Consider the following 144179-nt stretch of genomic DNA (forward strand, 5'->3'; position numbering starts at 1 on the left):
CTGTTGATTGAAGAAGAGTTCAGAAAGGTCAGACTGCTGCCGGAAGGAGGGCAGAAGCCAAGAAGAATGCAGGCGGCTTCTAGAAGGGAAAGGACAGGGAACTGGTTCTCATCGGAACCTCCAGAAGGGATAGAGCCTCATGGATACCTGGGTTTTAGACCAATAATGCCCATTTTGGGTTTCTGTACCCAGAACTATCTATATATATATATAAAAGCCTAAGCGACTGTTACAACTGAACGACCGGAACAACCGGTCACTATGATGCTCACTGACCACCAGGGGCAGACGCTCAATGCAGGAGCTGCCCCCTGGTGGTCAGTGCGCTCCCACAGTGGGAGCGCTGCTCAGCCAGAAGCCGGGCTCATGGCTGGTGAGCGCAGCTGTGGCGGTGGCAGCACTACGGGGCAGCGGCGGCAGTGGTGGTGGTGGCGGCAGTGGTGGTGGTGGCGGCAGTGGTGATGGTGGTGGCGGCAGGTGCAGTGGGGCCGGGATGAGTGGCAGTGGAGCTGCCCCCACCCCCAGCTGGGGCTCCACCCTGGCCACCTGCCACTTTGGCACTGCTACATCCCTTGGGGATCGGGCCAAAACCCGGCAGTCCGATATCCCCCCCAGGGGTCCTGGATTGCAAAAGAGTGCAGGCCAGGCTGAGGGACCCCACCCGTGCACGAATCCCTGCACCAGGCCTCTAGTAAGATAATAATTTATGTGGGTTTTTTGCTTGTTTGTTTCTTTATTTTAGAAGAAGGGCTATGGAGAGAGAGTTAGAAACATCAATGATGACAGAGAATCATTGATCAGCTGCCTTCTGATGCCCCACACTGGGAATCGAGCCCGCAACCTGGGCATGTGCCCTGACCGGGAATCAAACCATTACCTCCTGCTTCATAGGTCGATGCTCAACCACTGAACCATGCCATCCGGGCAATTTATGTTGTTTTAAGCCCCTAAATTTGTAGTAATTTGTAACAGCAGCAATAGTAAGCTAATAAACCATATTTAGTCTACACCAATCCCCTTTCCCATCCCACCACTCACTATTTTTACTGCAGTCAATTTACATTTAGCGTTCATGCTTGCTGGTGACTTCTTCATGGCTGCTTCTGGCATCGCACTACAGCCTTAAGGTTTCCATTGCATTGGTCATAAGGGATATCTTCATGTGGCTGAGTGAAGGTCTTTGTGGGGTACAATCTACACATCTTCTTGTGAAATTGTATTTATCACGCCTTACTCGCCACAGGCGTGACTATCTGGGCATGAATTCTGTTTCCTCAGCGCACCATCAAGATACTACCACATAGTCTTTTTGCCTGTAATGTGGCTTTGGGGAGACAATTAGTCAGTGTAGCTTTCACTTTTGTCCTATAAATTGCTTCCTTCCATCTTTTTTAGTTAATTAGCTACTAATTCAACTCATTCTTTTTATAGTTAATTGGCTACTAAGGAAGCTAATGAACTACAGACAATTCTCTAACATAAAAGAAATTTAAAAAAACAAAACAGGTTATTCTTGGGTGTAATCACTCCTACTTATATTAAAAATTCTGTTGACAGCCAGTGTCTCAGCACAGTCATTATTTTTTTTTATTTTTTGACATCTTTCTCTAATTTTTTCTTGTTAGCTATAGTGCATATTTCTATGTTATCATTTCCAGTGTCTTTTAAACTTATTTATTATAGTTCATCTAGTATGGCAAATATTTTATTTTCCATTTGCTTATATAAATACATTTGAAGAATTAAAATACATAGTGTATTTTAAGCATTATATTAATTTGAATATGTTTATATTTTTATGATCAGGCTGGCTAATGGCTAATAAGTTTTATTGATTTTTTAAAAAATCTTTTATTTTCATTGATTCACTCTATTGTTTTTGTTGTCTATTTCACTTATCTTCACATTGATCGCCATTATTTTGTTTCCTCTATTTACTTTGCAGTTAATTTGATCTTCTTTTTTGATTTTTGCAAAGAAGACCCTGAGGGCTTGGACTTGTGACTTTTCATCTGTTTCATTACAGGTGTTCAGTGCTATGAATTTCCCACTAGTTACTGCTTAGGGTTCGTACTTTCTTTTCCATGTGAACATATGGAACGCTGTGAACATGGTCTTGGTGACCTGGGCTGCCTAGTCTGTGTCAGTTCTGAGTCAGATTCACTGGATTGATTTTTCTTCTCATTCTGGGTTGTATTTTCTTGTTTCTTTGCATAACTAGCAATTCCTTCCCCCCGCCCCCCGCCCCGCCCGGTGTCAGCCTTGGGAATTCCAGCTTCTTTGGGGTAGGGTAGTTATATCTCCCTATAGATAGTTTTGAAATTGGTTCTGGGATTCAGGTGGAAACCATCTGATTGGGGGTGGCGGTCGCGGTTGGGTGGAATTGGAACAGTAATCAGTCTCGGGTTCTTTTTCTCCGAGACTTAGACAAGACACTCTGTCCACTAGACAACGCCCCATGGCTGGTCTGTGGAGGTAAGTGCTTCTCAGCCCTCTGTGAGCACTAGGCATGGCGCCTCTGAAGTTTGGGGTTGACCTTTCTCCAGCCTCGAGGAGCTTTCTCACAGGCACTTGCTGATCAGGACTATCTTCGGAATCACAGCTGTGCGCCACATTCTTCTGTCCGGGGCCCTGACCTGTGAAGTCCGCCTGCTTCCATCTTAGCTGGAAGGAGAAGGTCCACTTTCACTGAATCCTAAATTGCTGAACATGAATGCAAATCACACTGAGTTTCCTGCCCGTATGTAAAATTATCTGTCTGTACTTTATCTGTGTTGTACAAATCGAGTAATGTATGTTGCTTTATTCCTTTCTTGTTTTAAAGTTATAAGCTAATCTTGGCTCTTTAAAATGACTGAGAAAAGTATACAAAGGAAGTCAATTATTCAATAATTGCAATTTTTATGTGTGAACTCCTCTGTGCACATAGTCACCCACTGTAATTTATTAACTAGAGTGAGCATGAATAGCAGGAGAGAAAAGAAACACACACACAATTCAACAAACAGTTATTCTACAGTGCAATAATGTTAATTCACAAGGCTTTATTAACCCGGCCTTCTGATGGTTAAATGAGCTTGTCCTTGGCATAAAAAAATCACTGTCCTTGCACAATACACAAATACAGGGTCAGAGCCCGCAGGACTTCCTACGTCCTCCCTCTTTCTAAATTCCTGTAGGGTCAATTCTTGGGACTGTAAGATTTTGGTTTTCTAAATGACGGTTACGCATTTAAACTCCAGTAGGAAAATTAATTTGAAGTCTTTGTCAGTTAACATTTCACAGTGACTCTAAGGCCTGAAAGCTGTGGAACCAGTTATCAAAGGGTCAAGCCCAAGCCACTAAAGGGAGTGTAGGACACGGTGAATTTAATTTCTACCACAGTGACATCAAATCAGGCTAGTCTATCTCTTAATTAACTGACGTACTATGGAACTATTTCAACTTTGGTCACACAAGCGTTATTCACCTTGGTACCTGAAGGTTCAAGGCTATTTCCGGCCTTAATACCACTGTACAAAGGACACTTATCATCCAACTCTACTAAAGAACAAAATGATCTGTTAGTTCTTTGCCACCTGCCTTTGAGAGGTTCCAGCTACCGGAGAGATAAGGGGTTCAGACAGTTCCTGCCTCACATGCAGAGTCTCACCCACCGGCATCAACTTGCTACTCCCACCCAAATATCTCGTCGGTGAACAATAACAGTGAAAGCCCTTATCTACTTTAATACATGCTGTCCTTCTAACAGAGTCAGAAATTAAAGTCAATTTCAATTAAATGAGAAAAAAATGGTTTTGTAATTGCAGATACAATGTAATTTGAAGTATAAGTGTAGAACAGAAAGCACTGCCTAGGTTAGCTTTGCAACTTTCCAGCAGAGTGTATACTTTCTGAACCCATTTTTATCACTTGACAAAAATAAGAATTCTAGTCCTAGCCAGTTTGGCTCAATGGATAGAGCATTTGGCCTGTGGACTGAAGGGTCCTGGGTTCAATTCCAGTCAAGGGCACATACCTGGGTTGTAGGCTTGATCCTAGTCTCTGATCACGGTGTGTGCAGAAGGCAACCAATGGATGTGTTTCTCTCACATCGATATTGCTGTCTTTTCCTCTCTCTTCTACTCTTTCTAAAAACCAATGGAAAAATATCCTTGGGTAAGGATTAAAAAAAAGAAAAGAAATGGAGTTTAGTTTCCCCCTGAGAGCAGAGCCTAAAACTAGGTGCTGCAGGAGGAAGTTTGTTGATTTCAGAGAGGAAGGGAGAGGGAGAGAGATAGGAACATCACTGATGAGAGAGAATCATTGATCAGCTGCCTCCTGCATGCCCCATAGTCGGGATGGAACCCCCAACCCGGGCATGTGCCCTGACTGGGAATCAAACTGGGATCTCCTGGTTCATAGGTCAATGCTCAACCACTGAGCCACGCATGATTTAAAGTGTTTTGTTTTATTTTAATGTTTATTGAATCTATTGGGATAATATTGGTTAGTAGAATTATATAGGTTTCAGGTGTACAATTCTATAACACATCATCTGTATATTGTATTGTGTGTTCACCACCCCAAGTCAAATCTCCTTCTGTCACCATTTATCCCCCTCTACTCTCCTCCACCTCCCTCCACCCTCTTTCCCTCCAGTAAACATCATACTGTTGTCTGTGTCATTGACGCTTTTTCCCCCTTAATCCCTCACCTTTACATCCTGCCCTCAGCCCCGCTCCCTTCTAGAAGCTGTCAGTCTGTTCTCTGTGTCTCAGAGTCTGTATCTACTCTGTTGATTTATGTTGTTCATTAGAGTCCACATTGTCTTTCTCTGACTTGTTTATCCAATCATTCCTGTTTCTCAGGGATGCCTATAATTCTAAGGTTTAATCTTCATTATCATTTCTCCACATTCCTCAGACAATATGCCATCATGTTCATTCTTTTCTCTCTTTGGTCAGCATTCTGGAAATGTTATTTAGGTTTTTACCCCATAACGCTGATTCAATATTTATCAATGTCACTTGGGCACTTAACCTCTCCTACAAGTGATTTCATTTCTACTGATGAGACTCAGGACATGCTATTCCCTAATATGACAGCCTGGTATATTGAATATTTTAAGCTGAAGGAGTCTGAGGAAATGGCAGAAGTAGGAAAGTCACTCTGACCTCCTTCCCCTCACCCTCCTTCCCTAAAACCTTCCATGTGAGAAGCGCCCTACCTCTACCAGGAGGAAGGAAGCACCCTTATCTCTCAAGACAAAGGTTCACCAAAAAGCATTCTAACAGGCAGGCCTTGCTAATTCCACCTCCTCCCCCACCCCCAGTTTGCTATTTTTACCTTACACTCCTTAACTTAACATAGCCCCCACAACTGTCCATTCTCCATGAAACCCAGCAAAAAAATACACAAGTCTAATGGTTTCTTTGGGTCCTCATTTCCTTATGAAGGTTCCATTGTCACTTACAGCAAGTAAGTTTATATGCTTTTCGCCTGTTAATCTGTCTTTGTCAATTTAATTTTCAGACACAGTCAGGGAACCTAATAAGGTTGAAGAACACACTTCCCTCCTTTACACTGTTACATGGTGTGTGTGTGGTTTTTTTTTTTTGCAATTCTTTATCTCAGTCTTTCCTTAAAAAAAAAGTTAAAACACACACACACACACACACAACTTAGCTTCTTGTCTTTGCTCCTCATTCTCCTTTGCTGTTCTATAATGTATCCTGTTTATGCCACATACACACTCATGTTTTTATATTCAATTGCCAGGGGTACCGGACCTCTCGATATGTCCAGTGGAGTCCTGGTTTCACCTGTCCTCCTGGGCCCCTTTTCATTTTCAAAGAGTCCCACTTGACATGAAAAATGATATGGTCATCCTAGGAATAGCAAACAGATCTTATAAAGCTTTCTTGTCATCTTTTAACTAATTAATGTGAAGAGTTTTCTGTTCTTTTGAATATTAAAGTTTGTTTCTTTTCTCATTGTTTCTTTCTTTCTTGTTCTTCCATAAGATCTATTTGTCCTAATCAGCCGTGGGCAAACTACGGCCCGTGGGCCGGATCCGGCCCATTCGGCTGTTCTATCCAGCCCGCGGAGCCGAAAGAGCGGAGGGTTCTCTTGCTCTCCCCTCCGCTCCTTTACTTTGAATTTATATTAGTTCACACAAACACTCCATCCATGCTTTTGTTCCGGCCCTCTGGTCCAGTTTAAGAACCCATTGTGGCCCTCGAGTCAAAAAGTTTGCCCACCCCTGGTCCTAATGCTTACTCATTCGTTAATGACAAAAGATCTATAGAGAGTACTTTTGCAGGGTGTATGTTTTGACCTTGTCTCTGTTCACAGAATTAATTATCTGTCTGTTATTTTAACTACTAGTATTTCTGTGCCTGTCTTCTCTACTCAATGTTACAGTGACGGTCCTGCATTCCAAAAGTACAAGTGCATCCTCGAACGTCTCTTGTCAAATATGCTTCTACCTTTATACAAGTATGAACATAGATTCTTTCTGGAAAATACCAAGAATAGAATGATTTCTGTCCCGATGGAAGGAATTTCATCAACTCATCTTACTATCAGATGGTAAGCTATATTTTATAGACAATTACCTATGATACACACTCACACACTCATACACACACCACACACACACATGCTCCCATATTTAAAATTAGACTCTCTTTCTTGCTGGTTATTTCTATGCATTATGAATGTCAATTCTCTTCAATCAGATCTCTATAAATTGTAAGGAGTTAATAAAATCATAAAAATAGTGAAATAATGATTGGAAAAGGAAGGGAAGATGCCTCCAGTAATTTTCTAGTGCCGGTTAGCCTAAAATACCTTTTATAAAATGATCTGCTCCAATGTAATAAAATGCGCAATGGTTTTTAAATCCCTCCAACACGTCCCCTTTCCAATAACAAAGACAGCATTCAAAGATAACAAAGACAAAGGCTGAGCACAATAAAATGTACACAAAGTAGACGTATGGACTAATAATCTTACTCAATAAAGGGACATTTCATCTATGTCATATTCTTCAGGTTTTTATTTTTTATTTTCCCATCAAATCATTGCTGGTATCTAGTCCATGGCTCTTCAGTATTTTCAAGTCGATTGCTGACACCTATCAATGGGCCTTTAAGCATTCATGTCTCTTTCCTCTTGCTGATAGATCAGAAAATGGAATGACAAAAGAGCCCCCACAAAACATTCAATTTACTTTTATTGTCAAAAATACTTTGCAGTGATGGTAATGAGATAACTCCTGTTTAATTGCCTGTTCACTATTTTCAAAGCACTGTAACAAATAGAGAAGTTGTCAAGTGGTTAGGTAGTTTTAAGAGGAAGAAGGAAGGACGGGAAGAAGGTAGGGAGAAAGGAAAGAAGTAGAAAAAGGAAGGAAGAAATAAAGAAGTAGAAAAAGGAAGGAATAAATAAAGAAATAAAAGGGGAGGAAGGGCTGTGAAAGAACTGCACACAAATTCAGCTTTCCGAGTCCAGAATGTTAGCCACTACATGACAGGGCCCAAGGGCAGCCTTCCTGTCTCTGCGAAGACCGTCCACAGCACAAAGCAGCACTAACAGTAACGACCTACGAAACAGGAAGAGTGACAACTACAGGAAGTGCCAATAAACAATCTCAAGCAGTACCCTCCCACAAAGACAAATAAAAGATGCTGCTTTATCCTATTTATTCCCCTCCTTGGTCTCCAAGGCCTTTCTTAAACAGTTTTTTCTAGATACAATGATAATAGTAGCATTGGTTATTATTCTATACTTTCTTCAGGAAAATAATGAAGAAGTGTCACAGGAGCATCAACAATGAGTGAATGCAAATGCAAATGGCCATGCAGAGGCAGCCACGCAATGGAAGGCCCCACTGTTTCTCCGTATTAAAGCGGTGGAGACAAAGGAAACTCAATTGCAATCACATCTCCAGTGTCTGGTCTAGGTTTTAACATGATTAGGAAATTTCACGCCTTGTGTCCTAAAGAGAAGGCAATCAGGAAAATAATTTTGCATGCTGTATAATAATGAATGTCACCATATTAATACACGTAAAGGCACAGACCGCAATTACTTTTTGTTTCTCCAACTCCTCATGCATTTAATATTTCTCCCTTAATAAAATAGATTGAGTGCTTTTTTTTTTGAAGAACACAAAGTGACATAATGGTTTCTGAAAATCCTCTTTTAGTATAAAAGCATCTTAATTTATAAATTTAAAAGATAAAACTTGCATGATCATTTGAGAAGAATCTATCTGAAGCTGGTAAAATGATATGCAAATGAAGAAATATATTAGAACCATCATGGTGGAACCCATGATGAAGAATAGTAAGCAATATAATGATATATAAGGATCTCAAATGGAAAGGTCCTTAAATTAATGCAGAAAATAGATAAATGCTTTGGAATGAAGATGGAAGGATATAAAATCAAACCCTGATAGATTTCATCAACTAATAAATGAGAACAAGCACAATAACTTACTTCAACAATGACAAATTACAGAATATATTCCTTCAACAAAAATAAAAACGAATGTCGATACTATCTGTATATGCTAATGCATTTGTGTTTTTCTGAGCCACTTAAGGCAGATATAGAAGTGATTATATATTGTGGCATAATGGACATAAAAATGATAGGTTTTGTGAGGTAGAACTGACTTGGAAAAAAATAAAAATGAAAAAGTATTATTATTTGAATGTCAAATGATTGAATCTATTTACAAGATAACAAGAACATATAACTATTTTGTGTCTCCTACAAGACAAGTGAAAACAACTATAGAAATGGCTAAACAAGACAAAAGAAAGATATAGTGTGAAAGATGACCTTGCATGTTCTCAAGTGGGTATCTGAGAGGATCTTTCAGATTGGTTAGCTTATTCAAGCTAGAGATAACAAATTGATGTGGTAGCTTAGGAAGCCAATTGTGGGTTAGCGTAAGGATATGTAGAAATATAGGGAAGACTGGGAAAGTATTCTAGCCTGGCCTTCCAGTGAAGTGGATGGTTTCTTCAGAAACACAACAAGCAATCTTGCTGTCCTATCTTCACAACAGCAGCAGAAGACGCATTTTGCTTTTTATTCAAACTATCTTCCATGATGACAACTCAGATATCTTCTTCTTTATCAGTTTCTCCCGTTGCCCTCACTATAAACTTCATGTACAGTTTTTCTACAAAATTCACAAGAGAACACCTATAATTGGTTGATAAGTCACCATCCGGTAAATAGTGATCTATCCCTTAATCCTTGAACATCATTGGCCAAAGCCATAGAGGACCTTCTTTTGGGGGGTCATTGATCCCAAACTAAACAAGAATAGCCAGATGGGTTCAATTTATGGCTTATTAATAAAGACGGCTTGGAAAAGATTTTCTTAACAGGAGGTCATGTCAAACAGCATTAGGCAATTCTGTTTCTGGAGGAAGGCAAATAATTGGGCTGAGCCAATAATAGGTATAATAGGCAAGTAACGTATTATGAGTCTCAATTTCCTTATCTGTTAAATGCATATTTGCCCAAATATTTTCTGACTCTTCCATGATCTATGCACTGTAATTGAAATAAATAAAAATAAGTTGGGGGCGGGGGGAGGTGTTGAGAGGGTGGTACTAGGAGATGGAGTACATTCCCAGGGCAGAATGCAGTGGAGTGAGGGTTTCCTCTGAGGGGAAAGCCCAGTGCCTCCAGCTTGGAAGCAGCCTGGCTGGTGGGAGGCCACACGTGGTTGATGGGGAAAAAAAATCACAATTCCAATGCTAGAGACTTACCTTATATAAAAAATAAGTAACTTTCCTTATTCACTGCTGCAGTATTTGTAATAGTTTTTCTTCCTTAGAAATGTTGTAAAAATATGTATTTATTTTTATTTTATAAATGTTTTTTGTTCTAATTGATTTTAGAGAGAGAGGAAAGGAGAGGGATAGAAAGATAGAAACATTGATGAGAGAGAGAGTAACACTGATCAGCTACCTCCTGCACACCCCTACTGTGGATCAAACCCACAACCTGGGCATGTGCCCGGACCGGGAATTGAATTGATGACCTCTTGGTTCATGGGTTGACACTCAACTACTGAGCCACATGGGTATATTTAAGTTATTTTAAAATAACTGTTTAAGTAATGAAATAATCTCCATTGTAATTATATAATTTTACATATCAACATAGAATGTACTTCTAAATCCTAAATAGCACTTCACATAACAGCCTGTATAAATTGATATTAATTTTGCCTATACAAAGTCTGTTCTGCATATGAGTATGTGTGCCATATATGCATGTGTTTAATTGTTGTTCACCAAAATGTTTATTGATGTTAGCTCTGGAGAGCAGGATTGCAGCAGAAGTGTATGAAGAAAAAATTTTATTTAACTTTATAACAGTTTCCACTGTGAATTCTTTTGTTTAGCACTCATCATTAGGTAATGTATACTCCCAATCTGCACAAATATAAACAATATAAAATAGTACAGAAAACTAATAAGCTGTTTGGCTTTGCCATTTAAAAATCTATTTTAAGTTGTTCTAATTTCTCTCTCATTCAGTAAAATATAAATGCAAAACACTTTTCACAGATCCAGAAAGGAATCAACCTACTACAAGTTAGAATTGCCACTTTATACTAGACTAGAGGCCTGGTGCACGAAATTCATACACGAGGGGGGGGGGTGTCCCTCAGCCCAGCCTGCACCCTTTCCAATCTGGGACATCCCTCCCACAATCCAGGACTGCTGGCTCCCAACCAGCCTGATCACCCCCTAACCACTCCCCTGCCAGCCTGATCGCCCCCAACTGCCCTCACCTGCAGGCCTGGTCCCCCTCAACTGCCCTCCCCTGCTGGCCTGGTCGCCCCCAACTGTCCTCCCCTGCTGTCCCGGTCACCCTTAACTGCACTCCCTTGCCAGCCTGGTTGCTCCCAACTGCCCTCCCCTGCCAGCCTGGTCACCCCCAACTGCCCTCCCCTGAAGACCTGGTCACCCCTAACTGACCTCCCCTGCAGGCCTGGTCCCCCCCAACTGCCCTCCCCTGCTGACCATCTTGTGTCCACATGGGGTGGCCATCTTTGACCACATGGGGGCAGCCATCTTGTGTGTTGGAGTGACGGTCAATTTGCATATTACCTCTTTATTATATAGGATTATCATTTATTTTTTCCTGGTTTAATAATGATGCTTTTATTTTGAGAGGAAAAAACGGTCCCAGACATCAGGCTGTTCACAAAAATAACCCACAGTATCAACTTTATAAAACAAATGCTAAGCCTATTACACTAATTATTTCCTAGAGGAAGTACTGGCATGCCCACACTCATTCACAAACACGCATCATCACACAGCACCCTTCCTGCGGTGTAACTGCACCTAGTCCCGTGTTCACTTCCTTTAACGCTCCTAGGAGTTACGTTAAGTCTGACCCTGTCTTGTTTGCATTTTTGCTTTTAGCAGAATCCAGATTTGAGCTTTAGCAGTTGGATTCTAGAACCCAATGCTCTTAACGTGAAAGTGCCCCCAATATACCACTTTCTGACTTACCAATAAAAAGGATGTGTGACTTTTATCAACTCTCTCCAAAACCATCTTGTTATGCAGGGAGTACAGGTCCCTTCATTCATAGATGGGCCCCACTGCTGCTCCCCTCCCTGCAAAGGCCCTCTCCTTGCTAGTAGCTGAGCATCACGGAGAGCACTTTGAGTGAGAGGGACGGTAGGATTTCTTTTGAATGGAGAAATCCTCTCTACATCAGTGTGCGATTCCACATGGCGATCCTTCTCCCTTCCCGTCTTTATAAAGTCAAGGCGAGGCAGAAATGGTCCAAGGGAAAACTTCAGGATGTGTTTCATTCTCAGACTGGATGATCAGCCATCAGAGTATCACATGCACCGAAGCTGGGATCCCTAGAGCATCTGGTTCAAGCTCACGGAGCCTTCTATTCCGGGTAATATCACAATGCGGACGACCTGCCTACGCTCAACCAGACTTACTCTGTGAAGCGACACCTCGCCAGCCCACTGCAGGAGTCCCCCTCTCACCGAGGGCTGCACATCCAAGCTGCCAGGCGTTCCTCTCGCTGTCCTCTGCCCCCGGCATGTTGATTTTTCTGCTTCACTGGCAAATTAAAATGAAATTCCCCACAGGGTTCCCCAGCCTGCGTGGCATTCTGTCACTCCTGACAAGAGATTGTTCCTGCTGCAGAGCCCTGGCTAATCTGTGTAAGCTCCCAGGAGCATACCAAACGGTGTGAAATGGGGCCCAAACAAGTGTCACCTTGTTTTAATACTGGGTTCGCTTCAAAACCATTGGCAAGCCAGGGGCTTGAAATAATTCTGTATTTTCAAATGTTACAGATGTGGGAGAGGAACTGTGATGGCATTCCAGTTTCCCAGCTACTTGTAGTGATTCCGCGTAATTTAACAAAAAATATTTAAGGCCCTACATAGGCCATCTAGCATGTCACCATTTTCTCTTACCGAAAGGTTATTAGATTTTTTTAGCAAAGCATCACAGAAGTACACGTTTCGATTTCATACACTTAGACCATGTGTGAACACCTCATACTTACATTAATGCACAATTATTTTTTGAAATCATTTATTTGGCATCCAATTAAAATATTAGAAAGTGTTGTTTATTATTAAGTAAGATGAACATATAAGTAAAAAAAAAACAACAATATCATTTATGGGGTCCTTCCTGTATGTCAAATAACATCTAAGTGCTTTATAATTATTATCTGAGCCCAGCCAGCATGGCTCAGTGGTTGAGCATGGACCTATGAACACGGAGGTCACAGTTTCATTCCCGGTCATGGCACGTGCCTGGGTTGCAGGCTTGATCCCCAGTGTGGGGTGTGCAGGAGGCAGCCCATCAATGATTCTCATCATTTATGTTTCTCTCTTTCTCTCTCTCTCTCTCTCTCTCCCCCCCCCCCCGCTTCCTCTCTGAAATCAATAAAAATCTTTTTTTAAACTGTTATCTGAGGCTTCCCTAACTTAAGTCTCAAGACATTTCTAAGTGTGTTGTAGAAACCCTTAAATGTGAGGCACAGAGGGATCCGTGACTTGCCCCAAATCACACAGCTTGAGTAGCAGAATGAGGACTTGAGCTTAAGCGTTCTGATTCTGGAGCCCGATGCGCGTACTGTGCCAGTGCACCTCCCGTACAGAGCACTGCCCCTGGGGTTCCGGGACGCGGGCCACTGCTGAAAGCCATGCCAAGGCCCAAGACCCTGTCCGTGGGAGTGAGGATGCCTGGCCTGGCGTGACGTGTGGGCTGGTACCGCAGAGCTCGGCCAGCTGCCCCAGGTGGTCCAAGTGGCTTCTGCTCTAGATCCAGGACATCATGCCCTGGAATTATTGCGGTTTATGGTAACAGTTTTATACAAAAATTACAGTAAAATGGGGTTCTGCCAACTCAGTAAAACATCTGGTAAATTATCAGGACTTCCCTTTTTCATCTGCTACAAACTGGATAATCATTCCAATAAACCAATGCATATGGATTTCTTTAATTTACTGGCCAAGTAGATCATAAAGAAAAACTGCACGGCAGCTGTAATTCTACATCGGAAAGAAGTGTCATTTTCTTGGATAAGAGGCTTGGGTTACTCTCATGGTCTGAAGCACAGAAACTTCGAAGGATCCCTTAGGTTTTTAACTACTTTACAATGATCCACCTTCAACCAGCAGCTGGCTCCCGATGTGCCTGCCAGTTTCAATGAAAACTGTCATCAGCAGCCTGCCATGCCTCATGAGCCTACTGCAGGGAAAGTCATTTTAAAGCTCATGGCTGACGTGGGTCTGTTCTGTAAATATGCTGGAGATGTATGATCATGCTAGTCCCCAACCCTGTAAGCCAGCCCCTTGCTTTTACCTTAAATCAGCTCAATTATCTTTCGTCTTCTTTCCTACAAACTGTGCTCCTCCTTCTTTCCTATTTTCTGCTTCCACTTCTAATGACTATCCTCTCTCCTGATCCCTCCTTTTGCTGGGTCCCAACTCCTCCTCGCTTTCATTGCCACGGTTACATGGTTTTGATAAATACCACAAAGTCCAATTGCACTTGCAAATCCATAAACCTTCTTCTGAATGCAAATTGCATAGTAGACATGTCAAACGGTAAGCAGTATGTGGTTCTAGTGATTATTCTGTTCTTGAAGGAGTCCTTTGGGTTTCAGGCAACTCCACTATGGGATTGTCCTCCCACATCTCTGATAATTTTCCTCAATCTTGTGCAGGAAAATTTCTCTTTCTTCTGCTAGTCTTTGAGTGTGGCTGACATCTAAGTCTCTTCTATGTCTCCAGGTTTCCTCTTTGACTCCATGGTTTCAATGCATACCCTATGTCAAAACCTATCAAAGACCTTTCTAGATTAAATGTCTCCCAGAATTCCAGACTCATATTTCCCCATGCCTACTTTCACCTCACTTGGATATCCCGCAGACAGTTAGCATACTTCAGGTTAAAATCTATCACCAAACCTCCAGGCCCTGCATCACTCATGCCCACCTTCACACGGTGGTTGCTCTGCCTGTTCTGCCTCTTTTAGTTAATGACATAACTATTCATCCAGCCACTCAGGCCAGGAATTATAAAGTCAGGTTTGATTTTACCTTCTCAATACCCTTCCTCACTAATTGTACTTCCAGTCAGTCTAAAAAATTGACTCTTCTATTTCAGAAAAAAAAAATGTATTCTTTCTATCAATAGTATTGTTTCCTAAACAGAAACAATAATTTCCAAAAAATCCTATGTTATCACTACATTCTTTTACTACAGAGAAAACTAGTACATTTGCAGGTTATAAATACTCTGTATTTAGAATATTTGATGATTCTTTCTGACCTATAAAACAAAATCCAAAGTCTAGGTTCCTTCAGGAGCCACATTCAAAAATGGTTCATAATCTGCCCCACAGATGTGGCTCAGTGGTCGAGCATTGACCTATGAACCAGGAGGTCACAGTTCAGTTCCTGGTCAGGGCACATACCAGGGTTGTGGGCTTGATCCCCAGTTGGGGGCCTGCAGGAGGCAGCCAGTCAGTGATTCTCTCTCATCATTGATGTTTCTATCTCTCTCTCCCTCTCTGAAATCAATAAAAATATATATATTTTTTAAATGGTTCATAATGTGGTATTTCCAGTCTCACCTACTCTAATTCTTTCCCATATGCTTTAGAATGAAGCTTTTTTTAGATAACTGTAGATTCACATGCACTTATAAGAAATAATACAGAGAGATCGCCTGTGCTTTTTGTCCAGTTTACTACAATGATAATATCTTGCAAGTCTATTCCACAATATCACAACCAGGATATCAACATCGAAACCGTCAAGATACAGACATTTCCATTGACACAGGGATCTCTCCTGTTGCCCTTCTAGAGCCCCACATACCTCTCTTCCAGTAAACCTGAAATACTAATTCAAAAGAAATTGGCTCAGAGCTTCTGAGAGGTGACTAATTTGAAAGAATATATGCACCCATATGTTCACTGCAGAGATATGTAGAACAGCCAAGATTTGGAAACAGCCCCAGTGTCCACCAGTGGGTAAGTGGAGAAAAAAGCCGTGGTACATTTACACCATGGAATACTACTGGGTTGTAAAGAAAAGGAAATCTTACCCTTTGCAACAGCATGGAGGGACCAGGAGAACATGATGCTGAGTGAAATAAACCAGTCATGAAAGACAAGTGCCATATGATATCACTCATATGTGGAACCTAATCAACAAAATGAACTGTTAAGTCAAGCAAAATAGAGACACACCCATAGACAGATAGTAGGCTGACAGCTATCAGCATTTGCGGGGGGTGGGGGTTGGTGGAGAGGGTAATGGGGTTGGGTGGAGACAGTGGAGGGATTGAAAAAAAAAAAACTCAGACACAGACAACAGTGTGGGGATACCAGGGGGAGCCGGGGTGGGGGGAGTTACAGGAGGGTAAAGGGGGTTAAATGGTGATGGAAGGAGACCGGACTTGGGGTGATGAACACACAACACAGTGTACAGATTATGTGTTGTAGAATTGTGCGCCTGAAACCTGTATAATTTTGTTAACCAGTGTCAGCCCACTCTTTCTCGCTCTCGCTCCCTTCCTCTCTAAAATATCAATAAAACATACCTTCAGGTACAGATTAAAATGAAAAGAGTGGGTGTGGTCATGACCTACACTCCAGTTGACTCATACTTCCACAGAAGGACAGGAACATTGGCTCAAAGCTTCTGCGAGGTTACTAAGAACGTCTCTAAATTAACCTACTGTGGCCTAAATTGGCTCATTTGCAAAAATTAAACAGCAATAACAGGGAATGAAAAGCTAATGACGCATAGTTTGGAGATACTCTAATAAACATGTGGAAGAATATGATTTTTTTAAAAGAAACCTCTAGGACTTTCATAACGCTAAATTGATCAACAGAGCCCTTTTATCCATCCGGTAACACAATTATGTCAGATTGTCAGTCAGCAGGAGCCTAAGAAAATGTTGCCCTGATAAAATTAAATAGAGCCCAACAGCCTTGATTTGTACTCAGCTTGAGAGTGTTTATACATTTTTATTAAGATTCCTTCCTTCACCTTTAGCATTCAATGTTCTGTGTCTTGTGGAGACATTATTACCAGAGGTCCTAGCCTGGATGGCAGCCACATCTCACTAGAATGTATCACATTTGGTTGTCAGTTTTCCTACCTGAAACTCATCATGCCTCCATGACCAGACACGGCTCAACCCTAAGGAGAGTGTGAGGACTCCTCACAGAAGTGTGACCAAGTGTAGCGTGAAAACAATCATTATCAGGTATGAGCCTCTCAAATTCCTTGGCTTTAGAGATAAAATTTTATTTAGCCAGAATACCTGGGGAACAGGACATTCTAATTACATTTATTTATTTTACCTAAACTATGGTAAACTCACAAACATTTTTCATCCATTATATAAAAAAAGAAAGTGCACTGAATTATTAATAAAAATCATGTTTGGTATAATGGGGGAAGAAATGGTGAGAGTAAAAGAATTTATAATTTTTGTCATTTTGGAGGCATATATATATGACATTCAAATAGATATGAACTTAGAGATAAAGAAATGATGTAAAAAGCATTCTACACAATATTAGATATAAATAAATTGATTAAAGGTCACACTAGTGCTTCTGAAATAAAAGTACCGCATACTCAGGTAACAAGAAGGTGAGGATGGCTGGCCATTGGAAGTGGTCCTAGGTGTATTTTTCAATACATTAAAACCTTTCTAAATGCAATTAGAGTTATTTCTGAATTATATGGAAGTGCAAAAGAGTAAAACTGCTTTCTTGGTGGCTGAGGGTCCCGTAAGTAAAGCCTCATGAATGATTTGCAGAAGATCAATAATTACTGAAGATCCAAGGTGGCAAAGAAAAAAAACCTTCCAAAAACAACTATCAAGGGAAACTCCTACTTTTTTCTCAAATATGTCAAGCATATCCTAGGGATTCAAATAAATCAATTCTCTATTTTCCTCTCCCTGCCCTATCAAGTTTTAACAGGAAATGTAATTCAAGTTGATAGCTTTCAAAAACCTCTAATTTCATAAATATACACTTACAATACTACCCATCACCTCTAATTTAGTAACTGTAATTTAGTAACGGTATATTTTAGGTCTTCATTTTCTTTCTCTCTTTTCACTAATATTATTGTTTTGTGGTGAGAACATTTAAGATCTGGTTTCTTAGCAACTTTGAAATATATAACACAGTACTGTTGACTATCACAATGCAGTGCACTGATTTCTAAAACTCATTCACTTTTGAATGGATATTGCACACTTTGACCCATTCCTTCCCAATTTCGCCACTTCCGCTGACTCCTGGTAACTAACCATCATTCTGATCTGTTCCTCCAAGTTCTGCTTGTTCAGATTCCGCGTATAAGTGATACCATGAACTAGTTGTCTCTCTCTGACTTTCTCACTTAACGGAATGCCCTCAAGGTCTACCCTGTTGTCACAAATGGCACACAATCCATCGTTCTAAGAGCTGGATAATATTTCATTTACATGCAGACACCACATCTTCTTTATCCGTTCATCCAATGACATCACACCGCAACTTGGGCTGTTTCCTTGTCCTGGCTGTCGTGAACAATGCTGCAGTGAATGTGACATGCAGGTGTCTCTCCCATATTCTGTTGTCATTTCCTTTGGCTATTACCCAGCAGTGGGATTGCTGGATCATATGATCATTCTATTTGTTACGTTTTTGGGTAACGTTTTTGTTTTATTTTTGGGGAGGTTTTGTTTTTTTTTCAGTGGCTACACCAATTTACATTCCCTCCAACAGTGCACAAAGTTTTCCTTTTCTCTACATTCTCCCAACACTTATCCCTTGTCTTCTTGGCGAGAGCCATTCTGACAGATCTGAGGTCATACCTTGTTATGGTTTTGATTTTCATCCCTTAATGATTAGTAATGCTGAGCATCTTTTCACATACCTAGTGTCCATTCTGATGTTGTTTTTGTAAAAATGTCTATTCAGTTCTTCTGCCCATGGGGGTTTTGTTGTTGTTATTGTTTGGGCTATTGAGTTGTATGAATTTTTTATATATTTAACCCTTATAGGAAAAATTATTTGCAAGTATTTTCTCCCATTATATAAGTTGCCTAACATTCTGTTGATTGTTTCTTTTGCTGTGTGGAGGCTTTTTAGATTTATGTAGATCTATTCTCTTTTTTTTTTTTTTTTTTGCTTTTGTCACTTGTATTTTTGTTACCCTAAACTCATCGCCAAAACCAATGAAAAGGAGCTTTTCTCCCCATGTTTTCTCCTAGGAGTTTTATGATTCCCAATCTTGTGTTTAAGCATTTAATCTATGTTTAGTTAATTTTTGTGAGCAGTATAGGATAGGAGTCCCATTTCATTTTTCCTGCGGGTGATTATCCAGTTTTCCCAGCTCCAGGTATTGAAGAGACTGTCCTTTTACCATTGAGGGTTCTTACTTCCCATGTCAAATATTAGTTGGCCACATGAGTAGGGTTTACTGCTGGGATCTCCATTCTGTTCTATCGATTTAGGTGTTTATATTTATGCCAGTTGCCATACTGTTTTCATCACTAAAGTTCATTGTATAGTTTTAGTTTCAAGCTGGGATGCCTTCACTTTAGTTTTTTTCTCAGAATTGCTTTAACTATTTGGGGTCGTTTGTAATTCCATAAAAACTTCAGAATTGTTTGTTCCTATTTCTGTGAAAAAAAAAAACATTGGAATTTTGACAGACATGATTGATATATGGATGGCTTTGAATAGTTTGGATATTTTAACAAAATTGTATCTTCCAATCCATTTTATTGTTTTTTGATGCCAATGTGAAAATAATTGTTTTCTTTATTTCTTTTTTAGATATATTTTAAATGTATCTTTATTGTTGAAAGTATTAGAGGCGTCCCCTTTTCCCCACCCATTAACTTCCTCCACCCTGCTCCTGTCCCCTCTTTTATTTTTTGTGATTTTATCTCTTACAGTAAAATTGCCTTACAACCAGTTAGTTATTTGACAAAAATGTTAACAGCAAAGATGTTTACAACAAAGATGCTTACGGCAAAACTACCTAGAATCCCTCGTTCCTAACTTTTTAAAGTCATCTTTTAAATTCTAAAGCTTGAAAAACATTAGCAGAGCCTTTGCACTTGTGTATAGTATATCCTATAGCATCAGGTTATAAAAATCTATTTGACTGGGCCATACGTATGAAGTGCACTTGCAGAAATGATAGTTATTGGCATAATCTGTTTCTATGGTGCATATTGACTTTCTGCTAACAGCCATAAACCAGTAAAATAAAGGCCATCTGCTACTATATTTTTAATTGTGATCCTCAGATACGACCTCTATTTTCACAATGGTAATTCCTCAATTGGTTTTACATATAAAACAATTGAAAACCATATATGAGTTCCTATTTTTTCCAATCTGACTACTTTAGGAGCTGACTTATAATCCCTATGTCTGCAGGTGACGGCCCAAAGCCACAGAGAAGCAAAGTATCACAGAAATTCAATTTATTAGAAACATTCTTGAACATTCCTCGATAATATACTAGTATATTTAGGTCAATAAAATGTGAATAATACACAACATTTTTTAGGATCTAGGGTATAGTCTATTTTTAAGGTTGAATTGCCTAGGTAATTAATTCATCAGTGGTTCATGATGATTTATCATGTGTCACATGTATGTATCAACTAAAAGAATATCACATACTATCTAATAAAGAGGGAATATGCTAATTGACCATCACTCCATCACAAAGATGGCTGCACCCACAGCTGAGGCCAAGTTCCCATAAAGAGCCTTAAGGAGCAATCAGCAGGGACCTGAGGCTACGCCCTCCCCAGCCCCTGTGGGGATTGACAGGGGACCTCAGGCCATGCCCCCCACTAAGTGGGGCTTGACAGGGGACCTGAGGCTGGGCCCCCCTGCCGGAGGGGCTTGATGGGGGACCTGAGGCTGCACCCCCCCTCCCAGTGCTGGCCCGGGGGACCTGAGGCTGCGCCCCCCCCCCCACCTGGCAGGGCTTGATGGAGGACCTCAGGCCATGCCCCCCACCCAGCGTGGCTTTACAAGGGACCTCAAGGCACACCCCCTGCTCCGGTCTGGGTTGGGGGACCTCAAGCCATGCCCCCATCCTGGCGCTGGGCTAGGGGACATGAGGCTACACCTCCTGCCTGGCAGAGCTTGACAAGGGTGGGACTGGCTGGGTCTGGATCTAGCCCAATGGAGGGGGGGTGGGCAGCCGGGTCTGGGTCTCATGCTATTTTGAGGCACATGTGGGTGGGTGGGGACTTGACTCTGGGTCCCGTGGTGCACCCCAGACTCTGACAGAAGGAAGGTTTTCATATACATTTTACTAATTTTCTTTCATCTCTGACACTTCTATTATAGAGAAAGGGCAAATAGCAATATTAAATTATTTCCTCTAATTAATCCCCTTTTAATGTGCACAAATTTTGTGCACCAGCCCACTAGTTTTAAAATAAAGTTCTTCGTCAAATTGTCTATTTCAGTTTTAAGATCCGTGTGCAGGTTGTCTTGTACTAATCTATCTGTTCATCATTCACCTTCCATACTCAGTATGAAAACTGGCTGGAAACTGACAGTTCGTGGTTGGAATTGTTCCTAAGCAGGAATAGATAGCTTTACTGAGAACTAAAGCAAAATAGCAAAATGCAGAAGTAGGGCACTACTTACTCTCTCCTGGTTAATATGGTGCCTATCTGCTGCAGATCTGGCATTTTATGTTCTACTAAAGAAAACAAACAATACCCCTTCCCTTATGAAAATCTCTCATTCCTCAGAAACTGCTACTTTGCTTAATGCAGCAGGGCCACAAAAGACAAATGTAATTGTTGTTGTCAGCCTGGAAATGCCAGCATTGACATTTTCACCATGAATGTGAACATTGTGAAATAGCAGAGACAATCATGTACCACTGGTAAGAAAGGTGACATTAGTGCCCTAGCCAGTTTGGCTCAGTGGATAGAGTGTCGACCTGTGGACTGAAGGGTGCCGGGTTCAATTACAGTCAAGGGCACATGCCCAGGTTGCAGACTCGATCCCCAGTAAGGGGTGTGCAGGAGGCAGCCAGTCAATGATTCTCTCTCATCATTGATGTTTTTTTCTCTCTCTCTCCCTCTTCCTTTCTCTCTGAAATAATCATTGATGTTTCTATCTCCCTCTCCCTTCCTCTCAATACAAAAAAAATTATAAAAAGAGAAGGGTGACATTGGTGATGCCCTTGATGACTGAAGGAATGATATGTAATCGAAAACACCTGATGGCATTGATGCTGACTCATGATGTAGAAGAGTCGGACCCTCTACGTTAACAAGTTTTGAAATAAGCTATCTAATTAATTTCACATATTTCTCCTTCCCAATGTATGCACAAGAGGTGTACCTGATTAAAATCTATATCGAAGTAAGTGCAGAAAAGCTCTTTCAGTAACTATAAAATATACATTCTGCATCATAAAACATGTTGTTGTGGTTTAATTGGCTAGATTTTTTTCCCTTAGTGGTGCATATAAAAAGAGTGTGTCTTATAATCAATAGCATCTTAGATTCAATTAAATGAGAAGTGATAATAGACAACTTTTACTGAGCTCTCCCTACATGCCAACTACAGCACTTTGCAAGTAATAATTTCATAGAATCATTACAAAAATTCTATATCGTGGAACCTAATACTATTGCCATTTTACACATTAGAAAACCAATATACCGAGGGATATATAATAATTACCTAAGGACATATGGCTAGTAATTGTAGAAATGAAGCTTTGAACCCAGTCTAACTCTCGACATAGAAAACTTAAACACTACACCATGTTGTAACACTCAAGATACACTCCTTGGAAGTAACCATCTTGTTTGGGTTAAAATAAGTAACCTTAGTTCTGAAACTAAAATAGAAAATACTGTCACTCCTTAGAAAAATCTCAGTACTATCTCTTATGCTAGAGATTTAATGGCAACCTGTAAAAGGTATATTTTTTAAAAGAGATGATAAAGGTCTGTTGTGAAACACTTCAAAGTTATTGCTGAATAAGAAATATTGACCCAACTTCTACTAGTCCTTTAACAACCACACTTTTATCTTTTATGTATGAATGTGGGGCCAAACAGAGCTACAATCTGTACAGCTAGTGAAGGAAAGAAACACATTAACCAACATCAGATTCATTTTTTATGGGAAATTCTTTTTAGTTATCACTGTCCATAAAATGCAGTGTTTATAGCAGTAAGTTAAACCTCAACAGAACTTAAAACAGCACCACTTTCAATATTTAGATATAAGCTGGCTCTGAAAAACATTTCTAAACAAACATTACTTCCGTATATACATGTGGGGCAGTACTACATGATATGGTATTCAAAGAATTATTAAAACAAATAGAAAAACTATATAGAAATAATCTGGAGAGTACACAGTATTAGAACAAAGGTCAAATTTATATCTTGTTAATCTCATTTATAAATGTGACTTTTTTTAAAATTTAGAAACATTTTATAAAATTTATGTTCAATGTATTATTATTTATAATTCATAGAAAAGATTCTTAATCATGGAACATTTCCTAACACATTTGGCAATGAATACACATCTTCTTTGTCAGAATTAATTGAAAAGTCTCTCTTTGCCAATTTGCATTTCTGTCTCATCATATAGCAAAAATGCAAGATCATTCCTAAGAACTCCAAGGATGGAGGAAATACAAACATATTACCTAGATTTCTTTAGCTTTTAAAATATTCATGTGACCAGGTTTGAGCAGACCAATTTCTCCAGGGTAGAGCCTTGCTCTCAGTGCATGTGTATTCTAGCTGCACTCCTACCTACATGTACTGACATTGGAAACATCAGCCAGGGTCAGGTGTCTGTGATACTGGTTAGTGTCCCTTACCTGAGTAACGACGCCACATCTTATGTGAGCATAGCAGATCGGTGGTGAAAAGTACATGAGCTCCCGAGCCCAATCAACCTGTAGAAGAAGGGATCAAGTTCTGTACCTCGAGTGAATGAATTTTGTTGGAAAAGAATCATCCTCTGAGTCAGAACCATCAAAACAGAATTTTTCAGTGAATAAATGGAATGGCTTTGTCAGACTTTTAGAGTATTTATACGTACAATGAAGTGTAATTCAGTTTATCTTGGAAATACAATTTATAAAGCACATACTATTTACCAGGGACTGCGTCACGTGATGTCCTAGAATAAGAAAAAGCCCTACTTCCTGCCCTCAGGACAGCCATGATGAACGGTGGCAGATGAACAACTGGAATTGCTTGGGGTAACACATGACAGACAGACAATGACATTCCCACAGTAGAACAATGAGTTCTCTCTTGATCAGAAGCAATTTTAAAGATTCAAACAATTTTTAATGAAAATGCTATTTGCTTATATTTGGGTAACTAAGCATATGAATCTGCTTCTAATGTAAGAGTCTGAAATAATTGTAGGAGCAGCTACATCCTGCACAGCCAGCTATTACAGCAAGCATCAGATTCACCATTAAATGGAAGTTTGTTTCCTAGTTCTAGAAAGTATTCTATATAATCCTATATAATAAAACAGTGGTTCTCAACCTTTCTAATGCCGCGACCCTTTAATACAGTTCCTCATGTTGTGGTGACCCCCAACCATAAAATTGTTTTCGTTGCTACTTCATAACTGTAATTTTGCTACTGTTATGAATCGTAATGTAAATATCTTAGGCTCTACAGCAGCGGTTCTCAACCTGTGGGTCATGACCCACAGGTTGAGAACCACTAGCAGGGTCACCTAAGACCATCGGAAAACACAGATATTTACATTACGATTCATTAACAGTAGCAAAATTATAGTTATGAAGTAGCAACGAAAACAATTTTATGGTTGGGGGTCACCACAACATGAGGAACTGTATTAAAGGGTCGCGGCATTAGAAACCTCCACTATGCTCACCTGCCAATCAGGAGTGAGTATGCAAATTAACCCAACAAAGATGGCGGGTTACTTTGCATACACAGGCACTGGGCGGAGAGCAGAGCGGGAGAGCTGATGGAGAGTGGAGTAGCTTGGGGAACATGGCTCCCCAAGTCGCCAGAAGGAGAGCAGAGAGGGAGAGCTGGTGGTTTGGAGGACTTGGCAGAGCGTGAGGCCCTGGGATGGAGACAGAGCAGGAAGAGAAAACCTAGAGTGTGGGGAGCACTAGGAATTCTGGGAGTAGTAGTTCTGGTGGCAGCCCCAGGCCTGGAAGTGGAAGCCCAGAGTGCAAGGAGCACCAGGAATGCTGGGAATCGTAGTTCTGGTGGCAGAGGGATCTCCTAGATACTAGAGCAAAGTGAGCCCGGAGCAAGTTACTGTTGTGGTGGGGGATGGAGGGAAAGCAAAGGTGAGAAACATAAGTAAAATCAGAGTGTCTAGGAAAAATTAAAGGGAAGATATCCTAAAACTTCCAGGAAATCTCCACCAATGAAGCAAAGAAAAAAAATGCCTCTATTATTCTGTGAGCAACAAACCAAACTGGGTTGGGGTCTCAGACAATTTGCTCATATGATTGCAAAGATAGACAGAAACTCCCAGATTGGAGAGGGCTCCCCTGAGGGCTCCCAGATTAGAGAGGGTGCAGGTCGGGCTGAGGGACCCATCCCCCGTGCACCGGGCCCCTAGTTTAATATAAAATGTCAATGTGAAAATACAGAAACATGGTAGAAGCAACATCAGTGTCTTTTTCAGAAATAAGTTTTCTCTCCAAATTCACAACTTGATTTCTAAAAAATAATTTAATTGGAAATATCACTAATTCTCTGTTATAACTTATATTTCATATATATATATATACTATATACATATATACACAAACACACACACACACACACACACACACACATATATATATATATATATATATATACACATATATATACACACACACACACACACACACACACACACACATATATATTATACACACACACTGGAAGGAGATTATGTTTTCATGTAAATTCAAGATTTTCAAACCAACCAAGAGTTGTTAAAATTTGTGTGTGTAACATGGTGAAATGGGAAAATTGAACTGGACCGCATGATGTTCCTCTGGGCAGGATGGTTTCTGAGTTCTTGTCCAGGTGGAGTCAAAGAATGGAACCACGGACAGAAGGTGATATAGTGAAAGATGGAAATTTATTGAGAAACAAGCATAGACTCCCACGTGGGAAGGGGGAGAGCGTCCCACTGAGTCCCTTTTTTTCCACGCTTTATAAAGGCTGCAGTTCTTTGTGCCCTGACATCCCTCTGATTGGTCACTATCCCCTCTGATTTGCTCACTATAGCAACTTTAGAGCTCAACTTTAGAACCTCACGTGAGGTTCCCCTCTTCTTCTCCCATATTGTTTTCCTATTCTCTTTGGGCTTTTCTCTTCCCTCTCTGAATGAGGGGCTTCCTTCCCTTTATTCTGTAAATACATACCTTCTGCAGCTCCCAGCTCCCTTATTCTATGGAAATGGACCTTCTGCAGCCCTCAGCTCCCTTATTCTATGGAAACGCACCTTCTGCAGCTCCCAGCTCCCTTATTCTATGGAAATGGACCTTCTGCAGCTCCCAGCTCCCTTATTCTATGGAAATGGACCTTCTGCAGCCCTCAGCTCCCTTATTCTATGGAAATGGACCTTCTGTAGCCCTCAGCTCCCTTATTCTATGGAAATGCACCTTCTGCAGCTCCCAGCTCCCTTATTCTATGGAAATGGACCTTCTGCAGCCCTCAGCTCCCTTATTCTATGGAAACGCACCTTCTGCAGCTCCCAGCTCCCTTATTCTATGGAAATGGACCTTCTGCAGCTCCCAGCTCCCTTATTCTATGGAAACGCACCTTCTGCAGCTCCCAGCTCCCTTATTCTATGGAAACGCACCTTCTGCAGCCCTCAGCTCCCTTATTCTATGGAAATGGACCTTCTGCAGACCTCAGCTCCCTTATTCTATGGAAACGCACCTTCTGTAGCCCTCAGCTCCCTTATTCTATGGAAATGGACCTTCTGCAGCTCCCAGCTCCCTTATTCTATGGAAATGCACCTTCTGTAGCCCTCAGCTCCCTTATTCTATGGAAATGCACCTTTGGCAGCTTGGTAGCCCTGTGCTTTTTCCATAGACCCTTAATTCCTAAAATCTCCTAAACCTGCCTATTTTATCCCTAAAAACTCCTTTCAGTAGTCTAAGGCAGTGGTCGCCAAACTGCAGCTCACGAGCCACATGCGGCTCTTTGGCCCCTTGAGTGTGGCTCTTCCACAAAATACCACGGCCTGGGCGAGTCTATTTTGAAGAAGCAGCGTTAGAAGAAGTTTAAGTTTAAAAAAATTGGCTCTCAAAAGAAATTTCAATCGTTGTACTGTTGATATTTGGCTCTGTTGACTAATGAGTTTGCCGATCACTGGTCTAAGGGCTTTCTACTCAAGTTCTAACTTTTTTTTTCTCTTTGCTTCCAGGAACATATTTGAAAACAAACATTACAGAGAATTCTCAAGTAAGTCATTTACTAACTGAGAATTTAATTATGAAGTTGCCAACCATATTTTGATTTCTCATCATCGTGTTCCAGGGTTATAAACCTATTAATCCACTTATATTTATAAATAATCCCCACCACATTATGTACATAGATTATCGGGGATGTTTCCCAATAGAATGTTGTCTTCTTCCTGCACACAATTAATTAAAAGACCTGGTTCATTTGTTATCAAACTTTTACAGTGGCTTAGACCATCTGAAATGTAAACGGAAAGTGTCTTTGAGCCCAGATGACTACTTATTCCCTGGTTTGGAAGGCTCTTTATTTCACGGATTTGAAAGGGGAGATTAAAGCCAATGGAGAAATCACCTTGGGCAGAATGTGGTTTTGCTGATAACAAAATGATGTTTCACAGCAAAGGAAGCCAGGCCCTGCATCTAATTAACAAAGCCACTGCGATAAAAACAAGTCAGAGGAGAAGACGGCTGGCCTGAAATTATGATCCTACCTGCCAAGGAATGGAGAAGGAGTGACCGCTGACCTCTGCTTATTCAACATCGGCAAACCACATTGTCCCTTTAGAGAAACTCAGCCTCTGTATCTTCTGCAGCAGCGTACACTCCCTAATCCTCACGTTTTCCCTCGCCCAGCTTCCTCACAAAGGCACCTTTGAATCACCCAAGGAGCTTTTCAAACCTATCAATGCCTGGGCTCCCGCTCTCAGAGATTCTGTTTTAATTAAAACAGGATGAGAATGGAGAATAGCTTGTTTATACTATATTTCCGCGTACATGTCTCCAGGGGTTGTACTAAGTAACCGGGGTTGCAAACTTCCAAGTCCTAGTTTGTTAATTCAGAGGAATTTGCAGTCATTTAAAAATCCATGCATTGTATTAGCCTTCCTAACAGTCACTTCGCTCATCCCATAGGTTACTCAGCATTGCTTTAATTTTTGAAAGATGCTTGTGCACGTGGTGTGAAGGTAGACAATAGACCAGGGGTGGGCAAACTTTTTGACTCGAGGGCCACAATGGGTTCTTAAACTGGACCGGAGGGCCGGAACAAAAGCATGGATGGAGTGTTTGTGTGAACTAATATAAATTCAAAGTAAAGGAGCGGAGGGGAGAGCAAGAGAACCGGATAGAACAGCCGAACGGGCCGGATCCAGCCCGCGGACCGTAGTTTGCCCACGGCTGCAATAGACCAAACACAAACATGCAGAAGGAGGATAAAACTGACAATGATGATACATGTTTATTTAAAGCGCACTTTACCAAGTCAAGTACTGGAAATTTCAAAGATCTTTTCATACCCATTGTCTCATATGCCTGTTGGTATTTTTTTTGTTGTTTTTAGTTTTAGATTCAGATGCAGAAACTTGAGTTAATCACAGTCCCAGTATCAATGGCAATTTACCTCCTAGTCCCATGCCACATCCTTCTGTTGATTCAATCTCTTAACACTCTCCCATTTCCCCCACACCGTAATTGGCAGCCATCCATTCATAAATAGTGTGTAATATTAATTACATATTAAAATACTTTAAAATGAGGCAGAGCACATTCTATAATTCTCATTTTACAGCTTGGAAAGCTGTGAGTCAAGTGGTTTTTTTATCCATATTTTTAAAAATGGAAATATTGGTTCAGAGGGTAGAGATATTGTAAGGTTTTAGAAACATATTTCCCTGCAGAGTTTGTACCAATTGACATTCTCAGGGATAAATGCATGCATCCTTTCACATACAGTTGCTAACGCTAGAAATTATCACTCGTCCTTTACTTTTCCTAATCAGATAGAGGGAAGATTATTTCATACTGCTGCTTTAATTTAGAACACTTGATAACTGGTGAGGATGAGCAGATTTTCACACTCTCAGTGGCAATTTGTGTTTCTTCTATTTGAGTTGTTTGTATAGTTTCTTTGACTATCTTGCACTTAATATTTTTTAGTTAGAGATAACTAATATTCTATGAGTCTGAATATTCAGCCAGATGAATTTGCACAACTGTATACATATGTGTAACCACTAGACAAAGCAAGGTATAGATCATTGGCATCCAGCCAGGAAGATTCATGTGTCTCTCCCACTAACGCCCCCTCCCACAGGTACCTCTTCCCATGACAGCTTTCTGATCTCTGGCACTCTAGCTTAGTTCTTCCTGTTGTTCAACTTCATATATGATGGAATCACTTTTTATCTGGAATCTTTCAGTTAATATGTTTAAAATTCAGATATATATGTTTAACATATATATACACACACACACACACACACACACACACACACACACACACACACACACTGAGTGGCCAGATTATGATGATCTCTGAATGCATAATAATCTGGACACTCAGTGTATATCCTATATAGCAAAAGGCTAATATGCAAATTGTCCCCTCAATCAGGAGTTCGAACAGCAGACAGGCCAGCCAACCGCCCATGTCCCCTCCCCATGGTCAAGCTGGCCAGACCCCACCCACGCACAAATTCATGCAACGGGCCTCTAATATATACACTGAGAGGCCAGATTATTATGCGTTCAGAGATCATAATAATCTGGCCACTCAGTGTGTCAGTGTGTGTGTGTGTGTGAGTGTGTGTGTGTGTGTGTGTGTGTGTGTGTGTATATATATAACATATATATATATGTGTTGCCCTATTGCCTAGCCAGTTGGCTCAGTGGATAGAGCATCAGCCTGTGGACTGAAGGGTCCCAGGATCAATTCTAGTCAAGGGCACATGCCCGGGTTGTGGACTCAATCCCCCGTAGTGGGTGTGCAACAGGCAGCCAATCAATGATTCTCTCTCATCATTGATGTTTCTATACCTTTCTCCCTCTCCCTTCCTTTCTGAAATCAATAAAAATATTTTAAAGTATATTCTTTTTAAATAATTATTATTATTCCAATGTATGAATATACAGCAAGTTTCTCATGCATTTTTTTATTGATGATATTTTTTTTGCCCAATATTTAGATTATCACAAATATGACTTTTATGAACATCTTGTGCAAATTCTTTCGTGGACATACATTTTAAATTCCCTTGGGTAAAATACCTGAAGTAAAAAGTAGAATTATGTGGAGTACCATAGACATATGTTGTATTTTAAAAGTGCGATAGTTTTCCAAAGTGATTGAACCATGGTAAACCTCTGCCAGCACCGTTTGAGAGTGTCAGTTGCTCCACTGCCTCACCAATATTTAATACTTCGGGTTGTGTTTGTTTTGTTTTTTTAAATATATCAGTCATTCAAGTCAGTGTGAAATGATAGCTCATTGCCATTTTAATATGTATTTCCCGGAGACCTACCTATACATGTGATGATTGAAAACATAGTCTCTTTCTAAGAAAAATTTTAATGCAATCACCATTAAAATGTCAATGACATTTTTAAAAGATATAGAACAAAAAAAAATCATATTTGTATGGAAACACAAAAGACCCTGAATCACCAAAGCAATCCTGAGAGCAAAGAGCAAAGCTGGAGGTGAGGTATCACACTACCTGATTTCACATCATACTACAGAGCAATGGGAATAAAAACAGCATGGGGTTCGCAGAAAAACACACACACAGACCAATGGAACAGAACCGAGCGCCCAGAAATAAAACCACATATATATGGGCAAATAATACTTTACAAAGGAGTCAGAAACACACAATGGAGAAAAGGAAGCCTCTTCAATAAATGGTGCTGAGAACTCTGGGAAGCCACATGCAAACTAATGAAACTGGGTTACAGTTTGTTCTCATGTACAAAAGTTAACTCAAAGTGGAGCAAAGACCTAAATATAAGATCTAAAACAATAAATTATATAGAAGAAAACATAGGTACTAAACTTAAGGACCTTGGTCATAGAGAACATTTTATGAATTTGACCCTACAGGCAAGAGAAGTGAAAGCAAAAATAAATGAATGGGATTATCTCAAACCAGAAAGCTTCTGCACAGCAAAAGAAACTTCCAACAAAACAAAAAGACAACTGGCTGATTGAAAAGCGATATTTGCAAACAACAGCTTCAACAAGGTATTAATATCCAAAATATGTAAAGAACTCATACAACCCAACACCAAACGAACAATCCAAGTAAAAAATTGGCAGAGGACCTGCCTGGATTTCAGGAGGTCCCTGGACAATAACATAAGAAGAACAAATCCTTTCATTGCCCGATTTTTCAAAAGTTGGTTGTGTCCTTAACACATTCATTCGATCAATGTGTAAAGACTACTTCATAGCCTTCAGTGTATATCTGTTTTCTTAGAAAATCATTGGCATTAACCTCTATACCTCTATCTCTTAATCATATCCAAACAGTAAAAACATATTTTATACTTCTTAAATTGAATTTTAGACTACTGATTTATTCCAGTCGAAATATAGAATATTTATCACTTATTTTCATGCTCCTACTCAATCTCACACTACTTATCATTCCACAAACCTAAGGATTTCCTGTTGAAAATCCCAAATCCTGGGCTCATAAGCCTTTTAAACATTACTCTTTGTATCTCAGAGAATTGATAAGCTCTAGGCCAGCTGTGAGCAAACTACGGCCCGCGGGCCAGATCCGGCCCGTTTGGCTGTTCTATCCGGCCCGCGGAGCCGAAAGAGTGGAGGGTTCTCTTGCTCTCCCCTCCGCTCCTTCACCAGCAGCAGTGTTAACATGGCAACGTCGGGAAACACGGCCGCAGCTCCTTCTTCTGAGTGGGCGGATTTATATCCCCATTCAGTAGAAGGAACAACCTCTCCATCTTCCAGAGGCTCCTTGGAATGCCCGCGGACGCGGCCCCCGACATCACCCTGGGAATGCGGAGACACGTTATGGTGGTGATGGAGGGAGACACGCCCCTGGAGAGCACAGGATCAGAGCATTAGCTAAAAAGGAGACCAACAACACTGTTCCCACTGAAGTTGATGTTTTAAAGACCAAAAACCTTTCAACCCAGTCTACATTGCCCTCTACATCTACGTCCCGGGCATCATTTGGAAGTTGCACTAAAGAAAATGTTTAATTTACTGTTTACACATTTTGTTCTTTTCTATTTGTTTTAGTTTTAAATTATTTTATTATATTTAAGTTTAATTTGAAAGGCTTTTGTACCTTTCCTTTGTTAGGCAATTTTATTTTGCCTTTGCCATCGTCAGTATAAGGTATGTTATTGTGCTATGATTCCTCCATTTTTTGAAGTTTCAAATTATAATAATTAGTGTTTACATTCTTCTTGTTAAACTGTTTAAAATGAATAAAACTATTGAAATAAACAAAAAAGACCGTACCCTTTTATGTAATGATGTTTACTTTGAATTTATATTAGTTCACACAAACACTCCATCCATGCTTTTGTTCCGGCCCTCCGGTCCAGTTTAAGAACCCATGGTGGCCCTCGAGTCAAAAAGTTTGCCCACCCCTGCTCTAGGCTAACACCCTCCGTATGTTCTAGTAGCAAACTCTGTGTGCGTACCGATGCCAGCATGTGCATTAGGTTCTCAGCGTTTATAGGTGAACTAGTTATGGCTTCTACCTCAAGGAGCTTAATGATAACACCTTTGTTCATGAAGCTGTTTCACACATATTAGTTATTTAATCTTCATAATGTCCTTTGATATTTTACTAATAATTACATTATGATCTACTGAGTTATAGTCTATAGTGAATTAAAGTGCTGACAAAAATTTTTTGATAATATGTAATGTAATTATATGTACAGTATGATATCTGTTTAAAGACTATGATCTATATATATAAAAGCCTAAGTGACCGGCTGACTGTCCGACTGGTAGCTATGACACACAATGACCACCAGGGGGCAGACGTTCAATGCAGGAGCTGCCAAGCTGCAGGTGACTTGGCAGCTGTGGTTCTAGGGTGACGCACCTGGAACCAGAGAGGAGGGAGCCTGATTCCAGGGTGCGTCACCTGAGAACCGCCCTCTTGCAATCCGGGACCCCTCAGGGGGTGTCGGAGAGCCAGTTTTGGCCCAATCCCTGCAGGCCAGGCCGAGGATGCATATAATCTGGAGGTAACTATCACAGTTTCACCTTGCTGGTAATCAGAATTTGATAATGTTTTCACATAGTCGTTTGCATGCATAAAAGAAGTTGTCATATAATGGTATACATTTAAAAAAATAATTAATGTCTATTTTCTCTTGAGTTTTCACCTTTTTTGAATTTTTTTATGATGTATTGAACTTATGACCAGGAATATATATATATGTAATATGTATACACACACACACATATATATATTTCTCATATTCTGAGATAGACACTTAATTCAGAAAAGCCAAATGAGGTCACGTAAACCTATTTATTAGTGATTCTGTTGCAGACAAAAGTAATTGACAGAATCCCTGAATCACAATTCAAAACACAAATTCTTCAATAAATTGATAAGCAAGAGCCAATCAAAGTTTTCCCAGGTTGCTTTCACCAGACACACAAAAAAGCATTATACTTTGTGTTTTGTTTTTTAAAATGTTTTTATTGATTTCAGAGAGAGGGAGGGAGAGAGAAAAAGGGATAGAAACATCAATGATGAGAGAGAATCATTGATCGGCTGCCTCCTACACGCCCCCTACTGAAGACCAAGCCCTCAACCCGGGCATGTGCCCTGATCGGGAATCGCACTGTGACCTCTTGGTTCATAGATAAATGCTCAACCACCAAGCCATACAAGACAGGCATTATTCTCTGTGTTTTATATACACCTTAGTACAAAGAATGTTTAAATTACATTTTTTCTCTATAAAAGAAATAAAACATAATTTAATCTTGTGTCCATAAAAATTTCCCCAAATATGCAATCTATTAATCTATCAAATATTACCTAAAACCAAACTAGGTATCTGTATTTTTTCAATTGAAAACATTTAAATAAAAATAAGTGCCTAAAAGTTAAAATTATTTTAATAGCAATTTCACGTGGTCATGTACAGATTGCCCTATTACAAACTGTCAGATGATACTATTTCCACAGATAATTACTTTGGGGTTAAGAGAAAGCAAATTTATAGACTGCAGAAAAAAACAGAATAATTATACTAAATATAATTGAAAAAGAGTTAATGTGAACTTGGTTTGCTACTAAAAATGAGAAAAAGACATTGCAAATATTTAATTGTACTACCAATGAAAGCACACAGATTTTATGTTTATGTAAGTTTTCTTTTGATACATGTATGAATATGAATGTATTTATGCATGTATATTTTTTATTTTTTTATTTCAGAGAGGAAGGGAGAGAGAGATCGAAACATCAATGATGAGAGAGAATCATTGATCGGCTGCCTCCTGCACGCCCCCTACTGGGGATCAAGCCCACAAGTCCAGCATGTGCCCTGACAGGGAATGGAACTGTGACCTCCTGGTGCATACGTCAACACTCAACCACTGAGCCACACCAGCCAGGCTATGCATGTATGTTTATGTTTGTATGTGAATCTGCCTTTCTTTTTTTTTTTAAAGAAAAACCTCTTGATTCCCTACTGTGGAAGATGTGTCTCCATGAAATGGAGGATTAGGCCATCGGTGGTGAGAGTTTGATAACAGTGGTGGAATTCTATGATCTCAAAGAGGGAGGTGTTTTTAAAGCTCAGCCAAGATAAACATCGGTCTGAGAAGCTGGGTTTCCATGGAAGAAAGAGACCACAGGCCTGCTGTTCCTAAGTGCCAAGCAAATACAGATGCAGGCTGAATCCGCCCCGTGGGTGTCTGAAAGTGCCATGGTTCCTAGTAAAACGGTGCTTGAAATTGTGAGGCCTTCCTTTCTTTCCTTTTGTCAGGATCGCTGGAGCCTGCGGGGGCATTCTTAATGCTCAAACAACAGTTTCATAAAGAAATGCGTTAGAATCAGACAAGTGGATCAACTAGTGTTAGCACTTCCACAAGAAAACATACTGCCATAAAAATACCCTTAGGCCTCTTTCTGACTTCGTGTCTTGGGCTTCTAAAATATTTTTTTTTAATATATTTTATTGATTTTTTACAGAGAGGAAGAGAGGGATAGAGAGTTAGAAACACCGATGAGAGAGAGACATCGATCAGCTGCCTCCTGCACACCTCCCACTGGGGATGTGCCCACAACCAAGGTACATGCCCTTGTCTGGAATCGAACCTGGGACCCTTCAGTCCGCAGGCCGACACTCTATCCACTGAGCCAAACCGGTTTGGGCGAGCTTCTAAAATTAATGCCTGGCTCCAAGTAGTCCTAACAGAGCCACCTCAAAAGGCTCGGCCTTCACGAAGGCCCCTTCCCATCAGGACAGGCACCCTCTGCCTCCCGCCTCTAGAAGACAATCCAGTGCCAGCATGCGCCTGCAGATGCTGACCTCCTGTCCTGTGTGCCTCGCACTGACAGACTGCAGGCTGCCTCCCATGTCAGGCATCAGCCTTTACACCTTCCGAACCCACTGTGGCTGACAATAACTCCAGGCTGACATCGAAGGGGCTTCTTCATTGGAGTGAGGACTAGCAAATGTCTAATATGCAACTGCCCCCTAGTGGAGGAAAAAGCTCTCACCATGCCCACTGTAAGGATGTGGGTAGGAGGAGGTATGGTCGGTTTACTTCCGTTCTCTCATAGGGTTGGACAGAGAACATAGTAATACATGTTACTAACTGAATCCGGCCCTTCCTTGAAAAGCAGGAATCAAATCCCACTCAGGGGGATCTGCCAAGGCTTCAACCAGCTTTCTACCTTCCAGCCTCTCTTATCCCTTTTCTCCTGGCAACTTCTGTGTTAAAATTCTGTTCAATCTGACGCATAAAGCGCCCTACAAACAAATAATGGTATCCTGTCAAAGACTCAATAGGCCCACACTGGAGGTTCTATCTGTCTTTATTAACATGCAATCAACAATGCTCTGTTGTAAAATTAGGCAGAATGACCGATTTTGTCCTGATACAACTTTTTAATATTACAGAAATAAAATATTTTCCCACAGTGTCTTGAGAATTCCATTTTCCGAAGGAAATTTTATCTAATAAAAATAACAAGCTGTAAGAAATGCTGTAAGTGCAATCTATTCATTTAATGAACTAATTGCTAATGTCATAAAAACAGTTTTCCAGATAATTAGCAATTTTTAAAAATTTTAAAAGAAAGAATGTATAAATAATTTCTGTTCTTTTTAGTCCACAGAAAAACATAACTCATGGATACCCTCATTAACTAGCAAAGAAATAAAGACCAACAATATAATATATCTTTCTCACAGTTATTAGACTTTATAGTAAAGTCCTTATAATTGACAATAAAAGTGAGAATCCATTAGCATATACTATATTTTTTCTCTCACTCTTTTGTTTTTCCTCCTTTTCTCTCTTTTTCTTTCTTTTAACAATCTTCCCTGTTTCCTTTTCTTCTACTAAATGGTTAGTAAAACACCTAGGTATTTGTTTTACAACACTCATATTTCAGACATTGAATATTTCATAACAAACTAAAATTCCAGACAGAAATAATATTGGATTCACAACAATTTGTGATCATGAATATGTTTTCATTATTTCATCTGTGTCCTTTATCCATAATGCCTGTGAAATATTTGCAATAATACTGTTGTAGTCAGCTTTAAACATATATAAAGTATAAAAACAGAGGAATAGGAAGTAAGATTTTAGATTTGGAGCAATTTCTGCTAGCGTGGGCATTATGGGTAATAGTATGGCTCGCCCTTCCTACATGAGCCATAAACAGACAGGAGCCAGACACAGACGGGCAATAAAGCATCAAGTGTACAGACAAGGCTCTTTTCAAGGGAGAAAGAATGCAAATGAGAAGACTGCTTTCACATTTTCAGAAGGTGAATAGAAATCTAAAGGAGGGCCGCGTGAAGGGATTTCTGCTTGTCTTTTCAGTCACCTCTCCAAACTGCACAGGGTTCAATGCAAAAAAAGAGTCCTAACCAAAGTGAAAGAACAGAGCCGAAAGCTTGACTCATTAATTTCACCTGCTTACAGTCAAACGCGCACAGGCAAGAATACACATTCTCCAGCAAGAGTTAGTAAATGAACTGTTGGGAGGGAGGCCAAAAAAAAGGAAAACAATTGAATGCCTAAAATTACTAAATTTGAAAAGGCCTGAAATTTCTATTTCTTCATATCTTGTTCCAAATATTTCTTAAGTTTAGCCATTTCTCCCAGTCTGTGATAAAGTCTATTTTAAAAGTCATTTTATATATCAGAAATAAGAGGATGCATTTTTAACATAACTGCTTCATCGGGTACCCAAGATAACACTGGTCTTGTTGACAAATCCCTAACATGGGGGCACCTTAACTCCAGCAGGAGGCCCAGAAAAGATTCAGAACTGTGTGTAGCAAACTTAGCCTTTAGCAGTGAGGCCCATCCACATGAACAATGGGTTTTACAACGTCTAGTTTCAGTGCAGTAGCATTGAATAACTCACTGAGGTGTCTTATAATCAATGGCCAATTTAAAAAGTGGGACCAGGGTCATTAAAGCCGAGAAAGTGATTATGAGAAAATGGGCTTACACTTGTACAACTCAAGTAGTATGGGCATACTTAGCAAAAGGAAGACATACAATCCAAAGACTGCCATATTATAGACCAGGGAACAGTAAAAGGTAGGGTTAGTGTGTAAACTATTTGGGACACAGAGCACAATTTTAAATGATGTTAATATCCATAGATAACAGCTCTAGGTCAACCAGAAATAAAAAAAAATATTGGTAAAAATCATAAAATTTAATTATAATGATTATAATTAACTGGATTGTAACAATATTTTAGAAGCATATTCCAATGAGTAAATAAATGCAGACGTCTATGTAGAGGGATTATAAATTATGTAAGATTTTTCCACATAAGCACCACTGCACTGGATTTGAAAATCAGGGTCTGTTTACCCTTATTAATGCCCTCAACATCAAATCCTTTATTATTTTAACAAAATCTATGAAGATGAGAGACAAAATGGAATACTGAATTTAGGTATCTGCATTTTCTTGTCCCTTAGATACTTTCATCTAAATGCTGGTTAGTGGTTTCTTGGTTTCTCTATTTATGATTTTTGTACCAGGCTTGCAATTTTAAAAATTGCGTTAATATGTTAAATGTAGCAAAAATCAGATTATATCTATATGTATAAAAGCCTAAGTGATCAAATGACCAGTCGACCAATTGCTATGACACGCACTGACCACCAGGGCCAGCCAACCTCCTGCGGTCCCTCCCCCCAGCAGCCAGCCAACCTCCCATGGTCTCTCCCCCCGGTGAGCTGGCCTCCCCAATTTGGCTCTGATCACCGGCCAGGCTGAGGGACCCCACCTGTGCACGAATTCGTGCACCGGGCCTCTAGTTATAACATAAAATATTTAGAAAAATTAAATATTTTTAAGATCAATTTAGATGCAGTGTGGTTAGGAGGCACAGCCTCTGAATCCTGACTTACTGGGTTTGATTTAGCTCAGTAACTTAGCAGCTATGGGACATTAAGGATAGTTATTCATGCTATCAGTTTCTTCTTTTATAAACTGCACAAGTCATTCTCTATTTCCTTCTTTGCATGTTTTTCATGAGAACTAACTGATCTATAGCACTTAAAGCAGTGGCCAGCACAAGATAAAAATTCAGTGTATGTTAGGTCTTATGTAAATTATGACTTTTTACAAAATGCTTCCAAAATAATGATAAGCATATAACTTAAAAATCTTTAAAATATACGTATTTTTGTTGATTTCAGAGAGGAAGGAAGAGGGAGAGGGAGGCAGAACCATCAATGATGAGATCATCATTGACCAGCTGCCTCCTGCATGCCCCCTAGTGGGGATCAAGCCTGTAATGTGGCATGTGCCCTGATCAGGATTCGAACCATGACCTTCTGATTCATAGGTCAACACTCAACCATTGAGCCATGCCAGCTGGGCAAGCATATAACTTTTAAATGAAATTTATTGAAACAACTGCAATAACATTTTTCTAAAACCTAAATGAGAAGATGTTGCGATTACACACTGGCATAGCCGATGATGAACTAGTACATTTCACTTTGAAATGAGAAGCTGAAATCCTGTTTACTCAATTTAGAGACCCGAGGCTCTCACGTCCTCTGGAGAGGGTCTCAGCTCTTACTACGCCTGTCAGACTCTGCTTTCTTGTTAGCAAGAAATACACTCATTCCTTCCTCTTCTGACTTTACATGAACCTGCCAACTGATCTCGGCGAATCTCATTAGAGCCCTCCATCTGAGAATAGACCATTTTTTTAGAAAAATATCATAATGCAACAGGAATGATAACCAATAGTCCACACAAATTCAATATATGTTTTAGAAACCTCTAGATTTACAGGAAAGAAAGCAAGCACCATTGTGATGAATATACTGAAATTAGAAACATGTACATACCATCAAAACATTCAAAGGGGAAGGGAACATTTCAGCCAGAATTCCAGATGCTGACAGTACATGTCAATGAGCTACAGGTCTCTACAGCATCATGTGCTCCCCTCACGGCAACAGGTATCATAAAGTGGTTAGAACCATTGGTACAAACTCATGTTCAGCTCCATTCAGCTGAGACCATGCTGGGCCCACTTTTGTGTCTGTAGGGTCACTTCTATTGCCAGAATAGGCACTTAAACATTCTGATGTAATAAATAATTGACATCAATTATTAAAATATCTGACCACTTAGCCCAGTCGGCATGGCTCAGTGGGATCATGGGTTGAGCGTCGACCTATGAACCAGGAGGTCATGGTTCGATTCCCAGTCAGGGCACATGCCTGTGTTGTGGGTTCGATCCCAAGTGGGGGGCATGCAGGAGGCAGCCCATCAATGATTCTCTCTCATCATTGATGTTTCTATCTCTCTCTCCCTCTTCTTCCTTTCTGAAATCAATTAAAATATATTAAAAATATATATATCTGTTCTCTTGTCAAAATAAAATACTAAATAAATACAGCTTTTAACTCTTCCATCTTTACATCATTCTACTCAATATAGGTTGTTTCAGAGGTCTGACACATGAAATGGCAAACAAGGTAGCAAACTTCCAGAAAGTTCAATATCACTGATTTCGTGTTCATATAAATTTTAATCGAATAGTATAAATTTTGGCTAAAATCAAATAAAAAATACATTCTTGTAATTTCACTTCATATTTGTATGTTATGAACCCAGGCACAAAATTTTGCATATTATAAAGCTAGAAGACAAAAATAGTTGATTTTACATTGTTTTGTTGTTTGATACCAGAAAACAGTAATGACAGAAATATTTGCACAAAATTCATACTGCTACGTATATGTGTTCTCGGGTCAAATTTGCACTTTGTGTGTGAATTTCAGGAGCAGTAACTTAAATCTGAACCACCAAAACAACTTTAAAATGACAGACTGGCCGAAGAAAACTAGTCAGATATTCCTATCATCCCATAATGTGGGGTGTTTCTGACTTTTCTCACGATCTTATTAAAAATTGTGTGAGTACATCATATAATTTAGAAGGGCTTTCTCCTTATGTGCTTGGCACCTCCACAGGAGTTAATATTTGTTCTGGAATCAGTGAGCACGAGAGATAAAATTAAACCTAATGCGTAGACCTCTTTTTCATCTAAGAAATCCTTCCTAAGCCTCTTTGACGGAAGACCCAGGGTATGTGTCAGGATGTGGGGAACAAAGAGGAAAATAAAAAACTCTGAAAATTCAGTCCTGCAAATTCAATCTCCCACTTTCTATGATTACATACTAACTTGCTATCCCCCATAAATATATGTGTTTTCTATAAAAAACTAAGTTAGAAAAATGCAAATTTATTTGTATGTTTCTAAGCATAAAAACAGAAATGAGAAGAATTACCAATTGAGGTATTACAAAGCAGGTAAATATTAGCATAACTTATTAAAAGAATATGCGACTCTCCTTTTCATTTGCAATAGACTTGTTCATGAACTGCTCTGCTGAGCTTGCTTCCTGCCACGATTATGTGATAGTCACATGGGACACAAGTTCAGTGAAGCATGTTTTTATTCTTGCTTATTAAATTTCCTACTTAAACAGTAGGAAAATTCCAAATTAACATTATTGTGAAGATTAAAAAGTTGGCTGCTTATCCATCCACTTTTAAAGAATACGTTGAATAAATCATTTCTGCAGGAGCATATTTCTATAGCATAATAGGAATTCTCGTTTCCATGTTTTAATTCATTTTTAATTTTATGAAAAATGAATTAAAAATGAAACTGCCTTTTGACCCAGCGATCCCACTTCTGGGACTATATCCAAAAAAACTCAGAAACACCAATTCGAAAGAACGTACGCATCTCTATGTTCATAGCAGCGCTATTTACAATAACCAAGATATGGAAGCAGCCTAAGTGCTTATTAGTAGATGAGTGGATGAAAGAAGCAGTGGTACATTGACACCATGGAGTACTATGTGTCTGGGAAAAAGAGTGAACTCTTACTTTTGTGTCAGCATGAATACACCTGGAAATGACTATGCCGAGTGAAATAAGCCAGTCAGAGAAAGACCCATACCACATGATCTCATTTAGATGTGGAATCTAATGAACAAAATAAACTGATGAACAAAATAGAAACAGAGGTATGGATACATGGAACAGACAATTGTCTGAGGGAAGGTGAGGGGGACTGGATGAAAGAAGGGGAAAGGGTTAGTCAAAGAACACACACACATCACCCACAGACACAGACAACAGTGTGGTGCTGGCCAGAGGGAAGGGGGGGTGAGGGCTGGGTGGAGCGGGCAAGGGGGGTGGGATCTATAATGGTATAAACAAACAAACAAACAAAAAAAACAATTGATTGAGTTAATGCTTGATTTCAATTCAATCTATCAGTATTCTTATTTTTACTTTAAAATAAAATAAAAACATTTCTCTGAAATATCACAAGTGCCAGTAGAGTAGATTTTTTTTAAAAAGATTGTTCATAAGAAATAAGAATAGAAAAGAGTAGCCATCTACACAGACCTTGATTAAGGAACACTAACTTTGCCCTAGCTAGTTTGGTTCAGTGGACTGAAGGGTCCCGGGTTCCGTTCCAGTCAAGGTCACATGCCTGGGTTGTGTGCTCAATCCCCAGTGGGGGGCATGCAGGAAGTGGGCAATCAATGATTCTCTCTCATCATTGATGTTTCTATCTCTCTCTCTCTCCCTCTCCCTTCCTCTCTGAAATCAATAAAAATATATATTATTAAAAAAAAAAGAAACACTAACTAGTTTCATGGGGACTATTACTTCCATGTCATTCAGGTCCCAACAACTCCTATACCAATCCCACCAATGCCCTGTCGGTCCCCCACTGCAGGTGATCAATTCCAAAAACAATGCATCTGAGCACAGAGAATAACACTTTCTCTCAGGTACACTGAGAGGGTCACACACACATCACCAAACCCAGTATGTGAACCGAGAGTCAAACACTCAATTACTGGCCAGCCACAGCCATGAAACCTCAAATACAACACAAACCAGTGGGTCATAAACTGGTAGAAAATCACCTGAAAGGTTGTTTGACATATAGCTAATCCAAGTCCCTTGTAAGAGTCTAGTAAAGTAGTTTTTTTTCCTTATAGTTGTATAAAAACAAAGTGATGGTTGGTTTATCTGAAAGACACAGACAGGTCCTTTTGTAAAATAATATATCATTAGATTAGTTCTATCTCTTCATATCATGTTTGTCCCTGGATTCGATTTGCTTCATTCGTACAAGCTGACTCTCCTTATTAGTTGCCCACCTCACTGTACAGAGAGTAGCACATTAATCAACAAAACTCCAGTGACTTCAATACGCACCATGTTGTAGTTCACTGAGTTCAATCACAGCTTGAAAAATTCCCCAATTAAGAAAATTTACCGAAGTTATTTAGTCACTGTCTTCTAACTCTCGTCTTCATTTATGAAATAAACAAAATTGATTTGTAAATGTAAGAATATAAGCTTCATATTTTACTGCACATTTTTAAATTGCTCTAAAAAAGGTTATGAGTATCCAATGGAATAATTATTTTTGGTACCATGAGATGGTCTTTTGGTGTAATTTAATAATAGAAAACTATGATTTCTTCTATTTTATAAAGAGCTATATTTCAAAGTCACCCTGGCCCCTTACATACTTATGAGAAATATTAAAATAGTTTGTTTTTATTCCATTATTTTCTGAGTTTAACTGGGCACAATCTTATGCTAGCCAGCAAAATCTAATATGTGTATTAGGAAAAAGATGGAAACAATACATGAAAATTACTTATGATGGTTGACACCCCCCTTTTTTAAAGTGTTGTCTGGAAGTCAAAAGTGAGCAGCTTTTTACTAGAATATTAAAACTTGGTACAGCAATACCTTCATTGAACTTTTGTGCAGAAAACAGTTTGTCATTAAAGACAGTATCTTCGTCTGGCCGGTGTAGCTCAGAGGTTGAATGTTGACCTATGAACCAGGCGGTCAGGGTTAGATTCCTGGTCAGGGCACATGCCCCTGTTACAGGTTCCATCCCTAGGGGAGGGGCGTGCAGGAGGCAGCTGATCAATGAGTCTCATCATTGATGTTTCTATCTCTCCCTCTCCCTTACTCTCTGAAATAAATAAAAAATAAAAAAAAGACACTATCCTCCAGGTTATAACAACTTGTTGGGTGGGGGTGCAGTTCCTCTTCCTCGGAATTATTTTCAGGAATGTGACAAATACTTCCAAATACTGCCTAATTCTTAATGCTACAATACATTTCCCAGATGCTTAGATTATGTTGCTGTAGTCAAGCTTGTGTTTTGATGATATTATGCAAATCAAAAAATTAAAGTTGACTATCTTGGAGGAACAAAATTATGGGGAAAAAAGGAATGCATTAAATCTAAAGGTATCCACATTCTATTTTTTTTTTTTCTGAATAAGAGTAGATCCTTCGTTATTTATTCAACCTAATGTGTAGAACATAAAGGAGAACAAATAGTAAATGTTAATCCCCATGCCAAAGAAATGAAGCAAGCACAGAAACCAATGTCCTCATGCTTGTAGGTAGCTACATAATTCCTTTGGCCCTTGAGTGACAATTTTGAGGATAAAACTCAGCATGGGTCTTACAAAATGGATGTGAGGGACTGAGAGTATTTTTATGGGTTTCCTGACTTGGATACAAAGCACAGTGTTGCTTACTGCTGGGTACACTGGGGAACTGCGGAGACGCCATGTGTGTCTGATGACCCTTCATTTTGGCAGCGGGGCCAGGTGAACAGCTGAACGATAGCCGGCTGACACACCCCCAATCTGTCGGGAATGCAGCTACAATGGAACACAGGGGCACGGGGTGGTGCTGAGTGTTGTTTTGCTCAAAACCTTTAGTAATTTTTAAATGACAGTTAATAAGCTGTGAATCAAAGAAGGCTGGGAATTCATGTTCTTCTTCATCTCCTATGACCTAAGCATGTCTCATGATCATTCATGTCTAAATACTCTTCATGTATTGAATTGTTTATATAGATTCATTCGGTTTCCAGTGGATCATTCTTGGGCTAGTTGAGTATATTTAGATTTTCAGATTTAAAAAAAAATGTTTAATGAGCAATTTGGCTTCCTAACATTCAGACTCATTTCAAGATGAAATGAGCAGTCTTAGATAAAGAATCATTGAAAAAGCTCAAATATCAGCTGCGTGGCTACTTGGCAAAAATATCGGTTTGATGTATGTAACTTTAAAGTTACCATTTAAATATCAGGAGGAACACTTTGTAAACCACTATGATGTACACCTGAAACTAATACAAAATAATATTTAATGTACTCTGTAAGTGGGGGGGGGGGATTTAAAAATAGGAAAAAATTAATATTTTAGGATTTTTCTCATTAACTAGATTATTTAATTTAAGGGTAATTATTCTTCCTCTTCATTCTTTCAATATATAAATTGGTAGAATTTACATTTTTTAGTAGTGGAATTAAAATCTTGATATTGCATTTTTATTTTTAAAATGATCATTGCTTCCTGAAGCTATTTCCACAATGGTGTCAAAGGCTTAACATTTTTTCTTTTAAGAAACTTGTTGAAATCATAGGAATTGGTTAACTTGATCATTAGCATGGTTATTACCATTACACCTGATCTTTATATTATTAACAAGAGAGTTTCTATTCAAATTTATAACTTTAAGTGTTTTATTGCCTCTTCCTTGATACATATATTAAACTCTACTAATATCACATGATCTCACTCATTTGTGGAATATAAAGATCATAAACTGATGAACAAAAATAGATACAGAGACAAAGAATCATTGAACAGACTATCAAACTTCAGCGGGAAGGCAGGGGAGGGTAAAAGATCAACTAAAGGACTTGTATGCATGCATATAAGCATAACCAATGGACACAGACACTAAGGGGGTGAGGGCATGTGCGGGGGGGGGGGCGGTGAGGGATGCAGGGGGGAGGGCAATGGGGGGAAAAGGAGACATATGTACTACTATTTGTAATACTTTAAACATTAAAAACAAAGAATTTTAAAAGAAAAAACCCTAGATTTGACTCATGTATTTACTTTACAAAAGAAAGAATAGTATAGTAAATTAATGTTTTGCTTTGTTCCAAAGAAGTTTTGTTATGCCATAAAATAAAGCATTTTTACAGAAACAACCTAGTGCTCAGAGCATAAGTCATGTTTGCCAAATGTAGAATCTCTGAGCTTCTGAGCTAAATTCTACTAGCAAAAATTTATTTTATGATTCCTATTCTACTCATTGAATCGTCTACATGATCCTAAGTGGTTTCTGTTGTTTTGTTTTGCTTTGTTTTACTTGGTACTAGGAATCTTCTACTGGTTCCGTTTTTCTTTTTTAAAAAATCTTCATTAATGAAATTTTACATGTCCCCTTTCTTCCCCCATTGACCCCTTCAAGCCTGCCCCAGCCCCCACCCCAGGCCTTCACCACCCTACTGTCTGTGTCCATGGGTTATACATACATGCATACCAGGGCTTTGGTTGATCTTGTCCCACCCAGGACCTGGAGAGTATTATGCTAAGCAGAATAAGCCAGTTAGAGAAGGACAAGGATCCTAAGTGTTTTATTGAGATACATTTAAGTTAATCCTATCTACTCTACTCCACAGTGGCCCAACTTCTACAAATGAATTACGCAGCCGTGGGCAAACTACGGCCCGCGGGCCGGATCTGGCTCGTTCGGCTGTTCTATCTGGCCCGCGGAGCCGAAAGAGCGGAGGGTTCTCTTGCTCTCCCCTCCGCTCCTTTACTTTGAATTTATATTAGTTCACACAAACACTCCATCCATGCTTTTGTTCCGGCCCTCCGGTCCAGTTTAAGAACCCATTGTGGCCCTCGAGTCAAAAAGTTTGCCCACCCCTGAATTAGGGAAACAATAGAAATCTAATTCCCCCCGCTTCATTTATTTTTGACCTTGCTTATGTTTTTCACCTTTATTTTATTTTTTTCATGTAGTGAGTGCTGCACCGACACTCAATATCTTAAATTCTGAGTTCTTTCCGGGATGATCAACCTCTTAACTAGTAAGGGCGGTCCCAATTTCTCTGTGGCTCAAAGCAGCTGATACATTGACTGTTGTAAATATGGGGTGAAATCCAAAGGCCTAAAAACTCCAGACACGAACATGTTCAAAACTTCCCGGGTTGAGCACTAGAACTTTGTTTTGTTTTACTCATTGACATATATATTGGTCCTCTATCCTTCTAGGATAAAACAAAACAAAATAAAAACAAAGAAAACAGCCAAGTTCTTTTGAGGTCTAATAACCCTAAGAGGACCTGATGACAGTGGTTTATGGTAAAGACTTTCTCTATAAAAACCTGTTAAATCATTAACAAAGAACATACATCAAACTTCAAAAGCAGAGAAATTTAAAAATTGCTTAGAGCAGCCCTACTCTAGAATTTCTATACCCATTGCTTACATATGAGAGTCCAGAGAGGTTAAATACACGGTCAAAGCCACAGAGCAAGTCAGCGGTCAATCAGAACTAAAACGCCTGGCTTGGTTCTTGAACTTGGAGTCTGGACAATTCCGTAGCTTCTGAGTCACTACCTGGCATTTCAGTGCCCTTTGTTTACACAGGGAAAAGCTTCTTAGCCAGTCACCTAAGGAATTCACTAAGTTATGCCAAAGTTACAAATAATTCTTTCTGCAGGAGTAAATGAGCCAAATAGGTGGTTGTTTTTTTGCGGTAGACCATACCTTAGAGTCCAGCCGTGGGCAAACTACGGCCCGCGGGCCGGATCCGGCTGTTCTATCCGGTTCTCTTGCTCTCCCCTCCGCTCCTTTACTTTGAATTTATATTAGTTCACACAAACACTCCATCCATGCTTTTGTTCCAGTCCTCCGGTCCAGTTTAAGAACCCATTGTGGCCCCCGAGTCAAAAAGTTTGCCCACCCCTGCTAGACAGAGGCCATGTGTCAGTAATTTACCTTCCAGAGGGTAATTATGCAGAACTAAGTCTTAAGGAGTATATGGATGATAGAAGAAAAAGGGACAGAATAATCTGACTTTCTTTAAATTCTCTATTCTCTTTAATCAATTGAATAGCCAGCGTTCAATCTTTGAAGTTCAAATGAGCTTTTTCAAAGATGGACCAAAAATGATACGGGGGAAAAAAAATGGAGCACATTTCCAAAAGTTAAAATTAGTATAATAAACTATAAAAGAGAATTAAGTATAACAAAAATAAAATGTAATGGTTTTTATTTAAAGTCACCTTATAATCAAACTATGAACTAATAAAATATATTACTTAAAGTTTTCCTCCTTCATTAAGAGTTTTCCGTGTCAGGAATAATATTTTGCAGCTTATGATCTTTTAATGGTATACCTTAAAAATTGAAAGTACATCAATATCTAAAGAGTGTAGTTAGTCACAAAGGTATGAGAATTAAAAATTAAATTTTTAATTAACATCAAAGGCAAATTTAGAAAGAAGATACAGTAAAACTTTGACTAACAGAAACTCCTAGCCAAGGCTTCAATTAATCAAGATTTTGCTGAACTCTAACATGAGAGCCATATTACAAGAAAATGATCTCATATTAAAATTTTCGTCAAAAAATAATTTAAACTACATTTTTGAATAACTATGTTACTAGTCAGTCTTCTACATCATATACCGCCTAAGAACAAGTGATATAGAGATCATAATTCTATAGCACTGTCAACCCTTAGTCCTAAGCAAAGGTCTAAACTATCTTGTTAGAATATCAAAAACCCAGTCAATGATTAGTGCTCAAGGTACTTACAGACGGTGATGTCTACTTCCCCGTGTTAATGCAAACCAGGCGTCCTCAAACTACGGCACGCGGGCCACATGCGGCCCGCCGAGGACATTGATCCAGCCCGCCGGGTGCCGCTGCCTGTCCTGTTTAGCAGCCGACTCATCCCAGGCCCGCAGTGCGCATAGGAATTTGTTCATAGTTTTTTTTTAAACTATAGTCTGGCCCTCCAACGGTCTGAGGGACAGTGAACTGGCCCCCTGTTTAAAAAGTTTGAGGACCCCCTGGATTAACCGAACAAATAGAAGAGAACTATCTGCATGAGTGTTCTCAGAGTATTGGGCACGATAAAGCCTGTGACTAGTAGAATGCTAAATTATCTGGACACATTTTCACCAATTACACGTTGAAATGTAAAAGAGCATTGTGAGTCTCACTGAGCTTCTCATGCAGGGACAGGTCATTCTTCCACCTCTGTTAGAACTAGTGATACAAAAGACCTCATTTCCACTTGGAGGATATAGAAGCCATGGGATAGTTGATTTATTTGCTTTATTCAAAATCAGGAAAGTGGCGATACAGAGGACCGGGTGCATGCCTTGCTCTTGTAGAAACCAAGTGCTCATGGGTGCCCCAAGGACCAGACATCGGCCAGAAGATGGGGACACGTGGCGCCTTCTCAGGAGCCACCTGCATGCCGTGGGGGAGGCAGAGACCCCAGCAGCGGCTTAGCGGGTGCATGACCAGAGAGAAATCCAAGTTGAGGGGCCTCTCATGAACCACGTTCCTGAGCTTCCACTCTGTCCAGGCGTTCTCATGGGGGTTTCCTCATGGTGTTTCTGTCAAAACAGATAAAGCCCTCTCCTCCCACCCACAGGAGCCTGGGTCTTCGCAGCACTATTTATTTATTTTTTCAGAGCTAAAGCTCTTATAAAATATCCTTTCCTCCCATTGCCCACTCTTACCATTTCTACATCTTGCAATGGGTGAAGGGGTTGAAAAGTCATGTTTTGGTTGTTTTTCATACTTTTCTCTGCAAATTCTGATATGGAGATGCGTCTTCTTCACCCTTTAGTGTACCTACAGTACCAACTCCTCCATGAAAAGAAGCGGAGGCAGAAATAGTTTCATGCGGATATCCCATTACACGGATTCATTGCGCTATTCGTGGTATTTACTTACTTGTTCAACATAATTACTAAGCACTACTTCTATGTAAATCTCTGAGAATGGGATTGTGAAGAAAATAAACGGCCCCACTTTCTGTAACTACAGCCTCCCTCAGCAGTAGCACCCACGAACAACAGCTTAGAAGGCAGAGCTGGTTGACCCATCTCTCGTCTCAGTACAGTTTTCTAAGGAGTCGCTATAAATCCATCCAAATCGTCACCAGATATACAAATTGTTTACGGTCATTTGTTAACAGGTGACTAGAAAAGAAAGCAGAAAGCAAACATCTACCATTTCATGCCTGAGAACACATAGCACCATTTAATCCATAAATATTTCTTTATTTGTACAGGTATTTCTTGAGTTAAATGAAGGGTTTTGATGACTGTGACTTTTACGTTAAAGTAATATCAAGCATCTACTAAGCGACTAATAAATTACAGGAAGAGACGAGTTATATATATATATTCCTAAGTAAATTTGGAAAAGTTAAAAAGGGAATAGATGCTCTAAATGTAAATGAATGATACATGTCTTCTCTCATTCGTTTTATTGAGCACTTATGTTGAGGCCAGCCCTGATTTAGGCTTTTGGAAATCATCCATGAACAAGAGACAGGACCCTGCCCGCATTATGGTGGGAGAGAGAGAGATAGTACACAATACACAGAATTATTAAGTAAAATATATAGTGTATAAGAAAATGGTAGAAGCAGGAAATAGAGTACCTGGCATATAGGGTGGGGAAGAAGGAGGCCATTTGCAGGATCACATTTGCATTATCCCAGGGGGGCCTGAAGCAAAGACTGGAGGAAGTGAGGAAGGTTCCAAGGAGTGGAGAAAGTAGCAGTGGAAGAGGAACAGTCCAAGCACATGATCAGCTAAATGGATTGAGTGCTGGCTAGGAACAGTGGGGGCTGGGGGGGGGGGGGAAGATTATACTCTAAATCGTACCTGTCTCTTGGCAAGTTGTTGATAAAATAGAGAATACGAAATTGAGGATAGGAAAGAAAAAGTAGGTAAGGTAAATAGTTGAGTGAAAAGTGTTTAAACAAAAAATGGGTAACGAGAAACAAAATATCCCACAGCCACAGGTCTAAATGTTCAGAAGAGGGGGCTGAGATGTGGATATTTCCACGGGCTTTGGAATGATCTATTATGAGGAGATCAAAAATGGTGGTGGAGTAAGTGGATGCTACGCAGACATGCTCCCAAGACTAACTGGAATGACAACTAAAATATTAAAAGAACATCCTGAATAATCAACTGAAGACTAGCTGGAGAGAGCCCTGATAACGGGGATGGAAAGTGGAGCCCGCACAGAGACTGGTGGGAGGGGCAGAGGCGCCAAAGGGCTCCCACAGACCGCAGCTGAAGTTCCAGAGAGATATCTCAGCTGTCGGGGGTTGCCACTGAGAACTCTGGGATCTAAATCCCAAGCTGGACCCCCAGCAGAGAGCCCCAGAACAGAGAAAGGTGCCCACATAACATCTGGCTGTGGAAAGCTGTAGGTTGCAGTATGGTAAGGCAACCCTAGAACAAAGGATAATATGGAAAGTTCTGTGCAGCAGGGGAAGCCAATCATAGTCCAGGGACTAGAGGAGCTATGATGCCGTAAGCAGATAAGGGCCACAGGAAAGGTTGTCGGAAGATGCTGGAGACCCCATCTGCCTTGCATGTTGTCTTCCACGACAAGGAATGAATGCAATTAAAAGCCTAGGAGTTATAATGAATTGTGGGCGATGGAAGGGCATATCAATAGTAGATGCCAAAACCGGTTTGGCTCAGTGGATAGAGCGTCAGCCTGCGGACTGAAAGGTCCCAGGTTCGATTCCGGTCAAGGGCATGTAACTTGGTTGTGGGCACGTTCCCAGTAGGAGGTGTGCAAGAGGCAGCTGATCGATGTTTCTCTCTCATCGATGTTTCTCTCTCATCGATGTTTCTCTCTCATCGATGTTTCTCTCTCATCGATGTTTCTGACTATCACTCTTCCTTCCTCTCTGTAAAAAATCAATAAAATATATTTTTAAAAAAAATAGTAGACAGCATTCACTCTCTATTCAGCAGAACTCATACTGTTTCACTGTATTTTCACAGATTAGCTACTTGGCCAAAGCCTGCCCTGGACAGGGAAATGCACGGAGCCAGCAACCAGGATGGTTTTATGCATCGCTGCGCAGCAGAACTCGGCAGGCACCTGTCACATGAGCTGTCAAAGGCACAGACCGAATCGATAGAAGCTCCCAGCATGCTCAGCTCCCTGCAGTTCAGGGCAGCAGTAAGTTTTGCACGGCCCGCTTTCCACCAAAAGAAACAGCTAACCACTTTGTTTATTAAATAGGCCCCAACATCTTAATATTAATGTCCCAACATCAGGACAGCTGTTAGTCATTGCATAACATCCACACTCTCATTCCCTGTTCCCTGTTGGTTTCTATGCCAGACTTGCCTCTCAGCACAGCTGCGAAAACCCCAGCTGCCCCGGCCATGGCCTCACCAGAACAACGGAGCCGTCTCATGGAGAGACTACTTGGAGCTAGTGGTTTGCTCGATGCCCGACAGATCGCTCAGAAAATACAGAAACACTACAGTCCCCCGTGTTCCCATTCTCAAGGGACATCGATGGGCTTTCAGAAACAACCCGATATGGGGCTCCTTTAACGCTGAGTAATGTTTATTCATCTCGATCCTGTACTTAAACACAAGATAAAGCACCGGTTCCACATTATTGGTTTCAGCACCATCATGCAGTATGGCTCCTAGGACTGCCCGCCGTCCTGACCCAACAGCAGCCGCAGGGGGCACAAGGCTGTTAACAACATCACCAGCTTGTCCGCACCTCAGCAAAGGGCTTAGCCCGCAGGTGCTTCTTACGTATCCACGGTAACCATTTCCCAGAGGCTTAATTCTAAGGAATGGCGAGCTGATTTTCTAGCATTTGTCAGAAAAAACAACAACAGCTCAGAAGTAGTGAGATAGCATGGGAAAAAGTTGGGGATACAAAGCAGCAAGTTTTTCTAGAGAGTGAGAGCCCAGTTCAGCGGTTTCAACGGGTGTGCCCCCAGAGGTGCCCTGGCGAGCTGGCAAACTTCCTAAAACACGCAGTGCCCCGGGGCACTGACCTTTATGCCTTGGGCCCCTATTTGTCCAGGAGAGAGGGTCACAAAGACATTTTATATATATATTTCCATTTGCTAGTTTCTAAATGTATCAAAATGGTTGTCATTTTGACCAAAAAAACACAACTGAGTCATTAAATAGTTTGGATTCAATTTTGGTAAAATTTTAAAATTTAGAATAGCCCTAACCGGTTTGGCTCGGTGGATAGAGCATTGGCCTGCAGACTGAAGGGTCCCAGGTTCGATTCCAGTCAAGGGCATGTACCGTGGTTGCGGGCACATCCCCAGTGGGAGGTGTGCAGGAGGCAGCTGATCGATGTTTCTCTCTCATCGATGTTTCTAACTCTCTATCCCTCTCCCTTCCTCTCTGTAAAAAATCAATAAAATATATTAAAAAAAATAAAAAATAAAAAAAATAAAATAAAATAAAATTTAGAATAGTTTTACTCTAATAGGTGTGACACTATGGTCTGCCTAGAAATCAAAATGAGCTTAAAATGGCATCAAGAAACTAAGGCTTCCTCCCCCTGAAAATGTTTTTCCTGCTGAAGTAGTTCAAGTGCATTCAGGCCTGTTAATGAACAGTACCACTTAGCTCAGGACCGGCCTCAGCGCACGGAGATGAAACTCACACAACTTCCGCCAAATCCTTCAGCATTTCCACCACAGCTGCTCTATGTGTGTATGAACCACCTGTAAAATCAGCAGAAGATGTTCCGTAAGCGCCCGCTTGGCGTACATCGTACACAATCACACATATGAGCCACACCGTTGTTTATATCATTTTATAAAGATGCTAATAATTACCAGACAACTAAATTATTCAGCAAACTGTAAATGCTACACTTAATGACTTTATCAGTTTTGTATGTTGCCATGGAGATTAAGTTGCTAACTTAACTCATCAATTATTTTATAATTCTCATCTTTATCAACGTGAATGCGAATGAGTTAATAAAATTCAGAAGCTGGGCAAACCAGTTAGTATTTTCTTGATATCTTTTCACGCAGCTTCTATATGATGCTGTGAAAAATTTATCGGGTTCTCTAACATCTCCAAAGCATTCCTGAGCTCGGAAAATTAAAGGGACAATAAAATAAATCTTTCAGAAGATACCATTTCCACCTTCTGTCAGAAACTAACTAGTTAGAAAACTCTGTATAGCTTCAACTAGCCGTTATGTTTTTATGGTTCTGTGTATTTTCCAACATAGGAATAATGCTTTCTCACTGTAGGCTATTCCCATACAGTAAACCCTGGCACAGTCCACACAATGTATCGTAAGTCTAGTTGTGTTTTTCTACAGCATCTTTTTTATAGGCCTGCAAATGTCCCTAAGAATTCTCCTGCATCTAAAATCACTTACCATTTAAAACTACCTCATGATAACTACTGAATGTGGGCCAATCGCTGGCGACCAGCCTACAACAATTTGCGTGTAAGAAATTGGGTCATAATTTCTCTGCATGAGAGTTCATTATTGGGGTATTAAAATGCTAGGGATTTTGAATATTAATTTTGAATCCTGCTACTCTGCCAAATTCATGTATTAGATGGAGTAGATTTTGGTAGAGTCTTCTGAGTGTTCTGTCTGCAATATCATGTCATCGGTGAATGACAGTTTCACTCTCTCCTTTCCAATGTGGACGCCTTTTTCCTTCTTCTTCTTGTCTGATTGCTGTAGCTGAATAAGAGTGGTGAAAGCAAACATCCCTGTCTTGTTCCTGATTTTAAGGGAAATACTTTTAGGTTGGCCATATGTGGCCTTTATTATGTTGAGGTCTGATCCCTCTTATTCCCACGCTGTTGAGAGTTTTCATCATAAAGGGTGCTGGGGTTTTATCTAATGCTTTTTCTGCATCTATTGATATGATCATGTGATTTCTTATCCTTCATTGTGTTTATGTGATGTATCCTGTTTATTGATTTGTAAATATTGTACCAACCTAGCATCCCCAGAATAAGTCCCACATGACCATGGTGTACAATCTTTTTAATCTATTGCTGGATCTGGTTTGCTAATATTTTGTTGAGGATTTTAGCATCTATGTTCATCAGGGAAATTGGCCTGTAATTCTCTTTCTTTGTAGTGTCTTTATCTGGTTTTGGAATTAGGATAATCCTGGCCTCATAAAAAGAGCTTGGAAGTATTCCTTGAAATTTTTGGAATAAATTCAATTTTAAAAAAAAAGAAAAAGAAATTGGGTCATTAAAGTGAGTTACTCTTCTATAGATAACAGGCATTGAAAGGATCCAAAGGCACATGCAGATGAACATGAACTTGAATATTCCAGTGCACTGAAAAATTTAGAAGTTGATCTCAAGTTAATCAAACCTTTATATATACAATTCTAACACACCAGTATTTTCTCTGAGCGATAGAAACCACCAAGTTTCTTGGGCTTATCTCCCCAGAACAAATTTAGAAAGACATTCATCTTAAAATGCCCCAGTGCATTGCTGGATTATTTATGAATAGAGCAAGTTTGAGAAACTAGAGAAGCCCCAATTTTTCATTGGATTAGGTGTACATGAAATCTACTTATGTATTTAACACAAGATGAATTTGGCTATAATTGGTAAAATGATAACATACCCATTTCAAATTCAAAAGAGCTTTTACAGGTATTTCTTCAATACACAGGTAAATGTTCAGAAATTAACAATACAGGACTCCAACATTTCATCCGATATTGGGGAAGGGGTCTACGTGAATGCAAGAAATCATAGTCGGGTGTGGAATGTTCTATTAATGCCACGATATAAACAGCATGGATGGACCTTGAGAATATCACCCCAAGCAAAGGAAGTCAGACAGAAAAACTCAAAAGCCATGTGGTTTCACTCATGTGAGACGAACAGAACTGAAAGCAGCACATGAACAAACAAGCAAACCAGACTCACAGCACAGACAAGGGCATGTGGTTACCAGAGGAAGAGGGGGGGTAGTAAAAGGTAAAAGGGATCAGACACCTGAGACGGAAGATTGACTTTGAGCGCTGGGCACACAGTGCAGGTCAGAAGTGTGCCCCTGAAACCTGTGTCATTTTATTGACCAGTGTTACCCCAACAGATTTAATTTGTTTCCATTCAAAAGAAGTGAAATTTAAATTCTTTCAAGCTCCTGGGGAGACAAGTTTTTCTTCATAAAATTGAGCGTTTTCTATCTTAAAATGTAATTAAATACCAAAACATGTGGCCAGGTCTTGCAAGGCAACATTGAATATCGCTGGATTATTGATAAAGCCTAACAAGTGGTTTGAGTTTCTAGTTTGCCCCCTTCCCAGCCAAACTCTATACGTAGGTTGGAGACCTTTTTCTAGAACATAAATTATATATATATATATATATCCAATATGTAAGATCTTCCTATTTCCCCAAGTTTTCTCTAGAATTAACTTTTACGCCATGAATACAACAACAATCCATTAAAAATGGCACTCGCTTAACTCTCATTTCCTATTTCAGCACTTTCCTTCTGTACTCCATATGCTTCAGCCATAAAGAATTTTGTTTAGTTCTCCAATGTATCATGTTTTGTTTAGCATTTGTTTCTTTGCCCATATAATTCCTTCTTTTTAAAATTTTATTTTACTCCCTCTTTCCCTGGGTAATCCTCGTCAAGCCTCCCATCTCTGATTAGGTGTCACTCCTTAAGAAAATAATCTCTAGTACTTACAAATTATATTTGGTGATTTTTCTATAGACCCATGATAGCATATATCATACCAAATAGTCTAACTATTACTAATTTCATTTAATAAATTTTAAAATATAATAAAAATTAACAACAATTCTTCCACTAGATTAAAGACAATTAAGTCTAAAAACTGAAATTTCTAAGAAAAAGAAATCCATCATGTAAATGTTATCCACCAGCACCAAAGAAGCATTATGCTCCTTAATTATCTTAATTATCTGACTCAGGTATATGGCAAAACTATGGAGGGAAATGCTAGGCAGTGTAGATTATAATCAATTTTGTACTAAAGCAACATATAACTAAGCAAACAATTATTCATAATAAAATAGGCTCAGTATTAAAATTAAGAATCAAGATATTTATAATATTATTCCTTATTTTATTGATATTTTAGATTTAATTAGGTAAAAATAAGCAAATTAGCAAGGAAATAAAACATAACACCATTGCAACACAGACAAAAGAGTTCTTGATTGTTTATTTTATCAATAAAATTATTGAAAATTGTGTAATATCATTGAAAGCTATCTGCATATACTTTAGCTGACTAAATTTGTTAATCACATTGATAGCTAATAAATTACATTGTACCCTAACTTTTCCCATCCCAATGTTTCCCTCTCTTCAGATACCTTTTTTTTCCCATTTATTGTTAAAAAATCGAATAAACTTTCTCATTGTCCCTTGAGTTTTCTCTGTGCTGTGGGGAGCCAGCCACTCTCAGCCAGCCCTGGAACTTGGATATCGATGTGTCTCTCCAGGAGCTAAAGAGAAGATGAATTACTAGTTGTCATTTCTTAAAAGTTCCTTTTAGCTCTTCAGGCTTTGGTAAATGAATAAAATGACTTGAAACAGTAAAAATATTGGGATTATCATTAATGACATCCCTGCAGTTGCATGTCAATATCAAAGGGCACACTGGCCAAGAAAATCACTAACACTGAACTTCAAGCTGAGAGCCAGGGAATATTCACACATCTTGACTATCAACTGAGGGGAAAATCAAGCATCAGAAAGAGAATAGCAAGCAATCAGCAGGAAAGCTAAGCAGTGAATGGAAACCCACAGAATTTGGGAAAAGGCAAATTCCATGTTTAAGTTCAGAATCAGGACAAAGAGCCCTTTTCAAGTACCGTTGACAATTCAGGTGCTTCCATCAGAGAGGAAGATGTCAGCATACACCCAAACTATGCAAATTTCTACCTGCTGACAAGTTGCTTTTCAATAAATACCATTGTAATCATTACATCAGAAACGTCTGGAATTCCACCAGGGATCTATTTAACCTAACGACTTGCTAAGGTCCCCAGAAAGAAGCCATTCTAGATGGAGGTGGGAAGTGTAGCTGTCATCTGATGACCTGTACTGAATCCCTGGAGACCAAGATCCCCAGACACATATCTGATTCCTGAGCAAGAAGCTGCACATCCTACGTAATAAAAGGGTAATATGCAAATCGACCGAACTGCAGAACAACCGGTTGCTATGATGTGCACTGACCACCAAGGAGAAGACACTCAAAGCAGGAGCTGCCCCCGGCCAACTTCTTGGTCCTTTACCCGCAGCGGGCAGGCTTCGATCGCCCGATGACGAACAGGGAACTGGGGGTGGGTGGTGGCAGATGCAAATGATGCCAGGCCAAGGCCCCTGCCCTGCCAGCAGCCCCACATAGAGGGCGACCCGCAGCGGGGAATGGGGCTGGCGAACGGAATGGCCAACCTCTTGGTCCCTCTCCCCCCACCCTCCTTACCCATCCTGTCAGCAGGCTCCCATCACCCAATGGCGAAAGGGGAACCGGTGGTGGGTGGCATAAGGAAACACTTCTTTGGGTCTAATGTTAAGCAAATGAGGTGAGGGGAAGAATTTCCTTCTGCATAGCTCCTATGTGTCAAGGGCACCACAGTGCAGAGTGCACACTGGTATGTGTTGAAGAGGTGCAGCAACTCCTAAGGAAAAACCTAGGGCACCTGCGATTCTGCCCGTGGTATGAGACAGCATTCCTGAGGCAGGTCACTAGCGATATGCACGCACAGTGGGCGATTAAGAGACTAATGTGCATGCCTGGAACACAGGAAGGTCTCAGTGCTAACACTGTCTTTTTTCTTCTTCTATCTACACACACTCCCTTAGTGATGTCATTGGGTTTCATAGCTTTAAAAACCATCAGTAACCTTAGGATTTAGGATAGATTTTTTTCTGTTTTGTGGGTTGTTTAAAATATATTTTTATTTATTTCAGAGAGATAGAAACATCAATGATGACAGAGAATCATCAATGGGCTACCTCCTGCATGTCCCACACTGGATTTGAGCGCACAACCCAGGCATGTGCCCTGACCGGGAATCGAACTGTGACCTCCTGGTTCATAGGTCGACACTCAATTACTAAGCCACGCCTGCCCGGCAGGATAGATTTTGAAGGTAAAATGAACAGCAATTGCCTGGATTGGCTAGGATGTTTGTGAAGAGAGGGTGACTTAGGAATGACTCTAAGGTGTTTTGCTTGAGCACAGAAAGGATGCAACAGTCCTTTCTGAAGTAAATAAGTAAAAAGGAACTGTAGTTGTTAAGGTTGGGAGATGAGAACAAGGTTCCTAATGGGACTATGTTGCTTGAGATGCCTATTAGAGAACTAAGAACTGGAACGTCCAGCCGAATCCAGAGTTCAAAGCAGCCATCAGTACTGCGCATCCATGTGGAAGTCGTCAGGCATGAGATGGCCAGAGAAGGGTATGTTGTCAGAAAACGAGAAAAGTTCCAAACATCTGGGTGCAAAGACTGAATGTTCTGAGAGGTGAGAAGAAATCTGTCTTGTTTTTGAAAAAGTGAACAAGGGCCTCGATGGGAAGTGTGCGGGACTGGAAGTGAAGCAGGAGAGAGGGCCCGCCTCTCAGAAATGCGCTCATACACCGACAGGGTTTCTCCGAAGCAGTCACTGAAGCTGGCAAGGGAAATAATCATCATAATCATCATCGGTGCCCCCCCCCAACAAGTCCCTGCCTGCACTGTGACTCTGCACAAACCAGAAAAAGCAGCGCCACGTGTGTGGGTGGCAGAAGGCCCCCAGGAGGTGCGGGCTTTGGTGGGGAGGGCGCATCCTTGAGGAGCGGGCACATGGGGAACCGTAAGCTGCAGCCACGCAGGGAGAGTGGCTTCAGTGGCCTGCTGGTCCAGAGAAAATGGTTGGGGCAGTTGGACGAAAGAGCATGATGAAATAAAGTAGAAACATAATATGAAGGACTTATTAGAAGGGACTTTGCTGGAGGGGGTAGAGGTCTCAAGTAAAATTTTCATGTTGAGCATTTTGAGCAGATGCTGCCGTGTCCTGTCTGTAGACCTGCACCCTCACCTGCCTGTGCACGCTGATGGCTTTTCATGACAACCACGGCTCCGTCCAAGGGCTTATCTTCCCGGCAGGAGCCCCTGAGTCAGATGAGAGGGGGTGGAGAGCATTGATTGCCCAGAAGGCTGTAGTCAACCAGTGGGTGGGGGCTGGTCAGGGCCCTAGCGTCCCAAATCCTTGTTTTATGGCCAATGTTCAAACTCGGGTATTTTCTTAAAATGTGTTGAAAATGATCTCTTATCATTTGTAGTTGAGCACGGCAATAGAGCCTGCAGTACCTGGATTGTAGCTGTTACCCCAGCAAATGAATTCTTCTTCATTCCCAGATACACAGAATACTGTAAGCTAAGGAGTATGCCACTTGGCAAAGGCAGACTTCTGTCATTCTGCCTCAGGGATGCATCAGAGTTCTGCTCCGTGCTCCCTTAGTTTGTATGGATTCGGCTCTTCGCCCCCCCACTGAATATTCTTAGGAGATCACTAATAGGACCCTGCGAGGGGGAGGCAGCCAGCACTGTGGGTGTCTGTGGGACTCACTGGTGGAAGTTAAGCACCTTCATGAAAGAGGCACCTTCCCGCTCAGTGAGGTTTCCGTGGATATAGTGGAACAGGCTGAATTTTTTTTTTAAAGGTTTTTTTTTTTTTTTAATATTTTATTGATTTTTTACAGAGAGGAAGGGAGAGAGATAGAGAGTTAGAAACATCAATGAGAGAGAAACATTGATCAGCTGCCTCCTGCACACCCCCTACTGGGGATGTGCCCGCAACCAAGGTACATGCCCTTGACTGGAATCGAACCCGGGACCCTTCAGTCCGCAGGCCGACGCTCTATCCACTGAGCCAAACCCGTCAGGGCTGGCTGCATTTTTTTCCTCCAAAAAAACAAACATCCCAATAGGATACAAAACTACATAATTCGATCTATTTAGTTATACCTTTGTGTTACATATGTGTTTTGAGTGTTTTAAAGCATATTGTTAGTGATAATTAAAAGTATTTAATAACATGAAGTAAACATATGTGCCTTGACAATTTAAAATTCTGTTTTTATTTCATCCTGAAGTAAACAGGTTCTGAAAATGGGATTTCCTTAGCATGTGGCACAGCCTGTGGTGCACTTGACATCCCCGTGACTATTTCATAGCGGTTTTGCACGCCCACTTCCTGCTGCTCTACACCCTCATTACCTAGGGATTTAAAAATCACTTTCAGCGCCCCCTGCATTACATTTGGCTTCCCATGGCCCTGTTTGTGATGTACACAGCCAGGTGTGAAACACATACATGTAGAATGTAAGTATAAATGTGTTGAAAACGTACTAACGTGCACATTAGCACAGCCAACGCGTGTGAACCCCCAGCAACAGGGCACGAGCGGTCCAGTTTTCCAAAATTCTTCCTGCCACTGGAAACTATCCCACCGTTTCACGTTTGCTAGCCCAATCTATGGCTATAAACAGGGATGTTACAAATGGATATTACATCCGCATTCAATTATTTGGTAATCCGAAACGTACTTTTAGTATGTGTATTCATGTCTGTTTTTGAATTTTATCTAGACTGAATGCATTCTTATGTTTATTAATTATTTTCTATTACATTTCTTAGAATTACATTTCTTCATGCCTTTTGAAAATGTCTCATTTTGACTTGAAGTTCTTTGTTGTTCTTTCTTTCTCTTTCATTCTATCACATTTCCGTCTCACCCACTGTGGAATCGCTCCCACCTGGGTTCTTGCGTACTCGGTACAAAACCAGATTTTATATAGACACTAGTGGCCCGGTGCATGAAATTCGTGCACATTAAAAGGGGGTTAATTAGAGGAAATAATTTAATATTGCTATTTGCCCTTTCTCTATAATAGAAGTCAGAGATGAAAGAAAATTAGTAAAATGTATATGAAAACCTTCCTCCTGTCAGAGTCTGGGGCGCACCACGGGGCCCAGAGTCAAGTCCCCGCCCATCCACATGAGCCTCAAAATCGCGTGAGACCCAGACCTGGCCAGCTCACCCCTCTCATTGGGATAGATCCAGACCTGGCTAGTCCCACCCTTGTCAAGCCCCACTGGGCAGGGAACGTAGCCTCAAGTCCCCTGGCCGGGTGCCAGGATGGGGGGCGTGGGCTGCGGTCCCCCAGCCCAGACCAGGGTGGGAGGGCATGGCTTGAGGTCTCCCATCAAGCCCCGCCAGGTGTGGGACATGGCCTGAGATCCCCTGTCAAGCCCCGCTGGGTGGGGCGCATGGCCTGAGGTCCTCTGTCAAGCCCCGCCAGGGGGCTGCGCAGCCTCAGGTCCCCCGGCCTGGCACCTGGAGGGGGGAACAGCCTCAGGTCCCCTGTCAAGCCCCATCGGCAGGTGGGTGCAGCCTCAGGTCCCCCCTGGGCTGGGGGCGCAGCCTGAGTTCCCCCAACCCAGCACTGGGGGTGCACCTTGAGGTCCCCTGTCAAGCCCCGCCAGGCAGGGGGCGCACAGCCTCAGGTCCCCTGGCTCAGTGCTGGGGCGGGGGTGCGGCCTGAGGTCCCCTGGCCTGGAACTGGGGTGGGGAGAGCAGCCTGAGGTCCCCTAGCTCAGGACCAGGATGGGAAGCGCACCTTGAGGTCCCCCATCAAGCCACGCTGGGTGTGGGGAGCAGCCTGAAGTCACCTGGCCTGGCACCAGGACGGGAAGTGCACCTTGAGGTCCCCTGTCAAGCCCTGCCAGGTGTGAAAGGCGGCCTGAGGTCCCCTGTCAAGCCCTGCCGGGTGGGGGGCATGGCCTGAGGTCCCCTGTCAAGCCCCCCGGGGCGGGGGAGGGCGTAGCCTCAGGTCCCTGCTGATTGCTTGTTAAGGCTCCTTATAGGAACTTGGCCTCAGCTGTGGGTGCAGCCATCTTTGTGAGGGAGTGATGGTCAATTAGCATATTTCCTCTTTATTAGATAGGATTCCAGACCCACCGGGATACTGGGGATATAAGAAACCAAGCCACCAGGCCAGGAGGTATTTAGGTACCAGGCCCTTGTCCGCTAGGCTCCTCCAGGCGAATACTTTCATATTAAATATACCCCCAGGCAATGCTATAAGAGTTAGTTTCTCCTCGCCCCCATTCTTGCTTTTTAGCAGCGATCTTACCTCCAGCACCCCACTTTCTGAGCAGTGAGGCACAGAAATCTTTATCATCTTTTAAAAATTGGAATATGTAATAAACATCACTGACAGATTCAAAAGGAATAAAGAGCAACTGAATAGTGAATGAGTAAATATACAATTATACACTTATAGCTGTTGAGAGGCAGGCTGGTGGAATACAGCAGGTAAGAAGAAATCATTATGATTTGACAGCTAAATAGGAGATGTTTGATTATCTTCTGAGTTTAGGGAAGACTTAGTGGGGAATGTGGAGCTGCGTGAAAGAGGGAAAAAGAGCTGAGTACGCTAATCAAGATTTCTTTTACCATATTATTTCATACATTTGTATTTACTTCTCTGTTAGTTTTGTACCAGTTTGCCTTCTGATGTGCACTTTTTTGCTTAGGTAAGTATTTCTGAAGTTATAAAGTCCTTAAGATGTTTTGACAAAAGGGGGAAAAAAAGCTCTCTTCTAACTAGAATTGTTTCATTTTAACCATTCCTTTTCTTTCGCCTCCAGAAAAAAGCCCAAGAGCATTAGCTACTAGGAGACTTTGTTCCCAGGAGGAAACTCGCAGGCCCTGGTGGAAGACACAGTGGATGCCCTACACTCCCTGAAGATGTTTGCTAGGACTAAATGCTAAGGATGCATTAGGTCTACAGTTCAATTGGTCGGGGCTAATCCGTTTTAGGAGAGAAAAACAGTAAGCCTTATATATATTGTTTTCTTTATATTCCTTAATGAGTGATATTTCTCCACAGATGGTCATGTCCAGATATTGGAGCTGCTTTAGCAATAGTTGGATTCGAATGCTACCTGGCTGAGAAATCTTGAACTTGGCATAAAATGGTTTACTGGACAGGATGATTTTACAGAGTCTGTTAACCATCAAATTATATGGTACCTCAGATTATCTGGCACTGTAATGCGGTGAAAAGAACAAGAAATATGAAGTCCTATTACATCTATATTTGCTCCAACATTTACTAGTTGTATAAGCCTAAATTTCATGAGCTATTAAAATCACGGAATTATATTTTCTCTCCTCTCTGAAAAAAATTCAAATTAGAGAATTTTAGGTAATTTAGAATTCAGAAAATTGTGGTATTTTTAAGGTATTGAAATATAATTAAAATATTGAAACAATCCACTCATAAACCAGATAACGGAAAACACATACATTTCTCAATCTTTTTCACCCTTTGACTCTCTCTGTCTTTCTCTCTCTCTCTGTGTCTCTCTAATAATAACAACAGTACCTGTGAGTATTATTTTAATAGTGTATTTCCACCTCCTCCCTTCTTTGATAATAGCTCAATTTTGAAACTAACAATGGTTTCTTTATTTATCATTAACATCACCACTTTAGTCCCTTGTTGCATTTTTTATTCCTGACTTGACCAATGCCATGCTCTGTACTATGAGGATTAATGAAGAAAATTTTAGGATAAAGTTCTATATATTATAAAATAGTTTCCCTTAGACATATCTATTGTCCTTGCTGTTCAAAATCTGACACCTCATCCAAGAGTGCATGGCTTATTTATTACTTCTTTATCTGTATTGATCTTAGAGAGAGGAAGGGGAAGGGAGAGAACGAGAGAGAGATCGGTAGGGTGCTTCCTTGCATGCACCCTAACCAGGAATCACACCCCGACATTTCAGTGCACAGGTCTGTGTTCCAACCAACTGAGCGACAACGGCCAGGCTGGTGGCTTATTTACCCACTCCTTCCATTTGGTGGCCAGTGGCTCAGCTGCTGATCAACACAGCATTTACCCTGACCACATGGGCGAGTCATTGGCAGGCCGCCTTATCAGTCTTTTTAAAATGCGTGGCCTGCTTACCGTCATAAAAACTCTAGTAAGTAACAGATGCCCAGTGACCCTATCATTACATGACATCAAAACTCACTTTAGCAAGACAGGAGATTTTCCTGGATATCCTTTTACAAAAACTGGTAAAGTTCTTGTTTTTTGGACTAAAATTTAACTCACTGCCCATTATTTTTCATCTTCGAAGGGAACAGAACAATATTAGTTGCTATTTAATTTATCACAATCAATACAAAGGCTGCTTTCCGTGACAAACGATTCAAAAACCTTTATGAAAAAAATGTTCTGAACTAGCAAAAAAGGAATGATAGGGTGCCAAAAGCACCACACAAATTGAGACACTGTTGTTACAACATTGATAATATTGTCCTTTCATGTAATTCTCAGAACAGGCGCTGTTGTTCCTCTTCTCACAGGAAAAGACACTGAGGTAGAGAAAGGCTAAGGGAGGCGCGCAGGGCCAACCCCACACTAACTGCTGCCGCTGGGTGCAAACCCGAGAACCCGGCTCCGGATCCAGCCTTCTGAGTGCCTCCTCGCCGCACCACAAAACAGACCACACACATGTCTGTGAAAACATCTCCCCACCTTCCTAGAACATGGCAATGTTCAATGAATCTGAATGCAAGCTTACCTTTCAGAAGCATGCAAATCAGTGCTTCCTTCAGTGGCATAATCTTGATTTTATGACCAAGACTCCTTCACAAGTTTCTGAAAATAATTGGGAAAAAATAATTGTTGGAAAGATAAGTGGTTGAAGTAGTCACTGTGTCCTCACAAGAAAAATATATATTTAAAAAAAAAAAAAACACAACTAAAAATCAACAATTCTTCCTGGTCGCATCAGAGAATTGAGGGCACCTGGCAAACTAATGCCCCAAATGTAGAAAGATGAAGTGGACAGCGAGCATCCCAGCTTACCCAGGGGGTAGCCTGCGGGTGGAACATCACAGCTGGAGCCAGTGTTAGTAGGAAGACTACACCATAATCAATGACCTGCTGCAGGCTCAGGGCAGACAAGCTTGAAAATTAAAAATTCAGAAAAGGCCCAGTATTTCTCCAGCCCCACCCCCCAACCCCTCATTCTTATGAGTTGTACCTGCAGGAGGCCCATTGTTCTCATTGTAAAGATGAAAGAAAAACCCTTCTGTGCTTCAGGCCAGGAGGGAGAAAAGGTAACTACTTTAAAATACACCGAGAGTTCTTTGTTCTACCAAACAAGACCTGCCCTCTAGGAAACTGTAGCCTGAGCTCCTGGGGTTTTGCCAAAGATTAGCCAGCCTTGGAAAACAGAAATCCCCAGCTCCAGCCACCTCCACCCAGCCTTCCACCTAGGAAGAGAAACACCCAACTCAGACTCAACTACGCACTGACACCTGGTCACAGGACCGTGGACCACTGCCTTCCCCACACCCACCGCTGGGCCCACAGGGCCCCTGTCATAACAAGGGATTGCAGCCAAAAGGACTCAGACTTTATTTAGGGAACATCTAGAAAAACTCAAGGCCAATAAACAGGCAGAAACAAGGATGCTAGGAGAAATGGTAGACTCTGACAGCAGTCACAGAAAACAACACACCTGTCCTAACTCCCCGACAGATTAAAAAGAAAATCCAAGAGAAACCAAGAAGGCAGCATAGGCAAACGCCTGTATTCGCCACGTCCCACAACCACATCACAATTACAACTAAAATGCAGAACAACCATCATCCAGAACCACCTGAAAGCTGGCTGAATGGAAGTCATCGAGAAGTAAAGAAGAAAGTGGACTGAGACTGGTAAGAGGTGCTAAGGCGTGGAATCGGCAGACCTGGCACCCATGGGGTCACTATTTTAATCTGAAGCCTGAGCGTCTCTGGTAAGGCCACTGGAGGAGCAAGGGGTCCCAGGCCCACACCAGACCCCTGGCCCAGGCTCCCAGAGCTGGGAAAAGAAGTCCCTTTGGGCAGTAAGAACTGCGGGCTGTAAAAACCAGTGGGGTTTGGGGCTCAGTGACACAGAGGCCACTGGAGACCCAGCTGTTCCTCTTAAAAGGCCAGTACCACAAACTGAACTTACAAAGTCCTGCTTCCTCTGAGCTCCAGCACCAGGGCAAGGCTCTGGGGAACCCAGACACCTAGGAGGTGGAACTGGATTGTCTGGCATTGGGGCAGGAACTCAGGGTAGCCTTCTCCCAGACAGAGGTGCTTGCAGGGATCATTACTCCTATGGTGGGACCTCCCCAGTCGCAGGGCTGACTGGCAGCCATTTCTGTTTGCTGGGCCCTGGTGGTTCCCTGAGACCCCACCTCACCCAATTTACAACCCCACCAAAGCTGCAACTGCTTTTGCATATGAATGGTATGACCTTACTCAGGCTTAAATCTTTCAAACAAGCTGCAGCTGGGTCAGGGAGCCCCAAACTTATCAATAAAAGGACCAAAACCTGGCACCAGCACCAGCCTGCCTTGCCTCACAGCTGGGCCTCGTCTGGGCACTTCCAAACCTGATACAAAAGGAGGAATCTGCAGATCTCTCTGTAGCTCCTGCTGGGTGGCCCCAGCAGTGGCCAACTTTGCATCTACCTGGAGATCCAAGAGCCAGTGTACCCAGTGGTCAGTGTGAGACCACACCAGATTACAACTCTTCACATCCATAAGCAACACACTCAGGGGGCAGACTCAGTGAGCACCAAAGCCCCACTGCAGCAAGTCCTGCTCCATAGGGGTGTCTCCTGCACAGCAGCTCTCCCACAGCAGTCACAGCTGGTCCCCACAGCCAATTGACCTGGAGGTCAATTCCTCACAGTGACTCCAACAGCAACCAAGTCTCAACTACAAGACTGTGCTCACAGCCCACAAAGGGGTGCACCTAGAGCTCCCAGCTCAGGTAACTGGGAGGCTGAGCCACTGGGCCCTATAGGACACCTACTACACAAGGCCACTCTACCAACTCAAGGAGACTTAGCAGCTACCCAATACATAGAAACAAACACAGGGAAGCAGCCAAAATGTGGACACAAAGAAACATATCACAAATGAAAGAAATGGAAGAAAGCAAACTACTGGATATAAAGTTCAAAACCACGGTTATAAGGCAACTCAAGAATCTTCTAGAAATCTCCAAGGGACATAGGGAGACTTTCAAGGATCTTAGTGAGAATATCAAAAAAATGTAAAAGGATCAGTTAGAAATTAAGTATACACTAACTGAAATAAAAAATAATACACAGGGATTCAACAGTAGACTAGAGGATCCCAAGAATCAAGTCAAAGATTTGAAATATGAGGAAGCAAAAAACACCCAACCAGAAAAGCAAAAAGAAAAAAGAATCCAAAAATATGAAGATAGTGTAAGGAGCCTCTGGGACAACTTCAAGCGTACCAACATTAAGGGGTTGCAAGAAGAAGAGAGGGAGCAAGATTTTGAAAACCTATTTGAAGAAATAATGACAGAAAATGTCCTCTACCTGGTAAAAGTAATAGAGTGACAAGTCCAGAAAGCACAAAGAGTCCCAAACAAGAGTAACCCAAAGAGGACCACACCAAGACATATCATCATTAAAATGCCTAGGGCTAAAGACAACGAGAATCTTAAAAGCAGCAAAAGAAAAACAATTATTTACCTACAAGAGAGCACCCATACAACTATCAGCTGATTTCTCAACAGAAACTATGCAGGCCCGATGGGAGTGGCAAGAAATATTCAAAGTGATGAATAGCAAAAACCTAAAACCAAGATTACTCTACCCAGCAAAGCTATCATTCAGAATTGAAGATCAGATAAAGAGCTTCACATACAAGAAAAAGCTAAAGGAGTTCATCACCACCAAACCAGTATTATATGAAATGTTGAAGGGTATTCTTTAAGAAGAGGAAGACGAAGAAAAAGAAAAAGATAAAAAAATATATAAACAACAAAATGGCAACAAATACATACCTATCAACAATTGAATCTAAAAATCAAAATAAACAAATAAGAAATCTAGTGAACAGAATAAACTGGTGAATAAAATAGAATCAGAGGCATGGAAATGGAGTGGGCTGACAATTCTCAGAGGGAAGGGGGGGTGGGGATGGGAAGAGATTAAACAAAGATCTTATATACATGTATGCATTACCTATGGACACGGACAATGGGGTGGCAAAGGCATGGGGTGGGGCAGGAAATGGGTGGAGGGGGCAATGGGGAAAAAAGAGGGACATCTGTAATATTCACAACAATAAAGATTAAAAAAAGAAACCAATACACTATTTATGTGAGCATTAAAAAAAAATCCACCTGCTAAAGGCTTATCTAGCTCAGTTCACTTTGCCTAATAGAGAGTTGATATCAATCTAACAATATCAATAATTACCTTAATATAAACAGTCTAAAGATACCCATTAAAAGACAGAGACTGACAAAGTGGATTAAGAAAAACAAGACCCAACTATGTTACCTTCAAGAAAGATAAAGCTTAAGCTCCAGATTCTTGTTCTTCAAGGGAAGATGATTTATCAATCCCTCATAATACTGACTTTTTCTCTCATAAGTTATTTCAGTGTTCTTATAGCTCATATTTTTTTAAAATATGCTGCTTTGCAAATAACAGAAACCCAGCTCCAAGTGGTTTAAGAAGAAGTAAGCATTTCAGATCACGGAATTCATTTGTCCAAAACTTCAGGTCTTGGCTCAATGCAGAGCTCAAACTATATCACCACAATCTGGTTTCTCTCTATTTCTCCACTACGTTTCCTCTATGTAATTTCATTCTCTGATGGGTTTCAAGAGGGCTGCTAGAAGTGCCCAGGTTCAAAGCCAACCAAAAATAGTGAGATTCTTTCCCCACCCACGTGAAACCAAACTCATTTTGTTTCATAGTTCTAACTGGCTTTGGGGGCCATAGGTAACCCCACCATACTAGCCGGAACAATGTGTTGAACTGTGTGGATTGGGTCTGTGGGGGTTAAATGCCAGTGGAAACATGTGAGACAGGAAGGAGGAGAATGTGTGATCTTTTGGAGGGAAAACCAGTAGTTCCAAGCAAAGGGGGTTTGAAAATTGATGTCCACTACATGTCATTGAACAAAAACATCAGGTATTTTTCTTCATTATGCTCAAATAATTTGCTCATTGTTTCCTTTCACATGGTTTCTAGATTATATATATATGTGTATATATATATATATATATATATATATATATATATATATATATATATATGGAAAATGGAATTAATTTTATCAGGGTCCTAAAGAACCTGAATTGAAATAAATTGAAGAGGTGAATATTAGAGATTTATCCCAACTGCATAATTTTGTAGCCAGTACAATGAGGAATGATTACAGGAATAAACTGGCCTTTCTTTCTATTACTTGGTGCAAAATTAGCAATATTTCAAACAAGAACAAGTAATACTTGTCTGAGATATGAACCTGTGTGTTTTTTCTAGTATATCTGATTTTAAAGTTGAAAAATGAATAGGAGCTTTTGTTCATTAGTTTTTGAGCATTTTGTCATATCACTGGCACATTCTGCTGTGAAAGTTCTATGTAATAATAAATCTTTCACACAAAAAATGTGGAAGAGCAATTATAAACTCTCCAGAAACATCCCTTGACATATTTAGGATGAGATTCGCATTAGGTTCACGCTCTTCTCCATGTAGGCATGACCTTTTCATATTGAGATATTATATCAGATAGGTTACTGCACTTCAGGGAGGCTAATTAAAACATTTTACAAATAGCAAGACAACAGGAAGAGAAAGAAGGAGAAGAAAGGAGTGAAGGATAAACACATATTTTGGCGTCTGCATTTTTCTAAGCAAATGAATCATATTCATGCAAGACCTCCCCTTGCTCCTAAAATAAAGCATGAGCATGCTGTCCTTATTGAACATCAAGTCATATGTTATGGGAAGACATTTGTGTCACTAACCACATCAAACAAGCACTCTGAATCTGATTAAAAGCCAAATGTATTTTTTTAAATAACTATTTTTGCCCAAAGACTGAATTTCCTGAACATTGCTACATCTGAGAAAAATCAGCACCTTACAGTCAAAGAGCCATGTTACCAAGCTTAAAAGCTGACCAAATCCATAACATGGAAACCTGGGGAGAGAGTTATTAGAAGTCAGAAATTAATGCCAATTAGACTTCCGTTGCCATTTATAATTGTTTGCTTATTAGGAAGTATTCTTGTCTCATTGATAACATTACCACATATATTTTTTTTAAATCGTGGGTTGCACAGGCTGGGATTTATGAAATGTCCAGCTATAGTTAACTTACACTGTATAATGCCAGTTTGAAGGAAAACCACTGGACTCAAGTAAACATTATATTTCATAATGGGACTACAAAAGAGTTCCAACACTACTTCATAAATTTGGGTGTGTGTGCTTTTTCTGGTTTCCAAACGAGTCCTATCTTTAAAATGTATGTTTCAGAAATTTACATTTTAGTGATACAAAATGACACAATCAGTGAGCAGGCACCTAACTTGATCTCTATTAGTGACCGTTACAGATTACCATGCACAACTCTTAGTGTTTGCCCTTCGTGAGATACCAGCATTGCTTGTGCTGCAGAAGCTACGATATGGCTCCCACATTTGCTCCTCTAGTCATTTCTCTCCCCTCATCCAGCCTGACCTCTGATCTTCCATCTCCCCTGGAAAACAAACCAGGTGAGGATTACTGTCTTTGGGCATTCGGGCTGGTACAGCAAAAATACCAGAGGCTGGCTGGCTTACACAACAGACATTTATTCTCTCAGTCATGGAGCTGGGAAGTTCAAGGTCAAGGTGCCAACAGATTTTTGGGGCCCATGAGGGCCTGCCTTTCTATGAGAAATGGCTCACCTGTCCGAATTCCAATGATGGATTGGAGGAGACAGAAGTATGGCAAAAATGAGACCTTTAATACACTCGAGAGAGGGTGTCCGATCCACGGTACAGTCACAGCCCATGTGGTGTAGCAAGAAAGGCCAATTATTCAGTCCCTCCTCTGCCTCCTCATTGGCTGAGTACTCTTTGGTCACCTAGGTCTTGCTGTCTCCCATCGGGCCATGTAAAATACTGGGCTGAGGCCTTTCTAGCTGCCTCCACCTCCCCTGTCTAGCTGACACAGAGGCCTCGGGGGTTTCCACCATGATGTTGGCCCACATTTACAGCTCTTTCCCCCCTGCTGCCTACCTACACTCTGCCTGCCTGCCTTGGGAATTCAATTTACTGAATTCCATCAAAGCTGACCACGCTGGAGATGGGTCACAGAGGTCCACTCTCTACATTTCCGACTCATAGACAGCTATTCTTCCTCATTTGAAATATTCCTATGTGGTGGAGATTCCCAGAGCCCATCATTTACAAAGTGGAAGTGAACCGATTTCCTTAAAAATATATCTAATTCCTGAAAAAATTAAAATCTGTGGTTCCTAATGTACAGGTAAAACTATAAATACAATTCTTCAAAATAACAACAGCAATAATAACAAAGTCAAATCATGGATTTTATACCTATACTTTGCACTGAGAAAACTGGAAGTTGAAGCTTTTACCTGCATTGATCAAGGACCCTGATGACATTAGCTACAGTGATGTCATAAGACCTCTCTTTCTAAAGTAAACACCAAATTCACTTAAATCCCTGTCAATTAGGACATAATTATAGAATGGCATCAAATGAAGGGTCTTAGTCCAAATTTTTCAAGGTTAGAACCACCCAAACCTTCCCACAGCAATTAAAATAACACAGAATCCTTCCCATGGATGGTAAGGCCCGGGGGCTCTGGCCGCTCAGGGCTGTCTGACCTCTGGTCTCCTTGCTAACTCCTCTCCAGCCACACTGACCCTCTTTATAACTTTTAATGGGGTTCAGTGGTCAACACGAACATCAGTTCCCACTTTCAATTTCTGCAGTGCTGAGTGCAGATACAAAATCAATTAGTCTTTGAACTGATGTGCTATTTCCTGCCCAGGGAACACGTTTCTCCCAGACCTTGACATCAATCACAGTTTTAACATTTTTTTATATCCTTATAATTTGCTCCAATGACTTCTAGAAGCTTTGGCCGAGCACTAAAGTTAGCATTTTCACATTTCCAGTAAGTCCCAGTTCCCTTGCCCTATTTTATTTGCTTCATAAAGTTTTGCCACTGTCTGAAATTATGTAATGAATCATTGTGTCCCATAAAAGGGTGTTTTGGGTTTTTTTTTTAATTTCTCTTTAGCACTCACTAATTCTTTTGATAGTGACTAGAACTGCGGGGCTCTTGACTAATGCGTGGCAGTTACATAGGCTTGGCTCGCTGAAGACGATGTACAAGAACCAAACGGCTGAAGACGATGGACAAGGACCAAATGGCAATGCTGACAGATCTGCAGTGTATGAGCCTAAGAGAAAATGCAATAATAGCATCAAAGTCAGCATCTGCATCGCAGCCAAAAGCTATCTCACCAGAGGCCTGGAAAAGCCAGAGGAGAGCGCGTTGTCCTCTCTCTGAAAGGATGCTGACATAGTTCTTTCTCTCCAGTTGGGAGCCACTGTGGTGGGTAAAGAATATTCCAGAACCAGGACGCCAAAATGCAGCCTCTGCCGGGGTTCTCAGGTGTCTTGCAGAGACCAGAAGCAAATCATCCATCTCAGGGCTATCCCTAAACAATGCTAATGAGCTGGTACCACTGCCTTCAAATTCCTGGACCCATGGTTACAAACCAACACTATTATGGGTCCATTTCTTTTCATGGCTAGGGGTTAAAGTTTTCCAGATTTCAGAGAGGAAGAGAGAGGGAGAGAGAGATAGAAACATCAATGATGAGAGAGATGCATTGATCAGCTGCTTCCTGCAGGCCCCACACTGGGGATGGAGCCCACAACTGGGCATGTGCCCTGACCGGGAATGGAACCGTGACCTCCTGGCTCATAGGTTGATGCTCAACCACTGAGCCACGCCAGCCGGGCATTGACAATTAGACACATTTGTTCTAACTGTCAACACCTGGGAAATGAACTTGGCTATATATCTTCCTGGTGGCACAATGACTGACGGCCCACCAAAACCATAGTTGGGAGGACTCTCTGGGAAGCAGCCCCCCAGCTCAGGGCTACCTTTCCAAAGGAAAATGGGAGGGCGTGATGGGTGTTGTTTTGGGGCTGAGGCGTGGAAGCAGCAGGCAAGGCCTCCCTCGTGTCCTTTCTGGATTCAGAGGAGCCTGGGAAACCAGGGGATGGTCACATCTCAGTTCCACAAACAATTTCCACATCATTTACTGGGCACGTGCCAAATTCACTTCTCAATATACGTTCCTTATTGGTGACAAAATGCTGTCTAATTGCTATTTGCTTGTGCTTGGGACACATTTGATGTGTTCACGACATTTCACAACATCGACTGGAAGACCCGTCTCATAGGTCTGCTGGCAGGCTCTGTATGCTGCATACCAACAAAACATTTCAACAGGAACCTTTCAGCTTTTCAAAAGCCCGTTGTTAGCCTGGGCAGCTGGTGAGGTATTAACGATGGAAGAGGAAGCAAAACTGACTAAGCCTGCTTAAGTTGGAAGCTATAGCTCCCCAGACTCCGAGGGGGGTGGTAGTCCCGAGCAGGCAGGAACTACATCCCTGGGGACCGACAGGCCCATTTGCCCGGATTCCAGGGGGGCTGAGGAACAGTAAGGGGGCATTCCCTTGAAGAGCACATGCACAGTAGAAGCCAGATGACAAGGCAGAGCTTTGAGGCATGGAGCCAAAATAGCGACCATGGAGGGGAGGGTCTAGCCTGGGGAACTCTGGGGAAATGCCATGTAGGATGAGGGCATGAAAGCCCGGCAGGTCCAGGAAAGGGACTGAAGAGCAGGGGAGGAGACGGTTCTGCGAGAGAAATCCTCTGGTCTGGCCCCGCCAGGCTTCTACTGCGCATGTGCTCTTCATAGCAACATACATTTACATAAAGTGAATTCTGTTAAGCGAAAGACGTTAGAAATATCCAAACGGCCCTGGGCAAATAAAAGGTTCCCCACCCCTGGAACAGGGTGAGGCACCAGCACAGCCCCAAGAAGAGCCAGAAAGAGACTGGATAGATTGGAAGAAAGCCTACCCTTCCCAAACCCACGGAAATACAGTCAAACTCAGCCAAGGCCCATCTGGGTAGCACGCTATCTATCACCTATCTACCTATCATCTATCATCTATCTATCTATCACCTATCTATCACGTATCTATCATCTATCTATCTATCTATATCTATCTATCTATCTATCATCTATCTATCTATCTATCTATCTATATCTATCATCTATCATCTATCATCATCTATCATCTATCATATATCTATCTATCACCTATCTATCATCTGTCATCTATCATATATATCTATCTATCACCTATCATCTATCTATCATATATCTATCTATCATATATCTACCTATCATCTATCTATCACCTAGCTATCATCTATCTATCATCCATCCATCTATCTATCTATCTATCTATCATCTATCTATCATCTATCACCTATCTATCATCTATCATCTATCATATATCTATCATCTATCATCTATCTATCATAGATCTATCTGTCACCTATCATCTATCTATCATATATCTATCATATGTCTACCTATCATCTATCTATCATCTATCATCTATCATCATCTATCATCTATCTATCATCCATCTATCTATCATATGTCTACCTATCATCTATCATCTATCATCATCTATTATCTATCTATCATCTATCTATCATCTATCATATATCTATCTATCATCTATCATATATCTACCTATCATCTATCATCCATCTATCTATCTATCTATCTATCTATCTATCATCTATCTATCTATCATCTATCTATCTATCTATCTATCTATCTATCTATCTATCTATCACCTATCATCATCTATCATCTATCTATCTCTCCTTAACAGCTGCACAGGTCTGGGTGTTGCAGCCACGTGGGCCAAAGCACAGAGCCTGCTGTGTACCACATGAGAGCAGGGACTCAGGTAGACCACTGGAGCCTCGGATGCCGGGCTAATGCAGGGCCGCTCTGGCTCCTGGCCCTCCTCCTGGGCGTGGCGGGGACAAGGGGGACCCGTAGCCCCAGAGGCTGGACTTCCTCAGCGAAGGGAGCTGAGCCACCTGGTCGTGCATGGAATGTCCCCTAAGCCCTGCCTTGGTTTTCGCACCAATAAATCTTGCCACCTACTCCAGCGCCTCCTGGGCTGAGTCCTGAAGGCCTCTCCTGTGATTCCCTCGAAGAATTCTATTTCCTCTGACAACATTTCCACTCCGGATGTCTCCCTCTCTACATGTAAATACTTCGTGTGACACACAGTTTGGAAGGTATTATAATCTGTGTTATATTTTCCTCTAAAGGCCAGCACAAGGTGAATGTTAGGCCTTGCACAAGTCAAGTAAAATTTTCTGTTGATTTGCTTGTTACATGTTTGCTGTTATTGCTCTCTTTAGCTGTTTTTGAATTGATTATCTGCTTTGTGACACAATCATTATTTAATTGTGTGTAAGCTAGTAACTCCAGAGACCCTGTAACTAATTATACAATGTGTAATTTATTATAAATAAATACCACTGCTAGGTTCTTAGTAAGATTACTTTTATATTTCTTTTTTTTTTAAATATATTTTATTGATATTTTACAGAGAGGAAGGGAGAGGGATAGAGAGCTAGAAACGTCGATGAGAGAGAGACATCGATCAGCTGCCTCCTGCACACCTCCCACTGGGGATGTGCCCGCAACCAAGGTACATGCCCTTGACCGGAATCGAACCCGGGACCCTTGAGTCCGCAGGCCGACGCTCTATCCACTGAGCCAAATCGGTTTCGGCTACTTTTATATTTCTTGTTACAGTATTTTACATTATATAATGCAGTACCTAGCATATAAAGCCAACTTTTTAAAAAATATATTTTTATTGATTTCAGAGAGGGAGAGAGAGAGATAGAAACATCAATGATGAGAGAGAATCATCAGTTGGCTGCCTCCTGCATGCTCCCCACTGGGGATCAAGCCTGCAAAATTGGTACGTGCCCTTGACCAGAACTGAACCAGGGAGCCTTCAGTTGGCAGGCCAATGCTCCATCCACCAGGCCAAACCAGCCAGAGCAAAGCCAACTTTTTAAAATGTAACAAAAATAATCCTTTTAATTTTAGATGACTGTTTGAATTTCTCTAAGAAAATACTTACAATCAGTATATAGTAAAGTCTTCTGTGTCTCTAGTTCTGCTTTATCTCTCTAAAATTGGTATGAGGACTTGATGTATCTAATTTAGTCACTTGGATAAAACTCCTGGGTCAATAGTTTATCAAAAAGGAGTATAAACATGTATGTTATAAGTGTTTTTAGATACCCCAAATTAGTGATTTAATGGAATAAAAATGATACCCCTTTAAGACCCATCCCTTGTATTACTTTAAGAAAGTGTTCCTGTTTTCTTTATTTTATTCATATCTGCCTTATCTCTTCCCCAAGGGCATTCAGTAATGAGATTCTATTAAAGGTGGTAACAAAATTATTTCTACCAAAGAAGAACAGCAATCCAATTTTTTGTACATGCAAACTAATTTCAAAACTTGCCTGTCAAATAAACCCGCAGTGCTTAAAATCTAGCCATTACCAAATTTTGAATGACAATGCATCAACCATATGAAACATTAGTGTTTTGTTTGCTCTGTTTTGGGTCATTTTGCTATTGCATCATAGTACCTGCTAAATTGATCTTCATCTCAAGGATCTTCTTTCTTTCAGTGGAAGGAGAGGAAACCTAGATATAAACCACCTTGCCTTTGGTACGTATTTTGACAAAGTTTAGTGAAATTCTCTTTAGGAGCAAATTCACAAATGTGAATAAACTTGGACTACATAATATATTAAACTTGCATTGAAAAAGCAAAATTAGGGATGCTTAAAAACACATTGGAAACTCAGTGAATATTATAAAGTTTTCTATTGGAATTAAGACTATATTCTGTTCATTTTAATTATGCTAATAAAATAAATACTAATATTGTTATATTAAGTATCATAGATGATTTTAAATAATTTATAATAGGAGTTTTAAAATACATTTTTAATCCTACAAAAGCTTCCTTAATTCCTCTGTTTGAAAGAATTCCCTGCTGATTTCCTGGCACATGTCCTTTGTGTGTACATGCAATGTGTGTGTTTAGCAAGATGGGATGCATATTATTATTATCCATTTGATTAAAAGGAAAATATAGATCATGGCTGTGTAAATTACTCCACTTCAAAAAATGGTAGCTATAAAACTACACTTTCAATTAATAATTCAGTACACAGCCCACCAACAAATATTCACTAGGAGATTTAATATGAAATCAAGAATGAATTATGTAATTTAAAAAAAATACTCTAGAGATTCTGAAGACATGGATTCCAATTTGCTTAGTCACCAGCCAAAAAGTCCTGCCACATTTGTTTAGAATCTCTCAATCTCTGTCACCTCATTTGTTTGTTAATTCAACAAACACATCTTAAAGAATTGCCTTTAGTAGGCACTCATCTGAAAAGTGAGGCTCAGTCTAGCTAATGTGCCAGGTCGGTACCCAGTATTTCTAACATTGCAATAGAGCTAGACCAATCAGGCAATATAGATAGTCACTTCGGGATGAGAATATTAGATTCTCACGTTACTCTGCCCAGCTCTCCAATGCCCCTATTAACATGACTCATGGGAAATTCTGGGCCATCCATGGTGGTTGTTACTTTATCCACACTAATGGTAAAACTTACTTGCCCTTTATCGAAAGGCCATCTATGAAATCATCTTAATGTATGGTAATAGATTGTTGCATTATAAATATAGTAATATTTTTCTCTTTATTAGGTGTTCACATTGTTTTAGGTATTCTTCTGATAAGCTAACCAATTAGAATTCATAGAGTATGACTTTTTTTTTAATGGAAACAGAGAGTAGTTTTGTAAAGCCTTAATAATAATTTTTTATACATTCAGAGAGAAGTATGTTATCAGGCCCAGGATATGGTGTGGGAAGGAGGTATGTAATCAAGGTTTATACAGAGTTCAGAGTGGTACCCCACTGATTGCAGGCAGTGTTTGGTTTATATGAACCAAATGCAAGAGCAATAATTTTTTTAAAATTCTAATAAATTAGCAAATGCAAATTATGATTTGTAAAGCAATTTGCCCTGTACCTTTTTATCTATTAAATATCACATTCCAATAATACCTTAAGAAATTTAGCATAAAAGTAAGTTCAATTGTAATTACAGTACAAACCATAAATCAACAAATTATGATTGCTTTTCGTTTGCATCACACAAATGAATCAAACTAAAAATCAAAATGGTGTGTAATTTGTCAGAGAAATGTCATGAGCATGACATCCAAGCCCTTCTCTTGTGGAGAGTAATGCATTTTCCCGAAGAACTCTCACACTTCTCTGTTTAGAGACCATAAAACATTTGATGGCGATTGAGAAAACTCACGGTGATTAAAGCCCCAGGATCAGAAGGCAGAAAAGACCGTGGAGATGGCATTGACTTCTGAAGCGTTCAAACTGAATCATACTGGGAGCATGGTTTAATGAACTTTTAGAAGAATGATACATATTTGATTACAAAATGTATTTAGAAACATATGCATTACTATGTGCCCTCTATAAAACAAAGTAAATAAGCATCTTAAAAAGTTGATAATAAAGCCCATCCGATGTAACTCAGTGGTGGAGTATCAACCTATGAACCAGTAGGTCACGGTTCAATTCCTAGTCAGGGCACATGCCTGGGTTACAGTCTCGATCCCCGGTAGGGAATGTGCAAGAGGCAGCTGAACAATGATTTTCTTTCATCATGGATGTTTCTCTCTCTCTCTTCCTCTGCATTCTTCTCTGAAGTCAATAAAATACATTTTTTTAAAGTTTGTAATAAGGAATTCAATTTTTCATTATTTTTTCATCAATCATTTTACTCCTTTTCTTGTTTTAAAAGTTACACCTCACCCTAACCGGTTTGGCTTGGCCTAGGGACTGAAAGGTCCCAGGTTCGATTCTAGTCAAGGGCATGTACCTTGGTTGCGGGCACATCCCCAATAGGGGGTGTGCAGGAGGCAGCTGATCGATGTTTCTCTCTCATCAGTGTTTCTAACTCTCTATCCCTCTCCCTTCCTCTCTGTAAAAAATCAATAATAAAACATATTAAATAAATAAATAAATAAAATAAAATTAGACCTAGTCCCCCCCCCCCCACACACACACACACCCTGCATATTTCTTTGTCTCCCTCCTTACAACTTTAACAATGTCCCTCCAACCACATTTCTTAACCAGAGCTGCAGAAGAAAGCCCCACTGTTTCCCACATCTCGGTCACCGGAATCTGGCCTTTTAAGATGTGCCACCTCTCAGATGTCGCAGTGCCCTCATCCCACCTCCATGGCCTTCCTTAGGAAGTTGCTACGCGTTTATCCTGGCCGTTTTCAATAAGCCTCCACGGGAGAATGTTCCATAGGGTTCAGCGGGCTTGTTTAGAATTTATTCCTCTTCCTCTTCTGCTCTCACAAATGTTTTTGCTCGCACCCCTCTGAAACTACACATCACATTATACTTTCTAGCGAAATTATTTTTATAACTATCTCCTCTGTTCTGAGGTCAAATAAGCTTCATATGATTAGGCAGGCTGTTTTTCCCTTGTGTACTTGGTAATGATACCTTTCCATGACCTGTGGACCTCAGCAGTGAATACCTGCATCCTATACATCCTGATGCTGACTGGTACTAGTGAGAACTAACTAACACCTTGCTTTGTTCTAAATCTTCCTTAAGAAATTTAAGAATGTCTTTGTGGGGTGTTTTTTTTCCATTTACATATTCCCTAATGTAAGTTTCTAGATATTTCAAAATCATTTCTCTCAAATTTTAATTTCAAAAGTATATACCTATGAGTGTCAGAAAAACAAATCTAAACTCTCTGAATTTCATTTAAGCAATTTCATGTTTGTCATCATAGAGGTGGGAAATTGTAGATTCGTATCCAAATCTATACATTTTTATGTCCACTCAACTCATCTTTTTCTCCAACTGAAATTACAAAGTGGATTTCCTATTTCTTTACATTTTTGTATTTGACTTTTAAAATGTTTTCAATTACCTGTTTCCTGTGTATTTTTGCAAAATTCAGTTTTGTGAGACATACTTGATAAATATCTGAGTAATAATGGCATTTCACCATTTACCTTCATCTGCCCAGGAACCAGTCCCTGGGCCACAAAGGCTCTGGTGCCCTTTGTCCCTGCTTCCTGAGTCTAAATCCTTGGTATTTCCCAGGTGATAGAAGTGTCTTTGTTACTCATGGTGGAACCTGCCAGTGTATAACAATAAGGTGAATCCTGGGGGGCCTGTTGATAGTTTATGCTAAAAAGTGATTCTGTTCAGAGACTGGCCTGCGATTGGGATATCAGGGTTTCAAGCCATCTGATATCAGCCTAACCTTTCAGTCCCACAGCCAGTGAGTCAGTCCATCATGCCCACCTAATGAAACCCCAAAAAAGACTCTGGCCGTTCAAGAAGAGAGCTCTCTTGGTTGGCAATAGTCTGCACATCGTCACACGCTGACGCGCCAGGACAGGGATGCGCCCTGACTCTGCGGGGAGAAGACATGGAAGCTCAGGTTTGTACATCTTCCAGATTTCACCCTTCGTGTCTCTGATTTTGCCTGGTTCTGGTTATATCCTTTGGTTATAATAAAACTTTAATCATAATGTTTTCCTGAGTTGTGTGAGCTGTTCTAATGAATTATTGAACCCTGAGGGTGAATGAAGGATCCCAAAATTTATGGTTAGCTGGTCAGGGGTGCAGGTGGTATGAGGACCTTAAAATTTGTGACTAGTATCTAAAGTAAGTAAATGAAAACAATGCCCTTAACCTTAAAGTGTGGCCCAGCTCTGCATAGCTGGTGTCAGAAGTCATTGGTTGTGTGTGTGTGTGTGTGTGTGTGTGTGTGTGTGTGTGTGTATGATGGAGCATCCTACAGGGCCAGCAAGCAAGGAGAAAGAAACCAGGCAGAAGGCATCCAGGACCTAATGGAAAGAGCCCCCGCTGGCAAATACTAGGTCAACTAGAGCAGGAAAATCAGCAATTTGGGTCATAACCCATCGTAAAATAAATACCCTTGAGTCCACACTTCTATAAATAAATTATGAACTAAAGAGATAAACCTTCTGCATGGAGAGGAAACAAGTCTCCCATGTAGAAGGATTATAAATAATGTATGTAGAGAATCTGCCCTCAAGAAAGGGAGCATATACACCCTCGTTCCTTAAAATATCACCGCCTGTACCCCACCCTTCCCCCCAAATACATTGGTTTGCTCTAGGTACCCATTAGATCACACATCATCCTGACTCAACATTTCCAAAACTTGACATAGAAATAATAGTATAAAGGTAGTAGCATTCTGGCCCTGTGTCTGATAAAGCAACTTCATTAGTATAATCTCATTTAAACTTTCCAATAATTCTGTATTCTGGGAAATATATTTACCATTTTTGCAGAAAAGGGATTAAAGTTTTTAAAGATCTCAGATGTTTAACCTAGCCATAGCTCAGAACTAATTATTTTGACTTCATATCCAGTACTATTGCTACCATACCTCTCCATACCACACCTTAGTAAAATCCATCGACTATATGCTTCTCACAACATTTGTTAGCATCCACCTAGAGTGAAAGATTCCGACAAACATATCCCTAAGAGAAAATGAATATATAAATATGTACTCCTCTATAAGTAAGCTCAAATTGAGTTAGAATCACATGTATATATTCAACACATATCATTTTTCTTAAATATATATGGAGATGTACATATAAGCATAAAATATATGCACATACCCAAGGTTTTTTCTACATCTGTGTGTATGTGTATATACACACAGACACACATATATAACATCTTGATGCTCATATAGATTGTCGTTTTGAACAAAATTTATATTTTGTCTAGTCTTTTAGCAGCCTTAAAAAAACATGCATTTCTATGCATATCTTCAAAATGTTATTCACTCCATTTTGCAGATGGCAGAACAGCTTCTTTAGAAAAGCCACCAACAATTATAAAAGCTATTTGGATTATAGTCATAAATCTATACAAGTTTTTAGCCCAGTGTTCTCTACTTATATAAGGAAAACAAAGAATAAATAAATGTCAAACAGTATGTGTGGAATATGTTAGTAGCTATAGATGCAAATATAAGAATTGGTAGTTCTTAAAAGTCTAGTAGCCTATAAATATTTAACTTACTGCAACCAATTTTCCACTGGAATGACTATAGACCTCAGAAGCGAAATATAATTGGTTAAAATTTTAGCTTTACCAACCTTGTCATATCCTAGGTTAGTGAAGCAACCAAGCTGATTTATTTTTTCTTGTTTAGTGCCTGAACTGAAGAAAAAAAGAAGAAGAAAAGGGCAACTCAATGTCAGGTATACCAATTTATAAATAGACACTTTACAAAACATTGCAATACAGTTTTGCAAGCAAAACAAGTGACTGCAAAAATATTAATATTTCTACTCAACATTAACTATGTATGATTATAATTGTAAAATTTATTTTGCTCTAAATAGTTCAAATATATATTTTCTGAACAATAACCTACCAGGCCAAATGGGTCTTTTGGAGGGCTTGTTGTTTGTTTAAAGGAATGGTTTCTACAGAGGCTCTCCAGAAAGGGGGTCCTGGGACTGCAGTCTAATCCCAGCAACAGGGCCAGATGGAGAAGACAGACATGTCTGCCTGGCTGGGGCCAATGGCCCTTCATACAATGAGTTTAAGAAAAAGAGACGTAAGTTTTTGTAAAGAATCTTCATTGGCCCTAACTGGTTTGGCTCAGTGGCTAGAGCGTCAGCCTGCGGACTCAAGGGTCCCAGGTTCGATTCCGGTCAAGGGCATGTACCTTGGTTGCAGGCACATCCCCAGTAGGGGGTGTGCAGGAGGCAGCTGATCCATGTTTCTCTCTCATCGATGTTTCTAACTCTCCATCCCTTTCCTCTCTGTAAAATTCAATAAAATATATTTTTTAAAAAAGAATTTCCATTGGGTTTAGGTAAGGGGGTGGGAGGAGAGGAGGAGGCCTAGTTCTGGCAGAGGCCGATAGCTTATGCAGAGTTTGCTGCTTGCGATGGGTTGGGGGTACCGGTCGGGAAAGTTCGGGCCTGTGTAGGCTGTGGTGGACTCAGTGGCTGGCTCTTCCCTCTAGGGAAGAGCTGAAATAGCTGCTTGGCCGCTGCCTCCAACTTGTCCTGTACATTCGGGAATGAGATCAGTCTTTGGTTGGGTTTTGCCAGTGGTTCTATTAACTGACTAACTCTCCTTGTCTCTTCTTCCCACCCTCTGGCCTGCTATCCATGAATCTAGGACATCTTAAACAATTATTTTTCCTTGTCACCTCAAGTCGTGTTGTGTATGTATTTGGGGAGATCCAATCACAGTGCTTTATTTCTTTTTCTCAGAGACACTGAGCTCACTCGCCGAGAGCTACGGCACCCGTGCCTTGCCAGCGTCCCTGGCTGTCATATCCTGAGTTGTCGCTGAGAAGTGTTCTCTATACTGTAACCCCCTTACAATGTGTCACGGTGGAGAAAAAAGTCAACGGGGTGAAAACCCGGACGTCTGGAGCCTCTGTTTGTTCAAAGAGACCGCTGAGAACATAAAGGGCCGGTATCTCTCGCATTGATTGTTTGAAGGAAATCTGGACAGCTTCTCAGGCTCCCATTTTTTCTTTCCCTCAGCTCCTTCGGTCTCATGTCAACGCTTTGAAAAGCTCCAGGTTCAGAGCAATTGTTCCCCAAGTCCCTCTTCTCTGAGCTGGGACAGGGCGGGGTGAGGGAGGCCCTCTCCAAGAAGGAAATGTGGGCTAATATTCAGTTTGCTTTTGCCCCATCTTTTTAAAAGATAGGTTCCAGTAAAATTATTGCTAAGAAATTTTTTAAAAGCTGACAACAAAAAAACCTAAATCCAGAACAACATGAGAGATTCAAATACAAACATTGTTTTCACCACATCGACCTTCTGCCCACCTCAAATGATATCACTCAACGCAACGTGCCATTTAGGTCCATGACCCGCTCCAAAGAATTGCTTACAGAGAAAAACAAAAACAATTTGGGGCAAAGGAAAGCAAACTAAAATAATCCGGTTTCATTGACCCTTGGTTAAAACAGAGAAATCTGAGAAATGAGCTTCAACGTGCCCTCATCGTGAAGGAATAGTACAATATTCCACTCCAGACCCACACAGTTGAATGTTTGAACCTGTTTGAATGTGCTCATGCTCGACTTCACAATCAGCCTCCGTTCTTACTTGGAAACCTGACAACACACAGTGCAGAGTCCCATCCTTCCCTTTGTCACGTGCCTTGTCGTCGGTTTGGTGGACACTCAGAGCTATTGAAAAGCACAAACTATCTAAGTAGCATGATCAATGTACTTTCAAGGTGCACGTGTGCATGACAGCCATAACAGGACCGTGGCAATCAGCTACTTGATCCGTTTGGAAGAGAGAAGATAAATGCCCCTCCCCAGGTTGAAAGCTTGGGCGAAGAGCGAGCCTCAGAGGCCAGGCATTGAGTGAGGGTGTGGAGGAGGAAGCCACAGTCCCCATCCTCAGGTCCCTGGGAGAGCATGCAGGCTGGTGTCGCCTGCTTTCCAGGAGGAAAGCTTAAGCCTCCTGGAGGAATTTACAAAGGCTCCTCCTTCTACACCTCTGCTTACCACCCGCGGGAAAGAGGGGTGGGCGCTGTGGAGGAGAGCTCAGAGCAGGCCAGAGTGCACGGCCTCCCTAAGGGAACCTCGGAATTAACACTCTGGACTCGGGAAAACTCATGGCAACGCTGCGGAATGCTTCCTTGCTGCCTGAGGACAACAGGGGTGCCTCCAGGTCCCCCGCCCTCCCCGCAACTGGCTGCTAGGCCAGGAGCAGGCAGCTCAGGCATCTCCAGCATCCTTTCCTGGGGGGAGACTGGACTTCTTACGTTTCAAACCAAGGCAAGGTCTTTACTGTCTAGCCCAGGGGTGGGCAAACTTTTTGACTCAAGAGCCACAATGAGTTCTTAAACTGGACCGGAGGGCCGGAACAAAAGCATGGATGGAGTGTTTGTGTGAACTAATATAAATTCAAAGTAAACATCATTACATAAAAGGGTACGGTCTTTTTTTTTATTTCAATAGTTTTATTCGTTTCAAACATTTTAACAAGAAGAATGTAAACACTAATTATTATAATTTGAAACTTCAAAAAATGGAGGAATCATAGCACAATAACACACCTTATATTGAAGATGGCAAAGGCAAAATAAAATTGCCTAACAAAGGAAAGGTACAAAAGCCTTTCAAATTAAACTTAAATATAATAAAATAATTTAAAACTAAAACAAATAGAAAAGAACAAAATGTGTAAACAGTAAATTAAACATTTTCTTTAGTGCAACTTCCAAATTATGCCCGGGACGTAGATGTAGATGGCAATGTAGACTGGGTTGAAAGGTTTTTGGTCTTTAAAACATCAGCTTCAGTGGGAACAGTGTTGTTGGTCTCCTTTTTAGCTAATGCTCTGATACTGTGCTCTCCAGAGGCGTGTCTCCCTCCATCACCACGATAAGGTGTCTCCGCATTCCCAGGGTGATGTCGGGGGACGCGTCCTCAGGCATTACAGGGAGCCTCTGGAAGATGGAGAGGTTGTTCCTTCTACTGAATGGGGATATAAATCCGCCCACTCAGAAGAAGGAGCTGCGGCCGTGTTTCCCGACGTTGCCATGTTAACACTGCTGCTGGGGAAGGAGCGGAGGGGAGAGCAAGAGAACCCTCCGCTCTTTCGGCTCCGCAGGCGGATAGAACAGCCGACGGGCCGGATCCAGCCCGCGGGCCATAGTTTGCCCACGGCTGGCTAGCCCACAGAGTCAGCGTGTTGCTTGGAAATGGCGGGTGAAGAGCCATATGTGACCTGCCCCCAAGGATGACAAAGAGCCTGCACAGGGAGTTCAATAACTCACTCTCGGAGACGACTCGGTGCATGAATGTTCTCTGTCCCTGAGCTCTCCCTGGCACGATATTTCTGGGCCATCTGCCTCTGTGCATGACCTAGACACCAACTGCCCCCTTCCTCTGTTAAGTAATGCCTAAATCAGCTCCTGCTCAGACACTGGGGCGACACCGCCCCGGTCTGTCCCAGGGAGCAGGTGTGACTATGCCAGGAACGCAATACACTAGCCATGTCCCCGGGCGCGGTGAACGTTGCTCCTTTGTTCTCGTCTCGAAAATGTACTTAGTACGTTATCGTCACTGACGTTCTCACAACGATCTTGCAAGAGAAGCGTCTTTATCAATAAGTCAAATAAGCACACTGCCTCTGTGTTTGTTTTTTATTTACTTTATACAGTTAGAAGAATTGAAGAGCCTTGTGCTTCTTACCCATTACATCGGCTAATGCTGCGGTTGTTTAGCAAAAACAGATTAACAGCCCCTTTCCGCAGCTAGCTCATTTTTAAAAGCATACTTAACGCAGATGAAGCCTGGGGCTTTTTTTTTAAACAGCCGGCATAACTGTTAATTTGCTTTCAGATTGCATTTTCAAAATTTCTTTGGATTTATAAAAAGTGCATGTCAACAGACCAGAATTAAAAAGGTGACAAACTGTGAAGAATTAAGAGTTCTAATTTAACAGCTGAGCAACTGCAAATAACAAAATCTCAGACAAACACCGTTTTAATGAAAGACGACATGCGGGAGATGCTTTTTCGTTGTTTTGTTCCTTTTCGTCAGGTAACAACAAATGCGTTCAGGAAGCCACACTGGAATGTGGTGAGCGTTAGAACCAGCTCAAAGCCGTGCTGTTAGCTTTGCTTTTTGGTTGTTTTCCGGAAGCCATATAGGACACTTCCTTTGCACTAATAGATATTGCTTCACTCAGATGCATCACCGTTGTTCAAGTCCAGGCTAGTTGGGTGTTAGTGCTAGCCAATGCTATTCTTCTTGTGGTTCTTACTTCTGAAACCCTGCTTTTTTCGCAGTGCTCAGAACTAGAGAGAATCGCGTGACCCTACAGGGAAGAGACAGGAAACATTCTGTGGTGCAAGAGTGAGATTTTGTGACTTATAAAAAATAATATAGGTCCTGTCTGGCCTTGCAAACACAGAGATGGCATTAACTGACACGGGAGGAGGGATTACATGTGATTAAGGGATGAAGCAATTTTGATTGTGGATAATAAAGTTCATGGAAGATCAGAGTGTGCAGTCAGGTGCTTTTTTAATTTATGAGTGCTCCTAATAAACGTTCGCTGATTAATTGCTGAAAGATGGATCCCCCTGCTCCCTGAGCCTTTAGAGAACAGTAAGAGCGTGTTGCTCAGACTTTGAATGAGATGTGTGTGTGGCTCCCACTTACAGATTTGTAAGCAAGTGCCTGTGAGTGGTCACCTTTCCGCCCCAGGGCACTGACTGAACATTGGATTATGGTTTCCTAGTTTCCCTTATCTTCTACTCAAATAGCTTTGATGTTGTTTTAAAGAGATTGTTAGGAATGAGTACAATGAGAAAATAAACCTCCAAAAATATCTTTCTTTTTTCATATTCAGTTAAATAAAATTACAGTTTTCGGCTTTCTTTATTTTCTTTTCATAGACACCTAATTCCTCTAGACTTAAATATATATTTATGGTTGACCTTGCAGGATATTCTAATTATCGTTTTGCAAAAATAATTGTATTCTAATTAAGTAGCTATGAACACATTTTATCTAATTTTTATTAAATTTATTATAATTGCATATATATATATATATATATATGTACACACACACACACACACACACACATATATATATATATATATATATATATATATGATATTTATTATCTAGCTTTCCTCATTGTCATCATCCCCCACTAGAGTGGCACATGTGTTAAAACTGATGAATCTGCATGGACACATCATCACCATCCAAAGTCAGTAGCTTACATTAGGGTTCACCCTTCCTCAGATATTTAAAGACTGACTTTGTAACAGTACTTGTATATAACAAATATTTACGTGTAGAATTTTAATAGCAATTAAAAGAAGGCAGGATAAACAATGATAGAGAAAAAACTGGAGAGGCCAGTAGCTGGGCAGTTGAGGACAGCTACGGTGGGAGCGTGCCTCTGGGAGGCCTCCATCCAAGTAAACACAGCAAGAGGGGTCCAGAGGCAACTCTGGGGAAAATCACCACAGTGTGTGTATTATGTTAACTATGTAGTTAATGAGGGGACTAACATATGAGATATTTATGGTAAAGGCTGGGAGAAAGAAAACTGGAAACACAGTTTAGTGTCTAATAAGACAGTGTAATAGATATTATTTAATTCAGTTATTATTTAATACATTCAAATGTGTTTAAAGTGGGTATGACAGTCATCCAATGGACTTTACCCTAGCTACAAAACAGAGTTTTAATTTTTTTTCATCTTTTGAAGACTTTCTCATTTTATTTTTTTTATTTTGGGGTTGAAAAGTGGTTGTCTATACTGATCCACAACTCTCTGAATTTGTGGATTGTATTCAATTGGATACATGTTTACAAACTAGACATTTATTTCTGAACTCATCTTTTTTTTTAACACGCCTTGTCAAACAGCAACTAACACATACCACTAACAGTGTTTGGCTCTTCCCTAGAGCAAACAGTTCCTTAGGTGCATAGTCTGCCTTCCATTTTACCACAGATGATAGTTTCACAATTATTTTACCAGGTACTGTTGACTTCTCAGTATCTGATAGCAGATTCTTTTCCACCTTTCACTTGACCCTTAAGCCAGTGACATATATTTTGCAGTTTGCTATTGTTGGTTTTGTTTTTCATTTTTTAATAGTGCAATTATTTTCTGGTATGGACTTATATATCAGGAAATGCTAGATAGGACTACAGTAACAACCCCTCAAACTCAGTGACATTGAACAGAAAATGTATGTCTTCTTCATGCTACACAGAATCTTGGGTCATTAGAGTGATTTGTTCCATGTCAATCTCCCTCAAGGATCCGGACTGATTTAAAACCTCTGTCATCTGGATCATCATTGTCAGAGGACATCAACATGAAAAATTGAGCACTTGCTCTTAAATACTTAATCCCAGAGGTGACACGTGCCGTTTCTATTCATATATGCTTGGTCAAATCAATTCACAAAACCACATCTACTGAAGGAGGGCAGAGAAGTAGAATCTTACATTTCCAGAAGGAGAAGACCTGGAAATATCAGTGAACAGAGCTAATGATGCTCATAGTCCCACTGATCCACACTAAATGTGAGCAAGTGGATGGAAGGAAAATCCTCAAAGGACAAAGTCTGGAATGGCCCAAGTATTAAACCACCTTGGTTCCCAAATTTTCCCAGCTATGAATATTACATTTGTACCATCAGAGTACTCTGTTGTAGAAAATTCTCTCACCAACCCAACAACCCACCAAATGTTTACTGGATTCTATTTTTATACAACCATAAGAAAATAAATGAAAGTAGTTAACATTTATGACAGAGAGTTTCATTATTTTATCAATGGCCACAAATAATTATGTTCCATAAATAAACACAGCATCTGTGTTATACGACAAAACTACATTTTTATTTTATGAGTTGCATATTCCCATGTAATTCTAAATAATTCATTCCTCTCTGAGCGAAGAAAGTAGTTTTACTGGGAGTTTCGTTTAATGGGAGATTTGGCATAACGTATTCCTCTACACCAAGTAAATATCCTTAGTGAAATAAAATTGTCTTGTCCTTAGAGTCAAAGTTCTGTGGAATGAACTATTATTTTATTACCTAGCTTTGTAAGTATTTTTTGCTATTGGTTTATGTGTAAATTGGTTCCCAATAATAACGACTTAGAGCCGAAACTGGTTTGGCTCAGTGGATAGAGCGTCGGCCTGCGGACTGAAGGGTCCCGGGTTCAATTCCGGTCAGGGGCATGTACCTTGGTTGTGGGCACATCCCCAGTGGGAGGTGTGCAGGAGGCAGCTGATCGATGTTTCTCTCTCATTGATGTTTCTAGCTCTCTATCCCTCTCCCTTCCTCTCTGTAAAATATAAATAAAATATATTTTAAAAAAATAAATAAAAATAACGACTTAGAAATATATTGTCAAATGCCATTGCTTTCTCAATCCTCGCCTGATTCCAAAAAGTATCCAAGAACTCGCACTTATAGGTCCTTCATGTATTTTTAGAAAAAACATAAAGTCTTACCTGACAATAATGGTAAAAATTCAAAGGAAAACAAATGTAAGTCATGTGAATGCGTTGGTATGTCTGCAATTACAACTGTGTTCTGTTCTATCTTTTAAGAATGCCCGGTGTCTACCCCCACCCCACTGACTCAGGTCTCCTCTCCCGGTCTGGACCTGGACCAGCTCGGCCAGCTCCCTTTCAGCTGCCTGTGCTTCGTTATCAGTCCCTCCCCACGGAATCTCAGTTTGGTTCCCTGAAACCAAGGCCCCATTTAATTCTGCTGGTTCCTTTTTTCTGTATATATTTTCCTGCCAATTAATTGGGACCAGACTTGCTATGGATACCTGTTTGAATATGGTCACACGCTGGGTGTTTTTGATAACTGGTGAAGGAAAAATTATTCAGCTCCTTTGCTTTTAGCAGGCATGCCATTAAACTCCTGAATATGCATTTGATGCTACTATGAAAGGGTCCATGAAACAGAACATCTACCTGCTTTTCTCTTAGTGATTGATGATGTAAACCCATCCACAACGCCCCTTTCTCTCAAGTAAGAAGACAGAAAAGGGTATAAAAAGAACATTCATTTCCATATTTATTACAAAGCTATAATTTAGAGGTAGTTACATTCTCTTATGGGTACCACCAGAGAGTGATTGAACTTTAAAAATTAGCAGCCTGCTGTAACACATGTTCAGTTTCGATCTAAATGATTCTCCCATGGCCTGCCATTGGAGAAATTTAGGAAGTCCAAAAGTCATGGTACACGAAGCAGTGTTAACAGGTGAAGTGAAGAACTGGGGGCCATTGAAGTGGTAGGACTGAGCTCAAGTACAGTTACCATGGGAACCGAGCTCCAGCACCATTATCCCAAGGAATAGGTCAGGAGTGGCTGTGCTTGAAAGAATGACTCATTATAAAAAATGGTGTTATAAGTTTTGTGAAATTTAATTTGTGAGTTTATGCCATAATATTGCAGACTATTAAAAATAACTACTCCCTGTAACATGGATTAATAATTTATATTGGGGCTTGAATGAAGAACTTAATATGTAAGAAATCATGATCTTAAATATCTTTAAGTAAGGGCACATGTTCTATGTCTCTGTTTCCAAGTCTATATCTGTACATTTTAATAATTTAGGTACATCCTACAGTATAAATTCTTATAAAGTGCATTATAATGCATAATATTAAATAAGCTCAATCTTCAATCCCATCACTTCAGATGAATAGGAGTATGTGTGAATAATTGAAGTTATTTTTAAGGAAAAGGATATTTTTATTCCATCATATGTTTACACATTTAAAAGACATCAAATCTTAAAAAGTGTTACACACACACGCACACACACACACACACACACACTATGCTGATATAACTTCTAGGAAATATGGCTGACTGAGCTGATGTGGCAAAATACCCACACTCAAAGACAAATAAAGCTATGTATAATACTTGTTTTTAATAGTTAAGCTCAAGAAGAAGAACGTGATAGCCCTCATTAATGAATAAATAATTCTAAGTCAGAGTGGTGAATAGCAAGACAGGGCTAGGGGCTTATGAGGGTTTCAGAGCAGGACATTAGGGGTAGGAGAAAGCATAGGAGAAGTTAGTGCCATGATGGGATAGAAAAAAATGATTCTCTAAGCGTTTCTATGGGGAAAGCAAACAAAGAAAACAGCATTTGTCTGGTCCTATGGGTGGAAAAGCCAAAATACTTTTTCATGCCCAAGGCGGGTCCTTATTTCTCTAACCATTCTTTGCACACAATAAAAGTTGGTAAATGAGAAAATAAGAATCTTCTCTCTTTCAATATGTAGTGTGTGTATAAATTTATACATATTACATTATAAAAGATATGTATATGTATGCATACACACATATGTAAAACAACCTCTAACAAATTAATGAATGGATCAGCATTGCACACCAACAGTTAGCACTATGATGAAAAGAAAGCCATGCAGATATTTTGTGCTCCTAAGGAAAGAACATGCCACCACCCATGAAGTAGACTTGACAAAAAATATCTTCCTGAATCTTTCTTTTCAGTCTACAAAATCCAACTACTAAAACAGAGTAAATATAGAGACTACATCATATTAATCATATGTTGAACATACGAATCGTATCGTCAGTAAAGTAAGGGACACAATCAGAAAACACTGGAGGTCATATGACCTAGTTATTTCAACAAATAAATTGTAAGAGAAAAAAAAGGTGAAATAAAAATCTATAGATGAAGGAGACAAACAACATACAACCCAATTATAACATGTGGGCTTTATTTGGATTCATAGGCAAATAAAAAACTAAAAAATGCATGATATTATGAGACATTAAGAAATATTATCATTGGCTAGATATTTAATAACTAGAGGCCCAATGCATGAATATTCATGCAAGAATGGGCCTTCCTTCCCCTAGCTGCCGACACCACCTTCACTCTGGCCAGAGCTGCCTTTCTGCTCTGGCCCAGAGCTGACTTTCTGCCTTCCCATGCTGCCCAGAGGCCCGGAGCGGTTGGGGTGGTGCAGAACACCTGCATAATCACCATGGCGACGACACAAGCGTCTCGCTCCACCCCCCAGCCGCTCGGTGCCTACATATGCAAATTAACCCGCCATCTTTGTTGGGTTAATTTGCATGCTCGCTCTTGATTGGCTGGTGGGTGTCATGAAGGTACGGTCAATTAGCATGTTACTCTTTTATTAGGTAGATATTAAGAAGTTGCTAAAGTCCTATAATGGCATTGAGATTATTTTAAAAATATATTCTTTATTTTTAAGAACAAAGTATTAAAATATTTATTAATACACTAATATGAGTTATGGAAATTGCTTTAAAATAATATGTAAGGGGGAAATGAGTGGGAGTATAGATGACACAACACTGGCCAGGAGATAATAATTGCTGAGGCTGGGTAACAGATATATGGAGGCTCATTATATTATTCAGTCTATTTTTACATATGCCTGAAATAGTTCATAATAAAAAGATTAAGAATAATGTTATATATTTGATAAAACTGCTTTTAATTAGTACCATACTATACTATACTACAATAAAAAATTAAATGGAAATGGAGACTCTAAAGACATTATAATATAGACCACTCATTAAAATAAAATAATAAAATATTAAGCATTTTTAATGTTTAAATTGATAATTTAACCTCTTCAAAGGGAGAAATTAATTTTTGCCTTTGTAGGCCTCATAATTCCTGGCAGAGAATAGCTACTCAATATTCATCTTAATAATTTGATTTTATTTTGCTTTATCAGAATATGAAAGAGACTTTAATAATGCAAGAATAAGACATAATCCATTAAAGATCCAAGATGTATTTTTCTACTTAATGATTTAGAAATGTAAGCAAAGATAAGCATACTGATACAGATGGGTATTCATATAGCCAGAAAAAAAGTAATATTTATGTAATAATGAATTTTAAATATTTTCCACTCACTCTATAAGAAAAAAGAGTTAATGTCATTTTCAGAATTGATACATAATCTATCACTATGAGAAGAAGTTAATTAAGAAAACTACAATGAGCTAGAAGCTCAATGCTAACCTTATCTGAGAATTCGTAGGCTGCCTGTAAGCCAAGTTTCAATCTCCTGTGACATCATTCATAAACCACTAACCAAAATAACTACAAACGAGTGAAATATAATGAAAACATGAGCAATGAGCTCGATGCATTTGTAAAAAAGTAAATCATGTCAAGCAAACTTAATTACCTTCTCAATCGAAATACATAATTCATGGATGAAGTGAATGTAGTTGATGTGACAGATTTATATTTCATAGAGTTGATGGAATGACTCAGAGTTATGATTTGAAAAAATAGATGTAATTGTCTTACATAAGCTGGCATTTCTTATTGAAAATGGAAACAAATCTGTTGATAAAATGGATAAGGCCTACAAATTAGAAATCAAACCTACTCATAAAGCCCTCTCCGATGAACCTTGATGAAAGGTAACACGCTGAGTCCTGCCGTACCTCTCAAGTTCCCTGGGGACAGAAATACAAGAGACCAGTCATGGAGGACCTGGGTGCATTCCAGAGGAAACGTGAAGTTAAGAGGTAAGTCCCCTGTGTCCTTGCTACTCCTAAGTACTTTTATCTTTTCACATCTCACAGCAACCTCGGGGTACTTGCAACCCCCAATTCACACCTGAGGAAACTGCAGTAAACAGAGAAGCGAGGGCCTTGGACAGCATCAGAGCTGGCGAGTCTAGGTTCTCCCTCAGCCTCACAGGCCATGCAGAGATAACAGAGACACGCAGGTGCTCACAACGTAGTGGATCATGTAAAACGTCGACCCACAGGATGCAACCAGAGAACATCAGATCAGATGAATGTGAAGCTACTTCCCAACTCCAAATCTGCTGCACATGAACGCAAAACATGCCAGAGAACAGAAAGAGAAAATTGGTGACAAATTGTATGATAAGTTGCCCAGCCGGTGTGGCTCAGTGGTTGAGCATTGACCTATGAACAAGGAGGTCCCATTTCGATTCCCAGTAAGGGCACATGTCTGGGTTACAGACTGGATCCCCAGTAGGGGCGTGCAGGAGGCAGCCGATCAATGTTTCTCTCTCATCATTGATGTTTCTATTTCTCTCTCCCTCTCCCTTCCTCTCTGAAATCCATAAAAATATAATCTTTAAAAAGTATGATGAATTAGCAAATTAATAAGTCCACTGAAGCTTGCAAATTCTGTTCATTTGCTTTTTAAAATTTTTTGGTATTTATATAGAAAAATGTTGTTTTCTCTAGCCAAAGAACTAAGATCCCTTTTCTATTTATCTTTTTTAAAAAGTGTGCTTCTTTGCACAATAACACAGCTCATACAAGAGAGAGAGAGCAAACAAATGTACTTCAAAGATGTCAATGCTTCCTTAGCTAAAGAAATTCAATGTGTTGTCATTAGAATTTAAAATGTGTTAATACTTACACTTAAAGAGATTATAGTATTTCTTTTAAATACCTTATTTTAAAAAGGGAATTGAAAGTTGCTGAGAAATGTTAGGGACTTCTGTGAAAAAAGATTTGTAGGTATCTATAAGCTGCAATGCTCTTTCTTTTTTTTTTAATATATATTTTTATTGATTTCAGAGAGGGAGAGAGAAAAAGAAACATCAATGATGAGAGAGAATCACTGATTGGCTGCCTCCTGCATGCTCCCTACTGGGGATCGAGCTCGCAACTTGGCCATGTGCCCTTGACTGGAATTGAACCTGGAACCCTTCAGCCCACAGGCCAACACTCTATCCACTGAGCCAAACCAGCTAGGGCTGCAATGCTCTTTCATAAACACTCATTTTGGTGGCTCCATTTGACATCCTATCTAATAAAAGGGTAATATGCAAATTAACCTTCACTCCATCACTAAGGTGGTGGTGCTCATAGCCCCGCCAGAGTCCCCCAGTCCGGGGGGGCGACCGCTGAGAGCGGGCAGCGTGAGTGGCCTGGTGGAATGCTTGCTTCATCACCGCGGCATTGAGGCAAGCATTCCACTCCAGCCTCAGAGGGCCTCTGGGCTGCAGAGAGCCTCTGGGCAATGGGCACAGAGTGGCCAGGCCCCGCAGAGAGCTACTGGCACACGGATTCGTGCTTGGGGCTACTAGTAGCTTCATAAAAGTGCAAGACCAGAGGAGACCTTGAGAGGTCATCCACAGCTGAGAGCGGCACCCTACTCAATGGTCCCTGACAAATGGGCATCTCTCCTACTTTAAAGCCACACTGCAAAGGAAGCTCCTACAAATTAATCACACACATAGCTCGTGAGAATAGAGAGCTCAGAACGGCACTCCCGATTAACCAATCATATTATTCATCGCATCAGCACTCCCATTGTTCCCACTGCTTTCTGCTTGTAAATCAATAGCATCTTAAAGACTCAAAATTCTCATCTACTCCTGAGGATGTAAGAATCACTCCTCACTAGCATTTTTACTAGGCAGACCAACTGAGAATCCAAAATAACTATTATGTGTTAGATAGGATGTCATCCTTTTATTAGATAGGATGTCAAATGGAGCCACCAAAATGAGTGTTTATGAAAGAGCATTGCAGCCCTAGCTGGTTTGGCTCAGTGGATAGAGTGTTGGCCTGTGGGCTGAAGGGTCCCAGGTTCAATTCCAGTGGATAGAGCATCACCCTGTGGACTGAAGGGTCCCAGGTTCGATTCCGGTCAAGGGCATGTACCTTGGTTGCGGGCACATCCCCAGTAGGGGGTGTGCAGGAGGCATCCGATCAATGTTTCTCTCTCATCGATGTTTCTAACTCTCTATCCCTCTCCCTTCCTCTCTGTAAAAAATCAATAAAATATATTTTAAAAAATAACTATTATGTTAAGAAAGACTAACTGGCAGGAAGAACACTGGAATCCCTAATTCCAAATAATAACTTCAAGAGGACATCGGTGAATGTCAAGGTAAACAGGAATATATATCAAATGCATTCCACTAAATGGATGCAAATACTGATGAAGATCTTCCCTCCTTTAACTTCATATGATCTTTCCCTGTAGCCTTGCTTGTCCTGCACACATCATTCATTAGATTATGAAAACCATTAATGTCAAGAAGCAGAACGAAATGAATTCACCGAGGGGCTGCTATTAGCATATCAAGCAGCTATTTCTCACTAAATATTCCTGACAGCTCTCATTATGGATGATGGATGAGCTTTATAAGTAGTAGTAGTTTCTGAGGAAAATAAAATCTTGAAGCATACTACCATGTGTGGCTGAATAACTATGGTAGCAATCCTCTTTCCACGGTTTATATTTTCCCCTTTTTAACGGGAAGGTGTTATAAAATTCACAGGTAGGTTAAATGCCCGAGTCAAACTTCATTTAGAAACTGCAGTCTAATTTATGACCTGAATATTATATGTGCTTTTAGTGAAATACATTTGGAGCCAGTCATTCAAATGCTCTACAAATATAGGAAATGATAGTAAACTGAAAAAAAATAAAATAACAGGTGGAAATCAGAATTTTGGAAGCCACTAGTACTGGAGGGACTTAAGCACAGAAACTTAGAACATTGGCTAAAAGGCAGAACTATGATACTACTCCTTATAGAAAAGCGGTAAGAAAACGCCGAAACCTTCAGCATAGTACGAGGGTGAAGAAATAATGATGATTACCGCAATACTGTTTGCTCTTCTGCTCAGGTGACTGAAGCAATTAAGGCCCAAGGGTATGACCATATAACCCAAGGATGGCATTCTGTAAACCACATTTTACAAACTGCTCACAGCGTGGAGCCAGTCTGTAGAAGGGTTCTGTTTGGTCTGCACAGCGTATTTTTAGAAATCAGATTTCAGCATTTAAAAAATTTAGGAATTTCAGATGTCTGGTTACTTTTTTATTATTATTATTATTTTAGAGAGAGAGGAAGGAAGCAGGAGAGAGGCAGAGAAACATCCATGTGAGAGAGAAACATGGACTGGCTGCCTTCCACACACACCCCAACCAGGGACCAAACCCGCACCAGGTGTGCGCTCTAACGGAACCTGCAACCTTTCGGTGCTCAGGACAACACTCCAGGCATCCTGTTTGTTTTGTTTTGTTTTGTTTTGTTTTGTTTTGTTTTGTTTTACTTTGGCAGCAATCGGAGGGAGCAGCAGCATCGATTCTCCCTTTTGCCACAAACTCTTCCTCTCCATGCTGCCTTGGGTGGACAAGCAGAGGGTCCATTGTCTTCCTCATTAGGAGAGTATTGTGGTGTTTCTCCTGGTAGAGAAATACTTCTTTACAAACCGTAGAAAAACAGTGAACTAAAAGGATTACGAAGTCTGTGACTTAAGTTATCTTGTCTGATTCTGTTTCAAACTTATAAAAGAATTTGATGCAATCTCCTGTCACCATATATTTGGCCGCCCTTTACCTTTTTGTTTATTATATATTAGAGTGTCTGTAAGAGATCAACCGAAGGACTTGTACGCATGCATATAAACATAACCAATGGATACAAGACACTGGGGGGTGGGCAGGTAAAGGCATGTACTGGGGGGAAGGGGAGGGTGGGGGGAGGTCAATGGGGAAAAAAAAAGGAGACATATGTACTACTATTTGTAATACTTCAAACAATTAAAAAAAAGATGTATTTTAAAAAAAGAATGCAAGTAAATGAGAGTGCCATTATCAAATGGATAATTTTGATGCAATCTTTTAACATGTTAATTTCTCACTGATAATAAGAAACAAATGAATGTTTCAAAACAATATGAATGTGCATGTAGAGATGTAAGAAGATGGATACGCAAATAATTATCACTTTCCTATTTTCTTTTTTTATGTTTTGTTTTCCTTATTGATTAAGATATTACATATGTGTCCTTACCCCCTGAAAAACAGATCCAGAGACAGAGAAGCATGGATCAGACCATCAAACTTCAGAGGGAAGGTGGGGGAGGGTGGGGGTAAGGGAGAAAGATCAACCAAAGGACTTGCTTATTTTCTTTTCAGAAATATCTGGACTGGGTTTTCCAAAGTAATAACATATATCAAGAATAAGCAGGTTTTAGGACCAATAATCTCCATTTTGATCACTTTTACATTTCCTTCCATTTCATTAAGAATATTTAACAAAAATTTCAGAATTTCTACAATGTTAACCATTTCATTGAAACATGGCACTGTGCTATAAAGCAATTTCTATCTCCCAATATCCAAGCCCCTAGGATTAGTGTTATCATTTGTGTATCCAAAATTGAAATATCCATATTGTTGTTTTTTTTTTGATGCTTTGGTCAAATTTGATCATCTTCTTTAAAAAAAAAATACTATGTCTTTTATGAATAATAAACCAAACCAGCATTATTTTACTATTTGACATGTTGAAGAATTGCCTTTTACTTTGGCTGTGAGTTTCTTACACTTTCCTTTTATTAGAAACTTTCTCATGAAATGAAATGCTTCATTATCCATGCAGCAACAAGTGTTAATGAATGACATGTGAGTGACAGGAGAGGAGTTAAAAACATGATTGAGGTGTTATTCCTGCTGTCAAGGGGATAAATGTGCACACAGATTATTGTAATGCAAGACAAGAAGTATGAAGAGGCATCGGAGAGATTTATAGAGCGTTCAGAGGAGGGGAGTGGAGGCTGTATCACATTAATAGGCACACACACACACACACACACACACACACACACACACACACACCACTAGCTCTTATGCTGTACAGAACTGTTCCTTATTTGCCTTACCAAAACTTATCTTTACTCAGGCCTTTGTTTTCTAATCTGTAAAATGGGAATAACATTAGTATTTATCCTTTGAGGTTGCTGGGTGGCTGAAAGAAAATATTGCATGTCACACACTTAAAAAGTGCTAGACACATATTTTACCGAACTCAACACTTATGCATAACGTTGAGTGAGGCATTGAGACGGTGTGTTAGGATGGAATTTGGTTCAAGTTCTGGGTAAGCACTGTGCCTCTATTGTCCCGACCAAATCCTGTGCGAAAATTTTCACTCCCTTTTTCCAATATGCACAACACAATAAACAAGACATTCAAATCAGATTCACTTTGTATAATTAGAGCTGCAATTTTCTCTTTGTTTTCTTTTTAATTTCTATCAAAGTATCTCAAATGATTTTTTTTATGGTTTTTCTCACAATGCTCATATGTCCTGAGTTTTCCATTGCAATGACTTTTACTGGCAACCTTCGTTGTTTGCACCAGGGGGGCAGGAGTTGGAGGACATAAAGATTCCAGAGGGCCCTTCTGGCTTATCTTGATTCTGATGATTCTAAGGAAATCGCTCTTCATCAGCCTTCCTTCCACTCTCCCTCACCTTGCTATAGACACGCACACGTCCACGGCCTGCGTGGGGTCGCAGGTCCCCCTGGTGCCCACAGCTCCGCACATGCGGCTCCCAGCAGCTGTCCCCGGAGATGAGGGCCCGGGCTCTCCTGGACTCTAACAAGGACGACTCTCCCTCATGCAAGGACAAGTTCTGCTCCTTCTCTTCTTTCGAGCACTTCCTGGCACTTCCTGAGTGGAAGGGGGAAAAAGAGCTGGTCATGGGAGTATGGCCCATTGAACTCTATTTGACCAACTTGAACTCAAGCGGAAGTGTCTCATCCTCATTCAGGTCCTTAAAGCTCTGACCCCTAAACACTGTCCAGTAAAGTTGCTTCAAAAGAGTGATTTTCAGCCCTGACCGGTGTGTTTCTGTTGGTTGGGCACCATCCCAGGCACCAGAAGGTCACCAGTTTGATGCCCCGGTTAAGGGTTTGGTCCCTGGTCTCCCTGGCTGGGGTGTGATCCCCAATCGGGGTATCTAGTCCGGATGTTGTCCCCAGTTGAGGCGTGTACGGCGGGCAACCAATTGATATTTCTCTCTCTGTGTCTCCCTCCCCCTTCCTCTCTCTCTCAAATCAATAAAAGCATATTATACTAATGTTATTTGCAGAAAGTTTTCAGAAAGAATTTAAAAATGGTATTATTTAGGGTGTGGGGTTAGGGTGAGACAAAATTTCACCCTAATGAATGTTGCATGAATGAATGTGTTAAGTGGACATTTGCTAGAAGGTACTGGATTTCCCTCGCCTTGATGAAGTTAAAAGGCAATTTAATGGGCTCTTTCCACCTGAGCAATTTTAAGCTTCCTCAAAAGTCTTTAACAATTTTAGAAGCACACGCTTCAAAATCCATGGCAAGTTTATCGAGCAATTGAATAATAAAAAGGAAACAGGGAAAATAAATCAATGGGAAGATTTTAGCCCAGAAACGTTATCTCAATAGCATTATATCTGCGCTAAAACCACTCGTATGCGGTGGCTTGTTCGCAGCTGCGGTCATAAATTTTCGCGCCCAGCATATTCAGAGGAGATGATATAGGGCTGGTAGCCATCTCCGCACAAATGTATGATTTTTTAATCTATGAACTGTAATCACTCCCGGAACTGACGACTGGAAACCCTCCTCTGAGCTCATTCACTTGTGCATAGCTTTCCCGACGCCCTGGGTGACCCTTCCACGCCTTCTGCGAGACTCTCCCATCCTCCCCTCCTACGGTGTGTGCACCCACCACCAGCGCCGCTGATGGCCACCTGCAAAGTCCGCCCTCCTCCCTGAGTCCCCGCAAGAGGAACGAACCAAATCTAGCCCTGGAGTCCAGGGCCCACTCCCAGATGTCACCCATCCTGATTTGCCAAGTTCAAGGAGCTAGCCCAGATCTGCTCATTGGGCTCCTCCTGTCTTGCCATCTGGCACCAACTTTCTTTATTCTCCTTCAGATTTTTTGTTTTTTTTGTATCAGGAGATTTCAGTTTTATTTCTTATCCTATTGCCACTTCAGTAACATGTGTGGTTTTGCAGCCTTGGGCAAACTACGGCCCGCGGGCCGGATCCGGCTGTTCTATCTGGTTCTCTTGCTCTCTCCTCCGCTCCTTTACTTTGAATTTATATTAGTTCACACAAACACTCCATCCATGCTTTTGTTCCGGCCCTCCGGTCCAGTTTAAGAACCCATTGTGACCCTCGAGTCAAAAAGTTTGCCCACCCCTGAAGGAACAGGGTGGAGAAAGGCTGTTATAACCTTTGGCCGGAATCCAGCTCACACTGGCTATGTGAATAGAAGCAAACTTCTAAAACTCTAGGAGCCTTATCCCACCCCCTCCCCATGGAACTGCTATTCTGATTAATTCACTGATATAATATATTTTTATGTACCTAACCTGGTACCTAAAAGCACCACATGATTAAAAAAAAAACAAAAAACTAGTTCTCTGTATCGCCTTCAGTGACAGCAACTTCTCTTGATAGCTGGAAGGCGAGGGCACCACCACACATGGTCAAGTGTCCCCGATACTACAGCCATGATGTCAGAGTGCTTTCCCTCAAAGATTAAACAGAGCCAAACACTACTTAAAGTAGTAAGGATAGATTTTAATTGTAATACATTATTACAAAAGGGAAAAGTTTCCATCATGAACTGAACTCAACTTTGATTGGCACAGAGGTGACTTGGCCTTTTAAAGAGAGAGTGCGGACATAGAGAGGGAGTGGACAGGGGCTTCGTAGAAACAGGGAAGTGAAACATTATAAAAAGTGGGGAGAAGTGGATAATGGTCCATGTGAAACCCACCTGCGTTTGTTAAATGACACTTCTCAATATTGGGTCCCTACCCTCCCACAGACACAGGGAGCCAAGGGCCCTCTGTTTAGGTGTGGGCTGGAACCAACAGCAAATTCTTCGGGCAGCCTTGAGTTTTCTCAGGCAGGGGCCTTAAGGGGACATGCAGCCTTGAGCTGTTAGAGGCAACGTGTTTTGCTCAGGTCTTTATAAGTCAAGGTTGAGACTTAGGTGAGAAAGAGCTCAGAGGACCCTGGTGAGAGTTTGAACAAGAAGAGAATCTTGCCCTAACCGGTTTGGCTCAGTGGATAGAGCGTCGGCCTGCGGACTGAAGGGTCCCAGGTTCGATTCCAGTCAAGGGCATGTACCTTGGTTGCGGGCACATCCCTAGTGGGAGGTGTGCAGGAAGCAGCTGATCAATGTTTCTCTCTCATCGATGTTTCTAACTTTCTATCCCTTTCCCTTCCTCTCTGTAAAAAATCAATAAAATATATTTAAAAATAAAAAGAGGAGAATCTTTGTCACCCCCACGCCTCTTCCCACTGGCATCCCACCTGCTGAACTACACTTCTCCATCCTGTGTGCACCACCATCCTGCCCCTGCTAACTTGGAAAAACCCAGGGAACTTGAAGTCTTTAAACAGTGTTTTCCCCCCAACCTGGGCCTCACCTCTTAGCTCTAGTTTTCTTAAAACCACTCTCACCTATTAGGTAACTCAGTCCTAAAAGCTAAGTTTCTGCCTCCCTCTGTCACTACAAATGCTTACGCAGCATTTGCTCAATCGGCTGTGACAACCGAGTTTGTCCACCAGCTGACTATCTGCCAATTAGTACATCTATAAAGTATGTAGACATATATGTAAATTCTCAATGGACTGTTTCCCACTGAGCTCCAGCTGAAGGAGAAGGAGGGTAAGGAAAGACGTGTCTATGCCATGGCTCCTGCAAAGCAGACTGCCCACAATTCTACTGGTAGCTGTGGTAAAACACTGAGGAAGCAACTGACTACCGAAGCAGTTCCTGAGAGAGCGCCCTCTCCTGGAAGGGTGGAGAAACATCATCGTTATAGAACTGGTACTGTGGCACTTCATGAAACGAGGTATTATCAGAAGTCCACTGATAATACTATAAATTGGTTAATATGACTGAAAAAATGTACATTGTAAATTTTTAAAAGGTGTCATTTAATCACACTAAATAACATGAATTAAATATAGCATTTTATATTTTATCACATTAATAACACTATTTACTTGTTTTGTTTGTCTCTAACCATGGCTTACGTTATGGGAGTGAAATGGATATAGGATGAAGAAGATGCATTCTTTTGAAGCATTTAACTCTGAACTACATTAAAATACCCACAGTCTGGTGTTTGTGTGTGTTTTAAAACCTTTGGGTTCATCTTTTAGGATGCCAGAATAATTTTTCTATATGGAAACAAGAATAAGAATAGAACTCAAAAGAGGAACTTACAGACCAATCTCGCTCATGAATATAAATACAAAATTTTAACTAATGCAATTGAGTACAGCATTATAAAAGAGAGCCTTGTATTTGTAGATTGTTTCTAAGTAACATTTATATCAGGAAAGCAAAGGTTGTTCAATATCAATGAAGTTAAGTAAATGTTACTCAATACTAACAAATAAAGTCATATGGTGATTTAATAGCAAAAAAGTATTCATATGATTGATGAGGCATTACAAATCAGTGGGTAAAGGATGAATTATTTGATAAATGGTATTAAGACAATTAGTTTTCCATATGGCAAAAGTAAAATTAGATCATAATCTCATTTCATACGGAAAAAAAAAATAAACTCCAGATGGTTTAAGAATCTTAATATGAAAAATAACTTTGAAAGTTTTAGAAAACATAAAGAATATTGCAATAAATTCTAAATAGAGGTGGATTTCTAGAGCAAAAGACACAAAAAAGAAATCATAGCCAAAACCGGTTTGCCTCAGTGGATAGAGAGTCGGCCTGCATACTGAAAGGTCCCAGGTTCGATTCCGGTCAAGGGCACGTAACTTGGTTGCGGGCACATCCCCAGTAGGAGGTGTGCAGGAGGCAGAGGATCGATGTTTCTCTCTCATCGATGTTTCTAACTCTCTATCCCTCTTCTTTCCTCTCTGTAAAAAATCAATAAAATATATTTAAAAAAAAAGAAATCATATGGAAAGTGAATTATAAAATTGGTCACAACAAAATTAAAAGTTTGTGTAACATATAACATAAATATACCATAAATCTAATTCAGAGATCCAAATCAAATTGAGAAAGATAGTTGTAATATATATAAAATTGACATGTATGTATTAAAAACTATTAAAATCCAATAGAAAAGAAGATGAATAACCTAATTAAAAATAAATAAAGGTTATGAATAGGTTATGCACAGACAAAAACACCCAATTAGCCAACAAACATATTGAAAATATGATGAACTTCACTAGTAACTAGAGAAAAGCAGAATAGTGTGGGAAGCCATTGCCTTCCTCACGCTCCAGTGGGCACTCTGTGAGGCTGGCTTTGGGCATTCCCTTCAGCTTTGAGACCCTGCTTCCTTCCCACGAACACCATCTTCGCCGCGGCCTTGGTCTACTCTGAGGAGCCCAAACTCTTTCAGATGTTTGGTGAAGCATGTTTTCAGATTTCTCAAATCTCTGAAGGAGCTTCTGCCAAATCATGCACCCCATCTCAAATATCTGTTTTGATGGTTGATAGCGGGAAGTGGGGAGTAGAGACATTCACATGTTGCCTCTTTTTCTATTCTTCCTCTTCATATAGGCCCTCCTTAGGTAGTCCCTCCTCTGAGGAAAAGGAAGGCTTGTTCTTAATTTCTTTCCTCATTTATTCCTCACTCCAGAAAGGTAGAAAAGTTTGGGTAAGCCTAAATGATAAGAGGAAAAGAGGAACAGCAGTTGAGGGTGAAAGAATGAATGAATAAGCAGATTATGCAATGACAAAAGTCCAATATCGCGTTAATGTTTTGTGAAAGGCTCAGAGCAAGAGGTTCCTGAGAGGGTGAAGCCACACGTTGCTGAGACCACACCAAGATCAGCTGGACACCTGTGTGGCATGGCTCCAGGAGATACTTCCATCACAGGCTGTGATGATGGACTGAACTAACTGCTAACGACTAAGACACTAGTAACGTGTGGATATGTTTTGATCCGAGGACTGCCAGAAAGGTGAACAAGTGAGTCCCAGAGCAAATGAATCCTGAAACCTTACTGGAGGCAAAAATGACAAAACTGAAGCTGTCCTGCTTTGGGCACATCATGAGAAGGTGGGGTTCTTTGGAAAAGAAAAGAACGCTGGGAAAAATAGAAGGCAGCAGGAAAAGAGGAAGACCAAATGTGAGATGGAGCGGCTCCACAAGGCAGCCATAGGCACCATGAGTCTACAGGCACCATGAGTGGACATCTCTCCGTCATAGGGTCACCAGGAGTTAGAATACACTCAATGGCACATAACACACAAGGGTTTATTTTTATATTATGTCTACTGCAGTTCAGCGATATGTTGTAATACTGATATTGGTGGTCAAATGCATTGTTAAACTAAGTTAAAGCCTCCCCAGTATAAATGGTGGAAAATGAGGGGCCTGGGGAAGAACTGGTTTTATCTAGCTATTGGCTCATTTCTATGCCAAATAATTCTGCACAAGTTTAACCCAATGCTAAATCAAGGGAATGGCTTTATAGAATGGATCAATCGTTTCTTTAAACTATTGCTCCCTACACTGGTTCCTCCAAATGTTCGGTGTATTTGTAAAAATGGTATTGCTCTGTCTGGTATATTGATGCTATACTAAATGTAGATGCCCACACGAACAAACTTATTTGGCTATAAGAGAGTCTTGGACAAAGGCCAAGGGATATTCTGTGTAGTAAAGAACTTGACCTTGCACAAACAGAAGTCTGGTATTTTCTTAGGCTTCTAGTAGGTAAACGATGTCAGGTCTCATAGGAGTGTTTTTGTTTAGGGTTAAAGCTGGCCATTCCAGATTTTTTGGGGAAAGGGCAGTGGCCATGCCTAATAGTTTTAAAGCAGGGGTTTGGTATGCCAAATAGACCAACATTGGGACTTAAAGTAAGAGCTTTGAATCATGCAATATCAGTTAGGAAACTGAGTCCAATCATGTGGCCATTCAATCAATTATGCCTACATCATGCAGACCCAGTAAAAACTCCGGATATCATAGCACATTAAAATGCTATATTTAATTCATGTTATTGTTGATAAATACTCCTTGTGTGTTTTCATATATTACTAGAGGCCTGGTGCCCGGGATTCGTGCACTGGTGGGGAACGTGGCCTGTGGGGATTGGCCAGCTGTGGGAACACCCTTCATCCTGGTCAGCCAAATAGCTATGGACCTGCCCTCTGAGCAGCTGCTCCCACTGTGGGATCACACTGATCACCAGGGGGCAGCTCCTGCGTTGAGCGTCTGCCCCCTGGTGGTCAGTGCGTATCATAGGGGCTAATCGACCGGTCAGTCTGGTCATTCCGCTGTTTGGTCGCTGGGCTTTTATTATATAGGATTGCTGGGAGAGTAACATGTCCTGATTTCAAGAGGAAAGAGTCTTTGGAAACTTCCTGGACTTCACTCTATGTATTTTCCCCTTGGCTAATTTTAATCTGTACCTTTCTCTTTAATAAACTGCAGCCATTGGTATAATTGTTTTAGTGAGTTCCGTGAGTCTCCTAAGTGGCTACTGAACTGATGGCGGTTTGGGGAACCCCTCAAATGTGCAGTTAGTGTCAGAAGTGAAGGGGGTCTTATAAGATCTATGCACTCAGACTTTACAGTTTTACAAACTCCAAGCACCCTGTCAACATTAATGACAGTAGTTTGCTTGTTTGTTCACTTTTACATCTGCAAAAAGGGTAATTTGAATTACTTCCTTAGGTATTTTCTTTTATATTGGTCAGGTTTTACATCTCTATGAGAGAAGATAATTTACATTTTGTGTTTTGTAACTGAAAGAGGTTTTAGATGTATGGTGACAATTAATTGTGAGCTAAGTCAGATGTGAAAATGGATTCCACACACAGGTTTCTTGATGATAGAATCATACAATTCCCTAAGATTATTTCTACCATTGGGTTGTAAAGTATTATTGGAACATACTTTGATATTTTTCCTTTCAAATTAAGCTCAGTGAGATATTGCAAAAGCATTCTATTCTCTAACGTGTATTCTAAAAAATGCTCTTTACATGGTTAGTGTAAAGAAGATCTTTAATTGATGTCTCATAAGTTCTTATTACATCTAATCAACTACATTTTTCATAATTACAATATGTAGTTAGAACCAAAAATTATTAAGATAAAGGGAAGCTGAACAGGAGAGGTAGACTCTCTGCCATTAGTACCCATGTTCTAAAGACCCATGTTCTTTTCCACCTCAAACTTACTGTCACCCCTTAATTCACAGATAGTGCACTAGAACTTATTATGATGTGCTCTTCAGCAAGAAAGCATCCCTTAGCAAAAAGACTGACATTTTCCTCAAATGCTTTATATATTCCTTTTAATCATGATGGTAAAGATTTAAAAATAGAAAAGATTCATAGAAATACTTTCTTACCTCCTTTTCTTTGTTGATGGACATCATTTAACTGCCAATGACAGGTAGTAAACAAAATGCCTTCTCTTTTCATTATTTGGAAATTTCTTATCATTTTTCACTGTTTATTTATGTAGAACACATGGTAACTAGGGTTCCTGAAGGATCTTTATTAAAACGTGTTTATTTTATTAATTTGATGATAAAAGGGGGCTTATTGAATATCCATTTGTTATTTAAGATGATCTTTTTTTTCTTTCTACATGAACCTCCCCATCATGACCTGGCCGAACAGCAGACACATTTTGTGCTTAGACTTAACACGGCTCATGAAAAGATCAATGAGATTTTATGGAGAAGTGTTGACCTTAAAGCATTCGCAGTTGAACTGTTCTTACCATGTGTGTCCATTCTCTCAAGGTGCTAGACAGAGAAGGAGAAAACCCATATTGGACTCGCTTGGGGAGCTATTCTACAATTCACAAATGCACCCATGGCTTTGTCTTCCACATCCTTCCCATTGACAACCGATTATCTAAATACTATTGGTGCAAATGTAGTAGAGCATTTTCCTTGAATCTATAAGTCCCTAAATATGCTTCTGTATATGAAACCTACAAAATTATTACTACAAGAGACATTCGCGAGAGAACCACGATGGAGGCATAGGCAAACACCTGTACTCACCACCTCCATCAACTGCATCAAAATTACAACTAAAACACAGAACACCCATCATCCAGAACCGCTGGAGAGCTGACTGAATGGAAATACTACAACTAGAGGAGTGAAGAAGAAAGCACACTGAAACTGGGAGGAGGGGTGGAGATTTCAGAACAGGCTGGTCCAGCATCCACGTGGGCCGCTGTTTTAATGGGAGGGAGACCATCTCTGTGGAGGCCACTGGAGGAGCAAGGGGTCCCAGCCCCACAACAGACCCCCAGCCCAGGGTCCCAGAGCTGGGAAAAGAAGTCCCCACAGGCAGTAAGAACTACAGGCTGTAAAAACCAGTGCGGATTGGGGCTCAGTGACACAGAGGCTGCTGGAGAGCCAGCTGTTCCTCTTAAAAGGCCCAAACCATGACTAAACTTACAAGGTCCTGCTTCCTCCTCTGAGCTCCAGCACCAGGACAAGGTCTCTATGGCACACAGACACATATGAGGAGGAACTGGATTGTCTGGCATCAGGGCAGGAACTTGGAGTGGCTTTCTCCCACATGGAGGTGCTCCCAGGGGTCATTGTTCCTATGCAGGGACCTCTCCAGTCGCAGGGATGACTGGCAGCCATTTCTGTTTGCTCTGCCCTGGTGATTACCTAAGCCGCCCCTCCCCACCATCCAATTTACAACCCCACCCAAGATATGTGAAGCAGCTTTTGCATATGAATGGTCTGTCCTTGTTCAGACTTAAATCTTTCAAACAAGCTGCAGTTGGGTCAGGGAGCCCCAAACATCAATAAAAGGACCAAGACCTGGCATCAGTACCAGCCTCCCTTGCTTCATAGCTGGGCCTCATATGGGCACTTTCAAATCTGATACAAAGAGGAGAAATCTTCAGATCTCTCTCTAGATCCTACTGAGTAGTCCCAGGAAGTGGCTGACTTTGCACCTCCCTGGAGCCCAAGAGTCAGTGTACCCAGTGGTCAGTGTCAGACCATACCAGATTACAACTCTCAAGGGGCAGACTCAGTGAGCACCAAAGCCCCACTGAAACAAGTCCTGCTCCATAAGGGTGTCTCCTGCACAGGAGCTCTCCCACTGTAGTCACAGCTGGTCCTCACAGCCAATTGGCCTGGAGGTCAATTCTTTCCAGTGACACCAACAGCAATCAAGGCTCCACTATAACAAGACTGTGCACACAGCACACAAAGGGGTGCACCTACAGTGCCCAGCTCAGGTGACTGGGAGGCTGAGCCCCTGGGCCCTACAGGACATCTACTACACAAGGCCCCTCTACCAACTCAAGGAGACATAGCAGCTACCCAATACATAGAAACAAACACAGGGAAGCAGCCAAAATGTGGAGACAAAGAAACATGTCATAAATGAAAGAAATAGAAGAAAGAAAACTACTGGATATAGAGTTCATAATCATGGTTATAAGGTTACTCAAGAATCTTCTAGAAACCTCCAAGGGACTTAGTGAGACCTTCAAGGATCTTAGTGAGAATGCCAGAAATAATGGAAAAGGAACAGTCAGAAATTAAGCATACACTGACTGAAATAAAGAATAATATACAGGGATTCAACAGTAGACTAGAGGATCCCAAGAATCAAATCAAAAATTTGAAATATGAGGAAGCAAAAAACACCCAACCAGAAGAGCAAAAAGAAAAAAGAATCCAAAAATATGAAAATAGTGTAAGGAGCCTCTGGGACAACTTCAAGCATACCAACATTATGGGGGAGCCAGAGAAGAGAGAGAGCAAGACATTGAAAACCTATTTGAAGAAATAATGACAGAAAACTTCCCCTACCTGGTGAAAGAAATAGACTTACAAGTCCAGGAAGCACAGAGAGTCCCAAACAAGAGGAACCCAAAGAGGATCACACCAAGACACATCATAATTAAAATGCCAAGGGCTAAAGACAAAGAGAGAATCATAAAAGCAGCAAGAGAAAAACAGTAAGTTACCTACAAGGGAGCACCCATACGATTGTCAGCTGATTTCTCAACAGAAACTATGCAGGCCAGATGGGAGTGGCAAGAAATATTCAAAGTGATGAACAGCAAGAACCTACAACCAAGATTACACTACTCAGCAAAGTTCTCATTTAAAATTGAAGATCAGATAAAGAGCTTCACAGACAAGAAAGAGCTAAAAGAATTCATCACCACCAAACCAGTATTATATGAAATGTTGAAGGGTATTCTTTAAGAAGAGGAAGACGAAGAAAAAGAAAAAGATAAAAAAAATATGAACAACAAAAGGGCAACAAATAGATACCTATTAACAATTGAATCTAAAAATTAAAATAAACTAATAAGAAATCTAATGGACAGACAGAATAAACTGCTGAATAAAATAGCATTAGAGGCATGGGAATGAAACAGACTGACAATTTTCAGAGGGAAGGGGACTGGGGGTGGGAAGAGATTAAACAGACATTTTCCTTGCATATTTGCATTACCTATGGGCACAGACAATAGGATGGCAAAGGCCTGGGGTGAGGTGGGAACCCGGTGAAAGAGGGCTCTGGGGAGAAAAAAGAGAGACATCTGTAATAATCTCAACAATAAAGATTTTTTTAAAGAGAGACATTTGCTTTTTGCCTTTAGTTGACGTAATAATTCTTACCAGGGCTTTTATCCTTGGTAACCTGCTTATAGCTGTCTGCTACACTTAGAGATGCAGCAATTTAGTGACATTTCTAAAACTTTCTCATCCTTACCATACACAGTAAAAATGATTAAATGGCAGTCAAGAGAGCTGGAGAAACAATAGCATTCATTAATTATCGCACTACTTAAGAGGAAGACACAGGAAACCAGCAACAGAGAGACTTAATAGCAAGAAACCAGAAAGTAGAGACTCTAGCACTAAGACGCTAGAGTAAGGAATTAGATTCCTTTGAGCACTGGTGACATAAACCACTCGGCATTTAATTGATAGATTGCAGGATTTAGCCAGACAGGTAAGCCTCCCAGGCTTCTAGGCTTCTTTCCAATTCTGCACCTGAGGAAGCTGCAAAGCCTTTATTTTAATAGCTTAGTAAATAATAGTTATCTGGTATCTGAGGCTCACAGGAGAGAGTTGCTATGGAGCTAAAAAGGATTATAGCGGCACCCTAGAGGAGGTTGGGGTTTACACACTGACACCCCAGGAGCTGGATCGGAGCTTGCCCTGTAAAGATGAGCTTCAGAGAAAATCCTCTAAATAAGATCCTGGTGAAACTGGATCTGACCAGAGTCCCCTCAAACTGAAGAGAACTTCTGAGCTCTCTTTAGTTGGGTACCACATTCTTTGACCTCAAAAGCATTAGAAAATGCAATGGCCGAAACCGGTTTGGCTCAGTGGATAGAGCGTTGGCCTGCGGACTGAAGGGTCCCGGGTTCGATTCCGGTCAAGGGCATGTACCTTGGTTGCGGGCACATCCCCAGTAGGGGGTGTGCAGGAGGCAGCTGATCGATGTTTCTCTCTCATTGATGTTTCTGGCTCTCTGTCCCTCTCCCTTCCTCTCTGTAAAATATCAATAAAATATATTAAAAAAAAAAAAAAGAAAATGCAATGTACATCTAGTAAATCAAACCTATCCTATCTAATAAAAGAGTAATATGCAAATTGACCGTACCTCTGCTATACCCACAAGCCACACCCACCAGCCATGCCCACCAGCCAATCAGGAGGGAATATGCAAATAAACCCAATCAATGGCTGCAGCCACAGAGAGCAGGAGGGAGGCTTAGGTTTCCCTGGCAATTGAGGAAGCCAAGCTTTCCACCTTCCCTTGCCCGCCCAGGCCTCCACTCAAGGCTACAAAGTTTCAATTATAGAAGATAAATAAATTCCAACAGAAATGGCGGCAGCCACGGAGCTGGAAAGTGCAGGAAGCTAGGGTTGCCCGTGGCGATGGAGGAAGCCAAGCTTCTGCAGCCCTGGCCGGCCCAGGCCTCCGCTTAAGGCTACAAAGTTTCAATTGTAGAAGATAAATAAACCCCAGATACCAGGGCCTCCACTTGGGTTGCTAGGGGGCGTGGCCGGCCTGCAAACCACCACAGGCCCCTCGCCCAGGCCGCCCCATGCCCCAAGGGAACCCCCACCCTGATCTGGGACACCCTTCAGAGCAAACCAGCTGGCCCCCACCCATGCACCAGGCCTATATCCTATCTAATAAAAGAGTAATATGCAGATTGACCAACACTCCAACAGACAAGATGGCTGCCCCCATGTGGTCAAAGATCCTGCCCCCATGTGGACACAAGATGGCTGCCACAAGATGGCCAGCAGGGGAGGGCAGTTGGGAGGAACCAGGCCTGCAAGTGAGGGCAGTTGAGGGCGATCAAGCCTGCTGGGGAAGGCAGTTAGGGGTGACCTGGCCGGCAGAGGAGGGAAGTTGGGAGTGACCAGGCCTGCAGGGAAGGGCAGTTGGGGGGTACCAGGCCTGCAGGGTAGGGCAGTTAGGGTTGACCAGGCCTGCAGGGGAGGGCAGTTAGGGGTGACCAGGCCTGCAGTGGAGGGCAGTTAGGGGCAAGCAGGCTGGCAGGGGAACAGTTAGGCATCAATCAGGCTGGCAGGGGAGTGGTTAGGGAGTAATCAGGCTGGCAGGCAGAAGCAGTTAGGGGCAATCAGGAAGGCAAGCAGGCGAGCAGTTGGGAGCCAGCAGTCCTGGATTGTGAGAGGGATGTCCGACTGCCCGTTAGGCCCACTGGGATTGGGCCTAAACGAGTAGTCGGACATCCCTCGAGGGGTCCCAGATTGAAGAGGGTGCAGTCTGGGCTGAGGGACACCCCCCACCATGCACGAATTTCATGCACTGGGCCTCTAGTGTTATATATATTTTGTTTGAAACCCCAATTTAAACCAATGTTTCAAGGTGGGGAAAATGCTGAATACTTGATGTGCTTTTGTGTACACATTTTAATATCAAGGGGCACAATTAAAGCATTCTACTCCAAAGATACATACAGTTGCCATCAATAAGAAATGTACTATTTTAAAAAAAAATCCAAATGCTGTCATGGTCCAGGAAAAGGTAAAAGGTTTCTTTATACTTGTTAGAAAGCTGAACTGCTGAAACTTGTTCACCAATACATTTTGACTCCCATTGATGCTTTATGTCCCCGCATCTATATTTTAAAAATTCACATGTACATGAAAATAAAAAGCTGCCAATACCTGATTTCTGTCCCCTATTTTTCACTTGCAGTCATCTTAGGTACCTTTGACCCATTAGGAAAAGAAAAGATAGCCTACGGTTCCGAACTACCAATCATAGGAAGAAGAGATTTTTTTTTTCCTAAAGAATGAAATGCTTCCCATCACAGTGGATTCCAGCATGTATGTGGCATGCTAGCTAGTTGCATGTTGGCCTAGTTAAATTAGCAGATCATCCTATGTACTTTCTGCAGCATTTGGCAATCCTAGAAAATGTCATAGGTCTAAAAGACATCCAAATCATTAATACCTTCAAACACAGCTTTGATTGTAGGGCATTTAGAATAGCACCTCAGTCAGTTCTGCGTTTTTATTGGCTCTCCTCGCTAACTCCAGTGCAACCTACTGAGTTTCAGTTAGGGAAAAAGGCAGAGATGGGGAAACCACAAGAAAACGTGCACATGAAGGCTTTCATTCTCTGGTATCCTCTGATCATTTGGAAGCTTTTGTACTAAACCTGAGGGAACAGTGAGATTAGATCTCTGAAGTGTATTTCACAACAAAATGATCAATATTATAAGATGCAATAAAATCTAAGTGAAACATTTCATGTCACCAAAGTCTAAAACAAGTCAGTTGCTATAGCATGATCCAATCTATCCATTACAAGCGTATGAGCTATATTTTAAAATATTCAGAACATAAACATCGCCATTTGACCAAATATGTTATTCTCAGTCATTGTATATCATTATATTATTACTAGAGGCCCGGTGCACGAAAATTAGTGCACTCTGGGGGGGTGGTCCCTCAGCCCGGCCTGCACCCTCTCATAATCCGGGACCCCTCAGGTAGGGTCCCTAGGCCTGGCCTGAGATCAGGGCCTATCAGGGCTTTCCTTCCCCGGGCTGCAGGCAGCTGGCCCCACCCCTGCCGCTGCCACTTCTTGCCATCTGTGCAGCGCTGCCCCCCCCCCTTCCCTGCCACAGGTGGCCTCCCTCTGCAGGCAACAGGCTGGGGTGCAATGGCTTGGCTGGCCTGGGCCTCACTCTTTCTTTGCTGGGGGGCGGGGCCAGCCCTGTGAGGGGCTGTCTGCCTACCTGATTGCCCTTAACCACTCGCCTACCTACCTGATCACCCCTAACTGCTGGTCTGCCTACCTGATCACCCCTAACCACTCTCCCTGCCTGCCTGATTGCCCCTAACCACTTGCTTGGGGGCAGGGCCAGCCCAGCAAGGGGCCTTCTGCCTACCTGATCACCCCTAACCGCTGGTCTACCTACCTAATCACCCCTAACCACTGGTCTGCCTACCTGACCAACCCTAACTGCTGGTCTGCCTACCTGATCTCCCCTAACTGCTTGCCTGCCTACCTGATCACCCCTAACTACTGGTCTGCCTACCTGATCACCCCTAATCACTCTGCCCGCCTGCCTCATTGCCCCTAACCACTTGCTTGGGGGTGGGGCCAGCACTGACTTCTGGTTGGTCAGCCTCAGGTCATTACTGGTCATTACACCCAGGGTTTTTATATATTAGGATATCATAATCCCTGAATATCCACTTTTCACTAGAAAATACAAAGAAGTATAGTCCTTGTTTGTAGAGAATTAAAGCTTATATTCTAACTAGAGGCCCGGTGCACGAAATTCATGCATGGTGGGGGGTGTCCCTCAGCCCAGCCTGCACCCTCTCCAATCTGGGACCCCTTGAGGGATGTCCAACCACCCATTTAGGCCCAATCCCACTGGGCCTGATCACCTGCTAGCCTGATCACCCCCTAACCACTCCACTGCCAGCCTGATCGACGCCTAACTGCTCCTTGGCCGGCCCAATTGCCCCTATCTGCCCTCCACTGGCAGCCTGGTAACCCCTAACTGCCCTCCCCTGCCAGTCTGGTTGCTCCTAACTGCCCTCCCCTGCAGGCCTGGGTCCCCCCTGCAACTGTCCTCCCCTGCAGGCCTGGTCCCCCCACAACTGCCCTCCCCTGCTGGCCTGGTCTCCCCCAACTGCCCACCTCTGCCAGCCTGAGTCCCCCCCAACTGCCCTCCTCTGCCAGCCTGGTCACCCCCAACTGCCCACAACTGCCCTCCCCTGCCAGCCATCTTGTGGCAGCCATCTTGAGTCTACATGGGGGCAGCCATCTTTGGCCACATGGGGGCAGCCATCTTGTGTGTTGGAGTGATGGTCAATTTGCATATTACTCTTTTATTAGATGGGATTGTAGATATAAAGTCCATCCACCTAAGTAAAAAAAAAAATCACAATGAAGTGCAATCGATAGTAATTGTCTGATGAGCATTACATATATAACACCTATTGCAAGAGTTTAGGAACATGCCATATCACATGACCTGGGACTATAAAAATGTCTCTGATGATACATTAAAAAATGTGAGTAGGCTTCAGATAAAGTAACAAAGTCTAACCCAAAGTGAGAAAAAAATTAAAGCAGTACAAAACAAAAATGTGAAGTGAAATGGATAGCACAAGTTCTTCAGAAAAAATATCAAGTTGAGGATAGCCAACCTGAGTTGCCCAAAAACCAAGGATAAGCGAGAGAGTGAGATACAGGCAATATCTCTCTCTTGAGATACTCCACTGTGTGTAGCAGATCGTCATTATCTGCTGGGTCATGGGGGCTCAGCAACAGCTATGCGTCAGCAGTGTCTACCCCGTAGGAAAGGCCTGGGATGGGTGGGATCCAAAACTGCTCAACCAAGGTTCGGACCACAGATCTACAAGTTCCCAGATTCCTCTACTGCTTTCATCTGATTGCAGGAACTCAGTGCCATGAGAACCACTTAGAAACTCCCATTCCTATGTTTAAAATGCCAGGTGACTACTTCCTGACAGATGAGATGACACTTCTGCAGACCGCATCGGTGGACACAACGCTCCATCCAGATGCATTACAGGAATAGTCATTGAGTGTCAGCAAGGACTATCGGTCAATAAAGAAAGAAAAAGATGGCGATATAGGGAGAAACCAAACAAAAACAAAGAAACAAGCCAAGCCATCTATCCAGATAATTGATGCACACATTAAGGTTAGGCATAGGAAGAGACTCTGGTTCTTACCCTTTCTAATGCTGCAACCTTTTAATGCAGTTCCTCATGTTGTGGTGACCCCCAACCATAAAATTATTTTCGTTGCTACTTCATAACTGTAATTTTGTTACCGTTATGAATCATAATGTAAATATCTGTGTTTTCCGATGGTCTTAGGTGACCCTGCTAGCGGTTCTCAACCTGTGGGCTGCTTTCCACCGATTGAGAACCGCTGCTGTAGAGCCTAAGACCATCGGAAAACACAGATATTTACATTACGATTCATAACAGTAGCAAAATTACAGTTATGAAGTAGCAACGAAAATAATTTTCTGGTTGGGGTCACCACAACATGAGGAACTGCATTAAAGGGTCGCGGCATTAGAAAGGTTGAGAACCACTGCTCTAGATTCAAACAAGAAAAGAGAAATCAAATGCAGAAATTAAAGTTTTGAAACAGATTATGAGACAGAGAATTTCTATGCCTAAGTCAGTGGTCGGCAAACCATGGCTCGCGAGCCACATGAGGCTCTTTGGCCCCTTGAGTGTGGCTCTTCCACAAAATACCACAGCCTGGGCGAGTCTATTTTGAAGAAGTGGCATTAGAAGAAGTTTAAGTTTAAAAAATTTGGCTCTCAAAAGAAATTTCAATCGTTGTACTATTGATATTTGGCTCTGTTAACTAATGAGTTTGCTGACCACTGGTCTAAGTTATGTGTTGCCATGGCATTTTTGTAGATCACCAGTGGCCTCAGACTTGAGGCTGGACAGTAGAAAGCGGAGAGATCATGTAGGTAATTATTAGAAAATGAAATTGAAGAGTTGGGCTGTGCCAGATTTCAGAAAACCACTAGGAAAGTCTGCATTAGAGCGCTACCTGCATCTAGGCAGCCACCTGAGACCCCTCACCTGCTCTGCCTACCCATCACCGGCAGGAGAGCACATTGCTGTTCCCACACTCCTTAGGCTTTTGCACTTACTATTCCCTCTGTCTGGACCATTTTCCTCCCAGGTGTGTGTGGGGACCATTCCTGCATCTCCTTCAAGGACCTTTAAAATGGCAAGGTAGTGCATGAGACCTTCCCTGAGAACCTGTTTAAAAATTCAGCCTCACCTCTGACTGCCAGCACCGCGATCCCTTCCTTGCCTGTATCACTGATCACCCTGTTATACAGGAACTAGCGTTCACAGATGTCTGTTTATTTCCTGTTCTCTTCCCTAGTTTGGAAGCTTCATGAAGGCAGAACTTGTTGGGGTTTTTGTTTGGCTGGTGAATCAGCAATATTACAGGGGTGGGAACGTCCAGACTGAGAGCTGTATAAGGCCCATGAAGTCATTTGATCCGGCCCTGCTAAGGCTACCACAGGTGGGACTCAAATTCAATAAATTTAGGAAGTTTTTTCCATAGCAACATAAATTTATATTAAGTGAGTTATATTAAGTGAATGATGTTATAAATACCCAAATGGCCTTTGGCAGAATAAAGGTTCCCCAAACCTGATTTAAAAGAACATTTGTTGATACTCAAAACATGCGTGGGTGTGACTATCCTATATAATAAAAGGCTAATATGCAAATCAACCAAACAGCAGAATAACTGGTTGCTATGACGTGCACTGATCACCAGGGGGCAGATGCTCAAGGCAGGAGCTGCCCCCTGGTGGTCAGTACGCTCCCACAGGGGGAGTGCCACTAAGCCAGAAGCTGGGAAGTGGGCCTAAGCCGTCAGTCAGACATCCCCTGAGGGCTCCCAGACTGCAAGAGGGCACAGGCTGAGCTGAGGGACACCCCCCCGAGTGCACGAATTTCATGCACCAGGCCTTTAGTTTGTTAATAAGTATAATGTTCCAAATAGAATTAGTGACCTGAGCCAAGGCAGAGTGATGTTTGAAAACATAAGAGAAAGCCCAAGTCCAGTTGGATAAGAACATAAGGTAGATAGAGAATTAGTCAGAAATATGATGAGGACGTAAGTCCATATAAGGACCATATATCTTACAAACAATATACTAGAAATACAAAACTATATTTGAAAGTTTGGATTATGCATCAATTAGAATAAAGGAAAAATCATAGCCAGAGTTTTTAAACCTAAAAAAAATATATTACTGTTGGCCCAAACAAATCAAACAAGGACTGTATGACTAAGATATAGAAAATAGAAAGTCATATACATTAGCAGCATACACTAAGACTTAAGAGGAACATCCCTTTGTTTTTTATATATACGTATATACATACACATAGAGAAATAGATGATAGATAAATAGATAGGAATGTATTTATAAACAAAAGTAACATAAAAAGAGGGAAAATATTGTGTCCAGAAAAATATAAGTAAATATCAATATAAGTAAAATATAAGTTAAATATAAGTAAATATAAGTAAATAATCCCAGGCATATTCTATCAACCTTCTTAGAGTATTATGAGTCACCAGAAAACAGTTATTGTTGCCCTAGCTGGTTTGGCTCAGTGGATAGAGCGTCAGCCTGCCGACTGAAGGATCCTGGGTTCAATTCCGGTCAAGGGTACATGCCTGGGTTGTGGGCTTGGTCTCCAGTAGGGGGTGGGCAGGAGGTAGCTGATCAACGATTCTCTCTCATCATTGATGTTTCCATCTCTCTCTCCCTCTCCCTCCCTCTCTGAAATCAATAAAAATATATTTTAAAAAATGAAAAAAAAACACATGTTACTGTTATTTGAGACACATTACTTGAAACAGAAGTCCTAACTTGATTCCATAGATCTCCTGAAATTTCTGATTTTTCTTATCTTTTCTAATTGATAAATTTTGGTATAGATTGAAAACATAAGAAGGTAGCAGAGAGCCTAATAGAATTGTCTCCTATGCGGATGAACAAGTATTAAAAAATGAAGTTGGAGTTAGTAAAATCATAGAAAGAGTCTGAGAGTTTGCTTTTAATTTGAGTAAAGCACCCGTTAATGAGGACCATTAGAAGTCCAAAACGCTAATTTAGTGAAAACCTCCAATTACATTCTGTTAGATTTTCCCATTAACAATATCAACTTTCAGCAGGTTTTCTCATTAGACATTAAAAGAATATCAAAGAAATTAAAATAAGGGCATGTTTAAACCAGTAGAATTAGTGTAAAGAGTAGGTGAAATTTCACAAGAAGAGCTATAGTAAATTTCCCATGAGACCAGATAATTCTGGAAACCAAATGTAAAAAATTTATCCAAAGTTTGTATTATAATTTCAGCCCCTGGGACATACACTGTAATTAGACTAACCAATAATTTACACTGGCATTCTTTAATGGGGATATTTTTACCCCAAAGTCTTCTGAAGGTGCCCACATTATAATTTAGGTTGGACATGGATAGAAACAACATATAAACCCCCAAACTATCGCCGAAAGAACTTGGTCTTTGGTCCCGGGTTGTAAATATTTTAGAATCAAATCTGGGAGGGGGATAGCCTGATTTTACGTTTCTCCATGTCTGTGTTATAAATTTGACCACTACCATGACCGATTCCAAGCTTTATTTAAGTCCTGGTTTTAAAAGACTTCAATTACTTGAAAGATTTTTTTTGACCAATAGTATTTTGTATAACTGTAACTGTTTTTACTTTTAATGGTTAATACATGCATTTTATAAAGTCCTTTTTAATAAATATTTAAACAGTGCTGCAATGAATATCCTCGTCTACTCATCATTTTGCTTATGTGTGTGGTGGATGATATTTTAAATGTTTCATGGAATGTATACTAGACTTACCAGTGTGTTCCTTATTACCCACAGCCCCAAGTTTTTGCTAAAGCAACAAACTTATATAGAAAAATTAATTCGTGATATGAATTTTCTTTCCCAGCCCAGGGAAACTGGAGTGTATGAGCTGCTGACTGCCATCATCAATCTTTCAATCTTGGCTTGCCAATATTCATTACATCACACAAGAGCATGAGCTCAGACAATTACATTTTCCCTTTCAGGGGAAAAAATATTAAAGACTTTCATTCTCTCATTACATTCTCCATCTATTCTCATCATCATTTCAAGTCTCATTCTTCTTTTCTTGACTGTCTTAATTATTGTTATGTTAAAGCCCTGGTGTGGTTATTTCAGTATCTGGGTCATTGGTATTTGTTTCCATTGCATGTCCGCTCTTTCTCCTTGGGTTTTAAGTTGCATGTTGAACACTGTCTATGAGAAAACGTGGAGGCTCTGAGGGTGTTATATTCTCCAGTGGGGGCTCACCTTTTCCTTCCACAGGCAGGCAGAATGGAGGTTGATGGATCCCCTGCTCCCAGCACAGGACTGAGCTGGCCCTGAGGCTGGTGCAGGGTTGGCAGGCCCATTCGCCTCTCTGCTGCAGATCCCAGGACGTATTCCTTCATAGGTTTTAACTGAGGGGAGGGTCCAGTGTCCACAGGGCCTGTCCACAGGGCCTCTCCTCCGAACACTAACCATCACCGTGAGACTGCGAAATCTCTGCTCTGATTTCTATTCTCTCAGAAGAATTAATCGAGCTCTCTCTTATTACAGGGAATTTGGCCTCTTAAATCTCAAGTTTCTTGTCTCTTGAGCCTGATGGGACTATCAAAAGTTCTGCCAGTTTCTCTGTCTCTGGGTAACGTGAACTGCTACCCCATTCTGCGAATCAAAAGCGCCCTGAGGGAGATAAATAACGGTTGCAGAATCCCTTCTTGTGTCTGTGCTCCGAATCTGCTTTATCAGGATTTTGTCCCCTCAAGACTTAGTTGCTGCAAAGATTATCCATTGCCTTCAAACACTTATTTTTCATCTGGCTTTCCACGTTTTCCTCAGTGAGATCATTGGTTGACCGCAAACCACTCCATCATAGCTGGAAGCTGAAATCCCTCCAGCAGGAATTTGTACTAAGAAAAAGCAAATGGAATGGAAGCAGACAAGCAAGGAAGGAAGCAAATCAGAGAGCTGTGGGTACTGAGACTGTGAGGACACACAGGAAATAGAAATCTTAGACAAAGCTACAATTAATGTGCTAAGCGAAAATCATAAGAAAAAGAAGTAACACAGTAAAATAAAGCCTATAGAAGCACCCACAGAATTTAGTCCTCCTTGGGAAGGTAATAGATATTCAACAATAAAGATTCTGTAACATAAAAACCATGTGAGAAATATGATCTCACTAATATGTGAAATCTAATGAAAAAAATAAACTGACGAACAAAATGGAACCAGAACCATGAATTTATGGAACAGACTGGCTGGCGCCCAAGGGGAGGAGGTGGGGAGTCCCCGGATAAAGAAGGTGAAGGAAATAGCTAAAGAACATATATGCTCACCCCGTGGACACGGACAAAAGTTTGGTAAAGGCCTAGGGAGGGGGAAACAGGGGAGCTTGGAGGGAGGGAAAGGGGGAGGGGACCTCTGCAATAAGGTGAACATTAACATCCTATCTAACAGAAGAGTAATATGCAAATTAACCATCACTCCACTACACCCACAAGCCTCGCCCATCAGCCAATCAGGAGCAAGTATGCAAATTAACCCAACCAAGATGGAAGTTAATTTGCATATCCAGGAGCAGAGCGAAGACTGAAGACAGCATAGAAGAAGGAAGCCAAGTGTTGCAGAAGGGAGCAAAGCTGCGGAGAAGCAAGCAAGTGGGGCTGTGGAGAAGGGAGGGAAGCAGGCTGGGCGGGGGAGAAGGGAGGGAAGCAGACCACCGCAGGAAGCCCTATTGCAGGAATCTTCCTGCAATGGGCCTCTAGTATTTTAATAAAAAATAAATGTGGAATACACACACACACACACACACAGCTGCAGAGCCTGGGCTGCACATTATACTCTTCAGTTCACAAGTGCTTTTCAAATATTTGGCCCTGATTTTTATTAGAGATGCTACATTTATAAAACTAAAAAAAAAATACATATGAGGAGTATATAAAAGGCACCACCACCATTATATAAAAACAGAAAGAGAAATATGTAAATAATATGTTTTAATCAAATAAATTAAATACTCTTCAGGTATAATTTAAAAATATAAAAACAATTTATAAAAATAAACAAAAAGAAAAAATCATTAAAGAAAATCAAATAGGTTTGTAAGTACCAGAGACATCAATATATCCCTGTGCTCTATGAATCAGGCTCCTAGATCTCTTTTTAACATTGTCCCAAGTGTATTTGACTGGGAACCTTTTCATAAGAGAATTGTGAAAACGGGCACATACGTGGTGCCAGACAAAATTCACTAACATTTGAAAACCTGAAAATCTTAATATATAAAGTAAACAGAAACAATGTCAAGAAAATAGAAAGAGAGAGAGAGAGAGAGAGAGAGAGAGAGAGAGAGAGAGAGAGAGAATTAGCAGGAAGCAGGAAGAATGCGGTTGAGTTCCTACAAACACCTTGCATGCGGGCGTGCTGGCCTCTACCTTCTATTCTTGGGCTCCCCTATCAGCCATGCCTACCTATGGGCCAATGAAAATATTTATAGTAACCCCCTCCACCAAAAACTCAAAGATAATTAATGTAAAGTGTAAAACAAAGTATTTCAACCCATTTCTTTGACATGGTAAAAGTGTCCTTCCATTAAAACTTACTCACTACCTTCATACATCTGTCCAAAGTATTCTGAAAGATGCTTTGTTTCAGGAGACAAACCTCAAAGGCATCAACTGCAGTGAAAAAATTAGTTCTGGCCCTAACCGGTTTGGCTCAGTGGATAGAGCATCGGCCTGCGGACTGAAGGGTCCCAGGTTCGATTCTGGTCAAGGGCATGTACCTGGGTTGCGGGCACATCCCCAGTGGGAGGTGTGCAGGAGGCAGCTGATCGATGTTTCTCTCTCATTGATGTTTCTAACTCTCTATCCCTCTCTCTTCCTCTCTGTAAGAAAATCAATAAAATATATTTAAAAAAAAAAAATTAGTTCTGCCACCAAGAGGTGAGCTTGGTTATAATAGACCAGTGGCCCATACACAGATTCCTACACATTGAAAGGAAATTAATTAGAAGAAATATTTTAATATCACTATTCACCCTTTCTCTGTCATAGAAGTGTCAACCAAATTCACAATCGACAATGACAGATCAAAACACATGCGTGCGATGGCGCCAAAGAGAGCTTTATATATATCGCGCATGCGCGCGTCAACTTAGCCTTTTATAGATATAGAATAAACTTGCTTAATTAGACCTGCTTTCTGAGGTAGCTAAACTTTTTCCAGCCCAGTGGGGTCATTACCGGGCACCCACAGCAACCGTTTCCAGCTGTGGGTTGCGTTTGGTGCCGTGGGGTCTCGGCAGCGTCGGCTGCGATTTGGTGGGCTGTTGCTCTGGGGTGGTGGCGGGGCCTGTGTCCCACTTGGGGGAAGCCAAGTGTTGGTTGTCAGCACCAGGTCCCCGGTGCCGTTTCTTTGTAAATGGCCAGCGCGCATCATGGCAGTTCCTGTGTTGAGCATCTGCCCCTGGTGGTCAGTGCACATCGTAGTGACCGGTCGGATGATTGGAGGAACACTTAGCATATTAGCCTTTTGTATATATAGATACTTCAGATGCAATCAGCACACACACTGGGCAGTGACTCAGACTCCGTGGAAGAAAAAAATTATCCCCTCCTCTCTTTTGACTTGACAATTTGGCATTCATTCAATATCTTACCATTATTGTGAGTTTTCTTGTTACACGTATATTAGCTACTCTATAAAAAGTAAAATTTGAAATATCTCTTCTGAACAACTAACAGTACAAAATCCAGGAGTGAAATATCTCATAAAGCAAAGGAAAATGAGAAAATAAAATCTATATTATTTGTTTTCATTTGTGTTTCATTGAAGAAAAACTAGCTAGAGGTAATTAATTAAATTCTCTTTGGAGCAAAGTTTGAGATAGCATATTGATCCAATATTCATTTTTCCATTGCAAGCCAATGAAGTGTTCTTGTCAGGGTAGCTGCAAATGCATAAACGATTTTTATCTTCCATATGATAAATAGAGCTTGAAGAGAAGCAGGGAACTTAAAAATGAGAATGAAAGAGCAAAGAAACACTGTAGACAACGTATTTTTGAATAAATAGTTCAGGCATCAAGCAGTGGCCTAAGTGTGTCCATTGTGTCAGGTATAAGACAAAAGTCTGTGGGGCTGTGAGAAGATAGCTTGTGCTACATCCATAGTCATTGTTTATATAGTGTGTGGGCAAGCGAGACCTAGAGCCAGCATGTGAGCAGCTATTTTGCGACTTCTGCTTTAGATGCAGCCAGCCCCAGAACGTAGCAAGAAGCAAGACAGAGAAGGTAGGCTATAAACTTGCAGTGGTTCTCAACCTTTCTAATGCCGCGACCATTTAATACAGTTCCTCATGTTGTGGTGACCCCCAACCATAAAATTATTTTTGTTGCTACTTCATAACTATAATTTTGCTACTGTTATGAGTTGTAATGTAAATATCTGTGTTTTCCGATGGTCTTAGGCTCTATAGCAGCGGTTCTCAATCGGTGGATCGCAGCCCACAGGTTGAGAACCGCTAGCAGGGTCACCTAAGACCATCGGAAAACACAGATATTTACATTACGATTCATAACAGTAGCAAAATTATAGTTATGAAGTAGCAACAAAAATAAATTTATGTTTGGGGGTCACCACAACGTGAGGAACTGTATTAAAGGGTCGCAGCATTAGAAAGGTTGAGAACCACTGCTATAAAGTAAGAAGTTGCATCCATTGATTGCTTTCTGTGGGAAGGCCTGTTTAAAATGCTTAACAGGTTACCTAAATATATAAAAGGGTAAGCAACTCTCTGACTGGCCAGTAGGTATGATGTGCATTGACCACCAGGGGGCAGACAGTCAATGCATTTACTGCCGAGCTGTGGTGACTTGGCAGCTGCAGTTCTTGGGTGATGCACCCTGGAACCAGAGAGAAGGGAGTCTGATTCCCGGGTGCGTCACCCAAGAATCACCCTCTCATAATCCAGGACCCCTCGGGGGATGTTGGAGAGCCGGTTTTGGCCTGATCCCCACAAGCCAGGCCGAGGGACTGCACCTGCCAGAGGGACCCTGCTCACTCTGCAGACACCCTTAGAGCTGCGGTGGGGAGGGACTGTGGGAGGTTGAGGTTGGCTCCAGGGCGTGTCCAGCCAGTCCCATCCCACTGGCCACCTTCTTATTAATTTCCTTTCAATGTGCACAAATCTGTGCACTGGGGCACTAGTATTAACATAATATCATAACAGCATAAGAGGGAGATACAATAAATAACTACAGATTTTGTCTCTTATAAAATTTGTGATGGGTCATTTTCACTTACTGAGTCTGATCTTTTAAAAATAACTTATTTATTAAAATTTTACTCTAGTCCCGGTACTCTACTAAGTATGATTGTATTTACTCCTTATCTCAACCCTTTGGAGAGGCTGTGTTTAAGTAAAGTGAAGCCCCAACAGCTTAAATAAGGGAAGAGGAAATTTGTCACCCAAATAAGTAAGTAGCCTAAATAGTAGAGTGCGTAGGCCATGGGGGGGCGGGAGGGGGGTGGTGATTATTACTTTACCATTAGAAATCCAGATTCCATGGCTGCATTGGGCTTTTGATAAGTACCGTTAAAGAGAAAACCACAGGCCCAACATGGCGCCACTTGTGCTAAAAACCCGTGATACCAAATCAAGATTTAGTACCTGATCTAACTGCAGCTTCAATCTCCTTCAAAACATCATCTTCATCTCCCAGTCTGGAATGTTTGGGTCAAGCACCAGTAAAGTAGCCCATGGCTCTCTCCATCCCCCATAGAAAGAAGCGGCAATCTGCATGACAAGAACCCTTCCTTTCTCTTCCCCCAAAGAAAGCCTATCCGGCTGCCAAAGTAAACCTTTTTTCCTTCCTTCCTTTCTTTCTTTCTCTCTCTTTTTTTTTTTTTTTTTTTTTTTTTTTTTTGTCTATAGCTTCCTTGATCCACCCTTCTTCCTGTAAAACTTTCCTTTTTGTACAACCCGTGGGAGCCCCCTTCCAGTTGCTGCCTGATTCATGAATTGCTTAATAAAGCCAATTAAACATTCAAACGTGCTTGGTTGGATTTTGTCTCCGAACAGCACTGAGAGGAAGCAGCACTGGTCCGAGTGGACGCAGGCCGTGCCCTTGAGCTTCCCGGTCTTTGTCCGCAGCCTCCAGGCCAGCTGGGAAGCAGCCCGTCCGATGTACATTGATAAACAGTAAAGGTGGTTCAGTGTTTCCGCTGCCATTCTGGTTCCGATTTTTCTGACAAGCACACAAGTCGCTGCTTCATAATTTGCTCTTTGTAAAACCAGGCATTTCATGGCAATCCATGCTATTTTAATAGGATATTCTTTCCCACGAAGTAAATTTACTTCTGGAAACATACTTCTTTCAAAAGAAAATTGCAGACACCCCAGAAGTGATGAAGTGTGAGGAACACATTTTTTTTTTTTTTTTGGTGTGGATTTATGTAATGACACTTTTGTAGTGCAATTTCTATAAATAAATTTCTATTGTCTTGACAATGTGGAAATAATAACTGTTTCATTAGACATTTCAAAACGAAGCTGCTGTTTCTTTAATTTAAACCTAAAATGTATTTCTTTCCAAAAATAGTTCTTGAGCCTTCTGTCCAAAACTTCCAGAAGATTCACTCCCTGCGTGCCCCTGGCAAGAGCCTAACTCCTGGCTGACTGAATCCTCCCCGGTGTTTTGGGCTGTTTCCTCCCTGTCCCTCCCCCTCTCCCACCACCTTTCAGCACTGCAGCTGGCAAGGCCTTCCTAATCCCCAGCCCTCCCGGTTTCTCCCCTGTCGTCCTGCCCCCTCAAGGCTGGTTGCAGCAAAGGGGTTCATCGGGAGTAAAAATGCGGGACAATCCCCCTAGCAGAGCCCTGGGGTTTGTGCTAAAAAAACTATCAGCCGAGATCTCCAACCACAGGAAAGGAAAATCTGGTCTCATGACATGCGGTGGAAATCCTTCCACCACTTCCCATAGCACGAGGCCTAGCCAGGATCCCCCTGCCACTCCAGGCATGCAGGTCTCAGGTTCCTCTTCGCATCTCAAAGCAATGCATCTAAAACAATGCCTCGCCCTAACCGGTTTGCTCAGTGGATAGAGCGTCAGCCTGCAGACTCAAGGGTCCCAAGTTCGATTGCGGTCAAGGGCATGTACCTTGGTTGCGGGCACATCCCCAGTAGGGAGTGTGCAGGAGGCAGCTGATCTATGTTTCTCTCTCATTGATGTTTCTCACTCTCTATTCCTCTCTGTAAAAAATCAATAAAATATATTTAAAAAAAAAACAATGCCTGTACATTGCTGATAAATGCTTATTTTATTCATAAGTATATCCGTGAAGGGAGATGTATTATGACATTTCTGCTTTCCTCTCTGCATGGTGGCACAGAAAACTCAGCGTGTCAAGTCCAGCTACACTCGTCCTTCCTGTTGTTTCCCCGTGGTAGCACCACCGGACAGCAGCACTGCACTAAGGGAACTGGAATTCAGAGCTGGGTCGGATGACAGTGATGAAGAGAGCCACTGCCCTGGAGGACAACACTCCTGGAGAAAGTGCGCTGCTCGGAAGGGAACGGAGGGAGCTGTTACATCGGCTTTGCGCTGCGCCCCTTTGTACAGGCTCAACATACCTAACCCCAGGCATATCCGGGGACACCGTGAAAGTGACATTAGCTGTGTCAGAGGACCCGTCTGTCCCTGGCTCCGGCACGGAAAGCTGTGTGACCCGGGCCGATCTTTCCTTGGCGTCTCCTCTGGCTCCCCAGGTGTGCAGGGAGCAGCGTATTCCTGCACCTCTCAGAAATTGTGCTGACTCCTGCTAAGTGTTCCCCAGACGCCGGGGACACAAGAGGACCCAGATGATCAAGGCCCCGACTTAAAAGCCTTTTGTTCTAGGGCAGCCGTGGGCAAACTGTTTGACTGGAGGGCCACAATGGGTTCTTAAACTGGACCGGAGGGCCGGAACAAAAGCATGGATGGAGTGTTTGTGTGAACTAATATAAATTCAAAGTAAACATCATTACATAAAAGGGTACGGTCTTTTTTTTTTTTATTTCAATAGTTTTATGCATTTCAAACATTTTAACAAGAAGAATGTAAACACTAATTATTATAATTTGAAACTTCAAAAAATGGAGGAATCGTAGCACCATAACATACCTTATATTGAAGATGGCAAAGGCAAAATAAAATTGCCTAACAAAGGAAAGGTACAAAAGCCTTTCGAATTAAACTTAAATATAATAAAATAATTTAAAACTAAAACAAGTAGAAAAGAACAAAATGTGTAAACAGTAAATTAAACATTTTCTTTAGTGCAACTTCCAAATGATGCCCGGGACGTAGATGTAGATGGCAATGTAGACTGGGTTGAAAGGTTTTGGGCCTTTAAAACATCCACTTCAGTGGGAACAGTGTTGTTGGTCTCCTTTTGAGCTAATGCTCTGATCCTGTGCTCTCCAGGGGCGTGTCTCCCTCCATCCCCACGGTAACGTGTCTCCGCATTCCCAGGGTGATGTCGGGGGACCGTCCGCGGGCATTCCAAGGAGCCTCTGGAAGATGGAGAGGTTGTTCCTTCTACTGAATGGGGATATAAATCCGCCCACTCAGAAGAAGGAGCTGCGGCCGTGTTTCCCGACGTTGCCATGTTAACACTGCTGCTGGGGAAGGAGCGGAGGGGAGAGCGAGAGAACCCTCCGCTCTTTCGGCCCCGCAGGCCGGATAGAACAGCCGAACGGGCCGGATCCGGCCCGCGGGCCGTAGTTTGCCCACGGCTGTTCTAGGGGGTGAGGGCGGCAAGGGGAATAAGCAATAAACAAATAAATGGGCACAAAGCCAAGGGCAGTAAATGCCCTGAAGGAATCAGAGGGATGGATGGAGAGAGCCTCCCGGGGGATAATGTTCAGCTGAGTGGTCGGTCCGTCAACCTCTCTGAGGACATGATGGTCAGGCTGAGTCCTAAGTGGCCAGCAAGAGCGAGCCAGCCTGGTGGACATCTGAGACAGCTGTGGCTCCCGAGGTCACTCCCATCCCCAGAACCTGGTTTAATCGGCGCTCAATCATGGCCATGGACGGTGGGACATTTCACCAGGGAGGTGACGCAAGAAAATTAATGTTGCTCCTGGGGACGTCTGTGAGTGGTAAACGTGACTTTGCAGGGGAGCCCGCCTGCCTGCCTTGAACAATTTGTAAGGGTTATTTACCCCATCATCCATCCCGCCTTTTCCTGTCACAACAGCACATTTTAAAATTCCATCACTGCACTGTTTAGCATTTTGAATTGTTTTATATTCCAAGGATCATTTAACATCTTTTTGAACTTGAAGATGATTCAAGCAAAAAAATTCTTTGAAATCATTGGTATTAGGCAAATCAAAATATGGCTCAAATGCCAGGAAAATAAATTCTTATCTAACTTGCCTAGCGAACGGGCCTTAATGAACATTTATCAGTTTTGATGCTAAATTGAAGAGCTAACATTCTTGGAGTGTTTTATATATTCATTAAATTCCATGTTTATTATATCTAACTTGATTCTTAGGTGATTATTATACTCATTATTAAGTTCAAAATAATAACCTCTTGAATTTAGGTAGCCCAAATTCTTCACATAACCCACAATACAATTTCATATTATTTTCTCCATTTTAGATATGAGGAAATTGATACTGAGGGGAATTAAGGAATTTATGCAATGTCCACAGGCAATAATTGGGAGATCAAAGCTTGAAGACCAGTCCTTCTTTCCTTCCTTTCTCCCTTCCTTCCTTCCACCCTCCCACTCTTCCTCCCTCCCTTCCTTCCCTTCCTCCCTCCCTTTCTCCCTCCCTTCCTTCCCTTCCTCCCTTCCACCCTCCTTTCTTTCTTCCATCCCTCCCTTCTTCCCTCCCTCCCTTCCTCTCTTTCTCCCTCCCTCCCTCCCTCTGTCCCTTCCTTCCTCCCTCCCTCAACTTCCTTCCTTCCTTCCTCCCTCCCTCCCTCCCTTCCTTCCTTCCTTCCTTTCTTCCTTCCTTTCTTCCCACTACCCATGTGGCAGAGACTGTAGAGGCTACTGGCAGTTTGCTCATGAATGAATCTCCATCTTCAAAGAGCTCTCAATCAAGTGAAGGAGACAGAAAAAGACAAACTCCTCCTCGGCGTCCGCACGGCTGCTGTGGAGGTGCATCCGAGAGCCCGCACGAGAGCCTTCTCTAGGGCCCACTGCCTTCCTCCCCGTCAGACATCGCCAGCAGGGCTGGCTTTGCTTGTTTAAGCACGTCATCCACAGGGACTGGGACTGATCACGTTGGAATCTCTGCATCTGTTTTATTGAGAAGAAATAGCCCTGGTCCCTGTGAAAAACTGTCCATAACACGAGAGCTTTTCCAAGGCAATGCAGTTAACTCTTCTCTACAATCGCCCTTAATGTGCATTGGAAGTGACACAGCTGATTAGGTTACAGTGACTGAAAGCTGGCGGGTCACTTTTCCCTGTGTAAACATAGTTAGCTAACTGTGTGGATGACAATCCCACTAAAACGGTAGGGCTGCTTGCAATGATCAATTTAGAGAATCTGCGTTTGGTTAACTTGTTCCATCTCCTTCACACTTCACACGCGTAGAAATAATAGTGTGGCAATGAATAATCCTATATAATAAAAGCCTAATATGCAAATCAACCGAACGGCAGAACGACCAGTCACTATGATGTACACTGATCACCAGGGGGCAGACGCTCAATGCAGGCGCTGCCCCCTGGTGGTCAACGTGCTTCCACAGGGGGAGCACCTCTCAGCCAGAAACCAGGCTCACGGCTGGCGAGCTCAGTGGTGGTGGCGGGAGTCTCTCCTGCCTCCACAGCAGCACTCAGGAGCAGCGAGCAGGCGGGCGGTACAGTGTGAAGGGTCCTGGACCGTGAGAGAGTGCAGGCCAGGCTGAGGGACCGGCCTCTAGTATATAATAAGCAGTGTCTAACTAAATCAAAGCCCTATATTTATTAACAAAGCAGAGTCAATGGCCTGGGGTTGGATTCTTAGCATTGTTTCTAGTACATCTGAAGTGATCAATTAAATAATAGGAAGAACATCATTCATGTCCTGCAGAATTACTTTTAGTATTAGAAATAAAGCTATTCGCCCTGACCGGTTTGGCTCAGTGGATAGAGCGTCGGCCTGCGGACTGAAAGGTCCCAGGTTCGATTCCGGTCAAGGGCATGCACCTTGGTTGCGGGCACATCCCCAGTAGGGGGTGTGCAGGAGGCAGCTGATCGATGTTTCTCTCTCATCGATGTTTCTAACTCTCTATCCCTCTCCCTTCCTCTCTGTAAAAAATCAATAAAATATATTTTAAAAAAAAGAAAGAAATAAAGCTATTATCTAAAATGTCCCAAAGTGATAACGCTTATGTGACATATTCAGATCTGCAACATCCATGATTATGAACATTTTCTTTCACTATGGAGAGATGTAGATATTGAGTTCAGTAGAGAACAAATGGATATTGCCGTTCAGACCTGAGTTATTCTGGCCACTTGTATTATTATAACTAATAACTGTAATTCTAATTAAAATGCTACCAGATAAGCCTTCTTTGGTAATTCATACAAGCAAAGTTCTCTTATTCATACAAGCAAAGTTCTCAACTAAATGAATGAAACCATCTAATTACTGTGTTTTTAAGTTGATAAAGCATCCAGAACATTCATCGGAATAATTCCCATTTCTCTCCTGGGCGATTCCATAGCACTGGAAAGCAGCACGTGAACCGGGTGCGGGAGCGGGGACATAGAGTCAGAACCAGACTTGGCAGTGACATCCGGCTCTGTTAACGCCCTGCCCGTGGCACCTCTACCCGAAAGTTCCCGAACTTACACAAGAGCCAACGGAAAATCACGGGAACTAACCACAGTGGGAGCCTTCACTGGGGATTTTTAAAGCACCCACGAACAACCGGGGCCGAATGAGCACAGTCAGCATTGCATCGTAGAGGGGAGGGTGCTAGCTGGTTCAGAACCACCCTCCTCTGGACAGCTGTTTCCAAGCCCCGAGGGGGATTGTGCAAGCTCTCCTATGGGACAGAGGTGGACCCTCGGTGTTACTCAGAGTCACAGCGCTTTGAAGAACAGGAAGACACAGTGAGAACTCAGGTCACTCCCATCCCCGGTATGTCCAGCATTCGCTCCTGCATAGCATTCCCAAGTGCCTGCTCTGCTCTGGGCTGCCTGCCCCCCGGCCAGTCTCCTCAGGAGGCGGCCCAGGCTCTGGCGTCCATCTGCTGCCTGGGCCCCGCAGACGTCGCAGACGTTGTGAACAGAAGTGCAGCTTGCACGCTTCGGGAGAACCCTCCAGGACCACGTCTGTGCAGGAGAAATGGAGGGCCAGCCTCCCGGACAGTCAGAGGCCTCGCTGCATCGGCAGCCTCTGCAGAAAGTGCTGCCGGAGAGGGAGCCACCGTCTGGGATCCCTGCATTCCCACGTGGGTCAGCTTTCATCCGACGGTAAGCACCGTACATCGGTTCCAGCAGATGGGAGAGTGTCCGATTCATTCCTCTGTCTGTGCATATCTGTTCTTACCCACATCTATGATCAGTATCTTTTTTTAAATCTTTACTGTTGAGCCGAAACCGGTTTGGCTCAGTGGATAGAGCGTCGGCCTGCGGACTGAAGGGTCCCGGGTTCGATTCTGGTCAAGAGCATGTACCTTGGTGGCGGGCACATCCCCCGTAGGAGGTGTGCAGGAGGCAGCTGATCGATGTTTCTCTCTCATCGATGTTTCTAGCTCTCTGTCCCTCTCCCTTCCTCTCTGTAAAATATCAATAAAATATATTTTAAAAAAAAATCTTTACTGTTGGAAGTATTACATAGGTCTTCCTTTCCCTCTCATTAACCTCTTCGAGCCTGTTCCCGTCCTCCCCGCCCTCAGCCCCTCACCACCCCATTGTCTGTGTCCATGGGTGATGGATATATGCATACAAGTTCATTGGTTGATCTCTTCCCCCCCACCCTCCCCTGCCTTCCCTCTGAGATTCCACAGTCTGTTCACGCGTCTGTGTCTCTGGGTTGATTTTTGTTCATCAGTTTATTCGGGTCATTAGTTTCCACACATGAGTGAGATCATGTGATACTTGTCTTTCTTTTGATCCATATTTATGTACGATCAAATCACATGGAAAAACCAAAGAAACAAGCAGAAAAGATTGGGTGGCTTTTGAAAAATTATTGGAAATCTTTACAAGCCTTAACTTCTCTTCAGATTTTCTTAAAAGGCAAATACTGCAGGATATTCTCATCTAAAGAAAATGCCCTCTTAATGTTTGCCTATTAATAGTGTTCGACCTTTTTTATTTCTTTTCTTATAACAATTTTACAAAGGACGTTAGAAAACTAAAGCATCGGAAGTGCCTTGCCATTTGCTTAGCTATGAAATTTCCTCCCATGCAAGGCATGTTTATTTAAAGCATCTCCAGCTACACACACACTTCCAATGCGTTTGTTAAATTAGCTAAGAGTCGTTAAATGGGGCATTGGGGATTAGCTGCATTATTCCCACATCTCTTTACTAAAAATGCAGGCGAACAGTGAGCAGTTTATTTATAACTTGTTCCTTTGGGCCATTAGTGATACCATCGGTTGGCTTTCTCCTCATGCCTTTAATGTCAAATTCAACATGCAGACCACAGCCTGGTGTGCTCATGTTTTATAAAGTAGCCTACAACAGTGGTAAGTTAAATACAGTGCATCAACCTGCTAAGTTTGGAAAAGAAAAGGATGGAAGAGTTCCCACAAAACGGCATTGTAACTGCAATTAGAATCTGTCATTTTTCTGTTCATTGCCCACGGAAAGAAGTTCCGATATCATTCTTCTTTCATGTAAAAATAGAGCACGTTATACTATTTTGCTTAATCATGGGAAATTAAAATTAGGAATCCAGAATATTTCCAGCGGCAGAAAGCACATTCTTCCCCACTATTGCCAGAACCACGGATCTGTGTCACTTCCATGTGTGTCAAGATGGAAGTGGGTAATAGCATCTTGTCACTTACAACGTTGTCTGAAGCATTTTGGTGTTGGCTGCCTGTCTGGAAGTCAGCTTGGCCTCTCATCATCATTAACTTACAATAAAGAGGCCTCTCATCATCATTAACATACAATAAAGAGGACTGACAGACCCCATTCCTGCCTGGAGGCATGAGTTCAGCTGGAGAGCAACAGGGTTCCGGAGGCCATTGCAGCAGAAGAAAACCTGCTAAGTCATCTCACTTCTCCGGGGACAGGCCTCTGCGCATCTACATTCTGATCGGCTCTTACCATGCACTGGGCCCTTGTTTTTCTCTAAACCAGACGCCTGATGCACGAATCTTTGTGCCAAAATGGGTCTTCCTTTCCCTGGCTGCGGGCACCGCCTACGCTCCGGCACGGAGCTACCTTTCCACCTTTCTACGCTGCTCAGAGGCCCGGAGCAGGTGGAAGCCTGTGTATGCAAATTAACTCGCCATCTTGTTGGGTTGATTTGCATACTCACTCCTGATTGGCTAGTGGGTGTCACGAAGGTATGGTCAATTAGCATGTTACTCTTTTATTAGGTAGATGAAGATTTCCATGAAACAATTCTCCGGAAACCTGTCCTGACTTAGGCCAGCCTGACTCCGCCCACTCTGGGAGATGAGGTTGATGGAGGCCTGACCCCCAAGGCATTTGCTCTTAGCGTTGGCCTCACCACACAACTTCATTCGTTGAAGGACAAAGTCCTGCATCAAAACAGAGATGTATCTATCACCTACTGATAAGATGGATAATGCTCCTCTCGGCTTCGTTAAACAATAGACAGGTTGCTTCTTGACTTGCTTTTTCGAGTGTTTCCTTTAAATAACTTCTAATTCTATTTTTTCTCTGCCCTTGTGAAATGTAAACCTTCTGCAACCTAGAACTGGCTCTCAAGGTCCTGGAAGCCCCTCTTCGCCATGTAATGGTGGAAGGAGTGAGCACGCTGTGCCCCCGGTTCTGTGGCCGGGGAGGAGCCCAGCATCAATGCACACCCACTAGTGAAGGCAGATGGCCTCCCTCTAACGTTCTTCGTGCTTTTCATTAGTTCAGTCCAGCGTTGTAACATCCTCCTGCCATTTGTTTCAGCAGAACTGGGTTCCATCTCCCTCCCCGATTCCAGTCCTCTCTTTCCCCCACTGCAATGTCCTGGAATAGAACCTCCTGACTGTTTAACTGGTGCAGTTTGTCTTTTCCAGGACTGTCGCTGCTTTTTAAACAAGCGTAAGACAGATGCTGAAACCTAATTACTAGCAACTAGTCATTCACTGCATGAATGACTTAAAAAAAAAAACAAAACCTTTATTTTACAAAATGAAAATGTGCTGGCTTCTGCTGAAACCCCATTTGCAGGAGATGAATTTATAAGGACTGCAAGCTACTGATGTGTTCATGGTTTTAGGATGAGTAAGTTGGCTTAGCCCTGGTCCAACCTCTTCAACTTGAATATGTCCGCGCAGAAAATAACCTCAAGATTACTTTTTATCATATTGGGTCTGAGTCCCACTTGATTCCATATTTTTTTAAATATATATATTTTTTATTTATTTCAGAGAGGAAAGGAGAGGGTGGGAGAGAGAGAAACATCAGTGAGAGAGAATCATCAGTCGGCTGCCTCCTGTACGCCCTCTACTGGGGATCAAGCACACAACCTGGGCCTGTGTGTCCTGATTGGGAATAGAACCGGTGACCTCCTGGTTCACAGGTGGATGCTCAGTCACTGAGCAACACCGGCCAGGGCTCCGTTTTTGTTTTTGTTTTTGTTTTTGTTTTTTTACCTCCTCCCCTTCCACCCTCAGACACCACGCTGTCCCTTAGCGCTCAATGAATGATTCCGACTGATGCTCACCCAGGATGAGAGCACCGGTGAGAAAGAAGTCTGAATGGAGCTATGAGGAAATAATTTGTCCATTACCTCTTTAATAATTCCCTGGGGGAGCCATTCCCTCCAGCCCGGTGCGACCACGTGGCCAAGATAAAAGCGCATTCCTGCTGATGAAGTTACTGTGATCTGAAGAGCGAATCTTACTGTGGCTGACGGCGAAAGGTTAACAAGGAAATGATGAACTTACATGCAGAAGCTCCTTCGTCTTTCTGAGCCTTCAAAGTCTTCCACACAGAAGGAAAAGACCGTGCCCAGGAAGAAGCCATTTCTGACTTTCTCCCAGAAATGCTAATGTTTTGCTTTAATTTGCTAACGCTGTGTTCTCTTTTATTTAAAATCAACTAGAGTAGGAGCAAAATGTGTAGCTACCGTAACTGCTTTCCATATTTTAAGGGATGAAAAGTAGCTGCAATAAATCAAATCAAATAATTAAAAATGCACTGAAAAGCATTTTCCTATTATAAATGACACAAAATTGTGAGTTATCATTAGTCTCATGCCCTGGCCCTTATAAGACTTGCCCTGGAACAATGAATGGTGTGTATCGCACACGCGTCTCTCCACTAATTCATACCACGTTGTGTGTGTCTGCCTGTGTGCCTAGGTTAAGTGAAGCCATGAGGATGCATTAGGCAGTGCCATGAAATACTCTTCAGTGCCAAAAGAGAGAGCGGGTGTTGATTAAATTTTATTTTTATAGCCCAGGAGAAATTTCACGTAAGTTAAACTGTTCAGTAGGAATAAATACATATTTAAATAAGTGCATAGAAAAATAGTTATTTATATCTTTCCTGGGAAAATATATATTTATTTAATTAAAGGGAAATTACTTCATTAAGAAACTGTCTTTTGGCAAAGGCTCTAAAATCTCCAATGCCATGAGAACGAGGTATAAAGGTTAACAAGTGGCGGAAGCTGCGTAATCCCACCCGAAGCGTGGTTCAGTAAGGAGCATCATTCCTCATTGAGCATAACTGGAAGAATGTGCCTCTCCCAGGATATTCCAGTTCACCTCGGAAACCGTCTGGGGGCACGCACAAGTCTGCTGCCTCGGTGTGTGCCCTGCCCCCACGTGGGCAGTCCCTGCAGTACTTACTGCCTGACGCTGCTTTCCAGGCAGGAAATGGAGTCTCTGCATAACTGGAGCACACGTAGGCTGTGAACGTCCATCCTCGTTGTAATAGTCATAAATTGGTCAGAGAGTTGTATTTGAAGTGGTCATTGGTTTGCAAAAGGAAGAGTAACAGGGAGGGCATTGATTGTTTGGATAATTCTCTCTTTGGTCCTTGCCTTACTCTCTCCCATTCTCGATGCACATCTCTACACATATGTACTGATTCCAACATCCTTATCTTCCCCGATCACGTCTGAATTCTTTCATTTGGGCATATTTTGGGGGGTGTGATTGCAGTAACATCTCCTAACAAGTCCATGACGAATATTTTAGGAATAGATTGTACTTGCAGGTCCCGTCGTTTGAGATGTTTGGTATTAGATGATTGGTTTGATCTTTGGGGATGTCTCAGAAACTTTCACCCAAGTTCAAATCATTATTTGCAAAAGCACTCTAAGCACTGGGACTCCGAGATGGAAAGGAAGCCAGCCTAATGAGTCCTTTTGGGGTTTGGAGAAGCAATCAAAACCTGGGGACAGACAAGAGACAGTAAACGGACTGACGGTCCCTGTGCACCGCCGCTCCCAGCAAATCCGTGAGGCTCGCCCCAGTGCACATTCGCATCCGTGGAAGGCTCTTCGTGGCTGTGTTGGTGACATGCCACGTGTGATAGCAAGGAGTCCAAGAAAGGCAATTAACAAACAACAATGAATACATGTGAATTGCATTTATATAAAAACCGATCGCTTGCCGTGTTTCTAACAACAGACTGATTTCGTTACTACTGAAATCTAACTCTAACACGGATTGTGTCCTCACGGAAACTAGCTGCCCTTTAACTAGACAGCATCTTGTATATTTTGCCACATGCCAACCTCCGTCTTCCAAAGCATGGATGGCACACCCCGCCCCAAAGCGCCCCTGCACAAGAATTCAATCAGAGGTTTAAAGGTCTCTGGGTAGCACGTCTCGGGGACCATCCGGGCGCTCCCGGCGAGCAGACGGCGCAATGAAGAGCAGCTGCTGTCTTCACATTGTCTTGCTCACTGTAGACGCGGGGTCCTGGGAGCCAGAGTCATGCCCATCTGGCAGCACGGAGAGACACGCACTTGAATGTCAGCTGTGCCGCGGAGCTAACATCACCATGGAAGCCGAGCCCTCTCCAGCTCCTGATTTCCAAGCTCAGCCATGCGACACATTCCCAGCGTCGCTGTCCAGCGCGGGAGAGCAGCAGGAGGAGGGAGGAGAGATGGCAATGTCAGAGCTAATAAAAGAACCGGTGGCTGGCGAGCAAGCTGGCCGGCAGGGACCACGCCTGTGGTGCCTCCAGTGCACCGCTCCCAAGACACCGAGGCCTTCATCTGTCCCCAAAGAGAAAATGCTCCAAGGGGTCTCTGTCCCCGAAACGCTGCAGATATTCCCACAAAATGCCCCTCACCTGTCCTGAGAGTGCAAGGGAAAGAGCTCAGTGTGACCGCACAGAATTCCGACAGACGGGATTCTTGCTAATGTTCTGTATTCTTATCTCTGTATAAAAGGTGTGTATTTCTCCACTTTTGTACAATTACATTAGTATGCCAATGGTCCCAGGTAGCCCATCTAATAAAGATGGAATATGCTAATTGACTGTCACACCCTCAAAGATGGCGGCACCCACAGACACAAGATGGCGGCGCCCAGTCCCCTCAGCCCCACTGGGGCGGCATGGCCAGGCCTGCCCCCAGGCAGGACTGGCCGCTCCACGCCTGCCTCTGGAGTCCCCCCACTTAGCCCCCCAGTTGCCCAGGGCTGGCCCAAGGGATGACCAAATGACTGAACAAGCAGGCTGTGTGGGACATCCAGGCCAGTGGGGGGGCCGTAAGGGGTGACCAGGCTGGCGGGGGGGGGGCAGTTGGGGGCGACCAGGCCAGCAGGGGGTCTGTTGGGGGAGACCAGGTCGGCAAGGGGGGGCAGTTTGGGGTGGGCAGGCTGGCAGGGGCGGGCTGTAAGAGGCTATCAGGCTGGTGGGAGGGCAGTTGAGGGTGACCAGGCCAGCAGGGGTGGTAATTGGGGGCAATTAGGCTGGCAGGGGGGGGGCAGTGAGTGGTGACTAGGCTGGTGGGGGGGCAGTTGGGGGTGACCATGCTGGCAGGGAGGGGACAGTTAGGGCAACCAGGCCATCAGAGAGGGTAGTTGGGAGCAACCAGGCCAGCGGGGGAGTTAGGAGCAACCAGGCTGGCAGGGAAGGGACAGTTAGGGGCAATCAGGCAGGCAGGCAGGTGAGCGATTAGGAGCCAGCGGTCCAGGATTGTGAGAGGGATGTCCCAGATTGCAGAGGGTGCAGGCTGGGCTGAGGGGACCCCCCTCCTGTGCACAAATTTCGTGCACCGGGCCTCTAGTATAATTATATTTACAAATAGGGTAATGACTTTAATCCACAATTTAAAATATGAAATGTTTATCTTTTGTATTTTATGGTAACACACACTTAAGGAAAAAAAATAGATATTGCTCTCATTTGCTTATGTTTGTGGATATGACAGTTGGTAGCAGCTCTTACACATTTGTCTTAAGTGTAAGCAGTGGGTGTTGTTACCAGGGTGGGAAGATGGAAAAGAAAGGTCCTTTGCCTTAAAATTCATCAGTAAAAGATTTGATATAGTTTTTAAATTTCTTGATATTTAAGAGAACATACATAAGCATGAAAACATACACAGTGCAGAATCCTACGACTCTTCAGTACACAGGCACAGACTGGAGTCAATGTGAACTCCTTGCCCCTTAATTACAAACTCAGACTGAAAAAAAAAAGTGTGAATTAAATGTTTTATCAACTGAGTCATAGACTGTTCTGAGATAAGTCCAAGTACTTTCTATTTCTCAGTTACTTACTTAAAATTGAGGCTGAATATTTCAAACCAACCATAAGTGCTTTCTAGCTTTTGATACATATACTAAATTAAAGATAAGAAGAAATTGTACATCACAATTAATCCTATAAATTTGAAATTCACATATATACTTTATTAAAAGACAAAAACATTCCCTTATTACCCTTTTTTCTTTTGAAAGACATTACTAAGTTCCTGTACGTACTAGACAGTGATCCAGGAACTAGCAAGACAGCGGTGGACAAAACAGTGGTTCCTGCCCTTGTGTAGCTTACAGTCTAGTCAATCAATACCTGCTGTGTAACCTGAGCAAATCACTTAACCTCTCTGTGCTTCAGTTTCTCACCTGCAAAAATGGGATATTAATAGTCTCTATACCATAGGGTTTTGATAAGTATTAAATGAGTTAATATGTATAAAGTGCCTTGCACAGAGTAAGTCCCATGATATAAAAATTAATTTTTATAATTTTTCTAACTTGTGTAAAGGTATACAAAGATAAAAATATTAAGTTGAACCATATGAAATTGACAGTTTTGTAGGCAATGGCCTTAACTTGAGACAATGGTTCTCTCTGGTTGCACATTACAATTACCTGAGGGAAATTTTAAATCTACAAGTCCAGAGCCCACCCCACGTCTATTAAGTCACAGTCCTGTAGGGGAGATGCAGGGGCAATTTTTTTTTTATTATTATTATTATTATTATCAGGTGATTCCAATGGGTAGCCAGAGATAAGAACCATGGGAAACTTGAGAAAATTGGAACATGTGATGTCAGAGGAAGCAGAGAGAAAGAGGAAGAAGTGGTGGATGATGCCGAATGCTGTAGAGAAGTTCTATAACAGCAAAATGACCTTATAATATTTAGGGAGGCATGTCACTTGGTTGTTCCTTGAGTTAATGACTGTCTCCACTGGAAAACATAGCTCCTTTGCTTTTGTTCCTGTCCCATTTCTTGCTGACATTCAGAAGTGATCCAGATCATAAGGCTTAGGCAGTCAGTTGTCAGAAACGTTAATTGGGGGGAAAGAGAGAGAGAGAGAGAGAGAAGATTCACCTCCCATTTCTATAGCAAAGCATGAGTAAACAAACTCAAACTTTAAAGAAAAAAAATTTTACTAGAAAATAAAATATATTTAAGTTTTTACTAAATTTCTCTGTGAACCACATCTAAAAGTACGAAATGAAAAGACAACATATTTCCAAAATTCAGACACAAATAATGGGTTGTGATCCACAACTTATCATCGGTCAAGAACATCAACATCGACCAGCCCGTGGGAAATGTTTGAAGTTGGCTACTTCAGTGTTCGGAGTGTGCAGATCAGGTTTTGTAGTACAACAGGCTATTTTAAGGACATCTTTACAATGGAATCTGCTCGTCATCAGGAACTGGGAATATTTATCAGAACCTTGTAATAATGGGAGCATCGACCTGGGGTAAGGTCCGCCTCAGCCTCTAGTCCTCTCTTCAACACTTTTAACGTGAAGATAAACGGTTTTAAGTAAGCTTATAAATTCTGCGAATCATGAGGAATGTTTGGAAGAAACATAATTTGTTGATAGACTCTTGAAAGATGTGAGTAACAGGCTACATCTAAGAGGATAAAATGAACTAGTAAAAAACTGCTCATCTGATCTCTTTGGTTAGACTAAATCCTATGCTCTGTGTTTGTATAGACTTTGTACATGCTCGAATTTTAGACAGCATCCTATCTAATAAAGAGGGAATATGCTAATTGACCCTCACACTGTTGCAAAGATGGAAGCGCCCACAGTCAATAAAGAGGGAATATGCTAATTGACTGCCCCACCCTCAAAGAGGGTGGCACCCACAGCCAATAAGGAGGGAATATGCTAATTGACTGCCATGCCCTCAAAGATGGCAGTGCCCAGTCCCCTCAGCCCTGCCTGCCTCCAGAGTCCCCCAGTCCCCTTAGCCCTCCAGCCGACCAGGGCCAGCCAGAACCTCAGGTAACCAGGGCCGGCTGAGGCTTGCGCTGCCGGCTGTGGCAGCAGCAGAGGTCTGATGGGACGTCGCCTTCCCCTGATCGCCAGGTCGCCTCCTGCCCCCCCCTGAGGGCTCCTGGACTGTGAGAGGGGGCAGGTCGAGCTAAAGGACCCCTCCTCCAGTGCATGAATTTTCATGCACTGGGCCTCTAGTGTTAAAAAAATGTTATATGATAAAAACCACAGTATTTTGAAATTATCAATTTATCTGCTATTTCCCCAGCACAATGCATTCTCATTCATCCTTACACCTTCGGTTATCTAGCAGAGTACCTAGTACACAGATACACTTTTGCAGAGCTAAACAGAAATATAGCTTAATCTAAAACAATGTGTCTTAGAGTTTATTTTAAAACATGGAAAATGCTGAGATATATCTTGTTTTTGTATAATTTTAAGCTAAAAACAACATATTTTACCAAAAATGTAAACCAAAAATTACAATTAAAAATCTAGGACATTTAATAAATAAGTAAATGGATAAATGAACATACAGAGAGGTAGTTGAAGTCAAATCAAAATGTTCTAAATTTAAGAAGAAACCTCTAAAAGTTTACACAGTCTACTGAATCGGCACATGCTAAAGACATACTTCCATTTGAATTTGATTAAATAAAATCCTATATAATAAAAGGGAAATATGCAAATTGACCAAACGGCAGAACAACCAGTCGCTATGATGCGCACTGACCACCCGGGGGCAGGTGCTCAACGCAGGAGCTGCCCCCTGGTGGTCAATGCGCTCCCACAGGGGGAGCACCACTCAGCCACAAGCTGGGCTGAGGGCTGGTGGGCGCAGCAGCGGTGGCGGGAGCCGCTCCCATCTCCTCGACAGCACTAAGGATGTCCGTCAGTTGGACATGCCCCGAGGGCTCCCAGACTGCTAAAGGGCGCAGGCCGGGCTGAGGGCCACCCCCGCCCCTCCAGTGCACAAATGTCGTGCACCGGGCCTCTACTATTTAAATAGAAATATTACCCCTTCTATAATGAAGTCAGTTTTTATAT

This window comes from Plecotus auritus (assembly GCF_963455305.1).
Source record: "Plecotus auritus genome assembly, chromosome: 5".
Lineage (NCBI taxonomy): Eukaryota > Metazoa > Chordata > Mammalia > Chiroptera > Vespertilionidae > Plecotus > Plecotus auritus.